This window comes from Ursus americanus, chromosome 15 (genome assembly GCF_024610735.1).
Source record: "Ursus americanus isolate L20-20 chromosome 15, mUrsAme1.1.p, whole genome shotgun sequence".
NCBI classification, from domain to species: Eukaryota; Metazoa; Chordata; class Mammalia; order Carnivora; family Ursidae; genus Ursus; species Ursus americanus.
In genome coordinates, this window is record NC_142141.1 from 16,168,433 (window position 1) to 16,294,908 (window position 126,476).

The 126,476-nt window shown below is 49.7% G+C and overlaps 2 protein-coding genes across 2 annotated transcripts; one reads left to right on the forward strand and one right to left on the reverse strand.

Moving 5' to 3' along the window:
- Nucleotides 1–374: 374 nt before the first annotated feature.
- Nucleotides 375–53,007, forward strand: CCNJL (cyclin J like). Its single transcript, XM_045792030.2, has 6 exons — nt 375–725; nt 1,128–1,242; nt 27,392–27,605; nt 47,429–47,731; nt 49,236–49,395; nt 50,872–53,007. The coding sequence occupies exons 2-6, from the start codon at nt 1,177–1,179 to the stop codon at nt 51,293–51,295; spliced, it is 1,167 nt and encodes a 388-aa protein (XP_045647986.2). The 5' UTR covers nt 375–725; nt 1,128–1,176; the 3' UTR covers nt 51,296–53,007.
- A 7,631-nt stretch (nt 53,008–60,638) lies between these two features.
- Nucleotides 60,639–66,372, reverse strand: FABP6 (fatty acid binding protein 6). The gene is made up of 4 exons (XM_045792147.2): nt 66,137–66,372; nt 64,809–64,984; nt 63,257–63,346; nt 60,639–60,946 (listed from the first exon to the last, which is right to left on the reverse strand). Exons 1-4 carry the CDS (start codon nt 66,201–66,203, stop codon nt 60,893–60,895), a joined length of 387 nt encoding a protein of 128 aa, XP_045648103.1. The 5' UTR covers nt 66,204–66,372; the 3' UTR covers nt 60,639–60,892.
- Nucleotides 66,373–126,476: the final 60,104 nt, after the last annotated feature.

Below are 126,476 nucleotides of genomic sequence, written 5' to 3' on the forward strand. Positions count from 1 at the left end.
TCGAGCCTTCGTGGGAACTGTCCGTTTGGAAATCTACCTTCCCCATAGCAGGACAAGAGAAAGAAAAAAGAAAAGAAAAGAAAAGAGAAAAGAAAAGAAAAAGAAAGAAAGAAAGAAAGAAAAGAAAGAAAGAGAAAGAAAAAGAAAAAGAAAGAGAAAGAAAGAAAAAACAGGTGGAACCTACGTAAGATTGGCTACAGCAGCGCACGCGGGAGACAGAACTTTCTGGGGGCATCCTGCCCGCGCGTTTCACGCGTGGTGCGCGCAGGTGGCGCTGCGGTCCTTGCGCTCCCCGCGCAAGCCCGCGAGGCGCCCAGGAGGCCACCCAGAGTCTCCGCGAAGGTGAGAGGAAGCTTTCCACCCAGGCGGGGGAGGAGGGCGGGCAGGAAGCGGAGCCAACCCTGGCAAAGAAAAGACTCCAATTCCCAGCCCCCCGCCCCGCGGGGTGCGGGCCGGCGGCGCATGCGCGACGCCCGGCCCCCAATTCCCCCAGCGGAGGAGGGAGGCCCCCGGCGGACGAGAGACTGCGAGCCGCGGCGGGACCCGAGCGCACACAGGGGCGCGGCGGCGGCGGCGGCGGGGCGAGCGGGGCTGCGGAAGCGGCCGTCGAGAGCGTGGAGCGCCCGGCTCGTTCGCCCAGACGCGTGCAGGCACCCGAGGGCACGGTCGGCTCGGCCCTGATAGGGGCCTGGCGCCCGCAGCCCCCCACGCCCGAAGAGGGATGCGTGAGTTTCGCCCCGGCTCTAGGGCAGGATGTGGGAGCAGGACAAAGGCTGGGCGGCGGGGGAGGAGTTGGGGACCGCGAGCCGGTGGCCGCTGCCGGAGTCCCAGCCTCGGGCGACAAAGCGGAGTCGACAACTTTCTCTGCAACTTTTGCAAAAAAGGAAGATAAAAATTCTGCAAGTTGTTGCACAGCTCCAGGTCGCCCCGGCTCCCGCGAGGAGAGGGCAAAGGGGCACCGCACCCTGACCGAGACCGGAGGCGACCACCAGCTCCGCCGAGCGGGGCAGGAAGGGGCGCCCGTTCGGGCCCCAGCCGGGCACGAGCGTCGGTAGGGATGGCGGCGCGGGGGGTGGTTCGGAGCCGGGGGGCGTGCTGCGGCTGCTCAAGTTGCCGTGTCCACGCAGGGTGCGCCCTGAGAGTCCGGTAGCGTCGGATCGCTGCGCTGCGTACCCGATGATGGATGAGCCGTGGTGGGAAGGGCGCGTCGCCTCGGACGTTCACTGCACCCTGCGCGAGAAGGTCAGTTCCTCTCCGTCGCGGTCGTGGGGCTGGGCATTTAATTCGGTCTCAGATTCAATGTCCTCAGGTCGTCCCGCGTAGGTACTCGAAACTCCCGGTGCCTTGCCTTCTTCCTGCCCTTACCCTTCTCCCGGAGTGTCGTGGGGAAGACACTGGAGATGGGGAGAGGTTTAACGGGTTTTACTTATTGGGAACCCAGACAGCTAAACGGAGATAATCACTGTACTCCTTAAGGCTGTGTTTCCCATAGTATTGACACCTGAGATGATTTTAAATAGTGCATTAAAAAAATGTGTATTTATTTTAATGTGAAATTTAAAAATGTATATTTAGCAAGTTCGTCATAGGATAAATGATGCTGATTCCCACTGATTGTAACGATGTAGCAGTTTAAGATAGTAAAAGTTGTGATTGGACATAAAGAAATGTTAGTTAAAGGAACGTATACGGTGTATATAGTTATGACCCCCTCAAAAAAAAAAAAATCTCTGGGATGGGACTGAATAAAACTTAGGAAACACTAGTCTAAATGAGAGGCTACAAAACTGAGAGGATGTGGGGAGAAAGCAAACACGCCCCTGCCCCCTGCCACTTTGCCTCTGGGGGGGCAGCTGAAACGTGATCCCTACACTCATTCCCCTCATCTTAAAGGGAGAAGTGCTGATGGACACTGAGAAGGTAGGATCTCCAAGCAGGTTGATGGCATGGCCTGTGTGTCTTGCCTCCTGCTTCTGGGCTCAGACTGGGAAGGGTGGTTTGGGAAACAGGTGTGAAATAGAGGAGTGTATTGGTTTCCTTTTATTTTTTTTAAGCTTTTATTTCGGAGAAAGAGAGAGCACGAGCAGGGGGAGGGGGGACGGAGAGGCAGGTTCCCCAGTTGAACAGTTGAGCCCGATGTGGGGCTGGATCCCAGGACCCTGGGATCGTGACCTGAGCGGAAGGCAGACGCTTAACCAACTGAGCCACCCAGGCGCCCCTTGTGTATTGGTTTTATAGGGCTGCTGTGACAAGGGGACTCAAAACCCCAGAAATGTGTTCTCTCACAATTCTGGGGGCTAGAAGTCCAAAACCAAGGTGTTGGCAGGGCCATCCTAATCCTTGGTGTTCCTAGGCTTGTAGATGCATCGTTCCAAACTCTGAGTTGGTTGTCGCAGGGCATTCTATCTGTGTGTCTGTCTTGTTTTCTCTCCTTGTAAGAACACTAGTCATTGGAATAGGGTCTACTTTAATCCACTATGACCTCATCTTAACTAATTACATCTGAAAAGACCCTATTTCCAAGTAGGGTCACCTTCAGAGAGTCTAGGTGGACATGAATTTGGGGCCGTGGGTGGATACTATTCAGCCCAACATAGGGAGGGAGAGGTGTTCCTCGTGGGATGCTTGGGTCCCTACACAGACAGGCCCCACATCCAGCGCATTTGTATCTAGTGTCCGTGGAATTCTGTTAAAAAGTCACCAGCTATTCAGGGTTTTTTCCCTCATCAGGGAGTAGCTGTCTTCAGCTGTATTAATTTTTTTTCCCGTACCTACTAGTCTATCTCTGTCTTGCATTGGTTACCTAGGCTGTAGCTTTTTTCTGCTTCCTTTGGTCCTCTCCTGGGGGAGCAGAATGGCCAAGGTACAGCCCATTCTGCTCATCTGGGGGAGGAATCGAGGTCTTGGTGTTCAGTTAGAAAGCAGGGATAGCGGGTGGTAGACCAGGCAGTATAGTCTTGGTTCTTTTCTGGAGGTGGTGGCTAACTGAAGTAGTGACAGCTGCCATGGAAACTGGGCTTCCTCGTTTCTCACAGGCTTGAGTGTTGTCAGTTCTGCTCAGAGCTTGGGAGCAACGACTGTGACCTAATTTGTCCCCTTCTAGCAGGAAGGTTTTCTGAGAGCAGTAGAAACTGAACCAGCTCAGTTACCTGAGAATCCCGCATCTTTTATATGAGCGTTCCAGGCACTCAGAGGGGCAGGGGCAGGCAGTCCCCCGTCAGTTGTGCCTCAGCCCCGCCCCAGTGCTGTGGTGGTTTCTTGTGGGCTGCCCACCTCAGGGGGAGGACAGGTCTGTCCAGGTTTTACAGGTTAGAAATAGAAATCTCACCCAGGGGTTGATGCCCAGGGTCCCCTGTGAACTTGAAGCTGGTCTTATAAGGGCAAATCCCAGGTTCCTTTGGCTATAGTATCCTGCTTTCCCAATATATTAACTATTTTTTTCCTTCATTTCCTCTCTCTGTTCAAAGAAGCAGATGCCTTTCGAGACAATTTGGCTTTATGGAGTTTGCAGAGAAAAGTGAGGACTGGGGGGAATCCACACCACACTCACCTTTCTTAAGGAACGAGGGTTGGCCTTTAATTTTTCCCAGAGTAATTTTTTAGTAAACATCTATTCCCATAATACATTTCTAATGCTGTAGGACAACTTTGCAAGTGTCTGGCACACAGTTGTTTGTCAAATGTTGCCGGATGAACACAGAGCATGTTGGATCGTCCGTCATTGCACCGGCAGTGGTTCTGCTCCCTGGACTGATGCAGGAAGCAGGGCTGGGTCATGGAGATAATGGGAGCCCCACTTTGTCAGATGTGCGATTCCAGAATAGCATTGTACTGTCATGTGTGAAATGGGACACTGGAAATGAACGGTGGCGTTGAATGCAAACTAGTTACGGTAGTTAAATAAACTCTGAGCTGCTTGTTTAATCTCTCTAAACTTTGAGCCTGGCCGCCGTTGTCCATTCTTCTCACTACCACCAGAACTTAGATCGTGTCAGTTCCCTGCTTAAAGTGTCATCCCATTGCACTCCCAGTTACCTCTGCCTGTAGTACCTGACCCAGTTGGGCCCTGGCCTGCTCTCCTACCTCGTCTCCCACTCCTTCCCACACTGACCTCCTTTCTCTTCCTTGAATGAGTCAAGCTTATTTTGCGTCTCAGGGCCTTGGCACTGGCTGTTCCCTCTATTTGAAGTCTGCATTCCTCTATTTCTATTCCTCTGCATCTCTCCATCAAATCATCCTGTTTTGTTTCTTTTATAGTATTTGCCAGTATCTGGATTTATTTTCTGTTGATTATCTTTTCCCCTGCGCTAGAGTGTATGCTCTGCAAGAATTGGCCAGTGTCTGTCTTGCTCAGTGCCAGGTGTCAGTGTCCAGCATAGAGCCTCCCTGATGTGAGCAGAGTAGCAAGAAGAATGAATCTCCTTTAATTTCTTCTTCGGTAACCTGGGCGGGGGGTGGCATTTTATAGGAATGTAAGGAGTGAGTGAGGACCTGAGAACTGTGGGAGATACACGTCACGTGATAGGCATTGTGCCTTTCCACTTTAATGATTGTTAAATGTGAGGCCGAATGTGAAACCGACAGTCACTTTCACGTAGCGTGTGGTCAGAGTAAGGCTTGGGGTTTGTGACTATCCTCGGAAGGCTTCATAAGTCTGACAGGTAGTCCTTATTAAGAAAGGCATCATTATCCCATTGGGCTATTGGTTGGTGAGTGGGTTGAGGCTGAGAAAGGCATCAGTTTCACAAAGTCACGTCCTTGGGACCCAGCAGCTAGACACCGTCAGCAAAATCTAAGCAGCTAGCCTAAAGCATCCTGACTGTGATGGGGAGAATGGAACCCTCCTCCCGCCCACATCGCTCTGGAGGAATGTCTCCCTCTTGGGCTGCTTTTATCCCACGCTCAGCCTTAAATTGCTGCCTTCATCATCCTTCCTGGCCCTGTTGCTTCTGCTGGAACTGCCTAGAACCCCTTTCTCCAGCTACTTCCTGCTGGGGCTAGGGGCTGCCAGCCAGTACAGGGGGGTCAGGTTTCTTACTTGTAACACCTGTGCCGTTGAACTTCTTCATTGTACGTGGGGGGGGGGGGGAGGAGGAAGCAGATCCTCACCAGGCCAGTGGTGACAGTGAGGCTGTTGGTGATGTTTCCCCATAACCAGGTGTATGTCCCCTTGAGTATTCAGATTAAAGCTGTGAGCCCATTAAAACCTGGGGCGCCTGTGTGGCTCAGTCAGTTAAGCATCTGCCTTCAGCTCAGGTCGTGATCCCAGAGTCCGGGGATCAAGTCCCAGATCGGGCTTCTTGCTCAGCAGGGAGCCTGCTGCTCTCCATGCTTTGCTCTCTCTCTCAAATAAATAAGTAAAATTAAAAAACAAAACAGAGCCACCTTTTCTTTTTTCCCCCAAAAGAGGAGCCCACCTTAAGTTTAAAATTAGCTTTAAAATAAGTTTTAAGTTTAAGACCCCACCCTCCCAAAGCCATGTCAACAAGCCCTACTTGGCATGATGGGGTAGCTTTATCTTCCGGGGCCCTGGGGAGCCTGCGTGCCAGCGGCTCCCTCCTTCATGCTGTTCACCTCCTCCAGGATCGGGGTCATGCGATACCCCGAAGGTCTTCTTGGCCTGCCCCAGATGTGCAGAGCAGTCAGCCTGCTTCCCGAAGCTTGCTTCGTTGCGCTCTTAGAGCACTTTACCTGTGTGAGACCACGTTTCTTGAACCAGTAGATTGACAGAGGACATTTTGACTGATGTGTGACTGAATTTATACAAAGATCTTCCTGCACACCATCAACAAAAATGACATTTAGTGATGATAACGTTGACGGCTACTGTTTATGGAGCACTTAACTGTTTCAGGTGGTGTGCTGAGTGTGCCCCCCGCCCATGCATTGACCCTAAGTGCTGGCCTTGACCTTGTTTTACAGGTGGGAAACTACAAGACTCAGAGGCTGTAAGTAACTGTGTTGAGAGCAAACAGCTCATTGTGTCAGAGCTTGACCATAAATTCATTTGCAAAAGCATCCATTTTAACAAAGATTGGAAATCCATGGCAGGAGACCGTCAAGGCTCTGCCATCCACGGCACTGTAGGCTTTGGGGGTCAGTCCATGTTACGATGACTCTACAAGTTGGGTTTTGTTCAAACCACGCTGAGAAGCTAGCAGTCCCGGGCTCTGGCCTTGCTCTGGGCATTGGAAGGGCATTGCCCGGCCAGGGCCTTCCTTATTTGGTCCTGGCACCTCACCTGTGGGTGAGGCTTCTGACCTTGAAGCGATTTGGCCCGTGCTGTCGCATGTCCCTGGGGCAGACATGATGGTGTTCTAACTTGTCAGGGCAGCGGAGGGACCCCTCCAAGCCTTCTCTCACCTGAACTCTGACAGCTGGGGGGGGTGGAATCTCAGCCCAGCTCCGTCCCCTGCCCCTGGGTTAAAGCCACATCATTTTCTAGTGGCTTCTAAAGCTTTTACATCCTTTTATTTATCTCTTCCATTGTCAGTGTTTGGTTTTTTTTTTTTCTCACTCTTCTCCCTAAATTCCTTAAACTTCCCCACTGCAAAGCTAAACATTTGACTCTTTATAGAAAGTGTTGATCCAAGTCCATGCTCTGCAGTGTGACTGGGTCACGCCCTAATTGCTTTTTCTATTCCCCTGCCCTCCTTTTGGGTTTCTGCACACCCAGGGGACAGTTCTTCCCAAATCACGAGACCAAACTGGATCTACCAATAAGAAAATGTTCTCGACACTGGCAGTGGGCATGTGTTCCCAGCTGAGTTCCAGAAATGTGTCATTTAAGCCTGTCAGACCCCAATGGATGGTTTTGCCAAAACTTACCTACCGACAGGGCTGCCCTGTGGTTGTGGTCTTCAAGGGAAACCCTAAGCTGTGGGCCCTCAGGGCCCCTTCCTGGAGGGGAAGGGGAAGCTTTTAGTATAAGCAGAGTTTCCTACAGTCCTGTTGGTGAGGGTGATCTGGGCTGCCCCCCGGGGTTGTATAGAGAGGATGGACGATGGTTGGAGAAATGGGGGGGGGGGGCAGATGAGACATCGTTCATGGTGGCATCCAGCTTTGAAACTTCCTGACTCCAGTACCCCCACCTGTATTCTGAAGAGAGCTGGGGACAAAACTGATTCAAAATTGGGTGTTTTCTCATGAGCCCCTATGACCTTAGATGGTAGAAGTGCTCAGGGTGCCCACAATACTCACCTGAGACTTGGTCTCAGTGCCCTTTACCTGTGGAAGAAGCAGATTATCTTGGAGCCTTCCTTTCCTCTGCACATCAGGATGGTGTGATCCTTCCCCACCTGCCTCCCAGGTGTCCCAGGAGAAAACACATGCGTATGGGTGTACTCGGTCAGCGTTTGGGGCCTCTGGATTTTGGGGTGCAGAAGGGGGTCGGCGGGTACCCTGGTTGACTGGGGAAGCCTGTGCCAAGTGAGGGGAGGACACTTAAGGCTTTGAGCTGGCCCCGTGCCTCTGGCCTTGACTTGTTCTTTGTCTTCCTAAACCACACAGCCCCTTGGGTAAAGGGAGTGCAGCCAACGATTCTCCGTTGTATCTGAGCACCTGGCAGAAAGAGGTGACACTGTGGGTCTGCTGTTTTCTCTCTTTTTGTTTTTTTAAAGTTATTAAACGTACACACACACAAAGTGGGGTGGGGCTTTTTTGATTGTTTGTTTAGGAGCCTGCAAAAATAAATACAAACAAACAGAAGAAAGTAAGATTCCTCCTACAGCCCCAGCACTTGGAAGTAATCTCTGCTGATATTTTGGGCTAGGCTCTTCTCTTCCTTTGTGTGCGTGTCATCATGATACATTTTCATTTTGTTTTCTGTGGCTCTGTTTTTTTTAGTAAAAATGGAAAATATCTGTCTCTAAACCCTCTGTTCATTTCACAGTATATCATGCACACATTTCTGTATCATTCTTCTGCACCCAATTCCTGGTTACTGGACACTAGCAACAAAAATTAGAAACAAGTGATTGTGCTTATTTACAATAAGTAATATGAGAACATGGTGACAAAAATTAAGTTATATAAAAGGGTAGATAGTGGGGCACCCGGGTGGCTCAGTTGGTTAAGCGTCTACCTTCAGCTCAGGGTCCTGGGATTGAGTCTGAGTCCTCCCGGCTCCGTGCTCAGCGGGGAGTCTGCGTCTCTCTCCCTCTTCCCCTCCCCCACTCATTCTCTCTCTCTCTCTCTCTCTCTCTTGCTCACGCTCTTGCTCTCAAATAAATAAATCTTTAAAAAAGAGGGGGTAGATAGTGAATAGGCTTCCTTCCACCCTGTTCCTTTCCCCTAGTCTCCCCTTCTGAAAGGTACCACTGATCCCAGCTTCTTGTGAATCCTTCCAGTTATTCTATGCATAAACAAACACACGTGTGTGCGTGTGTGTTCTAACACAAGTGTAGTAAAATTTACACTTGTACCATTTGATTTTTTTAATGTGTATTTTTTAATAATTTAAATATTTTCTGTGAAACAAGTGAGCAGACTCTCTATGACCAGAAGGTGGTGGGTTTTTTGTTTTTTGTCTTTCCTGCTCATTGTCACTATGAAGGTGTATAGTAGATGCTCAATAAATTTTTATTGAATAAATGGGTGGGATATTTCTTTTTGGTCATTTTTTTATCTAAATATATATATTTCGTCTTACAAAATGCCATTGTAGTATACTATAGTTCTGTAACTTCATTTTTTTCTCTCTTAACTCTTATATACTGAATAACTTCCTGTGTCATTAACTATTTTTCGGCAGTGCCATGCAGCGTGTTTTACTGTGTGGATACACCAGGATTTGGTTGGCTCATCTCCTTGTTGGGTATTTAGGTGGAGCTGCTTATTCACTTTTTAAAATTGAGCTGTAATCTATAGTACGATGGACAGATCCTAGTGTGCATACAGTTTACAGTGCACGGCGAGTTTTGATAAATGTATGCACTCACGTAACTACCACCATATTCGAGACACAGAACGTTGCCAGAGCACCCAGCTGGCTCATTGGGTAGAGCACGTGGCTCTTGATCTCCGAGTCATGAGTTTGAGCCCTACGCTGGGTACAGAGATTGTTTAAATAAATACGCTTGGGAAAAAAATCTTAAAAAAAACAACAACAGATCTAGGGCACCTGGGTGGCTTAAGCGTCTGCCTTTGGCTCCGGTCATGATCCTAGGGTCCTGGGTTGGAGCCTCGCATCGGACTCCCTGCTCGGCGGGAAGCCTGCTTCTCCCTTTCCCACTCCCGCTGCTTATGTTCCCTCTCTTGCTGTCACTCTCTCTGTCAAATAAATAAAATTAAAAAAAAAAAAAGATGTAGAACACTGCCATCCACCTAGAAAGCTTCCCTGTGCCCCTTCTCAGTCACTCACTCCGTCCTGCTCCCAGCCCCAGGCAATGATCTGCTTTTTGTGGATGGCATTTGTCTTTCTTGGAGTTTCATATAAGCGGGGTTACCCGCACGAACTCTATTCCGTCTGCCTTTTTCTACTGAGCATAATGTGTCTGGCATTCATCCGTGGTGTTGCGTCTATTAGGAGTTTATTTTTTTCTCCTGCTGAGTAATATTCTATGTTTATGTATATAACACAACTCTTTCGTCTGTCTCCCTCTTGTCCTCTGAGGCATTTCTGGTGTACCATTTGATTATAAATTGCACTGTGGTGGTGATCCTAGTCTGTCTGTGCATATGGTCATGGGAATAAATTCCTAAAATGAGATTGTTGGTCATAGGTAAAATTTTAAGAACTTTGCATATGGCCAGTTAATAAATTCCCAAAAGACTGCATCTGTTTGCACTTCCACCAATGATATGGGCGAGTGCCTGCTTCCCAGCAGCTTTGTGAGACCTAGGTATTGCTTTAAAAAAAAAAAAAAAAATCAGTGCCCTTTGGATAGGTCAAAATGGTGTGTTCTGGCTGTGTTTGAAAGGAATGGGAACCCAGGGTGGGAAAAGCACTGGAGGCTGGAAGGCAATGGGAAGGGAACTCTGAATATCTCCCAGGACCTGGGGAGCCCCACCTGCAGCAGGGAACCAGCCTGGGACACCTGTCAGGTTGGGTGAGGACTGTTGAGGTCATCTCCCACCCTGGCTAGAAAACTGCAATGCTCCCTCTTAGCCCCTCTAACCTCCCTGGTGTATGCTGCCCCCGACCCCTAAAAAGCACTTACTTAGAAACCGAATCCTTCTTGAGGCCAAATTTGAATTGTCCTGAAGCATTGGCTCCCTTGGAGGCCACAGGAGCAGGCAGTGCCAGAGCCCAGGCGTTCTTTGCGATGGAGAGACAGCCACGCTGCTACCACGAGCTACTCAGTCCACAAATGACTGTCCAGTGACTTGCGTGGGTGGGCCGGGGGAACAAGACTGGGAGGGGAGGGTCGTTAGAAGCATCAGGAACCAGATTCAAAGACTATAAGGAAAAGTTGGAAAGAACCTAAATGCCCATCAGAAGGGAATTGGTTTTGCTGTGGTTCGTCTAATACACTAAAACATGGTGGACTCGTTAGATGTGACGTTGTGGAAGACAGCGTGGCACATAATAACTGTTGATTTTCCTGATCATTGTGAAAAACCCAAACAACTCAGAGCACGTCTGACTCTGGAGTGTACCTCTGTTTGTTTTAACTTTTTATGATAGAGATTTTTAAAGATACACAAAAGTAGAGAGAATTGTAAAATGAATCCCCATGCAGGCTCCCCCGAGCTTAGTACTAACCATGTCGTCTGTTCCCCAGACAGCATGTCATTTCACCTATAAATACCTGCTAACAGACTTTTTAAAAATGTAACGATATGCCATTATCGCACCTAAAAAAATTAATAATTCAAAACATTATCCAGGTAAGGTCCACATATTACATTTCATAAAAAATGACTCTTGGGGCGCCCTTGGGTGGCTCAGTTGGTTGAGCGTCTGACTCTTGATTTCGGCTCAGGTCATGAACTCGGGGTTGTGGGATCGAGCCCCGCATTGGGCGCCACACTCATTGGTGAGGTTAGTTGGGATTCTCTCTCCCTCTCCCTCTCCCTCTGCCCTCCCCCCAAATAAAGAAAGAAATCTTTTTTTAAAAAATTACTCTTAAGTTTTTTATTCCCTGATGGTCTCCCTGCCCCCCTCCCCATTCCCTTAAAAACCTTTTTTTCCCATAACATTGAATTTTGGAGAAACCAGGTCATTAGTTCTGATAAATGTCCCCTACCCTTGATTCGGCCTGTTACTTCCTCATGGTATCATTTAACTTGAATTCACTGTTCACAATTTATTTTCTGTACTTCCCTACTCTTGCGGAATTTTAATATGCTGTAATGTACTTGCTGTCGAGCTGTCAGCTCAAACATCACTTCCTCAGAGAAGCCTTCCCTTACTCCCAGGGGGCCCCTTGTTACGTTCTCAGACCACCCCATGTCATTCCTTCAGCACTCAGCACGATTCGTAATTATACAAGTTCTTAAAGGGAACATTGGCTCTGAACCAGCTTCCCCCCTGGAAAGGGCAGGCCCATGAGGGCAGGCTGGGGCTGTGTCTCTCAGTTCCGAGCAGAGGGACTGCTGCCCATCACGGACACCTTATCTGGAGTCTGTGCCCTGCAGCCCACACGTTGCCTTCCTGGACTTCGCCGTGGCAACAGGCTCGTGGGGTAGGTAGCGTGGCTCCCAGTACCTCCGTCCTGCTGATAGAGAGATGGCCTCTGAGAGCTGAAATGCGCAGCCAGGCTTTCCCTGTGAAGTGGAAGAGCTGGGGCTTTCAGACCACGCAGTCTGCCGCCCAGAGTCTGACCTAGGACGGGCAAAAGAATGGCAGCCAGCCTTGAAGTCAGTGATGGTGTAACACGAACTTCCCCTCGAGCGACAGGAGAATGCGGGGGTTAGTGGTATAACGCTCTCGGCTCTGAGTTGATATCTCTTGGTAGCCTCTCCTTTCGTGCTCACTTTCTGTTTTGAAATAATATCAGACTTACAGAAGAGTTGCCAGCACGTACCACAATTGTGAACATTTTAACATATTCGCCTTATCATTCTCTTCTTCCGTCTTTATTCATTTTTTTTTCTGGAAACGAGTTGCAGGCATCATTATCCCTTAACGCTTCAGGGTTTATTTTGCATGGTTACTTTTGAGATCGGCCATGCAGTGGTTTCGGGGGGCACTTTTGTCAGGCCACTAGGGACATCGTCCCAGGTGTCAGGAACCGCCCTGGAAGCCTATTTGGGGAGGAAGAGATTTTAGCATTCTGGTGAGAAAGAAGGAAGCGTCGGGCCACAGGCAACCTTTCTAAACCATGAATCTGGGGAAGGCAGAATTCTGGCTTATTTGCTTGGACCATCTCCATGGCCTCATTGGCAGACAGCTTCTGTATCTAGCATTTACTGAGCCCCAGATATAACCTGTAGACCTATGGGGGGCTCTGCCAGGGGAGTGTGGACTCAGCCATGCCCCGGGGACCCTCGACAGCAGTAACGGTAGTCCACACTACTGTACATTAATGGGTGCTTGCCTGACAAACATTCCCTTCCATGATCCAAGTCCTCAGGCAGCCCCCTCTATGTATTATAGTACATATAATTATCCCCATTTTATAGGTGAGACATCCTTAAGTGTAGATAGTTAAATGACTTACCCAAGGGCGTACAGCTAAGAAGATGGCAGAGCCAGGATTGGAAGGCAGGCAACCTGCCCCAAAGCTCACATTGTTAACCACTGTACAGATGGTGACACCTCGTTGCCTAGAGACGTGTGAAAAGCTTCAAAGAGGAGGTGAGGTTGGGCTGGGTTCAAAGGATAAGCAGAAGCTTGCTAGGAGAGAGAGGTGTGGAGGAAGTTCATCTCCCAGGGCCCAGGGCAGTGTGTGATGGCCACGCAGTGATGGCCACTCCGTGACCTGCAAAGGGCAAGCTGGTGAGTAGGGGAGGGGAGGGAGGGGGACCAGGAGCATTGGCTCTGGGGACGTGGGGCTCCCAGATGTGTACGCATCCTGTTAGCACGAGGAGTACTAGGAGGAGGGAGTGCTGGATCACTGGGAAATAGGCCTTGGCCTTGGAGACCTGTGTCTTCAGCGTTGGTGGTGATCCAGAGAAGTAGCACCTGGACTAGGGCAGGAAGTGGGGAGACTTGAGAGTTTTAGGAAATAGAGTCAGAGGACCAGTTAACAAAAGGAGGGATTCGTTTCAAGCTTCTTACTGGTTGGAACAAAATAATTTTCCATTGCTGAGCACGATTGGCTTTTTCACAGTGCACGTGGTTCTTAGAAAGCTCCCCCTAGCATGTGCTAGTTTCTGTTGCCTCTTTAAAGACTTGCACTCAGTTAAGGTTGTTGTTGTGTATTGGGTGCCTACAATAGGCCAGATGCTGTTAAATGCTTGATTCACATTATCTCATTATTATCTCATTGATTATTAATGTTGCTTTAAAAAAAGACAAGTTGGAAGCCTGGATGGTTCAGTCTGTGAAGCGTCTGCCTTCAGCTCAGGTCATGATCGCAGGGTCCTGGGATCGAGTCCTGCATCGGACTCCTTGCTTGGTCGGGAGCCTGCTTCTCCCTCTGCCTACCGCCCCCCCTGCTTGTGCTCTCTCTGTCTGGCAAATATATAAATAAAATCTTAAAAAAAAAAAAAAAAGACAAGTTAATTGTCCTGACCAAGACACTGGTAGTTCTTAAATATTGGGGCACGTTCATTCTTGCATTCAACGTATATTTTTTAAAAGCTGGCCACATGCCAAGCACTACCAGCTGCTGGGAGTAGAAGTGGTGAACACAACAAACGTCTCTACCTTCATGGAATATAGAGTCAAGCATCAGGCTCAAACGAAGTGCACATAAAGCCCAGATGGGCGCCCAGCTGCATCCCAGCAAGTCTGAGACAGTAAGTCTGGAAATGGGGAGCGCAGTAGACCGCGAGGGCTGCCTCAGACTGGAAACAGGAGAATTCTATTCTCTCACAGTTCTGGAGGCTAGATGTTCAAAATCAAGGTGTCTGCAGGGCTGTGTTCCTTCCAGAGGTTCTCGGGAGGATCCTTCCTTGCCTCTTCCTTGGCACTCCTTGGCTTGTAGCTGCATTGGTCCGTTTTCTCTCTCCATCTTCATCTGGTCTTCCACCCGTATCCGTCTCTGCTTAGTCTTTCCTCCGTATGTCTGTGGGTCTCTGTTTTCTGTTCTCATGAGGACAGCAGTCATTGTTATAGAGCCCACCACAACCTCGTTGTGACCTGATCACATCTGTAAAGACCCTATTTCCCAAAAAAGGTCACGTTCTGAGGTTGTGGGTAGATAGAGATTTTGGGAAGACATTTTCCAACTCAGTACAGGGGAAGCCTCTATTTTTCTGTGAATTCTCAGAAGATTCCAATGCCTGTGATCAGCTGACCACAGTGACAGAAACCCTGGAGGGTAGATCAGCAGGGGAATGGAGTCGCAGCTGGTGAGACTTGGGGGTAGTGGTAGTGGTTACCCTGCTGACCTGTTTCAGGCTGCATGGTATGGTCGGGTTGCCCAGGAGGAATCTGGAAATTAGGGACAGGACCTGGAAGTGTTGCGTGAAGAGCTGTTGAGGCCACAGCATAGGAATGGTGACCCAGGAGGGAAGGTAGAGAGATCCAAGCATTGGACCCTTGCACAGAACCACCCCTGTGCCTAGATAATGGAGGGTGTGGGAGAATGAGGGGCACCCCCAGTTGAGAAAGGTGTGAGGGATGTGGTCATATCAGGAAGCTGCCAAAATGAAGAACTTGGGGGACATTTTAGAAAAAGACCACGAGTGTTGTCTGTGGGGGCATTGGGAAGTCTCGGGGGCCGGGGTGGGAGAGGGACCACGGAGAGGTAGGCACACATGTCTTTGGCCACAGTGGGATGCCCAGCCGCGGTAGCCGGGCCTGTCACAGGGTATATTCTGGAGGGCAGAGGCTCTGGCTCCTGGGAATGAGGATGTGTGTCCGGAGCTGGCTCTTTTCTGAGTTCAGGGGGCCAGTGAGAGATGTAGTGGCTTGGGGTGACCCTTCTGTCTGCTGGAAGTAAGCTCCAGGCCGGAGGTCAGCAGGAGGGGATGTCACCGGCCTTGTCAGCTCCGTGTACCACAAGTCACCCTCTTGAGAGTGTTGAAATAGTTTTCTCGCAGAGATGTTGGTTCCTTACCGAAAACACCTCCTAGGGCTTTATGAAGCAATTGGGGCAGAGAGGGGAAGGAGGGTGATCCTCGGGCCTTGCAGGGCCTCCTAGGTCAGTGTTGTGTACTCCTGAAGCCTCTGAAGAACCAACCTTTCCCCCTCCCCTTTCTTTTTCCCTTTCAATTTGCAAGTCTCCACTTCCTGTTGGTCACCTTGGTTACACATGGTGTTTCTTCATGTCTTGCTACTCTTTGTTCTCAGGCAGACGCGATCCCTCAAGCTGTTTCCCAACCAGCTGGCCCAGTGCCTGGAGGCCCAGCCTCCCTAGGGAGGCAGCAGTTGGCAGGGCTGAGGACAAGCATGGCGGGAAGCACAGAGGAGCCTAGTGTGGTTTTCCCTCGTGGCCGCTGTGGGAGAGCAGCTCAGCCCCGCTCTGCACCTTGGGCCATTTATGAAGTGGTTGTCACACAGCATCATACCCTAGGCCCAGCCAGTTCCTCTGATGCCCGAGCCCAAGATTTGCCACTAACCTGGAACGTGGCCTTGGTTTTCTGGGTACCGACCAGTCCTGGTGGTGGTACCACTGACTGCCCACCTCAACAGGGTGAGTGCAGGGATGGAGAGCCCAGCTGGAGTAACAGTTGAGAGAGAGAAGTCGGGGCATGTGTGCTGGGTACACGCGCACACTTACTGCATGTGTACAAGACTGTGTGTATACTCACACTTACCTCTCAGTGGTGGCATTGCTGGTGAATTTAATTTTCTTTGTATTCATATATGTGTTTTCTAAAATTTCTATAGTAGTCAGATATTTTATAATCAGTCAAAGATACATTACTTTGGAAGGGAAACACAAACCTGAACTAGCCCATGGAAGCCACAAAACCGTGTTATGAGCATGGAGTCAGAAAGGCCAGATTCAGAGCCATCACTTATAGCTGGATGACCTTAAGCAAGTGCCGTAGCCTCTCTGAGCTGGCCTTGTCTGGAATACTGGCATGCTGATAATCCCCACCTTGTGGGCTTGTTGGAGGATGAGAGGACAGAATGCATGGGACACAGTATCTGGCAAATGCGATACATATGTATTTAAAATTACGGATGTAACACATGTATATAAAATGGAAGGTTGTATAGAACTTCATCATGATGGATGATTCCAGATACTCCTGAAGACCAGAGAGGAGGTTTAAAAGCCTGGGAATGCTGAATTCTAGGGGAAAGAGAAAGCTCTGTCCTTGCCTTGGGGTGACACGTGCCTCAGTCTACCCAGTAGCCGTAGATGGTTTCCAAGGAGGAATTAGGTCTGTGTTTGCAGAGGATCAGGAGTTGCCAAAATTGTAAAAATATGTGTGTGTGTGTGTGCGTGTGTGTGTGTGTATATGTATATATGTAAAAGATATGTGTATATATTTTATGATGTGTGGCAATTGGCGGGTTGTGGGGGGATTTAATTTGAGCCAGTTCCCTAGACCCCGCAGGGCAGGGCACTCAGCTCTTGGCTGCCTGGGTGAGCTGGCGTCTGTAACCTCTTGTGCTGCTCCTAGGCTCCTAATAGCATGGCTGTGTGGAAATTCTTACCAGGGCAATTCTGCAGGTGAAAGCAGTGGTTTTTGATCTCCGCGAGCTTTTCAGTAAATCTCTCGGCTTAGCATCATCAACTTAGTAGGAGTTGAGCCAGGAATTTTCTCTGGAGTCTCACCTTGTAGATGCATTGGGGTTTTTAATTTCCCCAGCACTCCCGTGTCCAGCCGCCAGCACCCTGAAGCTCTGTCTCCAGAACAAGCTCTCTGGGATGTTGTTACTTACCCCCCTACAAAAGGGATGGTGGTGATGGTGATCTGTGGATAACAGATTTAACCTAGTCTTTCCTAAAACTGTGTTAAGTTTTTTCCTGAACAAATGTTTCAGGGCTTCTAGTGAGCTAATACGTGATTCCTTTTAGGAAGGAACAAAGTAGTATGCAGCATATAGTATGGCCCACAGGTCCCTCTTCGGGGAGTGAAACTTGGGTCTGGGATGTCATGGGACACACACTGGGAAACACTGCCTTGGAAATGATGGAGTGCAGAGTGCATAATTGATCGTTCTTGAAGTTCCCAGTTCCCTGTAAAGCACTACCTGCTTCCTCTCTGTTCACTGTCTGCTGCTACCGGGTAGACTGAGGCACGTGCCACCCCAAGGCAAGGACAGAACTTTCTCTCTCCCCTAGAATTCAGCATCCCCAGGTTCTTACCACCTCCCTGGTCTTCATGAGTATTTGGAATTGCATGATCATTTCGTTCAACCTAAGATCAGGAGCAAATCATTTTTAGTTACCTTTTCATTTCAAGTATTTGCCTTTGTCCAAATTTGCACATTTTGGTAATTATCAAGTGTCTCTTTTGTGTTAAGTGTTGGGGTCACAGAGCTGAACAAGATGAACCCATCCCTGGGGCGCCTGGGTGGCACAGTGGTTAGGCGTCTGCCTTCTGCTCAGGGCGTGATCCCGGTGTTATGGGATCGAGCCCCACATCAGGCTCCTCCGCTGGGAGCCTGTTTCTTCCTCTCCCACTTCCCCTGCTTGTGGTCCCTCTCTCACTGGCTGTCTCTGTCTCTGTCAAATAAATTAATAAAATCTTTAAAAAAAAAAAAGATGAACCCATCCCTTTCCTCATGATGTTTACAGTCAAGGAGTGAAGAAAGACACTAAAACTGAATGGATGGGTGGATGGAGAAAAGTTCTAGAATCTTGGGGAATATCTGACAGGGGCATGACCAGGAAGCACTTTTCGGAAGTGACTTTTAAGCTAAGATCTGAAGGAAGAGTAGGTTAATAATGAGAAGTAAAACCATTTGTCTAAAAGACATTTAGAAAACAACTCCGTGCAGGACACCAAGGGTTAAAATGAAGACTTCCCTTCCTCCCTTAATAGGAGAAACCAGGGGTGACTGGCTGAACTTTTACAGTGCATGTGACCTTCAGACTCCTCTGAGGTTAGCCTCAAAATGCCGGCAGAGCCCGTGTGTGAAGAACACAGGCTGAATTTTCTCCCCGATCTGTCCTGCAGCAGTGACAGGCCAGGGTCCCTGCCCAGCTGTCCCGGCTCGGGGCCCGTTTAACTGCACTTCAGCCTGGCCTCACCCGTTCTCCCAGGCGCACCTGAGCCCAGCACAGGTATAAAGTGTTCCCACTTCTGCCAAGGTCAGCGCCTGCAAGGGAGGGGAGAGCAGTGGTGGCGAGACGCATGCCTGGAATCTTCAGCAGCCTGTCCAGGCAGCCCTGCTCCCTCCATGTGCATCCCACTTTGGGCTTTGTAGGCATTGTGACTCACTTGTACGTGGCCTTTCTGGAAGCGCTATCCTTCTCAGATAATCCTCTTTCTGCTTTGGAACCCCCACACAGAGCTCTTGGTCAGCAAGCCAAGTGGTTATTAAAGGACTCAGCCTTTCCTGGATGTGAACCACCTTCCTTTCCCCCAGAATGGTGCCTCTAGTCACAGAAGTGTCACAGCGGAGGTCCCCACTCAGGGGGCAGTCCCTGCACCCCCATTGTTACCCCAAGGAAGGATCCAGGGCTGGATAAGGGAGACCAGGGCGAGGAAGGGATGGCCACAGGCAGAGAAAGCATTCCCCCAGCTGGTGTTGGCTGAGGTCACACCTGTGTTCATCACGAAAAACACTTCATTCATTCATTCATTCATTCAGACATTCATTTACTCATTCAGCAGGTACTCATGAGCCCTTGCTGGGTACCAAGTACCAGGGGTACAGCCAAGACCTGGAGGAAAAAGTGACTCCCTCTCTCTCTCAGAGGTCACATTCCGCAGGGTGGAAGGAGGAAGACGGTTAATCCGCTGCACAGTGCTGTGGCGGGAGGGCAGCCAGGGAAGGCCTGTCTGGTGAGTGACCAGCACAGACACCGCAAGGTAGAGAAATGGCGCAAACATCCAGAATGGGGGTCTGGTGCAGTCACGACACAACCGCACAGTGATGAAACGCTCGGCAGCCATTGAAAACACGGTTTCCAGCGCCGTCCTGAAGGGGAAGTAGATTATTATCCCCTTTTGTGGACATTTGCACAGAGGAAAACATCTGAAGAATCCGTGTAAAACTTAGCAGGACTTCAGAAGTGGTATTTTTTTTCTACTTTTGAAAATTTGTCAGTGAATATATAATTTGCAACTAGTAAAAAGGAAAGAAGAAGAAAAAGATGACTGCTTCTGGGTTGGACTCGGGTGGGACCTTGCATCTGGTGACGACGAAGCGGGATATTTAGCACAGTGCTGACATGGGGCGTGTTCTTAAGAAAGGGCCGATTTTCTCACAGTCATGGTGTGGGGTTGCCAGGGAATCCTTGGGGATACATTTTGAGTTGGGCCTTAATACGGTGGGTATCTAGTCCCTGCCTCTTTTTCTTTTCAAACTGGAAACACAGTAATTAAAATTTAAACAGGTTACGCATTGAATTTTTTTTTAATTTCAGTCTTTTTTTGGAATGTCATTTTTTAATTTGTTTTCATTAAAGCTTAGTGGACATACAATGTTATGTTAGTTTCAGGTGTACAACGTGGTCATTCGACAATTCTATACATTAAGCTATGCTCGCCGTGGTAAGTATAGTTACCGTCTGTCACCAGACAACATTATTACAGTATTTTGACTATATTCCCCATGCTGTACTTCTCATCTCAAAACAATCTTTTTTTAATTGATGTAACATTATATTAACTTCAGCTGTACAACATAAGGATCGAATATTTGTATATATTGGGAAATGATCACCACGATAAGTACAGTTAGCATTTGTCACTTCACATAGTGACATTTTTTTCTTCGGATGAGAACTTTTGAGATTGACTCAGCAACTTTCAAATGTACAAGACAGTATTACAGACTCTGGTCACCATGCTGTACGTTACATCCCCAGGATTTATGTATACTTGTAAGTTTGTACCTTGGACGGTCTTCACCCATTCCGCCCATCTCCTACCCCTGGCCTGTGGCAACCACCAATCTATTCTCTGAGTCTGTGGTTTTTTGTTGTTTTTTTTTTTTTACTTCAAGTGTTTTTTTAAAAATCCACAGTGTTGAAAGCATGAAAGTAAAAATCACCCAAAATCGGAGCCCTCCAAGATACCGCTGTGAACATTTTGTTGTATATCTAATAGTTTTTTTCTTGTCCTTTGTTATTAATAATTTTTTCATTATTACTATTTTTAAAAACCAAAATAAACTACTTTGATAACAGAAGCAGTTTTTCATAAGGTGGATTCCTCCCCCACACCTGAACTCCTCAGAGCCACCTGTCCGTACGTCCCCAGCCTGTTTATCTCCAGGTATGGCTGAGGAACACGTGCTCTTCTGTCGAGCTCAGGTGGTAAAGGGCCAGCGGCTCGGGAGGGAGAGTTTCTGGAAGCCTCTGCCTGTCCTGCTGCCCCTCTTCATCTGTGCCCTGCCCCCACCCTATCTGCTGGCCGCAGAGATGTTGCCCCTGCCCTACTGGAGGAAGGTCACTCTGCCCGGCCCAGTTCCTGCCCCTTTCCGCCCACACTGGCTGCTGAGTGCCTGCCAAGTGCCTGCCTCATCTGGGAGGGCTTTACAGGCTGCTCTTTTGTTTCTGGAATCCAGGCCCCTCGATAGGAGAGGCTGGCTTCATGCACCCTGGCTGCTGGCTGCCGGGGCCTTTCAGCTGACTTAGGTCAAAAGTGCTTGGGGAGGAATGCGGATCTTTAGAGCAAAGCCCTTGTGATGAAGGCCTTTCCCCCTCAGTTGGGTTAGGGAAGGAATCAGCTGGGCTCTCAAACTAAACAGGGTAGGCATGCTGGCGTCCCACATTGTTGTTCATTTGCCAAGGAATCGCCCTTCTCAGCACCAGAAGCTGAGGCTGAGAGCCCCTGATTCCATTTGGCTTGGGGGTTCTCTGGAGGACCTGGGATGGGCGGGTTGGTTTCCTTCCCTGCAGAGGCCCTGAGGCCCAGCTGTAAAGCCTCACGTAGAAAGCTTCCTTCCACCCGACAAAGCAGGTTCCTTTGAGGGTCCAAAGAGCTTTTCACAGAGGCAGATAAGCTCAGTTTATCTGAAGTTTGATTGCCTGGCTTGAGGAAAAGGCCACTAAAGCTCGCTGATTGCTGTCAAGTGCCACATACTTCACAGTTGTGGCACTGTGACCCTCATTTTTTCAGATGAGGGCCCTGGGGTTCAAAACTCACATGCCCAAGGTTAATAAGTAGTGGAGTTGAGATTCCACGCCAGTGCTGCCTAACTTCACAGTCTGCCAGGCTGCTCCCCAGTATGTGGGGAGAGGAGAGGATTTGGTGCAGGGACGTATACTCCTGTATTCATTCTTGGGTTTTTTTGTTGTTTTGTTTTTTTTTGTTTTTTGTTTTTTAAAGATTTTATTTATTTATTTGACAGAGATAGAGACAGCCAGCGAGAGAGGGAACACAAGCAGGGGGAGTGGGAGAGGAAGAAGCAGGCTCATAGCGGAAGAGCCTGATGTGGGGCTCAATCCCATAACGCCAGGATCACGCCCTGAGCCGAAGGCAGACGCTTAACCGCTGTGCCACCCAGGCGCCCCTCATTCTTGTTTTTTAAGACTATTTTTTAGAGCAGTGTGAGGTTCACAGCACTATTGAGTAGAAGGCACAGAGGTAGTCCATATACCACCTGCCCCCACACAGGCACGGCCTCCCTCACGTCCACGGCCCCACCAGAGTGGTGCATTTGTTACAGTCCATGAACCTCAGGGACACATCATTGTCACTTAAAGTTTATGGTCTTACATTAGGGTTCCGTCTTGGCATTCTACATCCTGTGGGTTTGGACAAATGCATAATGGCATGTATCCGCCGTTATAATATTACACAGAGTGGTTTCGTTGCCCTGAACATCCTCTGTGCTTGGCCTGTTCTGTCCCTCAGCGTCCCCAGCCTCTGGCAACCACTGCTCTTTTTACCCTCTCCATAGTTTTGCCTCATCCAGATTGCAATATGGTTGAAATCCTGTAATATGTAGCCTTTTCATAGTAATGTGCATTTAAGTTTCCTCCTGCCTTTTCCTATTTGTTCTTTTTCACTCGTGCCCATAGTTTTGGAACACCTGCTGCTATGCCATGCACACGCTGGACGCTGGGCAAATGGTATAGGCCGGGGGGACCTGGCCCCCACCCTCGGGAGCAAGAGCTTAGGAGGAAGACACGTAAATAAGTAAATATTTGGCCATGAAGAATAGCGTGCTCTGAGAACCAGGGGGACCTGATTTGGAATGGTGAGGAGTCAGGGAAAACCTCTCTTAGGAAAGAATATTTATTTATTTATTTATTTATTTATTCATTCATTTATTTATTTATTTTTAAAGATTTTATTTATTTATCGGTCAGAGAGAGAGAGCACAAGCAGGGGGAGCGGCAGACAGAGGGAGAAGCAGACTCCCCGCTGAGCAGGGAGCCCGATGGGGCTCGATCCCAGGACCCTGGGATCATGACCTGAGCCGAAGACAGACGCTTAACCCACTGAGCCACCCAGGCGCCCCAGGAAAGGACATTTAAACCGGGATGTGAGGAACGAGCAGAAATGGGGACGAGGAGCCTCACAGGCGGACGTTCTGGCTTTCAGAATCCTGCCCACTTTTGTCGCCATCCTCTTCTGGGAAGCCTGTCTGCTAACTCCTCCTTGACGTGTATTGTTGCCCGTTCCAGAGGTCCATAACTTTTTCTTTCTTTCTTTCTTTTTCTTTTATGCACGGATGGCTTCCTTTGAGAATCGGCTCAAGCCACTAGACCCTTTTCCCAGGAAAGTATACAGAGGGAAGATCTACAGTGTATTGCTCTGAGCTCTCTTCTCCCAGTTCACCTAAGAGAAAAGTCCAGAAGCCATTAAGTTTGGTAGAGCTGAGAAGGGAGGAAGTCAGGACTTTGCATCTCTTCCTTGTTCTGTTTTGGGACTTCGAACTGCCTTGATGAGGGCCGTGCAGCCTGGGCCAAAGGTCAGTTGTCTGATTTCCGGCAGCTGCTGCCTATGGAACACCAAGGATCTAGGATTGTGGTTGCTTCTTGTCGAGAGTCTCTGAGCCCTTGGTGGGGAGGAAATACCCAAGTAGCCTGCAAGCTTGTGGGGGCTGCTAGAGGGAGGCTGCTGTTGGAGCTGTAGTTCCCCATTGGCTGCTGCTCCCAGCTGTCCGGCCATAGTCCTGGAGGAACTCGGCTGAGAGGTCTTTACGCGTATTCACTCTGCCCGTGTGGATGCCCTGCTCTGAGCCCTTCCGTGGCTCCCTGGTACCCTCAGGGCAGGCTGGATATCTTAACAGGGCACACAAGATGGGACTGTGCCCACCCTCCCTGCCTGCTCTGTCCAGGCACACCCTACCGGTCTGTCTGTTCCAAGCGCTCCGGATTCCCTGGGTGGAACACCTGTGTAGCTTTGCAAGTGCTGTTTTTCCTGCTGAGCTTCCTTGCTTCCTGCATCTTCAACAGGTCAATTCTAGACGTCCTTCCAGATCTTGGCTGGATACATCTCTCGTCCTTGAAGTCCCCACTGACTGCTCCTTTATACCGATGGGCACTCAGGGCATTCGCTACTCACCACTACAGTTCAGTCCCTCTTTCCTCCCCAGTTCTCCCCCTCCCTGCCTTCATTCCTTCCACAGTTGGTTATTAGCCACCTGACGATGTTCCCTAGTCACCCTGGGGTGCTGACAAAATGGTGAGGAGCCAAAGCAGACCCAAACCCTGCCCTCAAGGAGTTTGAAATTCCGTGTTGGCCACATAAATTCATCCAACAGTGAAGAGGAATAATACACAAAGAAGTCAAGTCTTCTCTTTAAAGAAGTTAAACTGATGATGAAAGATCTTCTCCATGACCTGGTTGGCTTGGTTGGTAGAGCTTGCGACTCTTGATGTCCGGGTTGTGAGTTCGAGCCCCGCATTGGGCATAGAGATTACTTAAGATGAAGGGTTGAGAAAAAAGATACATTGAAAGTCATGTGGTCTCTGATCTGTTGCAGGTTAAGTAAAGCCTGGGGTCTCAGGACTTTTTCAAACTCAGTTTCTTTATGTGTAAACATAAGGAGAGGCAATAATTTATTCACCTGGGAGCACCTTCCGCGAGCAAAGCTCTCGGGTTACCAAGAGAGCTGCCCTGGCCTTGGGGCCCTGTGGTGGAACGAGCCAGACAAGAAGAGATCCCAGCGGTCCCAGCGTGCAATCTCAGGTCAGGCTTCGCTTTCACAGGAAAGGCCTCCCTCCCTGGAAGATGTGGGGCATTCACTGCTCCTAGCTTTCCTTTGTATTGTCAATCACAGTTTGGACTTGTGTGATTGCCTTATCGTTTGATTTCTAGCTCTCTCTTACTGGGCCATAAACTCCGTGAGAATGGGTGATGTGTCCACCTTACTCTTTTTGCAACAGTTTTATTGAGATATAATTCACATGCCATAAAATTCACGCTTTCCAAGTATACAATTCAGTTGCCTTTAGTGCATGCAGAGCTGGGCAACCATCAACACTATCTAATTTCAGAATATTTTCATGATCCTGAAGGGAAACCCCAACCCCATTAGCAGTCACCCCCCCATTAACCTGCACCCACCCCTCACTCCCGGCAACCACTGCTGTACTTTATGTTTGTACGGATTTGCCTGTACTGGACATTTCATATAAATAGGACCACGATATGTGGCCTTTTATGACTGGCTTTTCTTCACATAGAACGTTTTTAAGGGTCATGTTCATGTTCTTTTTTATGGCCAAATAATATTGCATGGTGTGGATATACTATATTTTGTTTATCCATTCATCAGCTGATGCACATTTGGGTTGTTCCCATTTGGAGGCTGTTATTGATGCAGGCTAGCTGGGTCCGAGGACCCAGAGGGGGTCCCACAGGGCCAGCCAAGAGGGTCCTCGGCTTCTCGCAGGATACAAATCAAACGTGAGCCAAGAGGAAGTGAGAGCAGTTTGTAGAAGACATAGAGCAGATACAGAGCATCTGGGAGACTCAGAAAGGGAAGAAGAGTGAGTCTCCTCTTTGCGTGGGGTCTGGGGTTTTTATTGAGGATGGTGGTCTGGTGCAGTGTCTTCCCAGGCATCCAGGAACAAAGAGGAGTGTTGAGGTGTCCTCCGTAAGTCACTGAACCCTGGAGCCAGGGGTCTGGGTGAGTCATTGGTCTTGGAAAATGTTCATGATGACCCTGCCCCATCACTCCTTAGATGTTAATCCGTTGTGCTGAAAGACACCAAAGAAATCATTAACTCCTTGACCTTTACAAGGAGGACAGACGTTATCTGTACCATGGGGGGGGGAGGGGTGCAGGTCCTAGCAAGAAGAGAGGCAACAAAAAAGTAGTCTTTCTTGGGGTCCCTTCAGTTTCCCTATCTCGTGATGGATAATGCTGCTAGAAACATTCCTGTACAAGTTTTTGTGTGGCCATATGTTTTCAGTTTGTTCACATCCTCACCAGCACTTGTTTACTTTCTGATTTTGTTTTTATAATGGCCATTGTAATGGGTCTGAGGTTGGTATCTCAAGGTGGTTTTGATTTGCATTTCCCTAGTGATTAAGTATTGCACATCTTTTCATGTGCTTATGGGCCATTTCTGTGTGTCTTTGCAGAAATATCTATGCAGTCCTTTGCCCATTTTTAAATTGGGTTGTCTTCTTATTGTTGAGTTGTAAAAGTTCTTTATATATTCTGGATACAGCCTCTTACTGATACATGATTTCCAAACATTTTTTCCCATTCCGTGGGTTGTCTTTTCACTTTCTTGATGTCTTTTGAAGCATGAAAGTTTTAAATTTTGCAGTCCAATTTAGATATTTTTTTCTTTTGTTTCTTCTGCGTTGGGTGTCAAATCAAAGAAACCATTGCCTAAGTCATAAAGATTTGCTTCTGTTTTCTGCTAAGAGTCTTATAGTTTTAATCTTACGTTTAGGTCTGTATCTTATTCTAGATTATAACCCAGTGCCTGGAATAATGTCTGATATATACAAGGTACTCAATACTGAGTCAAGTGAATGAATTGATATATCTTGAATGAGGGCGTCCGGGTGTCTCAGTGGGTTAAGTGTCTGTCTTTGGCTCAGGTCGTGATCCCGGAGTGTTGGGCTTTCTGCTCAGCAGGGAATCTGCTTCTCTGGCCCTCCCCTGGCTCGTGCATGTTCTCTTTTCTCTCTCTCTGTCAAATAAAAAAAAAAAAAAAAAAATTAAAAAAAATATCCCTTGAGTGAATGAATGAATGAATGAACGAACGAACAGATATCTCTTGTCCCAGAACTCTTGCTGCCTACGTAGGGCCGCAGGGCTGAGAAAGTGGCATTATACAGATGAGGGGCTCCAGTTTGTTTTAATCTCGCCCCCAGCGAAACTGCCGCGAGTGAGCTCCCACCGTTCCTGTCCTGCCAGCTCCTTCTTGCCCTTTTTCCCTCAATTTTGCTTCTCCTTAGTTTCTCGACTTGACAAAATGTAGCTACAGCATTTCCTAAATAAATCGTGTCTGGCCTGCTTTGGTTAAATTGCAAATAGGGTAGGTACATAAGAAAAATTTTCCTGTCATGAAAATCTTGGTTGGTTTGATATTTCTCTTGTTGGCTTTTCTTGTGTTAGAGAAATAAATTCAGATAACATGGCAGCGTCCCAATTAAAGTAGAAGTTGCCTCCTGTATGTTTAGAATTTACTTTTAGAAAAAAAGTGTGTGTGCAAGCAGAGAGCAAGAAGGTAACATGAAAACTAAGGAATCTGGGTGACGGGTATTTTAGGAGTTCTTTGTACTGTTATTTTAAAAGCTTTTTGTACATTAAGTACTTTTTAAAAGTCATCTTTCACAGTCCTGCCCATAGAGGGAATTAAGCCAGGGACCCTGAGAGGTTCCTGTGTGCTGGGTATTTACGCTCACTGTTCATCTCACCCTCAGCTGTTGAGGAGGTGACAAAGGTGAAGGCAGGTGACCAGGCCGGCACAACTTGGTAGAGCAGTACAACCAGAATTTGGATGCTGGTCCCCGACCTCCAGGCCTGTACTACTCATCCTTCCCCGAGGGAATGACTGGCATCTTTGGGGCCTGTTATTTCCTACCTCTGTCATCATATCCTTGGCACACCATGAGCCTGTGCTCACCGAGGGCAGATGGGAGATGGTCTAGGAGTTTCTGGAACGGTGGGGGGGGGGGGGGGCTGCCATCCTGGGACTTGCAGGAAGACGAACAGGGTACGGAGGGAATCGCTGCCCCCTCACCAGCCCGCAGGCGGGCCCCCGTGTCTCGCTCTCCTGGGGCATCCGAGGCTCTCGGGAGGCAGCCCTGACCCCCCCCTTCTGTCCTGCCTGTCCTCCAGGAGCTGAAGCTGCCCGCCTTCCGAGCCCACTCCCCACTCTTGAAGAGCCGCCGATTCTTTGTCGACATCTTGACGCTGCTGAGCAGCCACTGCCAGCTCTGCCCCGCGGCCCGGCACCTGGCCGTCTACCTGCTGGACCACTTCCTCGATCGCTATACCGTCCCCACCTCCAAGCAGCTGTACGCCGTGGCCGTCTCCTGCCTCCTGCTCGCAAGTATGTGGACTCCGCGCTGCTTCCCTCCGCCCCGCTCCTGGGAGCCTGGGTGCTCCCGAGTTGCTTGAGGTTTCTGGGGTCTTTGCACGTCTTCTGTGTCCGTCCTTTACCGAGTGCGAACTAGAGTAATAATAATCAACATTGTCTTTAGCATCTGTAATGTACCGGGCTCAGCGATAAGGATTTTTGCAGCTGGATCTTAATGAAGCCACACAGTGACCTAGGATACTCCTAGTCCCCCCATTTTACCGAGGCACAGAGAGATTAAGAAGACTGCCTTGGGTGGTCTAGCTAAGTGGATAGCAGCCAAGGTTTGAGCCCAGAATGGCATGGTGCCAGACCTGTGCTCTGAAGTCCATGACCCCTGCTTCCTGTCATCGGGCCTCTGAATGTGCTAGAAGGGAAACCCAAACAACTCCTGTTCTTAGAGGTGTCTAGAAATGTGAATGCTTGATCAGGGCCGAGCAGGACCGACTGTATGGTCACCAGGCCTGGACACTGGCCTCCTAGGGTTTGCATCTTCCAGTGAGGCCTCATGAAACACGCAGCGTGGCTTTGACCGTCTGGCTGTCTGTCTTGGTAGAGATGACCATATGGCTATGCTGCTCAGGTCATGCGCTTAAAACACGACTCTGTCCTGCTATCCTGCCACTTAAAATCGCCCCCTGGTTTACCGGCAGTCTTCTGAGGATAGGGATCAACTGTCAAGGTCCTATCTCTCTGACCTCATGCATCTCTGGCCAAGCCCCCTGCTGTCACAGAACTTCACACACACTGTCTCCTCTGCCTGGAGAGCTTCCCCACCCTGCCCCGCTGTGCCGTCCTAGTTAAATGTCACTGGGGCCCTGCGTCCCTGAGAAGTCTTCCTCCACTGCCCTGGGCAGGTGAGGTATCCCTGATACACGTTTCCATGGCATCGTGTACTTTTAATTAACACCTACCTGCCCTACTGTGAGTTTCAAGGAGGGTAGGGAGCCTACTAGTACATCATAAGACCTCAAAAAAATATATTGGTGGAGTAAAGGAATGAATGGAGCTAGGGGTTCCTTCTGTGCTGGGCCCCGCACTTCTCGAAGGTGCCTTCCCAGAGGGGTGATATGCCCCAAAGTGGCCGGCTGTAGTCATGACCTTTCCTTGATATCTAGTGTTTCCTCCTTAGAATTCAGTCAGATTTGACATTCCTCTCTACAATATGTAATTGTCCTGTTTTATGATATCGGCCCTTCCCCAATCCTTGAGTCCCACGGGTGCTGCGGGAAGATGGTACCCATTTTCTCCTGTGGCGTTGTCTGCTCTTGGTGTGCTGCCATGAACCCCTGCAGGCACAGTCACCCAATTCTAGAAGCATGGCTTTCAAGTTTTAAACACTCTGTATTGTTTTCCACCATGGCACCATCCACCTGCTATTACTTATAATCCCTTTCGCTGCTTACAGCCTCGCAGTCCGTGATTTGCTCTACCTCGGGCCAGCTGCATTTGCTGTGTTCTACAGAGAACGCAGTCTTGCCGGGTGGGAATCCAGCCTGCCTGTTACTTCAAAGTCCCAAATCCACATGCCGCTGTCTTCCATCTTGGGCTCGCTAGACATCCCCATCAGCCTCAGCCGAGGGCAGAATGGGCATCGCGTTTCAGGCGGCCCAGGAGGAGTCCGAGCCGTGGCCTTTGGCCTGCTGCTGTCTGTGATCTGTGGGCTGCATCGCGGCCCCATGGGGCCAGGGGGCTTAGATTTCCATGGGGCCATGCAGGCTGTCCCCCAGCGTCTGTCTGGGGAGCTGGGACAGGAGGCGCACACTGGAGACTCCTTTGTGCTGCCGCGCCATGGTGGAGGGAAGGGGGCCTTTCAGACGGAGAGGCAGACGCCCCCACCCATGTGTCTGAGGGCAGCAGCCAGCCTGGGGCGGCAGGAGCGGATTTTTCAGGACACCTGCCATATGCTCAGAGGCCTCAGGAAAGAAAAGTTTCCATGACAGCCTGCAATCCTATTCATGGCTCCCTCCCCTCTCCCCAGGCTGACTGTCATCCACAAGGGGGGTCACCTTGCCTCCGGAAGCTTTGAGTTCTGCTCATTCAGTACCAACTAATTCCTCAATAAGAAGAGCTACAGTTCTTGCCCCCACCGGTCAGCCCTTCAGGTTTTAGAGCTGCTTCAGGATAAGGGCTTTGCACGGATGGAACCTTCTCACCTACGCGCAGCCCCTCTGCCCCCGTGAATCCGGTCGGTCGAGGGGTCCTTGCCTGCAGGCCAGTGGACGGAGGTGGAAAAAGCAAGAGCTTATGGGTTGTTCCATGGCAGACGAGTAGCAAAGCGGCCCCTGGGTCTTCCTATGACTGAGTTAATGGCATTTCTTATAGCGGAGAGCATTCTCCTCTAAGTACAGTCTAGATACAAATACGCTGTAAGTACAGCCAGTCTCTCCACTCTCTTCATCGTACGCAGCTTCCCTCCCTTCTGTCTTTATGCTGTTGTTGCTGTAGTTGCTTCATTAAAAGGTAATTTGACAGCATGGAGACCCCACAAGTTCAGGTGAGCTGGCTTTGACCGCGCGCCATAACTGTCGTCCCCGCGGCGGCGGCTTTGTTGCTTCCTGGTCCCTCTCTGTGTGCCCAGCCCTGTGCCAGGCACTTGACCTTCATGGCCCACGGAATCCTCCCAACCAGCTGACACATTGTGCTGTCATCTGCCCCTGCTAGAGGCCCAGAGACGCTGAGGAACTTGTCACAACAGCTCAGAGTTCTGTTTATTTTTCATTGTGGTGAAATTCATGTCACAGCATGAAATTTACCATTTTAACCCATGTAAAGCGTACAGTCTCATGGTGTTTAATCCAGTCACACTGTTGTGCACCCGTCCCCTCTCTCTAGTGCCAGAACATTTTCATCACCCCGAAAGGCACCCTTGGATCCGTTAAGCAGCCACTTCCCACCCCTTCCCACTGCCAGCCCCTGGCAGCCATGAATCTGTTTTCAGTCCCTATGGATTTGCCTGTTCTGGATATTTCACAGGAAAGAGGCACACAGCTTTTGTGTCTGGTTTCTTTCACGTAACGTCTTCGAGGTCCATCCACACTGTAGCGCACACTCCGTCCTTCATTCCCTGGTACGGCCAAGTAACATTCCGTTGTGTGGCTCCACCACAGTTTGTTTACCCTTTTATCTGTTGATGGACACTTGGGTTGTTTCCGCCTTTGGGCTGTTACGGTTAGTGCTGCTGTGAACATTCACTGCCAGCTTTGCTTGAACACCTGTTTTCAGTTCTTCTAGGTGTCAACCTCAGAGGGGAATCGCTGATTAGAATTAGCTCTTCAGTGTTGAACTTTTGAAGGAAACTCAAGAGTTTTTGCTTTTGCCTGGCTGTTGCTGCTCAGAGATGACTGGGTGTTGTTGAGTCCTTGGCCCCAGGGCAGGGAGCAGCCTGAGGCAGGAGAGAGGGTAGGACAGGCACCCGGGTGGCTCAGGGGGTCAAGCAGCCGACTCTTGATTTTGGCTCAGGTCATGATCTCAGGGTCGTGGGGTGGAGCCCTTCCAGGGCTACGCACTGAGCATGGAGCCTGCTTAAGATTCCCTCTCTCCTTCTGCTCCCCTCCCCCTCGCATGTGCGCTCTCTCTCTCTCTAAAAAAATTTTTAAAAGGAGAGAGGGTGGGAAAGAAAACCGGAAAAGCCAGAGGCATGACCGGGGTGGCCTTTCTGCTAGGGCAGCATGGCCCTAAATATAAGACATTATTATGATGATAAAAAAAAGTATGAGTTACATTTTTATTGTTTAAAAGTCCAAATGAGTAGCACTTATATAAAAAAATTTGTTTGCCCCAAACCTGTAGTCCTGTTGCCACAGTTTGGTGTGTATACTTCCAGACCCAGACTTATTTATGTGTTTTCATAATTGGGAAAATAAATCTGTTTTTATTTACAAGGGGGAAAAATGAATCCTTGATTACACGTCCATATGGACTGCCCAGTAAACAAAATTGCAAATTTCCCCCCTTTTTCCCCTTTTTCTTTTTTTTTTTTCTCTCTCTCTCTATAACCCTAATTCCATCATACTTTCTCTTCTGGACCATGAGCCCCATCCTGACCCTCGCTGACTGCTTCTGGTACGTGAAAGGCAGGAAAAGCTAAGGTGACACATCTATTTCTTGGGGTAAAGTTCTGACTTTCAGGTTTTTGCAGGTGAGGCCGAGTCCTCTGCTACCCTTCATCTCAGCTCTCTTCCTCCTCCCCAGGAGACGGAAGCATCAAGCAGGAGGGTGGTCATGTGGCCTTTCTGCAAGGCCCTGGTCCCCCTGCAGGGCAGGATCCTTTAGCCCGGAGTGAATCTGCCATGCTGTGCTGCGCGTACCTGGAGAAAAGCTGGTTTTCCTACTGTACATTTTTATTTTTATTTATTTTTTAAAGATTTTATTATTTATTTGAGAGACAGAGAGCACATGCCACGAGCAGGGGAGGAGCAGAGGGTGAGGGAGAGACAGTCTCCAGCAGACTCCCCACTGAGTGCAGAGCTCAACATGGGGCTTGATCCCACGACCCCGAAATCATGACCTGAGCTGAAACCAAGAGTTGGACGCTTAACTTTCTGAGCCACCTGATGCCCCTCTCCTGTAGATTTTTGAAAGTAGAAATGGTATACTCACTGGGACAGTGAGGTTCAAAGAATAAAGTAAAAACCTGCTGCCCATCGCACTTGCCAAAGATAGCTTCTGGCAGTGGTTCCTTCTGTCCTTTTCCAAAATTGAGCTGGTGTATTTTCTAGAAATGTTCTGTGCATATACAGACATATGGTTACTCCTCATGATTCAGAGATTCTGTACTTGCAAATTTTCCTATTCCCTCGAATGTATTTGTAACCTCAAAATCGGTATTCACGGAACTTTGGCGGTCATTCAGGGACACGTGCAGTCACCTCGTGTGTGCGTTCCCAGCTGAGGCCGAACAAGGCAATGCGCTGCCTTCTTGTTTTCAGCTCCCGTGCTTAAAAACAAGGGTCCTTTTCTCCGTCTGTTTAGTGCCACATTTTCTCATTTTTCTGCTTGTTGGTTATTTTACTGTTTAAAACGGCCCTCAGGGGGCGCCTGGGTGGCTCAGTCGATTGAGCGTCTGACTGTTGATTTCAGCTCAGGTCATGATCTCGGGGTCCTGAGATCAAGCCCCGCCTTGGCTCGGTGCTCAGCGAGGAGTCTGCTTCTCTCCTCTCTCTTCCTCTGCCCTCCCCCCCACCCCCTGCACACTTGCTCACGTGCTGTCCCTCTCATTCCCTCCCTGCCCCCCCCAAAATAAATAAGTAGATCTTTTCATAAATAAATAAATAAATAAAAGGGCCCTCGAGCATCATGCTGTCTAGCATTCCTGAGCACAAGGCTGGGATGTGCCATACAAAGAAAATACACGTGCTAGATGAGGTTTGCGCAGGTGTGAGTTGTAACGCCGCTGGCTGTGAGTTCGGTGATAATGAATCAGCAGTGTATCGACCAGAAATACACAGGTTCTATATTGAAAATGTGACCAGAGGCTCACAGGGACCTAACCCTGCTCTTGCCCAGGAGCGTGGTTCTGTGTTTGCTAGCGCAGTGTCCCCCGTGACTTACAGAACACAGCTTCTGTGAATTACCAGAATCAACTGTGTATTTACACGAGTGCGTTAATACCGAAAGTGCTTTCTTCGGAGTTATGTCAGGGGACGTCTTTCCTGTCAGTCTGCAGGGTTCACCTTGCTCGTTATTGATGCAGAGTTCTCCGGGTCCTGAACCCTGCCGCTGCCGTCTGTGCGAGGACTCCTGTCGGCGGACATCAGTCGCCCTCCGTGTTTTTCACTACTATAAGTAAACAATAGGACAACAGCTCCCCTTTTCCCTGTAACTTTGCCCACGTGAGTGTGTGTCTGTGAGAAAAATGCGCAGGGGTGCAGTTGCTTTGGTCAAAGGCGTGCGCATGGTGTGAATTAAGGTTTTGATAGGTTGCACTAAATTGCTCTGCAGAGGCTTTAACCAACAGATGATGAGATCCCATTTTTTCTTAAATTGAACTTAATTTGTGGGAGCCTTTGGAACCGTGCTTCTCTACCTTAATAACATCCGATGAGGAGCTGCGTCCCTCGCCCATGCCGGCCCCTCACAGGGGTCTGCTTGGCGGCTCTTCTTCTGTGCTCCCAGCAAGGAGTGCGTTTGCATCCCAGCTTTCTGCCTTGTCCTGTCCGGGACGCCCAAATGAGAAATGAGTTCCCCAGACCCAACTGATTTTTAAGATTCCCTCAGCCAGAAATCAATAGCCTCATCTCTTAGCGAAGGGACCGATAGAAGCTGTTGCCTGCCTAGGGCTTATGCTCCGGACCTCAGGAAATTCTAGGAGAGGCCCATCTCTCTCCCAGTAAAACACCTTCACTCCCCCTCAGTCACCCCTGCTTTCCTTCCCTCCCCCTGCTTTGATTCCTTAGCAACTGCTGCTTCTGAGAAGCAGCTTCTTTGACAGCAGGGCAGGGGTGGGACGGGGGTCTCTCTGTTGGAGATCTGGAAACTTGAAAGAAGTCTTAGTCCCTCCTGGTAGACAGGAGTGAAGGAAGGCCTGGGGAAGTTAAGCCCATCAGCTCTCCCCCAAACTGGGAATGTTTGAGCTGCCTCTAGGGTACTAATTGTAGCCAGCAGATGAAAAGGGGGCCATTTTTCCAGGTGGCCTTTTCTTAGGGGTGTCCTTTGGACAAAGCATGAGATTTATAGACAGGATTAAACCCAAATCTGCAAGGAAAGCAGTATGGCTGCCCCCACGCAGGAGGTAATTCGTATGAGGTGGTTAGGAACGGGGCTCCTGCCTTCGGCTCAGGTCATGTTGTTGAGGTCCTGGGATGGAGCCCCACGTCAGGCTCCCTGCTCAGCAAAGAGCCTGCTTCTCCCTTGCTCTCTGCCGCTCCCCCTGCTTGTGATCTCTCTCCCTCAAATAAATAAAATCTTTTTAAAAATAAAAATTAAAAACTTAAAAAAAAAAAAAAACACGGGTGGCTAGAGGGAGGACTGCCGTTTCCTCCCTGCCATGGCCTTACATTTCAGAACGCGGGGTGGGTCTTACTCGATGTGTGCACTTCATAGGACCGTCATGAATTATTTCCTCCAGAAAGCTGCTGCAACGTCGATGGTGCGTCTTCTAATCAGCGGCATTTTGGTGGTGGCCACACAGCACGGGGCGGACTGGAAAAAGTGGTCTGTCTCATGAGGGCCACACCAAATCTGTCCGGGCTCCGGGCTCTGATGTTGCGGTGCAATGAGTGAGGACATGGTGATTTTCCATTTCCTGTTCCCATCTCTGCAGACTGGCAGGCGTAGAGCTATTTTCAGGGAGAGGATTTTGGGTGACGTGTCGGTCAGGAAGCTGGCTGGGCCGGAAACTCAGAAATGTCATTTGCCTTATAGCAAGTCTAGCGCTCCGGCCTGTTGGTCCAGGGCCAGGGGTTCTGGGGTCCAAGTGGGGTTTTTCTGGGTTGTGTGTGTGTGTGTGTGGCTGGGGAGAGTAGGGGAGGAATCTTAAGATGCATGGGTCAGTTGAAGATGCAGCGTTTGGGAGCCCTTGACCCCCACACGGGTAGGTCACTCAAAAAACATTTATTTGACCTCTGCTGTATACCAGAAGCTGTATACCTGGGGAGGCGGTGGCAAACAGAAGTTTGCAGTCCTTGTCACTGCAGATAATTCATTCCACATGCACATACCTACTATGCGCTGAGCCTGGGAGACAGTGCGGCACAAAACAGATCGAGTCCTCGTCCTTGTCCTCGTGTGGCTTATGATCTGGAGGCGTCGTCCCCTAAAGAAGCAGCCTGCAAGCCAGGGGTTGCCAGCAGGGCTTTGGGCACCTGCCCAGCACAGGCTGGTGGCCCTTCTAAGAAAATCTAAGTGTCTTTACTTTCAGGAGAATGGCCTGGCCCGCATCTTAGTGGGAAAATGACCAAGACATTGACGTCAGGCACCCTGTCTGAACTTCACACGTATCTGCGGCTTGGCGGCTTGGCGGCTGGGAGCTAGGCATTCATCTTCCTTTTTTCCTTTTATTTACTTTAGCCCTGAATCCTCTCCGGAGTGAAGACTCATGTCTTACCGTGAGTTTCCTGTTACCTCCAGGATTATGTTATACACATTCGCCTGTTAATGCTGAAGTGAAGGGGGCAGAGCTAGCGAGTTCTTATTCATGGGGCCCCTCGTCTCCTGGAAGAGCCACTGCTGAGTTGTCCAGATTATACCTCTTCCTTGTCTTGCCTCAGAGACTCAGACTGTAAGTGGTGGAGAGAGTTTGCTCCCCTGGTCCCAGCAGCCTGCCCATCCCTGGGCACCCCCCACCTCGTCAGCGCGACTCGGGGTACTACCAGCAGGGCCACTTCCACTGGTTTTAAACTACTTTCAGACCCAGACTCTTATACCCTTGGGCGGGGAGATTAGAGATGATTTTTTTTTTAAGGATTTTATTTATTTGTCAGAGAGAGAGGGAGACAGAGAGAGAGAGCACAAGCAGGGGGAGCGGCAGGTAGAGGGAGAAGCAGACTCCCCACTGAGCAGGGAGCCCAATGTGGGACTCGATCTCAGAACCCTGGGATCATGACCTGAGCCAAAGGCAGACGCTTCACTGGCTGACCCACCCAGGCGTCCCAAGATGATTTTTATGTTAAGTGTGTTTCCTGGATTTTCAAGATTGTCTCAAAGGAGTATCTGTTGCCTCTTCCTGCCTCCCAAGTCTTCATTTTAATTACAAGCATTTCATTGTCTAGACAGGAAAAGTGTCTTCTTTGTCACTGACATGTTGGGGTTCCTGGAACTCTTCTAGGAAAGTCTGATTTGTGGGCACTTGTGAAGCAGATTCACACTGAGATAGTCTTGGCAGACCCACGTTCTGGAACCTTCTTTGGCATCTACTCTGCCGGTTCTGGCTTCTAGGGTCCCATCAGTGGCATCTTCTGAGAATTTTTAACTTTTTCTTCAGTGGGAGAGTGATATTTCTTCCTTGTAGAAAATTAGAAAATAGAGAAAAATATAAAGAATAAAATAAGGGGTACCTAGCTGGCTAAGTCGATAGAATATATGCAGCTGTTGATCTCAGAGTCATGAGTCTGAGCCGCATGTTGCATGTGGAGCCTACTTAATTAAAAAAAAAAATAAAATAAAAATTGCTTGCAAATTCACTACGTTATTTTTTTTTTTCTGTAATCAAAATTTGGGGTGGAGGGCAGATCCTGGCCCCAGTGATCAGGGAATGGCGAATATGGTATTTATATGCCATGCAGTGTTTTGACTTCTTTGCATGGATTTACTCGTTCGATCCTCAGAACAATCCTGTAAACTAGGCCGTATTATTTTCCCCACTTGATCGAGGAGGAAGCCGAGGCTCACCAAGTTAGGTGACTTGCCCAAGGGTACGTGGCTGGGGCCCAGGTAGCCATCTCCCTGAGTCCTTGCTCTCCGCCACCACACACACCAGCAGCCTTTGTCCTGCAGCTGGATTCCTCCCGTCCATGCCGCGCCGGGAAGGCAGGCTAGCAGGTGGCGAGGTTGCTAGGAGACTCCTGGCTCTCCTTCCTGAGCCTGCAGAGCCACACGTTCGCTGACGGGGATGAACACCTCCATCCTCAGAACCAGGTCTCATGTGTGGAAGCCGCTCCTCTTCTAACCTTGAGACAAGTGGCCAAAATAGCCTCTCCTCCTCCTTTCCCCTGCTCCAGCGGAGGTGCTGGGACCCCCGATGTCCACACCTATAGCCCTGCAGTCCAGAAGGACTCGCTCTCTGCTCTCCCTGCAGCCTGGTCCAGAGCAGCCCCTGGCGAGCTGGGAGTATGCATTCTGCGGAGCAGTGACCTCCACTACCGAGAGAACGCCGTTCCTCCGCAGGAAGCCCTTGCTCAGCCCTGGCCCCAGATGCCAGCTGTGCACCTGCCAGGGGCCCCCACCCCACCGCCCCTGCTTTTAGATAGTGAAATAATTTGTAAAGCGGAGCACAAAGGAGCCTGGGATTTGCCGGGGCCACCGTGTGACGTCAGTGTACCAGGGGCTCCATTCTGAGACAGGGAAGTCCTCGCAGCCAGACGGGAAGCCGGTGTGTGACCCAGCTGGCCACATGCCCCCTCTGACCTGGGAGGCCTTTTTACAATTTCCTCCTGAAGAAAATAACCACCCGCAACCTCCCCTCTTGTCTCTGTTTCCAAAGTTGGACTCGGGAACTGATTCAGCCGGTCAGAAATGTGCTTTCATTCATTCCTTCATTCGTTCATTCATTCATTCTTCCAATATTCATTGAGCCATACTGTGTGCCAGGCTGGAGATGCAGCCATGGGCGCTCTAAGAGAGGAAGGAGACAGGTACTGGGAGGAGGGACGCACTGTAAGGCAACGTGCGGTCGGGGACTTGATCTGTTTTGTGCTCCGTTGTCTCCGAGGCGCAGCCCCTAGGAGGTGTGTCTGTGTGGAATGAGCCCTCTTCAGTGACAGGGACTGTAGGCACTGCTGCCGCTCACGCCGTCTCGCTGGGGCTGTCAGCCACTGAAAGGACCTTTCTGTGTGTCCTGAGGAGGGGTAAGCTCACCCAGGGAAGGTCCCAGGTCCACCTTTACACCAGCTCTCCCCAGCTGACCCCTCAGATCAGAGGCTCTTTCTCCAGGACATTTCCTAACCTCCAGATCCCTGCAGCAGGTCAAGGGCAGAGGGGGAGGGGGCGCTCCCTGCTGCCCCCCTGCTTTGGCCTCACCGCTTCCTCCCTTCCCGCAAGAGTGCCAGCGCACCACCTTTAGCTGGAGGGTTTTCATGCTCCGTCCCTGGCGTTCTGTCTCCCCCATATCAGACCCTGCCCAGAAACTAACCTGGCATTGTCCCTGTGACTGCAATTGCACAGTTGGCCCCAAATCCACAGAAGTGCACGAGGAAGAGCAAGGTCCAGGATTTGTGGAGCACTGGGCACCATTCCAGAACACTGAGCTCTCACGCTACTTTTGCCTCCGTGCCACTTCTGTTATCCCCGTCGCAGGGGCTGAGCTCACAGCCAGCGAGAGACTGGGCCTCTGTAGAACCCGGGGCGGTCGTCATCGGAGTCACCATCATGCCTTCCATGCTGCGTCGCCAAGCAAAGTGGCCCTTGAGAGGGTGCCGTCCGCAGAGCAGTTTCCTGGCTTCTCCATCACATTGCTTAAAATCTCTCTCCCGTGGCTCCTCAGAAAGATACTGCCTGCCGGATGTATGAACAGTGTCCCCTAGGGAGACACGTAGGAAGCCTCCTCTGGCCCCCAATAACTACAAAAAGCCAAAGAATTTTTTTAATGAAAAAGCTGGTTTGGATTGGGGTGGGGGTGTAGTCCTTTATTACAGGAAGGATCCCCTTAGAGATACACTCATCCACTTCTGTCCTATCTCTGGAAGAAAAAAGTAGGTCCTGTTGACCATATGGATCTTTTATGGAAAGGCTCTGGGATTAGAGTGCTAACTAGTATAAGCAGAGGGGAGGATGAAAATGAGAGTCTCTGTGGTGACCAGGGTCATTAGGTGGGGAGGGGGCACAGCTGGCCTCATACCCCATCCGTGGGAATCCAGGCACCCAGACAGCTGTGGAGACTTTCTGGGATTGCAGGGACCCTCGTGACTCTGAGGTGCTCTGGACTTTGGAGCCATTTATTCATCATTTAAAAAAAAATCTTTATTAAGTTTATGCCAGATGCCATGCTGGGCGAACGGCTCTGTGATGTTCTGCAAGACACACGTGAGCCCTACCCTCCTGGAGCAGATAACCAGATTCCAATTTTCCTTTGTCCCTGACCAGCTGGGTGGTGGGAGCAACTCAGTCCTCCTGAGCTTCTGGTTCCAAGTGGGAGACACTCCCAGCCTCTAGGCTTGTTACCAGAAGCACTGAGAGTGCGGTGACAGGGGGACTTCCCCTCCCGGGGGCTGCCTGTGTTTCTTGATGCCAGCTGTGCTGTGGTAGGACCTGGCATACAGCAAAGAACCAAACGTGGGAGTCCCTGTGCTCCCAGAGCTCGCGTCCTGGTGTGTGCACATTCTGCCTCTTGCTTGACCAGCTCAGTGACCAGGAAAGTTCTACCCCTGTGGGGAGGTCCCATCTGGGAAAGGCTGTGGACCCCATCCTCTGTGTGAACCTTGGAACCTCCAGCCCCAGAGTGGAGTTCAAGGTCACAGTCCAAGGGAGTCTGGAGTCACATTGGCCAGTGGTATCAGTGGGGGGTTGAGGGAGGTGGGGATACCTTTTATTGAGCCTATTTCTACCCCTTTTTCAGAGCCTGTAAGAAAATGTCTTATAGCGCTGACTACCAGCTTTGGTTCATTTGTACCTAATAGGACTTCAGAAGAAGATCCCAGGTTTGGGGTGCAAAGGATAAATACTGTATTCCATAACTCACAGAGCAGCAGCAGCTGCTGTTTATGGGGTGCTCTCTGTGCCCGAGGCCCGGTGCCAGTCACGATGCCTCTGCTGTCTCCTGAGCCTCCCTACCACCTTGGAGGTCTGGGTTTCCGGGTGATGGCCCGAAATCACACAAGTTATATATACGTTACAGGGGCAAGGATGGAAAACTGGCACCTGAGCCTGAATTTGATTGAGGCTTTTAGGGAGGGCATTCCCAACCTGTTTCCAGTTAGGACCTCTCCCAGAATCTGGGCTGCTCTGGGTCACAGAATGCTCAGCCCTCATTAAATACTCTCAGCTCACATGAAATATTTGCCCCTCTTGGTGGCCACTTCTCTGGCCTTGTAGGAAGGGAGAATTTGTGGAAGAATTAGCATTGGAAAGGTCTGCATTGGGCCTGGCCCTGCCTGGGAGCTGGTGGGCCCATGCTTCTGGCCCTGGGTATGGGGGGGAGGGGTGGAAGCTCCAGAGCTTCCTCTTTCCCCTTGGGCTCCCACTACCTCTACTGCCTCACCCCTACCCACAGTCATCTCCAAAGCTGACGGGCCCACCCAGAGGGCCAGGCAAGACTGGGAAGCCTCTCGAGCGGACCTTTATCCCCCCAACCTGCCTCCCTCTCCTCCCTGAACATCAGCACCTTACAGAGTAGGACAGAGGGGCCTCTGAGGGGTGTGGGACAGCCATGGGGGTATCAGTTCCTAATCCGATTCTGTTCTCGTTCTCAGATGACAAGGGGGGGGGGAGCTTTAAAATAGGAGAATGGCCCTTCTTGGGGAACAGTCATTTTGACTGTTCTTAAAAGCATTGCATTTCAGGGCGCCTGGGTGCTTCAGTCTGTTAAGCGTCTGAATCTTCATCTCAGCTCAGGTCTTGATCTCAGGGTCATGAGTTCAAGCCCTGTTTTGGACTCCACAGTGGGTGAGGAGCCTACTTAAAAATTATTTTAAAAGTATTGCATTTCTTGGGGTGCCTGGGTGGCTGAGTCGGTTAAATGTCTGCCTTTCACTCAGGTCATGGTCCTGGGGTCCTGAGATCAAGCCCCATGTCAAGCTCTCTGCTCAGTGGGGAGCCTGCTTCTCCCTCTCCCACTGCCCCTTTCCCTACTTGTTCTCTTTGTCAAATAAATAAATAAAATCTTAAAAAGAAAAAAAAAAAGCATTGCATTTCTTTAGGTAGGAAGAGGATCCAGCTGTTGCTTTTGAACCTGCTTCTCCTTAGCCAGGAAACTGTGGCCTCAGATTGGAGCCTAGGTCTAGCTCCCGAATGGGCAGCAGGGAACCCCGAATGAGTCTGCAGACAGGCATCTTACTGGGCCTGAAGGGCGGACTATGGGGGCGTGTTCACGGGGAGCAGTGGGTAAAGCAGCCTGCTTCATAGCATGCGTGCAGCTCTGGGCCTGGACATCACAGACGGGGCCCCAGCTGACTTTACAGAATTCTACTCTGCACGTGCGCCTTTTCGCTTCAGAATTTTTCTAAAGGCAGTCTTAAGTGTTGATGATTGTTGGAGATGTAGCGTATTCTTGGGGGTTCATTATAACATTTCTCTTTTTTGGGGTATATTTTACATTTTTCAAAATAAAACATTCTTTCAGCAATTAAAAATATTGTTTCCCTTGGCCCTCGTTCAGAAAAGTCAGGAATCCTATTTGGCCTGCTTAAGGCTTGTTTGCTAGGACCTTCGGTGGAAGAAGAAAAGCCAGGCTTTAGAGTAGTCGGTTCGTAGAGACAGAAAATAGAATGGTGGTTACCAGGGGAGGGGGGAACAGGGACAGTGAGTTACTGTTTCATGGGTATGCAGTTTCAGTTTTGCAAGATGAAAGGAGTTCTGGTGATTGGTTGCACAACAGTGTGAATGTACTGAATGCCGCTGAACTGTATGGTTAAAATGGTAAATTTTATGTTATGTGCATTTTACCACAACAAACAGAAATGCTATTAAAAAAAGAAAAGGAGGGGCGCCTGGGTAGCGCAGTCGTTAAGCGTCTGCCTTGGGCTCAGGGCGTGATCCCGGCGTTCCGGGATCGAGCCCCACATCGGGCTTCTCTGCTGGGAGCCTGCTTCTTCCTCTCCCACTCCCCTGCTGTGTTCCCTCTCTCGCTGGCTGTCTCTCTGTCACATAGATAAATAAAATCTTAAAAAAAAAAAAAAGAAAAGAAAAGGAAAAAAAAAAGCTGGTCTGTGAGTGTCCCTCCTGAGGCTTGCTGGACTGACAGCATCTTGCCTCTGTGGTTGAGTTAGGCCACTCGACTAGACTCCTACTCATCAGTCCAATGATTGTGTGACCTGCCGGGAATGGCTGGGGCCGTCCAGGTTGGGCACCAGCCCCCGGGAAGAGCGGGAGGAACCTTCAGCCGGGTGTGCAGAGCTTCCTCAAGGGCATTATTTGCAGGTTCCAGCACTGCACCCTGCACTCAGGGCTCCCATGTCTCTGCCTGAGCTCCGGACCCAGGGTGAGTGCTTCAGTAATTTAAGGATTTTTTTAAATCTTACAAGTATGTCGATATGACTCCCCCCTGCTCAAATTTGGGACAACATGAACTCCAAAAAGAAACATGTTGATAGAATGATAGACTTGTTAAAAATCCTTTTTCAACCCCAACATAATTATTTATTCAGGACTCGTTCATGGATGCCAGATCATTGAGTTCCAGGATAATCACAGTCTGAACGTGTCACATCACGGATTACTTATTAATTTCACAGGAAAATGGTACCTTTAAAATGGAGAGATCTGGTGTCACCACCACCTTAACCAAGCGATCAAACGTAGCATCGCTATTGCTGGGACACCCTGACATTCTAGAACTCCTGATGTGAGCCGGTAAGAAGGGGGAAACATTGCCTCTGCAGTTTTCTTGCCCAAACTGTTCGATCCTGAGGAGACAATCCAGAATACAGGGCATTTTTTTTTTTTTAAGTAAGCTCTAGGCCCAACGTGGAGCTTGAACTCGTGACCCCGAGATCGACAATTGCACGTTCCACCAACCGAGCCAGCCAGGCGCCCCCAGAATAGGGGGCATTTTAGAAGAAAACTGGCGTGGATTCATCCAGAGTCAGGGTCACGAAAAACCAAGAATGGGACGGAAGAGATGTAACAGACACCGTGTGTGAGCCTTGTCGAATCTGGATCCGAACAAACAAAAGTTAGAAAAGACATTCTGGGGACTCTCGGGGGAAAGTCAAATGCGGACTGAGTATTAGGAAATGTGAGTGCAGGGGCGCCGGGCTTGCTCAGTTGGTGGCGCGTGTGGCTCTTGATCTCAGGGTCGAGAGTTTAAGCTCCACTTTGGGTGTGGAGCCCACTTTAAAAAAAAAAAAAGGAAAGGAAATGTGATTGCCTTAATGCCGCTGTTCTTAGGGTTGGTAATAGCATTATGATTCGTAGGAAAATGACTGCAGGGGTGGATGCCGTCCAGGGGTGGCATGGCACGTCTGCAACTTAATTAGAAATGGCGCAGCAAAGCCAGTATGTGTATCTACACGCACACACACACACAACACATGGGGCTCAAAGTCAGCAGTGGGTGAATCTGGCCGAAGGGTCATCTGTGTTCATTGTTAACATCATTTCATCTCTTCTGTGGATTTGAACATTTTCCAAATAAAACGTACATTGAAGGAGTCCGAGAGAGTCTGTGGCTCTGGTCTGACTTGGAAAGACGCGGACTTCTGTCCCCCCCACGTCCCGGGGGACCTGCCTGAAGACTTCCAGGCATCTGGTGTCAATGCAGCTTGTTGATAAGGAGCAGGCAGCTGAGTGGCCGCGGCACCGGGGACAAAGGGCTGGCCCGCTCACGGTCATGGGAGGAGGGGAGGAAGTGTCTGCCAGGCACGTGCAGCACCAGGAAACTCATAAAATCTTGTCTGGCCGCAAACTGTATTGTGCTGGGGAATAGCTGCTGAGCGGGACTTTGCGGCCGGCGGCGGAGAGCAGGGGCTGTGAGGTCGCTCCTAGAGGCGGAGCAAAGTTCTCGGAGCCTCGGCGGATCTGAACAGAACTACCGCCTGGGAGGACCCGGTGTCCGGCCTAGCATGAGGACTCTGTCCCTCTCTGTGTGCTGGGCACTCCTGAAGCATTTTCCATCCTGCGTGGCCGGTTCATCTCCACGGGGGCAGCTTCCTAAGTAGGAAACGGCCTGGGGCATTTAGAGCCCTTAGGTCCAGAGCAGACTCATTGAGGATTCAGACCCCACTCTGCCCGGCCCCGGCCTGCCGAAGCTTCTCCAGCCTGGGGAGCAGGTGAATTCAGATTCCTTAGTAATCCGTGGCCCCTTCCCTGGGAGGGTAATCCTCTTGGGCCGGGTGACTGGGGAAAACGCAGAGCTCTGGAAGGTTTGAAAAGCTCTGAGGGCAGGGAGGAAACTAATCTCATTGAGCGCATCTGCTGCTCAGAGCCGATTGCTGGGCAAGGCTCTTAGGGCCCCCCCCAGGGTGATGCACGTTTTCGCTGGGGCTGTGACCTTCACCATGCCACCCTCTGCTCTGGGCAAGAAAAGAGCGCTTGCACCCGCTGAGTATCTGTGAACGGTGTTGGCTTAGTTAAGCACAAGGTTCAGGGAGAACTTCACAATTTTGCAAAAATATTTTTTCTTTCTTTATAAATTGCACGAAGATACGACCCCCGGAGAAAAAAATAGGGAATGCAGATAATCTGAGATAATCAGAGAACAATTCAAATGGCCTGAAATTCAACTATCAAGAGGGTACCATTCATCCTTTCAACATATATGCATTGGGCGGTTACTACGTACCCGGGTACGTAGTACCCGGTCACACCATCTTTGCCCGCTTAGTGGGCTGCTTACGGCTCGCGGAGAAGATGGAGAGGCTGGCTTCCCAGAGGCCATGACACATTTCTCTGTGACATTTTTTGAGGCCTGCCTGGGGAATGCGTTGTATCCGCTGTAAGGCAGCCTGAAGTGGTTGCTTCCTTCTCTCTCCTCAGAAGGGTGGAAGTCTGATGGGAACTGGGTCACGAGGAGCTTGCCGTTGTCCCAGGTGTGTGGATGCTTTGTGGTTCTTTTAGTCGGCACAGACAGACTCGTGCTTTCTGAGCTCAGCTGGCCATCCTGTCTCTTCCGACGCTCACTCAGCAGTGCTCTGCCCCCAGTGAGCTTGGGCTCAGAGGCCACAGGCGACCATGCCGAGGCCAGGCCTCAGGACTCGCCGTGTGATGTGGGGGTCAGGCGGGACCATGATTCTGGTGGGGGAAGACTTCCAAGGGGTAAGGACTTGGGAGGGTGAAGGACAGGGAGAGGTCGGCAGAGCCAAGAAGGGAGGGGAAAGGGTGCTCCAGGCAGAGGGCTGTGTAGATGACGACTCGTGGGCAAGCGGAGTAAGGGGCCTTCAGAGAAGCGCAGGGACAGAGGCCACAGCCAGGTGTACGTGGTTTCCGCAGGGCCAGGTGGGTTAAGGCTGGGAGGCCCATGGCCACCGCACCTGCAGAGCCTTCCGCCGTGGAGGTCGCCTCTGAGCTCTCCGCCGCTGCTGACTGCCAGGATTGCTGGGTAGATACCTCGGTTCCCTTGACCCTTGAGTGGATTAACCGAGGTTCGTGTTTAACTTGTGTTTGTATCTAGCGCCCTGCGGCCCTGTTTCATGCCGTTTATTTCCAGGACCTTCCAGTATTTATTCATTGTTCCTTCAGTACCTTCTGAGCCTTGTGACGTGCCTGTTTGTGGGGTCTCACATCTTTTTGTCATCGCCATTGATAGGAATGTATCGCAGTTACCTATTCCGGCCAAACAAAGCATGCCCACACTTGGCGATCTAAACAACAGTGATGTGGGTTGCATAGCGTTTCCTCTGCTGGTTTCACCTGCGTCTATTCATCCAGCCACTGGAGGGACGGGGCTGGAAGGTCCGGGAGGGTCTCATTCACACGGCTGAGAGTTGGCGCTGGCTGTCTCCTGGGTACCTCTGTTCTTCTTGTGGCCTCTCAACCCCCAACAGGCCAGGCCTGCTTCCTTACATGGCGGTCCCAGCATGGCACTCCCAGGGAGGAAGACGGAAGTCCATAATGTCACACACACACACACCCAATTTCACCGAGATGTAATTGACATATAACATTGTATTAGTCCAGTATATGTGCTGTCAAAGCACGCACATCGTTGTATTAACTGCAACTGTATAATCATTTGATAAATGCACAGATTGGGAAATGCTCACCGCACTAAGTGTAGTTAACACCCATCACCTCACATAGTTACAATTTTTTTTCTAATGATGAGAATTTTTTTTTAAGAAAGATTTTACTTATTTGAGAGAGAGAACACATGTGAGAGAGCACAAGCCGGGGGAGAGGCAGAGGGAGAGGGAGAAGCAGACTCTCCGCAGAGCAGGGCGCCCGATCCCAGGACCCTGAGATCTTGACCTGAGCCGAAGGCGGACGCTTCACCGACTGAGCCACCCAGGCGCCCCTGCAAGTTTGTACCTTTTGACCACCTTCACAAGTTTGCCCCACCCCTGCCTCCGGTAATGCCAGTCTGTTCTTCGTGTCTATGAGTTTGGCTTTTTTAGAATCCACATCTGAGTGAGATCGTACAGTATTTGTCTTTCTCTTCCTGGTTTATTTCACGTAGCGTGATACCCTCAAGGGTCATCCCTGTTGTCGCAAATTCCAGGATTTCCTCCTTCGTACAGCTGGATATTATTCTATGTATATAAATACCACATTTTCTTTATCCATTCATCTGTCAGTGGGCACTTGGGTCCTTTCCCTGTCATGGCTATTGTAATTAATGCTGCAGTGAACGTGGGGATACGGATACCTTCAAGATAATGTTCCCTTTTTCCTTTTCCTGCCTTTCCTGTCTTCTTCCAACATCTCCCACTTACCAGTCTTTCCTAGGCTCACCTCCCAAGCAAACCGTTTCTGAGGAAATGCAAGCTAAAAACCTTTTGACGGGTCTAAAAGCCCAGTGCTGAGGGCAGTGGGGAGCCATTGTTGGGCTTTCTACGTGGAGGGGGCCGGGATCAAATTTGCAAGGTCATTCTGACTCTGGCTGTCTGACCCCTGACGAGTCCTGAGATTGAATTAGTGAGGGCCAGACGGGAGTGGAGAGAGGGCTCCCTGCTTGCCCAGACCCTCACTGCTATCGCTCACTGCCGTTGAGTGTCTCCCGTGTTCCACGTGCTGGCTGAACATTTGGTATGCATGTTCTCATTGTCTCCGACAAGCTTTATGGGGTTTAGGTTCCATTTTACAGAGGAGGGAACTGAGGCACAGAAAGGGTGAGACACCTGGGCACGCTCACACAGCCGGAAGTGATGGCTTGGGGATCCAAGCCCAGGTGTGTCAGATCCAGAGTGTGTGCTGCTAGCCCCTTGGCAGTGGGCCTTTTTGGCTTTCTGTGCTCCCCGCCTGCCCTGGGCAGGCACTTTTTAACGTGGGTCTTTGCCTCCTGGGCGCAGGCAAGTGCCGTCGTCCAGTAACTTCTGCTTCTCCTGCAGGTAAGTTCGAGGACAGGGAAGACCACGTCCCCAAGCTGGAGCAGATAAACAGTACGAGGATCCTGAGCGGCCAGAACTTCACCCTCACCAAGAAGGAACTGCTCAACACGGAGCTGCTGCTCCTGGAGGCCTTCAGCTGGAACCTCTGCCTGCCCACGCCCGCCCATTTCCTCGACTACTACCTCTTGGCCTCCGTCAGCCAGAAGGACCACCACTGCCACAGCTGGCCCACCGCCTGCCCCCGCAAGACCAAAGAGTGCCTCAAGGAGTACGCCCACTACTTCCTAGAGGTCACCCTGCAAGGTGGGGTACCCCTTTTCCTCCCACACAGAGGCATGTCCACCCGCGGAGTCCTTACTGACCGGGGCCCATCCACCCAGAGCACTCCCACTTCGCAGGGGATACAAAACGGGTAACCATTCTCCCAGCCTATTACCAGTACTACGTAACCGACAAATAGCAGCTTCGGTACCGGCAGCTGGCATCCTACAAACTTACTCATCCCCTGCTAATTTTTCTTATGGTCGTTAGGTCTTCGGTCATTCCGGAAGAGCTGTCATTATATAGAAGGGTGGGGGAGGGGTATGTTTTAGTAATAAAGTTCAGCCATAAAGTTACCTGCTTGGGGACTTTATTCGAATCCCACTCTTCCCATTGTCTTAAAATCCAGGTATTACGTAAAATACCAGGTCCGAAGTACTGTTGATACAACCACCCGATAACCCACCACAACCCAAAATGGTCCTGAGTAACAAATCAACAATTATGATACCGAGCATTGATTGAGCGTTTACTGTGTACCAGGCGCCTTATTTTAGTGCTTCGGGCTGTAGGATGTCGTTGGAATTTCACAATGACGCCACGTGAAAATCCCTTCTGTTATTCTTGTTTTACAAATCCGTTTCCTCAGCGGATGCTCGAGGCAAAGTAACGGACCCAAGGTCATTGCTAAGATTTGAATCAGGAGTCAGGCTCTGTGACCACGCCCATAACCTTAATGCCACCCTGCTCGACTCCACTTTACCAGGCAGACGTTGGAGTCGTCAGAAACGGTAAACCACGTCGGACAGAACGATGATGCCCTCATCACCAGTGTCGTTCCTGAAAATCCTGGGCGTCTGAACAGTTTGCCTTTGTACATAAGTCGTGCTGGCTTCCCCACGGTGCCAGACATCTTAGTCGGACGTTAAGATTCATTTCACACCGTATGCATGTACCAGAACATTCTGTGTACACCTTAAATGCGTGTAGTTTTGATTGGCCAGTCGCAGGTCAGTAAAGCTGAGGGTGGGGGAAGGTTCCTCAGTAAACCTAAGTCAAGTGCTAGTTCTAGTCGTGAGCGTCAAGTGCTTATGACCATTCATTCACTCATTCCACAGATTTACACTGTGGGCCTCCAGGAGGCCAGGCTTTGTTACTATCAGCAAGTAGCCTGGAGTCTGACCCAAAACAGAAGCCTTTGCAGGGGTGTGTCATTCACCCCTCACAGCGACGAAAGGACACGTGTTTTGTGGTGCTCTTCGTAGCCCATCAGCGGGCCCCTTGCACCCCCTGGAAGCTCTGGGTGAAATTTTGAAAATCATTACTCTAGGCTGACACCACAGATCCCAGACTGAGAGCCAAGGTGTTTAAGATTCAGGAGCGGAACTTCACGCTGTTTCTAATTTTTCATCTTGTGTGTGTGTGGCAGCCATGAACAGGCTTGACCCAAGCCATTTGTCCGCCAGTCCTCAGGAGGCACAAGGCAGGGGGCACTGGGACCCCAGAGCGAGGCTTTATGATGCTGACTTCTGTGATTCTCTTTCAGATCATATTTTCTACAAATTCCAGCCTTCTGTGGTTGCTGCAGCCTGTGTTGGGGCCTCCAGGATTTGCCTTCAGCTTTCTCCCTACTGGACCAGAGACCTACAGAGGATCTCAAATTACACCCTGGAACATCTCAGCACATGCATCGAAATCCTGCTGGTGTAAGTTCCGCCCCAATCTTTCCGTGTTTCTAGAATATCGAGGCACTTGCTCTTGAGACCCACCTCAGGCAGTTTCTCAAAGTCAGAGGGTTATGTGGTAGTTCCCACAGGTAGTATCTCCCATGAAGTGGGCTATAGTGACTCTTGATAGAATTGAGGTTTGCAAGGGTGGCCCTTCCTATTTTAGGTAGCTTTGGATTTGCAATTTTAAGGTCAAGGGGTAGGGGAGAAGAGAAGCCGTGTGCATACCCTTCTGAGTGAGCTATTTTCTCTGAGTCCCGGTGTATCAGTCTTATGGATGATTACACTGAGTGATTACGCTCAGGTTAAGCTGCTTTTCTCAGGCATGGCCTCAAAGCTGACCTCTTAGCCAGCTAAGCCCAGAGCGGCTGAACATAAGAGGCCGCCGTGGGAATACGGGGGAGGACGTGTTGAATGTATCAGAGGAGGTGCATAAGGGCCACGTAGACCCAGCACCATGAAACTGACACTGAAGGAGGAAGTGTTGTGGTGACCTCAGCGAGGAGGCAAAGAGGACCTCGAACTCCAGCCTGGCGGCACCCCGTCCCTCTTTCACCCAACAGGTGGCAGCATCTGCTAGATGTTGGCCCTTCTCACCGCGGGGCCAGGCCCCTGGAAAGCTGCCTCTCAGCCTCCTGACGGGGGAAGCTCTGCTGGTAGCTAGCCGCCTTGGTCTCCTGGCTCCAAACTGACCGCCCTGCTCCCTGACTTGTTTTAAAATCTGTGTTTGTTGAAGGTGCCCAAAGCCAGAGCATATGGTCTGGTCTGAATGCAGATGGGTGCCCCCAGATTCTTGGCCACCAGCCCTGCCTCTTCCCTGGGATGGGGGCTCTGAGATGGCCACCTTCTCAGACCCGCAGCCTCCCTGTGCGCCTGTCTTCACCTAAGTCTCTACTGGGTTAATGGATTTATTATTTCAAAAAGCTTTATGGGAAGCTTTTTTTTTTTAAAGTGGAAATAAACTTGTTGATCCCCTTTTCAGAAGGTGAACTCAGGCCCCAGGGGCGGCTTGCTGGGATCTGTGTGGCGCGCCTGGAAGGCAGAGGTTGTGCTCATCAAGTGCCAGGCCCCATGCCAGGCGCTGGCGACGCAGTGAGAAGCAGAAGTAGAGGGCCCCTCGCCCCTGGAGCTTGCGCTCCGCACGAGGGGCCAGGTGGTAACCCAGGAGTTCTCATCTGGGGGCTTGACTGCTGAGATGTGGCAGCGTAATGGCTTGGGGGACAGCGAGGCTAGTCTAGAAGTGCCAGAATGGGTTTCCGTAGGAAGCAGATCCAGGCTCAGGTCTGCGGTCTGAGTTCCGTCAAAGAACGGGGGCAGCGCAGCAGACAGCGAGCCTGGGCCAGGCGCGGCCCTGGGGTCACAGCACACAGATCTCAAGTCCCACTTAGGGGCACACTCAGGGGTCTGCTGCGGTGGCCTTTGACCTCAAGTCTCACCCAGGTCCTTTCCTTTCAGAGCTTATGACAACGTCTTTAAGGACGCTGTCGCGGTCAAGAGCCAGGCCTTGGCAGTGGTGCCCAGCACGACCCCCACCCCCACCCAAGTGCTGTTCCAGCCGCCCGCCTACCCCGCCCTCAGCCAGCCAGCGAGGCCGGGCCTGGCCCAGTTCCAGACCCCCGTGCAGGACCTCTGCTTGGCCTATCGGGACTCACTGCAGGCCCACCGCTCCGGGAGCCTGCTCTCCGGGGGCTCGGGCTCCTCGCTCCACACCCTGTACCCCACCCTCCCGCCCCTGGATGTGTGCCCCCTGTCCCTCCCCGCGCCCCTCAGCATGCAGATGGCCATCACAGCCGAGCCCAGGCACTGCCTCGCCGCCACCTACGGAAGCAGCTACTGCAGCGGAAGCCACGCGTTCCCCGCAGGCTGTTTCGACAGATAGGGCGCCGTCGGCCCCACGGGAGGCCTTGGAAACACGTGGGCAGGGGAAGAGGACGCAGAGGAGGGGAGCTCCGCCGCGTGAGGCAGCGGGCGGCCGTCCCCACAGAGCCTCGCTGACTTCGAACACAGAGGTTCGTGTTCTTTTTAAGTAAAGCCCCCCAGAGCAAAATAGTCCATGACATGCCTCCCCTGAGCGAGTTCCTCCGGAAAACGTCTTCCCCGGTCGGCTCGGCCACCATCCTCCGGAGGAGGGGCCCGCAGGATTGAGAGACCTGGTGAGAGGCCGGGAGACGGGACGCTGGAGGCAGACCGCCCGTCCGAGAGCATGTCCGGGGTCTAGCGCCGGAGACTTCTTCCTCCCCGCCAGCGGCAGCTGCGCTGGACAAGAAGGGCCTGCCTGACGTGTTCTCAGGACCCGCAGCAGATGCCGTACTGGGTGCTCTTCCCTGGCTGCGTACGGAGGACCCGCGTGTGTCTACGCCTGAGCGCCCACCTTCCGGGGCCCGGTGGGTGGCTGTCTTGCCTTTGTGGTCAAACACAAAACTTTACTTGGCCTTTTAGATATCTCACATGCTGCTGCTTCCCGAAGTGACCTAGCTTTCTGTTCAGTAAGAGATCTTGTTTACATACTGTATCAGGGATTTTGTGATACTTGAAAATTCCTTAGGAGAAAACAAAGGTTGATCGCCACACTGCCTGTCCCACGCAAGGGCTGTGGGTTCGAGCCCAGCTTGTAACAGCAGAGCTCCGTTTTCAAAAGCGTATGGTTGGGGAGAGCCACTTTCCAGGCTCTTGGTTCTGGAAGATTCCATGTCTTGGATGCTGTGTTCACCTGTGGAACTTCAACAACCACCCAGAGGAAAAGGTGTTTGAAGGGTAGATAAAGGTTTACAACTAACAACCCCCACCTCCCTCCCCCACGGGCTTACGGTGCACGAGGTTAAACCCAGCCTTGGCTTTGAGTTTGGCTAACAGGGAAGGCTAACAGTGTGGAATATTTGCTTCATGCCAGCTGGATTTGGGGAGCGGGGCACGTACATGGGTATATGGCACAACCACTGACAGGCAAGCGATTGGTTGGATCGAAAGCCAGTATTTGGGTCCCCGCAGCGAATGGGCTCTCAGGAAGACTCTTGTGACCATGTGCAATATGTTTTTATTCTGACTCGTGGCTTGTGCTCATTGGGTTTTTTTTTTTTTTTGGTTTTTTTTTTGGTTTTTTTTTGGTTGGCTCGGGGTCAGGGGGACACATTGTTCACCCATCACAACTGGGAGGTGCAAAGAACCACAGAAGCATTTTTTGTTTTTTCGTTTTAAGAAGAATCCATCTTGGTTTTCTTGGCCTATGTGCCAGTCGGGGAGACCGGCTCGGGGACGGCCGGGGAGGCGGCTGCGCACTGCTCGGTTGGATCCGAAGGTGCTTTTCGGAGCGAATAAAAGCTTCGCGTAGAAGCAGAAGAAGAAGGGGTGACGTGGATAAGGCGCTGCCGCCACTGCGTCACACACGTGTAGAAAAACTACACGTTCATTTGTTCCTTTTCTCTTTTTCCTTTGCCACCTTCCTTCTATTTATGTGAGACCGGTTTGGGTTCCAAGTTAACGTGTCCGTCTGTTCTGGGACTGGGGCTTGTGGGGGGCCTCCCAGTAGAGCCTCACGGCCAGCCCAGCACCCAGAAAAAGGCGTCCTGCAATAAACGTATCACTTGCTCTTGGTCTCTGTTCTCTTCCTGTCCTTGTCCTCTCAGCCAGCCCCAGGGGTGTCTCCGCTCCTGCCGGGAGCTTGTGGGGGGTGGGCAACAGAAGAGTGGCCCCCGTGGAGCTCGGTGCTGCCCCCCGAGTTGGAGCTGGGCCTCCCTGGGGACACCCACAGCAGGAGTAAGGCTCGACATCCCAGCTCTACCACTATCGGTCAAGGTTCTCTCTCTGCAGAAGCAGAACCCATTTTCCATGTAGCCAGAGAGATTGACTGTAAGGAATTGGCTCACACAGTTGGGGCTGACAGGCCAGGAATTTGCAGGGCAGGCCAGCAGGCTGGGAATGCAGGGAGGAGTTGATGTTTCAGTTGAGTCCGAAATCTGTAAGGCAAGCCAGAAATGCAGGACTTCGGTGACAGTCTTTGGGGAGAAGGAATTCTCTCGGGACCCTGTTTTTGCTCTTACAGCCTTCACCTGACTTCACCCCCAAACACACCCATGGAGAGTAGCCTCCTTTATTTAAGGCTTACTGATCGGAAATGTTAATCGCATCTACAAAATGCCTTCACGGCAGCGTCTGGACTAGCGTTTGAGCCACGGTGCGCCGCAGCTCGCCAGGCGACCACGTACGATTCCCCACAACCATTGCTAGCTGGCAGGAGGTACTTGACGCAGCTGCTCTGAGCCTCAGTCTTCTCACCCGTTGAAATGGGGGCGATAACGCTTGCCTTGTAGGGTTCTCATGAGGATTAAGCAACATAGCGCACGCCGGCACCACACATGAGGTCCACTTCAGGACGCACCATTTTTTTATATACCAGTAAGAAGAATGAAAGAAAAACCTGCCAGCTAAACCAGGGCACGGGGTTAAGATACTGCTGATTAAATATTGCGTTCTTATCTCAGGAATGTTAAAAGGTAAAAATATGTGTACCGTAGAATCGGTGGAATATGGCGTCAGCGATTACGGAAAGCGTCAGGCTCTCTGAAGGGAAAAAGAACCCCACCCTTTGCTCTCCCAGGTTCGTGCAGGAGAACCATCCTGGGGACTGGGGTCAGTGTGGAGCTGAGCGGTTGTCCCGAAGCATGGATGCCTTTAGTTAGGGTGGGGAGGTGTGGGGAGATGTGCTCAGGGCATGACGCTGAGGTCCGGCCCCCCGAGCTGTTTGGGAACCTGTGTGTTGGTGGGCAGGGCGGGGCTGGGGGCCGTACTCCCCATCTGCCCCGTGCAGGCCAGGCGAGGCAGGAGCCTCTAGATTTGGGGGATTTGATAAGAAGGCAAGTCATGGATTTACCAAGAACACCCACTTCACTATTCCTCTGTCTTTAGGCCGTGGTTTCTCCACCTGTTACCGTAAAGATGGGGAGTTGTATGGCTTTGAGCTCAAGAGGGAGACTGAGCCACAGAGGCCCTGGGCTCCTGCCTTCCTTCGACCCGAGGGATAGCTTGTACTTCTCCCACACAAGGGCGTTCCGTGTTTGTTCGTGCCCATGCTAGACAGTAGTTGGGAAAGCTCGAAGCCTAGAGATGGCTTTAAAGGCCCCTTTGGAGGGGCGCCTGGGTGGCACAGCGGTTAAGCGTCTGCCTTCAGCTCAGGGCGTGATCCTGGCGATCTGGGATCGAGCCCCACATCAGGCTCCTCCACTAGGAGCCTGCTTCTTCCTCTCCCACTCCCCCTGCTTGTGTTCCCTCTCTCGCTGGCTGTCTCTATCTCTGTCGAATAAATAAATAAAATCTTAAATAAAAAAAAAAATGCCCCTTTGGGGCTGACATCTAGGTCAATGCAGAGAGATTCAAACCTCAGCAAGCTGCATAATGACCTGGAGGCTTCTCCAGCAGGAGTGGGGCCTGGGGATCTGCATTTTTAGCTGGCTTCCTGGTGAGTCAGATGCGTGTTTTCTTTGACGTTCCAGCAGGGGACTTCATACAGAACCTGGTTTCCGGCCCAAAAGATAAAGAAACCACATCCCAGTCTGAATTTCTGAGCCACCTGAGTTCTAGGCACAGACTTGGTTCCATGCTGAGTTGTTCTTTGTTCTCTGCAGTGTTTCTTTTGCCAAAGCCGTGGGAAGGCTTGGGACATGCAGATCCGTTTTCCAGGGAGAGCCTGCTTTCCTCTGGGTTTAACATCGGAAGGGCCTGGATTAGGGTTGGGGTCAAGGTTCCACATCCTCAGGCGCTTTGGGTTCAAAGTCCACCTCTCCGAAGCCACCAGTCCTGTCCCTTGCGTGCTCCTCGCCCTTCATCCTTTCGCTCAGTGATTCTCAGCAGGGCTCATTCTTGCCCCCTAGAGGACATTTGGCAATGTCTGGAGACATTTTTGGTTGTCACCACTGCGGTGGGTGGTGGCAGGCATATAGTGGGGCAAAGGCCAGGGACGTCCCACAGCCCAGGCCAGTCCCCACAAAAAAGAACTGTCGAGCCCCAAATAACAGTAGCAAGGTTAAGAAGCTTTGACACGTGTAACCTCCCAAAGAGATCTCTGGAAGAACCCTAGTCACTCATTACTCTTTAATTTCTTCATAGCTGTTAAAGCCATCTGAAATGATCTTGTTAGTTTGCTTACTTGGTTTGATGGCTGTGCCCTCAGCTACTTTCCCCCAGTAGAATATGAAGAATATTGCCAGCTGCTGCTGGTGGCATGCATCATAGTAGCTGGCATTTATTGAGCACTTACTGTGTACGAGGTGCTATGCTAAGGAATTTGCTCCTATTTTTGATAATCATCCTAGTAATCCTACAAAGTAGGAACGATTATTAGTTGTACAGATCAGAGAACGGGGCCACAGAGAGGTTGTTTGCAGTGGGGAAGGCAGGAGCCACAACTCGAACCCCTGCTGTCTGAATCTGCCCCACCACCTTGTAGTACTTCAGTCGAGGGCTTTGAATGAGTGAAAGGCTCCGTGCTGGTCCCAGCAGGCCATGTCACTCACCTGGTGGGGAAGACATGACAGGATAATGGATACGGGTTCCTGAAAGGAAAGGGTTGCCAGGCATTCCTGCTCCCGATTTACGGCATGCCCAGCGTGCTCTCAGAGCGTGCTCACCAACAGACAGAAGTACAGAAGCGGCTTCTTGCACATCTGCCCCAGGCTAACATGATTTACAGCTCCATCTGTCTGCTCCCAGTGGGCTCTGATATGGGGGGGGTTCCCTGAACCCCATCTGTGAAGGTGGAGATCCGGGACCAGGCTTGGGGCTTCCCCAGAGCATCCCCTGGGAGGGACTCTGCCTCTGGGCTAGCTCTGGCAATCCCTGGCCCCACGTGCCTAGGAAAGAATCTTAACCAGCCTTCATTCACCTCATTCTCTGTTCCTCAGGGAAGACCTTTGTGACTTGAATTTCAGCAGAAAGGCCGTAGCATTTAGCAGGAGTCTCAAGTCCAGATGCCCACCAGGACCAGGGAGGTAATGTAGTGAACCCAGCTGGGTGACTGAGATAGCGTGACGTGGTGGCTCCTGCGTTGACACCAGTGTCTCCCTAGAGGATATGGCTTCTACTCAACCCTGGTCAGTTACTACCTTTCAGGGGCATAAGCTCTGCATTGCTAACCTTCAGATTTCCAGAGCCAATGGAAATCTGGACTTTCTAGGACTACTAATTTTTCATTTAATTTAAAGTTAAATTTTAAAAATTCTTTTGTTTTTTAAAGTTTTATTTATTTATTTGACAGAGAGAGAGACAGCCAGAGAGAGAGGGAACACAAGCAGGGGGAGTGGGAGAGGAAGAAGCAGGCTGCCAGCAGAGTAGGGAGCCCGATGTGGGGCTCGATCCCTCTGGGATCATGCCCTGAGCCGAAGGCAGATGCTTAATGACTGACCCACCCAGGCGCCCTAAAATTTAAAAATTCTTAACACAATAGAAGACCAGTAAAACATATTGTAAGTTACAATAGTTCTTGGGCTGGAAGTGTGAAACTTCTAGTATATAGGCAAGAACATTGGGCTTCAATGGTGGAAGGTCTGAGTTTGCTCTTAGCTAGATGACCTTGGAAAAAGCCACCTCTCCGCTCTGAGCCTCTGTCTCCTCATTTATAAGGTGGGAAGGCTATCGGCTTGGGTTTATGATAACTAAGCATGGGATGTATAGTATCATTATTCAACAGTGAGTTCTATGAGAAAGAGTGTAAAAAAGTGGGCCTCTCCCTTCTTTGGGGACGCAGGTGGGTCTCTGAGCTTCACTTCTGACCTAGCTCTAGCTTCTAAGGAAGAACTCAGGTGGTCTGGCTTCTGTTGGGCCAGCTCTGACCAGTGTTTCAGGCCGCTGCCTTCGCCAGAGACACAATGGGCAGGATATACAGGAAGTCATGCTTTCTGCAAAAATGGGAAGATTGGGACCCGGAATAGTCTCCAAAGTCATGTGTGGCTGGGGAACTTCAGAGTGACAGTTCTCTGGTCTTCATCCCTAAGAGTACAGTTCATGAGGACTGCGGTAGGGCCCCAGCTATCCTTTTAAGAAGACCCTCGGCAGACGCTCACGCACAGCCAGGTTTGGACACTTCTCTGACCCTGTGTGTGCCATTCTTCCCAGTAAAACCGCCAGGAAAGGCCCTTATAGCTGTTGAATGAGCACTTGCGATGTTCCAGGGCCTATAGTTGACACTTTCTTCATGCTCTCTCACTTAAGAGCTAGTATTATATTACCACCATTTCCCAGACGAAGACACAGCAGTTCAGGAAGGCTAAAGGTCTCAATAGAGGCAAGTGGTAGGAATTGGTTTCAAATTTAGAAATGCCTGATGGAGGAGCCCATGTAGCCCTCCAATGCCATGTCACCCCTAGATGACACATACACTCTGCCACCAAAGCCCGATCGCTCAGGATCTCACTGCCCACCCTTCGCCCCGCCCCCCCCCCAACAGACTCTCCCACTTTGGTGTTCTCAGGGCAGCAGGTGGACGGAGGAGCGCTACCTAGTGGTGGTCTTTAAAGATGCTTTGGAAAGCCCCTGCCTTGCCAGATGAGATTGGTGGGGGGGGAGCAGTTGCCCCCACAGAGTGAAAGGGATGACTCCCAAGGGTCAGGATGAAAGTCATGAAGAGCCTGGGGTACAGGGCCCCCAAACTGACGCATGTGGAGTGGGGAGTCACTACAGCATCTCAAAGAGTGGAGCAAAACGATGAAGCTCCTCCAACTTTTTGGAAGCCATGAGCATGGGTTTTTACCCTTTATCCTTGCAACTCCCCTGTGACCCAGGACGGAAAGGTCTTATTGGCCCATTCTACACACGGACAAGGTAAGACTCACAGAAAACCAGCAGCTTGTGCACGTGCCTTGAGTTAGTGAAGGAGGCAGCTAACCCTCTCCTCACATTGGTTGAGAATGATGGTGGTGGTGATGGAGGTGATGGTGTTTGGTCATAGCAGTGGCTAACATTTATTTAGTAAGCTTGTGTGACAGCTCCGTAGGTAAGTACAATTATTATCCCCATTTTCAGGTGAGGAAACCGGCTCAGAGGAATGGGTGAACTTACCCCAAGGTGACCGAGCTTCTAGGCAGTAGAAGAGGGATTCAGACCCTGGCAACAACGTGTCTCCAGAGTCAGAGCTCTTAGCCACTGTCCCTTCTACTGGCTGAGGAAGACTCCCTGCCAAGATGCCAGTGAAATGGTTGCTTCAGCCCAGCTCACCTTACTCCATTTCCCCCCATAAGCTGGACTGAGAAGCTATAGCCTCCACCAGCTGGCAGTACCCAAACCCACATTATCCTCAGAGACACCCTCTGCTGTGTGACCATGGGCAAATGTCTTCCCTTCTCTGAGCCGCTGTTTCCGTCTCTGTGAAATAGAGAGTTTAAACTACTTGAGCTCTGAGGTCCTGCTCTTCTATGCGTCTGTGACTCTATAACAATACTGGCTTAAGAATTTCTCCCCTGCTAACAATTTGAATTTGTCCTTGAATCAGTCGCCAAAGTAAAAACAAGTCTCTCTCCTCTCCTCTCCCTCCTCTTCTTTCTCCCTCTCCACGCCTCCCTCTCTCTCCTCCCCCTCTCCTCTTCCTTTCTCTTCTGTAGTCTCTCCTCTCCCTTCCTCCTCCTCCCTCTTTCTCTCAATCTCTCAATTTTCAGCCTAATTATGGTTAACTCTCTGTTATTTAGAGACTTATTATCCAAGCTCATTATGAGTAATTATTCGGTCTGGAGGGGAAACAGCAACACTGCTAGTTTAATTTAATGCTTACCTAGTTCACTTAATTAGCAATAAGTCTTGGCAAAACGATGGAATGCATGGGGTCCTGGCTTGGTGGGGGGTATAGGGGGAGCCTGAGTGCTGTTCTTGGGAAGATAAACAAGTTTCAGGGCAGAATGTGGGAGGAGGCGGGACTGAGCTGCCAGTAAGCTGGGCCATGCCACCTGTTCAGGCCGAGGATGGCCTGTGACAGTGAAAGGCTGTTCATTACATGGCCTGGAAGGGCCTTGGGTCAGAAGCACCTGCCAGCTGCCAGACCTTGTGCGAGGCACTGAGCAAACCTTATTTCTAATGTGCCATATCTGGGACATGGGCATTCAAGGTAATTCAGACCATCAGCTCTCATAGTGAGGACATTCTCTTTTCAGTAGCCTTGCAGTAATTTTGATTTCGCCAAGGACAACATGGCCCACTTGAGGCTGCTGTGTCTGTATCAAGGCCACAGGCTCAGGGCTTTGGGCAGGCAAGAGGATCTAGCTGTTGTTCACCTTTGGCTTTTTTGATAGTTTTCATCTGTTTATGAAATACAGGAGTGATGTAAAGTTTACATTGCAATAAAAATAAGTGAATTGTCATACAGAAAAATATGGGGTAAGAGGTCAAGGTGGAGTCCTTGCCAAGGAGGAAGGAGAATGGAAAAAGGACTGTCAGTGCTCAGGGTTAGGGATTATCTACCAGGGGGCTAGCCACCTCCCCCTCCACTGCCATGCCCTGGACAGACACATAATCAAGCAGCGATGACCCAAGGGCTGCTCCAGGCACCCAGCAGGAGGTCAGAATGACCCCCCGGACCACCTTCCCCAGCCAGCCGAAGCCCCTCACAGTTTCTCCCAGGCACCGCTGTCCAAACCAGGACATCGCAGCCCTTCTTGTCCCTCTTGTCACTCTCATGGCCCCTTTGCCAACTAATACACTCTCACTTCTCCTCAGTCCCTCATTGATCCTCCTGGTCCCCTGTTGTACCACTAGGCAAACTGAGACCCAGAAGGATGCCTCCACAGTCAACAGCGGAGCCATGGCCATGCCAAAATACCTTTCTGGCCACGTCCTTGTGTGTTCCCCCTTCGTCTGACAGCCTTGGAGCCCAGCAGCAGGGCCCCCTCCTGGAAGTGCCACTCTTCCTTCTACCCACCATCCGATACACCTGTCCTGTGGCCCATGAGAGAATCAGTGTGTTAAAGGAGCCCTGTGCCTCTACCCACAGAGGTGGGTGGCAAGGTGGGGCAAGGGTGCATGGAAGCATGCCCACCATGCTTCCCGAACACCAGGGAGCCAGGATTATTGCAGTCCACATTCAAGCCTCCCTCTGCCATGTTGCAGAGCCCACGGCGTCTCAGGGCCAAGGTTTGGCCTGTGTAGCCATCCTTGGGCCTTTCCCACCCCTACCCAGCTAGAAACTGCCTCAAGACACCAGAAAACAAAGACAAAGAGGTTTGGAGCAAACAATGTTCTTTTTTTTTTTTTAAGATTTTATTTATTTATTTATTTGGCAGAGAGAGAGAGGGAACACAAGCTGGGGGAGTGGGAGCAGGAGAAGCAGATTTCCAGCTGAGCAGGGAGCCCAATGCGGGGATTGATCCCAGGACCCTGGGATCATGATCTGAGCCGAAGGCAGATGCTTAACAACTGAGCCACCCAGACACCCCAGGAGCAAATAATGTTCTTATTCCAGCTTCCCTGGTGGCTTTGTGGCCCCCAGCGAGCCCTGCCTGCTTGCTCAGGCCAGCCTCTTGCTCACACGCTCATAGGTCACACCTCCGATGGTGGAGATCTGAAAGAAGCAGCCGGAACAGAGGAAGTCAGGGCAGGGTCCCCTAAGTGAGACGGAGCACAGCTGGGGGAAGACGGGCCTCCAGTCCCAGCCCTGAGCAGACGTGAGCAGTTGCACCACTGCTCTGAGCCTCAGTTTCCCAATTTGTCACACGAGCCCCTGTGTAGACTCAGTGTGGCAAAAGTGCTAAACAGATGTTAGGGCTGATGTGGCTCTTTGTATTGTAACCTTCCATCTGTCCACTGAAATTCACCTACTCCAGGCACTTCCCTGTGTTCTCCCGTTTAATTCTCCCAACAACACTGTAGGGGTGTACCCATTGCACAGATGAGAAAACTGAAGTCTAAAGGAGTCAAGTAACCCCTTTAAGATGGAGCGGCCACCCTCAACCTCTGCACCACACAGCATTTAGGGGACACCTGTGCGTGGGGATGGGAAGATAGAGTCCCTGTCCCGGGAGAAGGCAGGCAAGGGGATGCTGTTCAGCAAAGGCCCACTGTGTGCTGTGTCCTGGGCTCGAGGTCCTTGAGACCCACTGTCATGGGGCATGCAAGTGTCGTCAGTGCGTCCTGATACCCAACATAGGAGGCAGTCTTCTCACAGGAAGTGGGTGGCAAATGGAGTTTTGTGTAAGCAGTTCTGTCAAGGGCGGCAGTGTGAAGGGATGTGTGATTTGCACCTGGGGCAAGATGGAGTGGAGGGGGAGCTATAAGCAGGGAGGAGGCTGGGACTTGGTCTAGAACAATGATAAGAGCATGGCGACGGGTGCTGGTGGTGGCCTGGAGTGGGAGGAGAGATGTCCACCCAATGCACTCCCTGTTGGTGGAGAAGGACAGAGGCGTCCAGGAGGATTCTGGGCCTCTGAGCATGGGCGATACGCAACCAAACCAGCTTCTCTCTGGCGCCTAATCCGTGACAACCCTCAACTCTGGGCGCTGCTCACACCACGCAGGCTCCATGGTCAGGAGCCTCTAGGAATCAGTAAACAGGTTTGTTCAGTTTGGGAAGACCGATCCTCCTGTTGGGTGCAAACCCGCTGCTTGTTCTCCCACCCTGGGGGCTCCCCACATTCCTCACAGGCTGTGAGCTTCGCTTCTGGGAGTCAGAAGCCACTGGCTGACATTTAACGTAAAAATGTGTCCAAATCTTTTATCAGATTTTCTAAGAGGGCAATTTCCATCCAGGAAAAAGTAGATAGTCACTTTTGTCATTATATATATTTTTAAAAAAATACTGTGCATCTCTTTATTTTTATTTTTAGGTTTTGTTTGTTTGTTTGTTTGTTTGTTTAATTAAAGACCCAGTGGCCTGGGGAGAGCTGGCAGAGAACCCAGTCTAGAAGTCAGCCAGTGGGCTCTGCCTCCACCACGAACTAGCTGTGTGGCTTTGGACAGGTTACTTGTTATCTCTGAGCCTCTATGCCCTCTCTGTAAAATGGGAATAATGGGAAGTCACTGCATCTCTTGAGCCTCTAGACTGGGTTTGAGATGAGGAAAACAAGAGGGAGCAAGAGAAAGAGAGAGAGGAGAAGGAGGGAGCAAGGAGGTGGCAAACCCTACCGTCCTCATCACTTCCCTTCTGGAAAGCCTTGGGGAGCGTAGCCTGGACCCCAGGGAGCTCTGGCCCAGGACATAGGCTCACAAGGGGAGAAGGAAGTGTGGAAGAGCCTACCTTTTGCTTCAAACTTTACATCCATTTCTTTCACGTGGGGAAAATTCTGGAGCCCCAGGAGAAGAAACAGAAGGGAGGTGAAGGGAGAGCAGCACCTCCAGCCTGTGTTTACAGAGCACCAAGTGTGGGAGGGGTCCGTCCACAGACGTCTGCGTTAGCCCCACCAGCGTTTTTAAAAAGGTTTAGTTCATTGCCAGTGGTTAGTAGTCTGGAGGGTTCACAGAGAAGTGCGAACTTCCAGCTTCTCTGGAAAAATGAAAGACCTAGCAGGAGGGGCCTGAAGTCCCTTGGGGAAGTGCAGCACATGGTGGCTGCCCTGGCAGGGCCCACCCGGACTCCCCCCTTCATTTAAACTCTGGGGAGGGTCCCATGGGTAGAGTCACTGCCGAGGGTCCGCCTCCAGCCCTGTCAGTGAGGCTAGGTGCCCTCCAGCTAACCACTCAGCTCCCAGTGCCTCAGTCCCCTCGCCTGGAAGATGGAGATAAAAATCCCTACCTAACAGGTTATCGTGAAGGTCGATGAGATGATGTACCCCGGGCACTCAGCACAGGGCCTGGCACGTGGGACGTGCCCCTAGAGCCAGGGCTGGAAGCAGAAAAGTGTTCTCATCATTGTCCCAGGAACCAGCAGGTCACTCACCTCCACCAGCTTGTCACCCATGATCTCCGAGGTCTGGCGATAGTTGGGGAACTCCACCGCTATCTTCCCACCCTCCATGTGCACAGTGGCCTGGGAGAAAAGCATAACATGGAACCTGAGCTGGCAGAGGCCCCCAAACGCAGGCCAGCCCCTGAGGGCGGAAGGGTGACCTGCAGCCCACCAGCAGTCCCCTCAGCAGTCCCCTGTGGGATTTAATTTTCCTCGGAGATATAGGATGACATATATATACCCATGGATGCAGACAACGTGCACAAGGCCCTCAGCCTCGCTGTGCCTCAGCTTTCTCACCTCTAAAATGGGGGTAGCAACTGTACTTCCTTCAGAGTTCTTACGGGGATGGAAGGATTTCATAGGACATATGGAGAGTGCTGAGAGCAGTGCCCGCACGTGAGGAGCGCTCCTTGTTAACCGTGGAGCTGGTATGATCCTCATTGTTAGGATGACGGATGATGTCATCCAGGATGTGGATGGCAGCATCGTTTGTAATAGCAGACAACCTAAATAGCCAACCCGGCCTCTGCACCGGTGCTTCACCTCAATATCTGTCAGCGAGGGAGTGTTAAACGGCTGACGGCATTCCATACTATAAGGACCCGTGCAGGCATTAAAAAGAATAAGGCAGGGGCTCCTGGGTGGCACAGCGGTTGCGCGTCTGCCTTCGGCTCAGGGCGTGGTCCCGGGGTTATGGGATCGAGCCCAACATCGGGCTCCTCCGCTATGAGCCTGCTTCTTCCTCTCCCACTCCCCCTGCTTGTGTTCCCTCTCTCGCTGGCTGTCTCTATCTCTGTCAAATAAATAAATAAAATCTTTAAAAAAAAAAAGAATAAGGCAAATTGATACATGCTGACTCAGAACATCATGAGAAATTGTTAAATTGTCAAAATCCACAAGTGACAGAAGAGGAACATCGGGAGCTCCGTTCTCTACCCTGGCAACCTAAGGAGCAGAGTACCCACCGTCATGGTTGGGGGTGATAGAGGGGACCCAGAATGGGCGGAAGACCTGTGGGACCAGGCTGGGCAGGTGAGGACAGTCACCTTTTACTTCTTTCTTACGTAAGATTGCAGTTTCGAACCCACGTTGAGTCCGGTTCTAGGGCTGTGCATGTCCAGGCTACACATGGTTACGTTCTCTGAAGCCAGACTGGTTGGTGTGAGGGTCTGCCTGCGCTGTGTGACCGGCCAAGCTGCTGAACCCCATGGCTCAGCCTAAGTCCCTCATCTGTCAGATGGGAGAGTAATGGTAGCGACTTCCTAGGATTCACTGCATTAACGCATGTGACAGGTGTCTGGGATATATGAAGCGCTTGGCAAGCATTAACAATCTTTAACAGTTTTGTTACAGTGTTATTGACGGTAGCATTAAGAAGCCAGAGTGGTTAAATTGCCCAATAACTGAAGCGCTTAAGGCTGGAGGCTAGACTCGAGAGCCGAGCCTCAGCTTGGGGTGCAGCCCCAGGGGACACCGCTTGAGGCCAAGAAGTTAGCCAGAAGCTTGAGGAGGGAGGGAGGGGCGGCCAGTGGCCTCTCACCTTGAACTTCTTGCCCCCCATGGTCTCCATGTCACACTCCTTGCCGATGGTGAACTTGTTGGTCATGGAGTGGCCCCCCGGGTAGTGCTGGGACCAGGTGAAGTTCTGCCCATCCTGCTGCACCTCTGTGACGATCTTGATGTTTCGGCCCTTTTCGATAGCATCGCTGGAGAGCCCTGGCCCAGGGAGGAGTAGAGCGGGCATGTAAGAGCTGCTTAAGGGCTCTGGGAAAAGGCTTTCCGCCCTGGTGGCTGGCTAGCGCAATGGTTAAGGGCGCAAATCCCAGTTCTACCATGAACCATGAGCTTGAATGAGCCACTACCTCTCTGAGCCTCAGTGTTCCCATCAACAAAGTGGGGATAATAAGGCCCATTTCACAAGGCTGTTGTGAGGATGAAAATTAAGTGATTGTCTGTTGTAAAACTCCCGGCATATAATTGACAATAAACACTAGCTGCTCTTCGCATGGCACTATAACACAAACGTTAAAGACAGGGCCGAGCTCACAAGGTCCTAGAAAGAGTGGGACCATCGAGACTGTCTTCTGACACTCTCGCTTCACAGATGAGGCAGTGAAGGCCCAGAGCAGGAAAGGGGCTTCCCAGCATCTCCATGGAGGCTAAGAGCAGAAGCAGGTCTACCACTGAGACCGGTGCCCTTCCAGTTCCACATGAGACTGTTGCAGGTGAAGCCACATCACTGTTCCTTCAGGGCCACTCCCAATAATTGACTCGGAAGGGCTCTTGTCCCCCCAAGGCCCCAAGGCACACGTGCCCTGCTCTCAGGGCCTCTCAGATCCCCTGGGGCTGTCCTCTGACTCTTGACAATGGCACTGCCTCTGACTTAGAGAGCACCCCAAGATTTCCCACGGATTCCTCACAAGCAGCGCTGCAAATGGAGCAGTGAAGAGGAGTGGCATCTCCAATCTCGGCGCACAGCGCCTAGCGCAGTAAGAGGCCCACGTTTGTTGAATGGCCAAATGAATGAATGGCTTGTCAAACCTGGTCTCTACACTAACACCACTCACCATCTCATCATTGGGTCCTGGGTTCTAATAGATCTCTGCCACTCTAATTTTCAGTGTGACCTTGGGCACGTCATCTGAGGCACCCCATCAGGAACGTCGGGTTGGCCCTTGCCTGCAGCCAGTGTTCAGGATAGGTCTGAATCAATGAATCACCCAGTCAAGTCTGCACCTCACCAACTACTGGCTGTGTGACCTTGGACTAGTAACTGAGCTTCCCTGGGTCTCAAGGAGTTTGGGTTGGTGGCCCCAAGCTAGCAGGGACAAACTAGCCCAGGGAAGGGGTCCTCATGTACTCACTCACCGAGACGCTTCACGAACTCGTCATAATTCTTGTCACTCTCGAACTCGTACTTGCCGTTGAAGGCCATGCTGCTGGGAGAGCTGGAGGCCGGAGAGCAGGGGGATGAGGATTCTAGAAGGGTCGTGGTGCTGAGGGGCCCGGTGCCCCAGCTTATAAACTCTGCCACATGCTGGGGCCCAGCCCCTAAGTCACCCCACCTCTCCCTCCAGCCCTGAAGAGGAAGTGCTTGCTGTTTTATGATGTGGGCAGGACCTAGTGGAGAAGAGCCCTGAGGTTATTCACCCCGGGGGAGTGCTGGCTGCGAGCCCTTTGCCGCTCCCAGCAAGGGCGATGGCAATGCCAGAGCGTCCGAGGTCTCAGCCCCCTCTGCCCTCCCTCCCTCCCTCCCTGCGTCCTTGCCCTGCCCTCTAGCCGTGCTCTCATGCTCTCCTCATCCCTTATTTACTTGTTCACCCCCTCATTCATCGACCAAAGCGCATTGAGCACCTACTGCATGCGGGGCTGGCGCCGAGGCAACACGATGAATGAGACATACACCGTCCCCCCAAAGAGCTTCCAGTCTAGTCTGGAGACAAATCACAGGCCTGCAGAGAACTCCCTAGACAAATGCAGATGCGTGGCCTGGGGCACAGGGAAGGAGCGGGCCTGTGCATCTTTACACAGGAGACGGCATTTGATGCCGGAATGGAAGCAACCATAGGACGTGGATGTTTAGAGAACCAGAGGGTTGGAGAAGGCGGGGAATACAAGGAGACACTATTCTAGGATGAGTGGACAGTGTGATGAAAGGGGGAAGGACCATGATGAAAAGAAAAATGAGTTTGGCTGCAGCAAAGAGCTCTTAAAGGAGAAGAGACAAAGCGGGGTGAGGTTATGCCAGCCAGGTGAAGCAGCTGCCCAGGGCCCCGGGGAGTGGCTCGGAGCGGGAGCTGTCACGGTGCCTGGAACACCCACCACGAGCCAGGAGCAGGCCGGGAGCTCGATGAATTGTGTGTTGTTCGAAGCCCACAACTGGGAGGGCGGGGGTTCAGACCCCAGACTTCCAGGGCCTGTCCCGCCTGTCTCGTGGGACTGCTCCCGGAATCAGACTGACCATGCCTCCCCTGAGGACTCTCCTTCTTATTATTAATTATGGAAATTTCTGCAAGTTGGTCTTCTTTTCCAGAATTAGCTCTTCATGAATCCGCATCATTTCTTCTTTCTTTTTTTTCTTTTTGAATCCTCATCACTACTTTCTAAAGCAGAACTCACCACAGACCTGGGACTGAGTGATTTCTGAGCAGGTGAAACCCCCTTTGCCCCATTTTGCCAGTGTTCAGTCTCCAGTCTTGGAATTCCTTACTCCTGCCAGGGGTCTTATTTTTTAAAAAACCATAAACACACACACATACACACACCCACATCCTCATCATCATTGTCATTATCACAGATTTTCTGATAAGTTATATATATTAACATTTCATAAGTCAGAGCAAGTAACCGTCCTGTCACTGGCAGATATGGCCCTTGACAGTACTTTGTATCTATCCTTCTAAACTTAAAACATACACATATACTTCTTATATAAATGAGACTATATTGCTTGTAATTTCATTTTTTTAAATTTTATTTATTTTGAGAGAGGGCGCATGAGCAGGGGGGAGGGGCATAGGGAGAGGGAGAAACAGACTCCCTGCTGAACAAGGAGCCCCATGGGGCTCAATCCCAGGACCCAGGATCATGGCCTGAGCTGAAGGCAGACGCTTAACGGACTGAGCCACCCAGGCGCCCCTGTAACCTCATTTTTATATAATGATATGGGTACATGTCTGTGTCATGACATAAAGGTAAATCATATTGCCTTTAATAGCTCCAGAATGTTCATATTCTACTGTCTGTATGTCATAATTTACATAACTCTTACTGGATCTTCAGTTATTTCTAAACCTTTCCTATGACAAATAACTCTGAGATAAACATTTTTTTTTTCAGTTTTATACCTTTATTTGACAATCGGCAATTAGTTCTTATCTACATTAACTGTCTATAGATTTTCAAAAGTGGTGACCAGTACATAGGTAACCACCATACAGAGCTTGTTTGGGGAATCTTTGTCCTCGTGGTGTTTGGAACATTCCTTACTCCCTTGGCCCGGACAGCTTTGTCGAGCCTGGTGTGAATGTGCACATCTGCAGTTCCCATCACCTTCGTGGCAGATTTCCAGAGCTCTTTGGGAGCCCTAGGGGCACGCTTCTCAAAGCCCGCTCCACAGAGGTGCTTGTGAATGTTGGCGGTGTGTTCTCTGGCCACTGCCTCGTTGATGGCGGAACGGCCCTTCTCGCCACCCTTCTTTGCGAGAGCCGTCCTGCCAGGCCCTGGTTGGAAAGTGGAGATAAACGTTCTCTTGCACACCTCAGTGTACATGTCAGATTATTTACCAAGGATGATTTTCTAGACATGAAAACCCTGGAACAAAGAGGTTTTGTATTCATGTTTATACCTGTTTCTCTCCTGCCTGTCCGAAAGGCTATAGCGGTGTCTGCGGCCGCGGAGAGCAGGTGAGGATTTCCCCTCTTTGACCCTAATGACGGCAGAACGCAGCGATAATAGCTAACATTTATCAGGTGTCTGTTTGCATTGGGCATGCTGCTGAGTGCGTTACACAGGTTATCTCATTTATTCTTCAAAACGACTCTGTGAAGTCGGAGTCATTTTCCCCATTTTGCCAAGAAGGAAACAGGACTTCGGAGAAGTAACTTGCCCAAAGCTGCAGAGCGCCCGCGTGGGGTTCCTACTTACTACCACAACAACGGTCAGCAGCATTTAAAGACACTTCCAAAAATCCTCCATACCGCATCACCCTAACTCAGTAAGTGGTTTTTTTCTACTTACTTCCTCCCTCTCTCGCTCTTCTGTCTCCTCTCTCATCCTTGTTTTCTTTCTCACTGACCCTAATTATGACAGATAAATAATAGCTATAATCACCGTGTAAATGCAATACTCCACTCTATTTTTCTTTGCTCCGCATTAGTTTGAAAATACAGTCCCATGTTTCCATAAAGCCACATGTTTATTATTAGAAATGGATGCATAATATTTATTAATAATGTTGGACTTTGGGGGGGCCCAGCTTACCCCATTAAATGTGAGGCCACAGTGAGCTTCTTTATATGATTTTTTTAAGAAAGCGTTTCCTTGAACTAAAACCCCAGGATGGGATCACAAAGTTATGGGATCGGAAACATTTTGTTTTTAAAGATTGACCGACTGATTGATTGATTGATTGATTTCAGAGAGAGGGAGGGAGGGAGAAGGGCAAAGAAGAGGGAGAAGGAGAGAAGCAGACTCCCCGCTGAGCATGGGGCAGGGGCCGATCCCAGGACCTCGAGACCATGACCTGAGCCGAATCAAGAGTCCGATGCTTAAACCACTGAGCCTCCCAGGCTCCCTGAGGTCATGTTCTTTACAGTGTGCTCTTCATCATACACTCCTGAGGGCGCAGGAAAGGAAGGCTTGTGAAAAATAGAAATTCCTGGCTCTGACCCCCAGAAGTTCCGGCTTGGTAGATCTGCGGGGCCCTGGAGTCTTCATTTGCTACGCTCCCAGTAGTTGTGCTGCAGTTGCCCTGAGAAGCTCCAGGCCAGGGGACATGGAAAAGAACCAGCAGGATGGACCAGACAGCTTCTCCGGGGCCGCACTTAACGTCCTTTCCCATTGACTTCCTTCTGCGCGGTCAGAACTGTTTTCTCCTCAATAGCTACTCGTCCAAGGTCAGCATCAAAGGCAGGACAGGCGTGGTGGGGGCGTGGGACAGGACAACATTGGCACCGGGATGCCTGACTCAGCGGCGCTCCTCTCCCCTTCTACTGGAGTTTATGAGCGGATCTGACCCTCCATCCCTCCTCCTACCCATGCCCTGCCCCTCTCCCTCTCCAGCTGGGGTCCACCTATTTGTTCAGACGCTCATTGAGAACCTTCCAAGAGGGGTAAATGAACTCGAACTGCCTCCGTATCCTCATGAGTTTTTATGGAGCAATTGAGTTAACAGAGCGACTCTACCCTAACGGAGATCAAGAAGAGTCCCAAGGCTAATGGCCCTGGGCCACCCCAACTTGCCACCTGGACTCTGGCTCCTGCCTCTCATCAGCCACCATTATTCTGAGAGTAACTAGCCTAAGGAGTGAGAAATGCAGGTGCTTTAGTCTGTGGTTGGAGGAGAAGTTCTCCTAACCTCCCCACCCCAGGACCTTCTAGCACCTTCCAGCACCTTGCATGGAGTAAGTGACTGATCAGGGTTACACATTCCTTAACCACACCTCCTTCCTCTTCTTTCCTCAGCTGAAAATCTGATATGCTACTCAGGGTTGATCCTAGAGTGTCAAGGCTAAATGGGATCTCTGAGGGCAGTTTATTCCATGATGATTTTCCTAGCTCTGCTCTCAGGAGTCAGAGGCTAAGAAGTTCAGCATTCCCTTGGAACACCCAGTCAGGACTTTGTTAACCCACAATTTGAAGCAGAACTGACAGACTCTGAGGCCAGGAGGCCAGGGTTTGAATCCCAGATCTGCCACTCACTGGCTGGGTGACCTTGGGCAAGTCATTTATCTTCCTGCGTTTCTGTTTTCTTATGAGTTAATTAAATAAGTTAATTTCTGGGTGCCTGGGTGGCTCAGTCAGTTAAGCATCTGCCTTCGGCTCAGGTCATGATCCCAGGGTCCAGGGATCTCATCCTGCATCGGGCTCCCTGCTCAGTGGGGAGTCTGCCTCTCTCTCTCCTTCTGCCCCTCCCCACTGCTTGTTCTCTCTCTCTCTCTCAAATAAATAAAATCTTTAAAAAAAAAAAAAGAGCTATTATTATCCCTATTTACAGAAAAGAAAGTCTAGGCTCAGAAAGGTTAGATGACTTGTCCAGGGTCACACAGCTTGTTGTTGATGACGCTTGGATTTGAACTCAGTTCTCTCTGACCTGAAGGGTGCTTAACACCACTGTGGTTCCTGCCAGATCTCTGATGAAAGCAGAATGTCAGTCTCTGGTTCTAATGTCAGAGTCATGACCCATGCGTTCATTAATTCATTCATTCAATATACATTTCCTGAGCACCTGGCTATGTGTTAGGGCGCAGCAATACACAACAAGAGAAAACAGTCCCCACCCCCAATAAATGAAGCTCCAGCCTCACAGATTGTCCCCTTTGCCCCACTCCACCCCCTACTTTTAGCCTCACTTCCTTCCTTATCCAGCCTATCGATGCAACACTTCCTCTGCCAGGACCCTCAACGTTCATTGGTTACTTTGGCTTCCTAGGCCCCATCCTTGAACCCCCCCCAAAATTGTCTTTCCATCTCCCATCTCCAGGACTGCTGACTACAACCAGAAGAAAAGGAGAAAGGGCAAAGGAGAGCGACACCACCACAAATTCATGGTCGTCCCTCAGCCAGGTTTTGAACACTTAGCAGTCCTTCCCCTTATCACTGGGTGGTTATCAACTCTTATCAAGTCTTCATCATTCCCACCACCCGAGTCCACCCCAGCCCCAGCCATCACTTTAATGACCATATAATAATCCACAGTATGGATGTATCACGACTTATTCAAACAGTCCTTATTGTTGGACAATTAGGTTAGGTAGGAAAAAGTACATACATGAATGGGAAACACCATCATGTGGAGAAAACAAAAACAAAAGCATTATTCAAGACCATGAGTTAACGTGAGTGAGTAGTATTATTTGAGGCAGGTGGGATGGGGCTGGGGTTCTGGTAGATGTTCACGGGTCATGAGATTCATGGCAGAGTGAACTTCACAGAGGTCCATGAACCCAGCCAGGAGGCAACATTTTGTACACATCTGTGAATGTTCTGGAGTGGGTCCATGGCTTTCATCAGCTGTTCCGAGGGGGCCTCCCCAAAAGTGAAAGGCCACTAATCTGGTCTACACTTTGTAACATAAGCACTGATCAGAAGGGCCCAGAGAATTTATTTAAAAGATCAGTGAAGTAAAAATGTGAGTTTAAGTCCCACAGAGACCCAGGGTCAAATCCCTGCTCTTCCGTTTCATTTGTATACCTTTGAATAAGTTACTAAAATTTTTGAGCCTTTAAAATAGGAATTTAGTGGCACCTGGGTCGCTCAGTGGGTAGAGCATGCAACTCTTGATCTTGGGATTGTAAATTCGAGCCCCACCACGGATATTGAGATTATGTAAAAAATAAATAAAATCTTAAAAACAAACAAACAAAACCAAGATGTTCATGCGTCATAGACCAGTGCGGGGGCGGGGGGCGCCTGGTTGGCTCAGTCCCTTAAGCGGCTGGCTCTTGATTTCTGCTCAGGTCATGATCTCAAGGCCCTGGGAGCCACTACAACGGGCTCCACACTGAGCAGGGAGTCTGGGCGGAGTGTCTCTCTCCCTCTCCCTCTGCCCCTCCCTCTGCTCACTCTCACTCTCTCAAATAAATAAACCAGTACAGGGCAGTGACCTCGGAGACACTACTGGAGTTGAGATGGAAAGTCCTATGGCCTTCAGTCCACAGGGCAGCCTCCTCACTGGAGACGGTATTCTGCAGACAGAAAGACCCTTGTTTTCCGTTTCTGCTCTGTGTGTCTGACAGTTGTGCTCTGTGTGCCAGACGGTTCCGCTCTGTTTTTGAACTGATGGAATGTCTGACTGTTGTAGACACAGCCCTTCAGGTTGCAAAGAAAGAAACCCACTTGAGCTAGGCCAGGCCAAAAGGGGGAACGTATTCGGGGAAACCATACATAATTGCTAATATTTGATCTTCTTGACCTTTAAAAACAACAATTTCATATGGTCCAATCTAATGTATGGATGCAGGGCCAACTCGGGGCACCCAAGGAGTGGAGATGGAGTCGGGCGTCGTGAGGAGCTAGGACCAGGAACTGGAAAGTGTCGGGAGCCAGTCCCTCTGACGTCATGTGCAGCCTCTCTCTCTCTCTCTCTCTCTGTCCACTTGATTCTCGCTTCCTGCTGTCCTCTCTCTCCTGCCCACATGCCCCCAGACCCTCGGGCCGTGGAAGCAACCACCCCAAGCTAAGTCGGGAGACATAATCCGATTGGTCTATGCTGAGCCAGGTGTCTGCCCTGGTCCAATCATCTGTGGGCAGGGAGGCGGGGGTGGGGGAGTCTTTAGTGCAAGCAATGGAAACAGATGGGAGCGGAAAAGAAATTTATTGAGAGGTTATAGATTAGATCACAGAATTTTTAGGCTTGGAAAACAAGCCGGGACAGGAGAGGATAAGCAACTAGAACCACAGCCTCAATGACATCACAGCACTGGTTTTGTTGGGATCTGCTGGACTGGGCAGTTTGCACCCCTATCAACGGCGACGCAGCTCACTGGCATTGCAGCCACCATTCCCCTAGGCAGTGGGAGTGCCCCCCTAGATTCCCCCCCCCCCCCACAGCAGAATGGATTCTCTCTCTCTAAAGATTTTAGTCATTTATTTGACAGCACAAGTAGGCAGGCGGAGGGAGAGGGAGAAGCAGGCTCCCCACTGAGCAGAGAGCCAGATGCGGGGCTCGATCCCATAAGCCTGGGATCAGGGCCTGAGCGGAAGGCAGATGCCTAACCAACTGAACCACCCAGGTGCCACTGGAATGGATTCTCTTGTCCCTGCTTCTTTGCCTCACCAGCTGCAGAGGAAATATCCCAGTAGGTGTGTCTGACTGGTTGAGTTGAAATCATGAGCAGGCACCTCATTGCCACTGGCTGATGAGAACTTGAGTATCTGGCCTTTGCAGCTTCCTACTGGGAAGTGGACCCCATCTTCCACCAGAACCCATGCACTGGGGAGTTCTCTGAACAGAAATGAGGGTGCAGACTCTCTGCCCCACCTATGGGCCCACTGCTCAGGTGGAGACGGACAGTTTTCGAAGAAGGGACTGTGGGACGGCCAGCTGCCCAGAAGGTGTCACAACAGTGACCTCTCCCCCAAGATCCTGCCCAGCTCATGTGCTGTGTCCTCCAAGAAGCTTTCTTCTCCTCCCAGCGAGGTCCACCCTGGTCAGGCTTGCTTCTGCTTAGAACCTGCATTGGAGGGCACAGGACTAAATTGTTACCGTTGCTTTTCTATCTGAGATTGAAGCAGCTGGAGGGCAGGAAGTTTGCCTTATGCTTCTCTGTGACCTCTACAACAGCTGACCCAGGGCACAGCTGTAGCAGGGACTTAACCAGTACCTATTGGTTGACTCAGGCATTAGTCAGGGCTCCTGCAGATACAAGTAACAGACACTGATTCTTAGGAACAAAAAAAGAATTGCTGGGGAGGGTATGGGTAGCTCACAGAAAGGATGGAAAAGCTAAACCACCAGATCTCAAGACGGCACATAGCACCAGGGAGCAAGAAGGTAAGATGAGTGAATCACCTTCAAGCGTCCTCCATCCTTACAGCACTCCACTTAAGACTCAAATGCCCAGCTTGGCCAACTGTCGGCTCTATCACTTGGGCAGATGACTAAATTTCTGTGCTTGGACTTCCACATTGGCAGAATGGGGCTAACGATCAAATCCACCTCCTGGGAGGACTGGGTAACTCCATACATGAAGACCCTCAGAAAGGGGCCGGCACCTGCTCTTACAGAGAAAGGGGAATGCGTGTTCTTACAAGAAGGACAAGACCTCTCTCTGATTCCTTAGCTCCCTAGGACGGGTAAGGAAGATTGCTCACCCCCACATCTACCGGTCTAATCCTGACGGGGGCCATAGCCAAGAAGGAGGAGGAGGAAGTGTAGGAGGTAGAGCCAGCAACATCCAAGCAAACTCACCTCCACACTTACAACCAGAGCAGCCCATGACCCTCAAAAAATATTGCTTCAGGCCAAAGTCAGGCGCCAAAAGGTCTTCATCAAATTCCCTGCGCCATTATTCATCTCCCCCTCTCCTGCCTCTGGCTAACTGTGATTAATTCCTGTGGCAGTCGCAGGAATCACTCCTAATGAATTTCTAATGAACTCATTTGGTGTTAATGCGGTGTGTAATTCCGCAGGACACTCATTATCATTTAGCCTTATTAGGTCTCTGGTTATTGGGACTACTATTGCTCTAAGCTCATAAGCAGGAGAAAAGTAATTATCCAGAGCAGGCAGTTAAATTATGGAAAAGATTGGACATTCGGAGAAGGTCGGCCAGTGGCTACTCCTATTTTTTTTCCTCCTTGGGGTGTACTGCTCTGCACTCTGGAACCGGCTGGGCACGTCTCTGAGCTGAGGCAAGAGTGCCCTCCCTGACTTTAATTCTGTAACGTCAGAGCGGGACAGGCGGCAGCCTGCATGGTGAGATTTTTAAGGCCCATCCAAAGGTGGCCCTGCCCCCACCCCAAATGGTCAACCGCTTGGGTCTGAATTTGCATCACAGGGGTGGATTCTTTTGCCTTGGAGGCACCAGTGCACTTTGGGAGATGACCTAGGCCACACCTCAGAGTTCACAAAGGGTGACAGATAGGCTATCTTATCTGAACATCATGGCATCCCAGTTCTTGTCATTAAACTCCTTTGACAGATAAGAAGATTGAGTTCACCGAGGTGAAGCCACTTGCCCAAGGTCACTGGGTGCCAGAGTGGCAACAGAACCCTCATCTCCAGACCCCCGCCCCCCAGCCGTGAGCTCTCTCTCCAGCTCACCTCTCATTTACCATCCGGCGCGCACTTCTCATGCATGCACGACTCACATTTCTCCCCTAGAGCAGATGTCCCTTGCGGTTGGAGCTGTGTCTATGACCCTTTTACCTGTTTGACTGACCTTAGTCCAGAGCATGGGCTGCCAGCCCCCTTGGTAAGGGCAGGGCGGGACCCCCTGAAGACTCCTGGAGTATTTTCTCATGCACAAGCTCATTCAGTTCTCTTCCCGCCTCTCCCTGAAATGTTCTCCCAGTTTCTCACAGCCAGCTTCATGCTTTTAGCTAAAATGTAGATAAAACATTTTTTTAAGTAAGATTTTATTTTATTTTTTTATTATTATGTAAAGTTTGAAATCATTTCCTCCTAGAGATAAAAGTAACCCATGCTATTTACATAAAATTCAGAAAAATGCAGAAAAGTCTATAAAGAACGTAAGGATCATCTATAACCCTATCACTCAGATATAACTATTGTGTAACAGTTGGTATAAATATCCTTTCAGCCCTTGTGATAGGCACACATAAACACACATACGAACATTCTATTCATAATGGGATTAATTTGTATATACTATTAATTTGTATATTATTTGGGAAATTGCTTTTTTTTTTTTTTTAAGATTTTATTTTTAGGGCACCTGGGTGGCTCAGTCAGTTAAGCCTCTGCCTTCGGCTCAGGTCATGATCCCAAGTCCTGGGATCGAGTCCCACATCCCTGCTGAGCAGGGAGCCTGTTTCTCCCTCTGCCTGCCCCTCCCCCTGCTTGTGCTTGTTCTCTCTCTCTCTGCCAAATAAATAAATAAAATCTTAAAAAAAAAAAAAAAACACCTTGAAAATGTGAAAGTGACTTTAAAAAAAAAAAAAGATTTTATTTTTAAATCATCTCTACCTCCAACGTGGGACCTGAACTCACCAACCCCAAGCTCAAGAGTCACACGCTCCACTGACTGAGCCAGCCAGCCAGACGCCCCTGGAAATTGCTTTTTATTAAACTTAGGAACATGAAATTTCTGAAAGATGAATTGACATTGTCAAAGAATAAAAGCTAACTTCAGAATATTCTCAGTAACTGCTCTGGGTTATGAGAAGATACAAAAGAAGGGGCATTCAGAGAATAAAGGCCAAATCACCTCATTCACAAGCCAGAAAGGACCTGTACTTACTGCTACCTTGTCTCCCACAACATCTCTTTCATCACTGTGCATATCAATGACACGCGGAGAGCAAAGGGTGGAAGGTCTGAGTGCAAAGTCACACCGCACCAGGGGTCAGGATGAGTGATGGGCCAGGGGAGTTTAAAGGTAAACCCAGGGGCTGATGTGGCCCTCGCCCAACCCCCCAGCCTCATTTTCTGTGGTGCCCTCACTCTCGGCTGCAAACTCATGATTGCTGGAGCCGCCCACACTCTCTCTGCTGTGTTGCACCACCTTGCCTTTGTACATACTTTTCTCTCTCTCTACAATGCCCAGTGGCATAAATGGTGAGAACTCACTTTTGTGCAATAATTCGATTGTTTGCCTAGGAAGTAAACAAAGAGAGCTCCTTGGAGAGCCAAGTAGGTTTTGTGTCAATATGGAAGGAAGTGCTGGGTGGTGGGGGAAAGGTTTTCTTTCCCTTTGAGGGGGAAACAGACTCATCCTGGCCTTCCTTGGTACTGTGTTTAGTTCAGCCTCCGTGACCAGGGAGCGACTGTACGTACCCAAGCCACCCTGGAATTGACCTCCTGCTTCCTGGGCTGTGTTCTGGTCTGCAAGTCCCTCTTTCTTAAATCTTTCTAGAACTTTCTGTCAGTTCTGGGTGAGGTGCTGTTGGCCTCTGCCCGTAGTTTCTCACCTCACTCAGCCAAGCAGGCCCTTGGAGCTGTGGGTATGTTCATCATGGCTGTTCAGACGTGGGAAGGAATGAGTAAATTCATGTTGATATCAACGTGACCAGTCTCTGTGCCTCTCCGTACAAAAATGCTTATTGCCCAGGGGCATGTATGTCTACAACACTGTAAGAAGAATTGCATGCATGTTTGAGGAAGTGTATATATATATACGCATCTGTATCCCTATATCTCTGTGTAGGAGAAGTGTTTTCCCTGTGTACAAGGTGAGTATACGTGTGGAGTGTCATGCACTTGTGTATACATATGAAACGGAGGACACATGTGCTCAGCTGTGGTTTTCTGTGAATGGCTCTGGATCTGTTTGTATACAGGCATGTAGGAGTGTTTGTTTACTGAAGGGAAGGGAGATATTAATTGGATGCCTAGCCTACAAATAAAAACAAATAAACAAAGCAAATAAAAATCCTCAAACTATAAACAAAGTTATTATCTCACGTAACTGGAGTTCCAGAGACAAGGAGGAAAGGACTCTCAAGTTGACTGATTGCATTGGTCAAAACATCTTTAAGAACCTATTCTTTGCACCGCTCCACGATGTTTGATGCTGTATCCTTCTGGTCACAAAATGACTGCAGCATTTCCAAATCTCACACTCAGACACAAAGAAACCAGTAACAGATAAATGCATCTTTGCTTTTGGGGTGACTTTCCTAAGAAGGAGGAAGCTTTCCCAGAAACCCCAATCCTACTTCCCCCCATGTCTCATTGGCTAGAACTTGGTCACATGGTCTAAACTAAACCTCTCTGTTAAGAGGACCAAGACCACCAAGTTCTATTTAAACCAGTCAGGACCCTGCCTCCTGGAGCTGAGGATGGAATTAGCTTTTTAACGCACAAGGCTGGGGCACCTGGGTGACTCAGTCAGCTAAGCGTCTGCCTTTGTCTCAGGTCATGATCTCAGGGTCCTGGGATCCAGCCCCACTTAGAGCTCCCTGCTCAGCGGAAGTCTGCTTCTCCCTCTCCCTCTCCCCTTCCCCCCTCCCCGGTTGTGCTTTCTATCTCTCTCAAATAAATAAATAAAATCTTAAAAAAAAAAAAAAAGCACAAGGTTGCTTAGAGGAATGTCAGTCATTTGACGGAGTTCTGTCGGGACAACTAATGGGTGGGGTGCCTGGAGCTCAGTTGGTAGGGCTTGGGACTCTATCTCTGGGTAGTGAGTTTGAGTCCCACACTGGGTGTAGAAATTACTTCAAAAAATAAAAAACAGGTGTGCCTGGGTGGCTCAGTCAGTTACGCATTCTGCCTTTGGCTCAGGTCATGATCTCGGGGTCCTGGGATCCAGCCTAGCACCAGGCTTCCCCCTCAGCAGGGAGTCTGCTTCTCTCTCTGCCCCTCCCCCCGCTCGTGCTCTCTCTCAAATAAATCTTTTAAAAAGTAAAATAAAAAACAACGTAAAAAAGACAAATGGCGGGGCGCCTGGGTGGCACAGCGGTTAAGCATCTGCCTTCCGCTCAGGGCGTGATCCCGGCGTTATGGGATCGAGCCCCACATCAGGCTCCTCTGCTATGAGCCTGCTGCTTCCTCTCCCACTCCCCCTGCTTGTGTTCCCTCACTCGCTGGCTGTCTCTATCTCTGTCAAATAAATAAATAAAATCTTTAAAAAAAAAAAAAGACAAATGGGAATGGAAGTTGGGTAGACAGTAGTGTCTAGTACAAAGGTGCGTGTGTGTGCAAGCATGTCTGTAAGTGTACGTGAGTTCGTGTGCACGAACATAGGTGACCATATAATATGTATGGGTGTTTCAATTACCTATTGTTGCATAACCATTCCAAAACATAGGGGCTTAAAACAACAAAACTGTGGGGATTCAGAGTGCCTGGGTAGGTGGAACCTGACTTGTAGCTGCTTCCCGGAATGAGACTAATTGAAAAGCGGAAGAGGAGCGCCCTGAACGCTGGGCCTCCTTTGAAGTTTCTTTTTTTTTTTTTTTTTTAAGATTTTATTTATTCATTCGACAGAGATAGAGACAGCCAGCGAGAGAGGGAACACAAGCAGGGGGAGTGGGAGAGGAAGAAGCAGGCTCATAGCGGAGGAGCCTGATGTGGGGCTCGATCCCATAACGCCAGGATCACGCCCTGAGCCGAAGGCAGACGCTTAACTGTTGTGCCACCCAGGCGCCTCTCCTTTTAAGTTTCTTGGCTGAAAGCGCCAGAGTCTTACCGTGGCTCCAGGTTCTCATCTGGGGAGTAAATACAAGCACCTGGAGGGGCCCGTACCTTGCACGTGGTGTACTGATTACACTCACAATAAAAGCGGAGACAGCGTGGCTCGAGGCCTTTCGCCATTAGAATGTCTGGTCCTCAGTCCCTCTCCTTTCTCCTACTTTGGCGTCTGGAGTAATCTTTTCATTCACCACCTCAGGGTTTGCTGGCCAAACCCGACGCAAAACTCGATCAGCTCCCAGGAGTCTGCGGGTCAGGAATTAGGGGCAGGGTATGCCTGGCTGGTCGTCTCCACGTGGCATCATCTCTGGTGACTCACAAAGCTGTATTCCGCTAGTCGCTAGGCTGAGCCGGAAGGCGGAGGCTTCCCTCCCACATTTGGCATAGTGCTTCTCTGCCTGGCTCCTCTCTCCTCACATGGCGGCGTGTTTCGGCTTCCTCACCGCATGGCGGCCTCAGGAAGGCTGAACTGTTTACAGGGCAGCTGACTTCCGACGAGGAGGAAGCAAAGGCTGCCCAGTCCTCTCAAAGTCTGGATTTAGAAATCTCATAATGTTACTTCTGCCACAAATATCCGATAGCAGGGAAATAGAATTTACCGTTTGATAGGTGGAAAAGCACGCCCGGGCAGAGAACAAAGGAGCGCACGGCGGCCATCTTTGGAAACAATCTACAGCGGGAGCATGTATCGAACACGAAGGTGGGTGTATCTGAGTGTGCGCGTTTTTGTTTGCGGGCATTAAGGAGTGTGGGTGTGTGTCAGTGTGCGTGCGTCAGTTAACACCTGCGTCCCTGTTTATGTGCATATATGTGCACGCAGGCGGGGATGTGCGGAGGAATGTGATGCATACATAAGGCGAGGTGTACGCGCGTGTCCACTGAGCTAGCGGCTTGGGTATGTGTGCGCGCACGGCAGGGGAAGCTGACGGAGTCCACCTGCCCTGGCTGTGGCCGTCCTGGGTGGATACGCTGAGCCTGCAAATCCTGGCCAAGGTAACAATCTAATCATTACTAGGATTTTATGCTTGACTAGAAGGGTGTGGGTCCCAAACCAGGCAAAAGACTCAGCCTTCACCATAACCCCACTAAAGCCACACTGCTAGCAGTGGACGAGGAGACCCTCTACTTTTTTTTTTTTTGATTCCCTGAAATCCGGAGGTTTTCTACCTGCAGAATCACTGGCTCCAGGATCCCCTATCCCAGCCCTGCCTTTGGGATTGTAAACCTCAGGACGGGATTTCAGAGACAGTGGGAAGCCCAAACTCAAGGCTGCTTGTTGAACCCTTGGCTTCTCTTTCACAGCACATTTCCCAGTGAAGAAAATATGACCGTGGGGCAGCGAGCAGGGAGGAAGAGACGGATTGAGCGCTACCTTGTGCCATCCCACAGTAAGCTGTGAAGCAAGGACTCTGTGGGTCTTTTAACAGGTAAGGGAAAGGATGCTCTGAGACGTCCCAAAGTCACACCTTATAGAGAGCAAAGGCGAGTGAAGAGGGGGATGGAGGGGAGAGAATGTATGGCATTTTTCTTTGGCCACCAATTCCCTTTCATTAAGGAGACTTAAAAATCGCGGCACCTAGCTGTTTCAGTCAGTAAAGCATATGACTCTTGATCTCAGGGTCGTGAGTTCAAGACCCATGTTGGGCGTGGAGTCTACTTAAAATAAATGATTAAAATAAAAATAATAATTTTAGAGGTAGGTAATATATTTCTATGTTTCAATATACAAGAGTAAGAAAGGGGGCTACAAAGAAAATCCCCCCTTCACACCCCTGGCCCCTCTGCTGTTCTGATCCCCATGCCCTGCCCAGGCAACAGAACGATTAGTTTCTTATGTATCCTTCAGAGCAATATGATGAATATATACACAAATACGTATACATGCATATGTGTTTATATATTACCCCCCCCACCTGTCACACTTTGATTTTTAAATTTAGTCTGGCTTGAAGAATGTTCTGTGTTGGTGCCAAAGAGGTCCTCATGCTTTATTCCAGCGGCCTGGTATTTCATTCTGGGGCTCCATCATATTGTATTTGATCAGTCACCTATTGAAGGAATGTTTAGGTTACCTCCAACCTCTTGGTATAACAAAGCAGCAGTGGAAAATCTGCATTATTCTGTTTCACATCTGTAAGATTGTATCTGTAGGATCAAGTCCCCTGAAGTAGAACAGCTGGGTCAGAGGATGTGCTAGAAGCTGGCGGGTGTTTGAGAGCACCTCCCCTCCTCCCCCAACTCCCAGCTCCATTAATTTGCTGGGCTGGAGGGAGGTCAGGTGTAGTCAGGCCAGGAGGGAGGGTGGAGCCATCCCCAGGGAAGCCCGTGGTGGGGAGGAGACAGGCAGGCACTTGCTGAAGGTCCTAGGACATCAGCTGGTGGCACAGACCTCTCCCCAAGATAAGGCAGCACCCTCTGTGCCCAGTGGCCTCTGTCCACCTGTGCAGGAAGAGTTGGGGCCTGAGAGTTAGGAGAAGGGGATTCTGGGTCCCGGGCTCCCACCTCAGCTTGACAAGGGGTTGTGGGCAAGCTCCTTTCACAATGGTAACAGCCACCTCCAGGCAGAGCACTGAGCGGGCACTCTGAGCTCTGCAGCCTGAGTTCAGAGAGGTTGGGGAACCTGCGCAAGGTGGTCCAGTCCTTACATCACAGAGTCAGGATTTGATCCCAGACTTAACACTGTTTCAGGGCCTGGGCTTCCATCTCAGAAGTCACGTGGCCTTTGTGCAGTGAGGGGCTTAAGAGGAACTGGTTGGGGTAGAGCAGGTGGGCACGTGGCCCCACTCCACGGAGAAGACTGTGTCAAGTTCCACTTCTTGCAGGAAGGCCTGACTCCTCAGCAGTCCTCCCTATTTTTCTCACTGAGTTTGCGGTTCAGTCTAGGCTGTGAGCATGCTAGTGTTTGGCACGAGGGCTTACCACAGAACAGGGGACGCAGTGGGTTTGCTGACGGAGATGAGGGAGAGGAGCTTAGGTGAAGGATGGGGAGAAGCTGGATAGGAACAGAGCGAGAAGCTGCAGCAGGTAGGACACAGGCTAAGGCCGCAAACCGCCTTGGCCGGACTCCCCTCTCCTGCCCCAAGCGTCTGGCTGCCACATGCCATGACCTGGAGCGCCCTCTGGCGGCACACTCTGCAGCCCGGCCTGCGAAGACACCCGTGGGTCTGGGGGTATCTGGGCCCAGGGAAGAGGGGCTGCCCCTTTCGGACCACTATCATCTCTGGGGGGCTGGCTGGCCTGCCACTACACCTAGGAGTGTCCTTCCTCAGAGGAAGGTCAGCCTAATCATAGTAACAATGAGGCTCTCACAAAAAGAATCACAAAGGGACCATTGGAAGGAGGAAAAGGACTCTTGAAGCCCTGATTGGTCCATCACAGTCACAGGAAAGGTATAACAAATCTTGCAGGTGTCGTCTCCCCGGAACATCCTAGCATTTGCCCCGATGCCGTCTCTGCACCGTCACAGAGCTGCCTGGGTGAGCATCTGTGGCCCCATCACCAGGGGCTGGACCAGCCTCAGCCTGTGAGCCCCGCTGAGCCAGAGGACAAAGCCTGCAAGGAGACACAGAGCCACAGTGTAGAAAGGGGCTCCTGAGACCATCTTCTCACTTATTCACTTGTCTGTTCAATAGATCCTCTTGATCCCCTATGATGTGCAGACACGCGGGCCCTGGGGATGTGGAAGCTAATAGCAGGCAAGGTCGCTGACTTCTGGGAATTGAGAGTCCCGGCTGGGAGAGGCAAACAACAAAGGGACAAGGTCAAAAGTGCGGTGGACACTATACAACAGGGTGACGTGCCAGCATCTAAGGAGGTCATTTTCCCACTGGTGGGCAGGGAAGGCCTGGTAAGGACACTTGGTGGAGACGCTTTAATGCTTAGGATGCAGGACTGCAGATAGCGCGCAGAGGAACTTCAGGCAAAAGCTCAGCTGTACAAGAGCTGGGGTGGGGGTGGGGACCAGCTCAGCATATGGCAGGAATAGGAGGACAGGGTGGGGTGAAAGAAAGAGCCAGAAGAGCTGGGGTCAGAGAGAGGGCAGGAACCACACATGCTCCAAGGCTGTGCCAGAGGTCTGACTTGATTCCGAGGGCTGGGGTGGTCCTTGGAGGGCTTTGAGCCTGAGGACGCCATGATCCGATTTGCATTTTTAATAGGCCATGACTTTTGCTTTGTGGAGGATAAAGAAGGAATGAGGGTGAAAGCAAGGAGGTGAGTCCAGGTCTCGAGGTACAGAGGTAGGTGCTGCAACGGGGTGGGGAGGAGTCATGCTCTGATGAATCTTAGAGGCACAGCGGCCGGTGAACAGGACCCGCTGCAGGATTGTCCAGGAGGGTCCGGGAGAGCTGAGAACAGGCTGGGTGCCTTCCCTCCCACTCCATGCCCCTTCCAGCCTGCGTCTGGGGCCTACTGAGTCTGCTCCCTCAGCTCACTTCCAGGAGGGGCAAAGGAACTTAGACTCCAGTGCCAGAGGCCCCCCGGGCTGTATGGTGGGGGGCTGCATTCCGAGACTAAGGACCTGGGGACCAGAGGTGCTCTCAGCCTTCTAGAGCTCTCTCTCTCTCTCCCTCTGCAGTCTCTCTCATTCTCCTCTGTGGGTCCTTCTCTCTGCACCCTCCTTCCTCTCTCTCTCTCTCCCCCCTCTCCAGCTCTCCCCCGCGCACACACACGCACACACTCACACGAGTTTACTGCAGCCTTATCAGAAGGAAGCCTCCAGCAGAAACAAGGGGTCTCCAGGGACAGAGCGAGAGGCGCTGACTGTGGAGTTTTCCAAGGAGGGGGAGGCAGCCTTTGCTGGCTTCCACATTCCATCCTCCTGCTGCCTCCACAATACCCTCCTGGTTCTTGCAGCCAGAGGAGCTGCGGTTCCCAGCTAGAGGCAGTTTTGGCTCCAGCCTTTTGGCAATGTCGGAAAGCGTTTTTGGTTATTCTAACTGGGGAGGGGGTGAGACTGGCACCTGGGGGTGGAGGCCAGGGTTGCTGCTAAACATCCCACAAGGCACACGCCAGCCCCCACTTCAGAGAACGATCTGGCCCCAGATGTCAACAGAGGTGAAAGAACCTTCCGTGGGCTCGCCACCATCAAAAATGGAAGAGACTGTCCTCTTCCCCGAGGCCCTACTGTCATTTTGCCACCATGAATCAGGGGGTGGCCATGTGGCCGCACAGTGGCTGCGTTCTCTCCCTTAGCTCCTCAGCCACACTGTGAGGTAGGTAGTAGTACTTGCCCAAGGTCACACAGTCGGCGAGAGGCCCAGTGGGTCGTCAGACTCCAAAGGCTGCCCCCTCTCTAGTGAATGGAAGGGATTTCACAGGGTGTGTCACTGTTACCAGCAATGCGACCCTTGTTTCAAGTGAAGTCTTGCTGGGAAGTCCAGTGTGTGAGAGATAAAGTAGGACTGCCTAGGCTGAAGGAGCCTGGGAGATTCTCCCAGAAGCACCCCCCTGTGGCCCGTGTCCCCCCCCCCCCCCCCCCGTTTCCATCCTCCGCCTTGAGCCTCCAAGGCCATCTCAGGACTCTGGGCCAGCGTGGAGCTGCAAAGAGGACACACCATTCCCCGGGGGCTACTGGTGGGGCTGCCTCTAGCGCAGGGGTGGCAAACAGGGGGGCTTGAGTGTAGGCGCGCACTGCTTGTCAGACGAGGTGCCGTGACGAACTAATGAGGAGCAGAAGGGGGTGCGGGGTAAGCTGCAAATGCTGAGGATCTGCCTTCCGCGTTCTAAGAGATGGGAAATAGGAAATTGAATTTTACTTGGAGGTATCTTGTCCCTCTCCACTCCTTGCAACTCAGCAGTGACTCCAAAACGGAGCCGTCCCCCAGCGTTGAAAACACCTGCCCAAGACTGGAGGCTCATCTACACGGCGTCCCCGAGAGCCTCCAGCAGGCCTTGGTTAGGAAGCTCTGCCTCTTTTCCAGAGCCCAGGAAGGTTTGCTTTTTCGGGTGCTTCTACATTTGTCTTAAGGTAATATTGACCTAGAGTCCTATGTTTGGGCAGAGAGGGGCTGTCGCTGAGTGTTTTTGGGGGGGGGGGCGTTTACCGTCTTTACTAACCCTTTGGTGGGGAAGGTTTGGAGCTAGAACTGGCAGGAGGAGCCAGACTGGGGATGCTCCTTCTCCGCCTCCCACACCGGGGTGAGATCCTCCCCCCCCCCCCCCCCCCGCCCCTGAGGCCCTCGGCTTCTTCCCACCCTTTGTCAAGCTGTGTGGCATCTCTGGAGGTCTGGCCAGTAGGACCAGAGGAGACCTTGTAATGCAGGGCAGCAGGCACTGTCTGTTCTCTCTGCAGGGGGTTCCCCAGCTGCCCTGGAGCCTGGGAATCTTCCAGCCAGGATGAATCATCCTGGCTCTCTGTCTTCACCCCCTCCATCGCTCTGCCTGGACCCAGCTACAGAGCGAGACCACTAATGCCAACAGTGCTGTTCCCCCTCGTCTGTGGCTGGAGAGGCCAGGAGATGCAGGCTGCAGGCCTGTCTGGGGCACGTACCACAAAGGGGAGAACAGCCCAGGGAAGGGCTAGCAGCAGCTGACCTCCAGGGAGGAGAGGCAGGGAGACACCTCATGCATACCCTTTTGTACCTCTTGAGTTGTATACTATAGTGGACCTATTTTCAAGAAAAAATTAACAATGAAAGCATCAAGAGGTGCGTGGTTGGTTCAGCTGGTAGAGCATGTGACTTGATCTTGGGGTCATGAGTTCAAGCTCCATGTTGGGCACAGAGTTTACTTAAAAAAAAAAAAAACACAACAACTGGTAAATCAAAACAAACAAATTGTCTTTATGGGGCACCTGGCTGGCTCAGTCAGTAGAGAATGAGACCCTTGATCTCAGGGTTGTGAATTCAAGCCCCACGTTGTGGTTAAAGTTCATTAAAAGAGAGAGAGAGAGAGAAAGAAAAGGAAAAGCCTCAGTTTGGGGCTTGATGCTAGAGCCCCTAGATGAGGAGGTGGCCGGGCCAACTGCGAACACAGAGAGTGGGCCATGGCTAAGTGGAGGGGCTCTGGGTCTCATCCCCTTGTCTTGGCATCAGAAAGGTGAAATTCTGCCTACTCAAGAAATTCCCTATCTGTGCATTTGTTTATTCAGGAAACAGATACCTCTGGAACTCCTACTTTGTGCTTTTCACTACACTGGGTGCTGGTCAAGATCCCTGCTTCCCTGGAACAAACAGGCCTATGGTGTGTGTGTGAGGTGTAGACAGTGATACAGGTGGACCATGCAAAGTGCTGAGACTGGGACCTACTACTAGGCTACCATTAAGGTGAGGTCTGAGGAGCCAAGGAAAGCCTCCCGGTAGAAGTGTTGTGGAAACTGAGGTCCAAAGAATGAATCAAGGCCAGGGAGGGTCGGGGATATAGTGAAGGAGGAGGATGGGCCAGGCAGAGGGAGTCTGGAGAAAGGTGCAGCTCTGGGACAGACGGAGATAGGATTCAGGAACCAGGAGACATTATCCCCAGCTACCTTTGAGCCCAGACACCTTCAGCAGACCTGGGCACACGTACAGTGGCTGGTCTTACTGTGTGTGCATCGCTCTGCCCAGGGGGCCAGTGAGTCACTAACCCGGGACTGGGTAGGTCTTTGTGGTTGCCCCACTAGCTAACACTGGGCCAGGCACTCGGTCAGGCTCAGTTTCTCTTGAATGATTCTGTTCCAAGTTCATGATCTCCCACTGAGAGGACAGAGATCCAATGACAATGAGTTTTAGCTCATCAGCTATTTGTTGAACACCTACTCTTTGCAGTTACGGCTAAACACTGGGGGTTTAGAGAGGTCAAGCAAACAAGTCTCCTACCGGACTGGAGTTTACATTCCCCTGGGGGAGGGACCTTGTGTGCAGAATATCAGATAGCAGGACTGGGGCGGGGGGAAGGACAGCAGGAGGTTTGTGATAAAGGGGATGTGGGTCTGGGAAGCCTGGCTGGGGAGGTATCACTGGGACATCTCCCAGATGAAGACCTGTGGGCAAGGCAAGAGGTCAGGTGAGGGCAGAGGACTTGGCACCCTGGCCAATCAGAGGAACAAAAAGAAAGCCACTGAGACTGGAGCGAAGGGAATGAGGGCATGAGAGGAGGTCAGGGCAGAGACAGGGAGGATCGGGGTGGCACAGTGCCCTGTAGGCCATGTAACGTTTCGCATTTTATGCCAAGTCAACGAGGAAACCTTCCAAGTTTCCAAGCAGGGGTGTGGCTGCACTTTTATTTATTCTTGTTTAACTTTTAAAAAAAGATTTTATTTATTTTAGAGAGAGCGAGCTCTGCACAGGAGGGGAGGGGCAGAGGGAGAGAGAGAATCTCAAGCAGACTCCCTGCTGAGTGTGGAGCCCCAGGGCTGGGCGATCTCACAACCCTGAGATCACGACCCTGAGCTGAAATCCAAGAGGGAGACGCTTAACTGACTGACTGACCCAGGCGCCCCTTGATCTGAACTTTTAAAAGCTCACAGCAGCCTCAAAGATTCGGGATATATTTTCAAGAATGAATGAAAACAAGTCGCCAGTATGTTGAACGTGGGTTGAGAGAAGGGAGGAGTCCTAGAGGGCTCCTGGGTTTGGGGCTTGTGCAGTTACCCAAGCAGCTGTCATTAGAAAGAGCTCAGTTTGGGGGTCAGATAGGCCCAAACTTCAATCCTCACTTAACCTTTTCAAGCCTTGGTTTTCTCTTCTGAAAAATGACGACAAATGACAGTTGCACATAGAGGGTGTTAATTCCTGTCCCTTTGATGAAGGATAATTGGAAAGCAGGCAGGCAGGGACTGAGCCCCTCCCCCCCAAGAGGGGACCACCCTTAAAAGGATTTTACACCACCCTGGAAGGAGCCCTCCACCCTTTCTCATGTGATAGATAGGTGACAAAAACCTGATTGGATGACAGGTGCAGGGAGGGTTAATCAGTTTGAAACAGCCCGCCAACTAGCCCATAAAAACCCCTAGACTTAAGAGACTCCGATAGCAACCCCTTCAGGTTCCCTCACTCCCCGGGAGCTTTGTACTGTCACTTTGCTATAGCTCAGTAAACCTTGCTTTGTTGCCCACCACTCTGTCTGCTTCTTCATTCTTCGAAGTAGTGTGACCAAGAACTTGGGGCACCAACGGAGAAAAAAAATCCTGCAACACCTTGACCAAAGAGATTACAGATGTCCAGAAAAATAAGGTGTCCTAAGGTCACACACCCAGACTAAGTACCTCCGAAGTTTGCTCAGAGGAAACCAAAGATGAATGGAAGCTCTGGAGGCCAACGTAGCACTTACTTCAAGTCTCAGCTCTGAGCATGCGACTCTTGACCTCAGGGTCATGAGTTTGAGCCCCACGTTGGGTGTAAAGATTACTAGAACAATAAATGAATAGATAAACTTAAAAAAAAAAAATCACCTCAGCTCTGAGCCTTACCTGTAAAATGGGAATATGTTTATGTCTATCTCCTAGGCCTGAGATGATTAAATGAGATACTGCACAGTGATCACCTAGCTCTGTGCTGTCACATAGTAAGCACTCAAAAAATGGGAGTGCAGGGGCCTACCTATGTTCTGTAGGGGACACATATCAGCTACAACACAAAAAAATCACACATCATTCATGCAGTATCTTCATCTGAGGTCTGACTTCATCCCCACAGCCATGCTGCAATCTGTCAGTATTTTGCAGATGAGGAAACCTCTCCAGCAAGGCCAAAGGACCAGCACAGAGCTCCCTTTCCAAAGCCTGCGTTGTAAACCAGGGGCTGCCGGTTATCACCTGTTAGCCCAGTTGTCTGTTTCAGTGCAGTGGGCTCGCTAGGAATGGCTTCTACGTTTTCAAAAAATATATGAATAAGAATAAATCTTCTTGACATGTGAGAATGATAAGAAATTCAAATTTCAGCTGCCGTTAACAAGGTCTTTTGGGAACACAGCCTGGCTCATTTGTTTAATGGCTGCTTTTGGTACAAGGGCAGAGTTGAGTAGCTGTGACAACAGGGTAGGGCCTAGAGACCCTAGCAGATGGACTCTGGCTCTTTACAGGAAGGTGGGGGACGGGGGGGGGGGGGAGAAAGTGTGCAGACCGCTACTGGGAGGCGCAGCTGCACTTCAACAGTTCTCGCCCCGAGGAGGCAGAATAGATAACTGCCATCCGAAATAACCCAGGGTCCACTTGAAGGCCATCGGGGAAGGAGGAGTTTCCAATCCGAAAAAGGCAGGTCATTACGTAGACCGCTCCGACCTGGAGGGACCTTGGAGAAAATCGACTCCAGCCGCCTCTTTTTAGATGACAAACACTGAGGCCCAGAGATAGAAGGCAACCTGCCCGAGGCCGCCGAGCACGTGGCTGGCAGCCAGGGTCGGGGTGGGGGGAGTGGGGGCCGCCCCCCCACTCCCCCGGCGGGCAGATGCGGGTCAGCGCCCGGGTGGGCGGCCCTCGGGCCCCTGGGGCCTCTTCCTTTCAGTTGGGCCCCGGGAGCTGCGGGGCGCAGGGCAGGGAGAGCGGGCAGCCCTGGAGGCCTCTCCCGGGCGGGAAAGGGGAGGCGCCTCGGCTCTGCCGCGGCCGCTCTCGGCTCCCCGCTCGGCGCTGCCCCGGGGCTGGGCCTCCACTGCGCCCCCCGGCTCTAAGGAGAGGCCGCCCTCAGCCTGCGGCTACCTGGGCCCCGGGATTTACGCAGCCTTCTTTTGTCTTTCGTCTTTTGTCTTTCTATTTTGCAAAGCACGCGGACACGCCCGCTCCCCGGGCTCCGAAAGCAGCCGGGACCGGCTCGCGGCGGGGGAGTGCGGGCGGGGAACGCTGCTGGAGCGGCCAGCCGCGGCCGGGGGTCGGGGGCGGGGGCGGGGGCGGGGGCGGGGGGGTGCGGCCCTGGGTGCGCGGTGCCTCCCGCCGTCCACGGGATCCCAGCCCTGCCCCAGCCGGCTCCCCTGTGGGGAGCCGGGAGGGCCGCCCCAGGGAATTTCGAAGGCTCCTTTCAATTGCAGCGCGCAGAAATAAGAAACGTAATAGCAAACATTTATTAAGGGCGTGGCTCAGGATCGGTGCTCTCAGAGTTCGTTTGTGCAGCTGTTCCATCCTTCACCTCCACAAGCCTGAGCTTGTCGTGGCGTCCACCGCCCATCCCCTATACCCTGGCTGCCACAAGCCCTGCACAACTCCTGATCTGAATCTCTCCCCCCCCTTGCGCGACCATCCTTCCCTGGGGCCCTCTGGAGCCACAGTCTTCAGCAAACTTGTGGGTACGGAGCCTCTTCCTCGCACGTCGCCTTCACCCTCTTGCCCCGAAACCTGCCCACCTCACCCAGGACCCCATCCTTACAGTCCCTTCAAGGGAAGCTGTTACTTTTCTTACACACGCCCGTAGATCAGGGCGCAGGGAGTAAGGTCGCTCTCCGGCTTGCTCCTCGGGGAGCCTTGCAACCCATTTCTCTTCCCTTCACCTTGCGAAGTCATTTCTTCCGGTGGACTTCACTACCACCAGTCTAGACAACCCACAACCCCACTTGTTACTATAGGGAAGGAGACATTCGAGGTCTAACAGCTGGTTTAAGGATTATATTTACATGGGACAGATTAGCAGGAGAAAAAAAAAAAGCAAAATGCCAGTTTTATTACCTTGTGCGCGGAGGCCTATAGGGAAATTGAGACCCAAAGAAATGTCCAAGGCAGGCAGTTTTTATTCTTTTTAGACAAAGAAACAATAAATCTGTGATGAGTTGACAGGACAAAGAAAATTTAACTTTGGGAACTTCATTCGGCGAGGAATGCTAAACAGAATTTCAGCTGGGGTAGAAAATTAGTGAAATATAACAGGGTTGTTTATATAGCCGCCTGGGCTCTGAATTTCCCATCTGTGGATGTCTCTCTATCTCCTGGTACAGGGAGGGTGCCTTTCACGTGGGAGATGTATTTCCTGCTCTCAGGGGGACAGAGAGGGTCTGAGTGTCCTTCTTACCCAGGCTGTCTCTTTAGCAACTTTATTTAAATTCACTACTATGCCCAAAGTGGCCCATCTTGGGGCAGTGTGCCCTTGGCCCCTACATTACTCTCCTGCAAGCTTCTTAAAAGTGGCTCTCACTCCTCAGACATCTCCCTTACTCCTGTCACCCTCCGCCCACCTCAGCCACTTCCTCCCACGGTGGTATCCTTAATTCTTATCACCAGCATCACCATTTTAGGGGTCCTCATTCTCTTTAACTGGCACACCCCTCCCTCCTTTTCCCTTCTCTTCCCTCCAGCGTCTCTTCAACTTCATCCTGACCTCCAACCCATTGTCTCTTTTAGCCACCTTCTCCTTTCCTTCCAGTCCCATCCCCAGATACCCAGTTCCCCTTCCCAGACTCACCACTAGTTTTGGTTTTATGGATAGTACTTTCTCTTGCATGGAATGCTTTCTTGAAACGCTTTTGTTCTCCCACAGAAATGTCTTGGTTTTCCTTGCATTTCACTGGCTGACCCTTCTCAGTCTCCTGAACACGTTCCTCCTCTACTTGGCATCAGGATGTCATGCCCCCCACCCCCTCCTCCATGTGGTCCTTGAACTCTCTCTTAAATCAGGTGTGACTAGGTGATCTTATTCTATGCTGTGATAGCACCCATAGGCTATCACACCCACATTTTTTTCTTCAGTTCTGACTTCTCTGGGGTCCAGCCACTAACTTGACACCTCCACGTGGATGTCTAATAGTCATCTCAAGGCTAACATGTATTCATTGTAGTGACTGCTCTTTTTGTGTTGAAATTCTCTCCCCAGGTCCCCGATCCTGTGCTCCCCAGTCTTCCCCACTGCAGTAAATGCCATCCACACCATGGTTGCCCAAGCCCAAACAAGGTGTCGTCTTTGATTCCTCTCCTCCCTTCTGTGGCCACAACCAGCCTCTCAGGAGTCCTTGTCAACTCCAAAAGAGTCCTTATCGCCCGTAAGTCTGAACACTCGTCCCCTAGATTATCACAACATCCTCGTTGCTGACCTCTCTGCTTCTTCCTCGAGGCCCTGAAGTCTATTCACACAGCAGCCAGAGTGACCTGTCACGTCAAGTCCTGCCCCTGCTCAAAGCCTGCCATGAGTCCTATTTCCCTCCAGGTTAAATTCCCTACAGTGGCCTGCTGTCCATTGGACTAATGACCTGGGCCCTGTCTCCTCTTACCGTAGTCTGTTAGGGCTGCTATGACCAAATACTACAAGGTGGGTGGCTGATCGACGACAGAAATTTATTTCTCACGGTCCTGGAGGCTGGAGGTCCAAGATCAGGGAGGCAGCATGGTCAGCGAAGGGTCCTCTTCAGGGGCACAGACCTGTCTCTGTGTTTTCACATGGCAGCAGGGGGCCAGGAATTTCTCTGGAGCCCCCAGTATTAGGGCACTAGTGTGCTTCATGAAGGCTCTGCCGCATAACCTAAGCACTTCACAAAGGCCCCACCTCCTCATACCAGCACCTTGGGGATTAGGATTTCAACATATGAATTTTGACGGGCCACAACATTCAGACCATAGCCGCTCTCTGACTCATCTCCTGCTACTCCACTCAGCCACACAGGAAGGAAGGCCTTCCTTCCCCCTGTTCCATGCACTCGTTCCCTGCACAGGGCCACTGTCTGGTGGTCTCCTCTGCTTGGGAAGCTCAGTCCCTCACCTCCCACATTTGGTTCAATGTCACCTTCTCAGTGCCAAGGGGAGGCACTTTGGAAGTATTTTCGGAATAAGTGACACTAAATCCCCTGCAGCCTTAGGGCCTTTGCTCAGTAGTTCCCTTCCCCCAGCTCTGCAGCCCTGCAAAGTTAAGGCCCCCTCCCTGTGCAGGAGCCCAAGCTTCTCTCACATTTCCCTGATGACACTTAGCGCCTACAGTATTTGGTGTTTGTTTCCTGACCCGGTAGGTGAAGTTGGCGGTCTCCTTTCCCTGCTCTATCTGACCACTGGGAGATAGGCTCTCAGTAAATACTAACTAGGTGGGCTTAACTTTTGCATTACTATGCTTCTCCCTGACCCTCCAACCCAGCCCTGAATAGTGAAGATGGAGGAGATGATGGTCCTTAGGTTTTTAAATCAACTCTTTCTTCCCAAATAACTTCTAGCAGCCACAGCCCAAAGAGCCATCCTTTCATATATTTATTCAATTAACCTCTATTAAGCAATCCCCATGTGCCTGGGACTACGTTAGGTACTTTACACATTAGTTGTATTTTTGATATCCGTCTAATCTTCACCACTCTATGACATAATGTTATTACCCATTTTACAGATGAGGACATTGAGGAACATGGTAGAAAGTCTGGAGTCAGTTCTCTGCTAAACCTTAAGAGCAGGAAGACACAAAAGCCAGGCCAGAAATTCCAGCCGGACTCCGGACAGAGCCGACTGGGTGCCCCTCAGGCATCTCCTGCTCAACAGGTCCATAGCATGTGACTGTCCCCCGACTTCTCTTCCACGGTTCCTCACCCCCACCCCCATGCCTCCATTTGCCTGTCATCCCGGCCAGAAACAGGCCTCACAGATCTAATCCAGCACCAAAGCTCTCCTTATCTTTTCAGCTCCACCAAGCCAACCTCCAGGCATTTGCCCGCAGCCCACTGCGCCCTTGCTCCAGGTCCTGAGCTTCCTAAATGTGTAATATCCTGCAACCAGTTCCCCAGTGTCTTGACGATAAAGTCCATGTTCCCCAGTGTCTTGACGATAAAGTCCACGTTCCGGTCACTTGTTGAATCTCCACTTCTACCTTGCTCTTCCTACCATAGCACAGCTAAGGCTCTGGCCGCAGCTGGGGCTGGGATTGGAGGGTTGGAGCTGTGTTACGCCTCTGGGCCTCTGCTGGGCTGGTCCCAGTTCCTGTCTTGTCAGGACAAATGCTTAACTGGACTGTAAGATTCAGTGTGGCCTTCTCTGTCCCCTAGAACTGGATGATACCGCGACATCCAGTGCTTATCCCTGCCCTAGTGGAATTGCTTGTGTGTCTGTCCTGTCCCCCAAGTAGAATGTAAGTTGCAGAAGTGCTGGCATCCCATTGGGCTTGGAAACAAAGGCCTGGCAGACAGAGCAGACCCTCAATATTATATTTGTTGAATGAGTGAATGAATAGATGAACAAATAGAAGGATCAGTTTCGATACCAGGCATAGACGTAGGCACGTTTACACAGTTGTCCTGGGGGGGGGGATTGTTATACTCATGTGGTGGAATGGCCCAGAGCCTTCCTTGGCTTTGGAGTGAGATAAATGGGTTTGTATCCGTTTGTATGGGTGACATTAGGTGGGCTCCTTGGCTTCACGGCGCTTGGAGTTTTCCACCTGGAACATAGGATGATAGTACATCTCCAGGTGGTTAAAGTAAAAGCCCGACCTGTGGGAAGGGCTCTGCCGACAGTATTTATTAATTGGTGGTTCTGCCCTATTCCTGCTGCTCAGGAGGATGGCAGGAGGACAAAGATAAGGATCAGGCTGCCTGGGTTCAAATACTGATTCTTGCATATTAGCTGTGTGACTTTGGGCAGATGACTTAACCAATCTGAGCCTCAGTTTTGCCATATAAATGGAGGCACTATTAGTGCCTCCTTCCCAGGGTTGCTGCAAGAATAAAATAAGATCATGTGAAGCAGGCCGCACAGTGCCCCAGTAACGGGTGGCTGTATTTTTAACCGTAGCCAACAACGTAGCACGTTTGAGCCCGTAAGGCAGTGTGATGGGCAGGAACCCTGGCTTCTCTGTTAGTGACTTAGAGACCAACGCCTTCTCTCTGCTGTTCAGTTCGCACATCTGTGCAAGGGGTCAGCTCAGGGGCTCCCTCGAGCTCTGAAGTGCCGTAATCCTGAGTGCTGCCTGCTCTTTGTCATCCCTGACACTACCTGCCACTGTCCTAAGGCAACCCACTTTCCAGGGAAAGAGGAGACACCCTTTTCCGTCCCTCCAGCTGTGCTGCCTCATCAGAGCCGTCTTGCTCCATGACTCATCCCCTTTGGGGGCCGGTGCTCCCGGCTTCCACTGGGTGCTAACGGGTTAATCTGAGGCTCTAATGGAACCGACAGGAACTCAGGGTTAGCTCACTAATGGGTCACCCCATCTGCCCTCCCTGTAACCTAATGCCTTCACCCTGGTAAAAGGCACTCAGGGATTTCCTGTTGGCTCCAATCTGCTGGTGTCTGACATCTTGAAAGGCAGAGGCTGGAGAGGGAAGGAGGTGGCTTGATGGAAGTGGGGCAGGCAGAGGGAGACTCTGAACTCAGGACATCTGGGCTCTCACTGTGTGAGCTTGCACAAATCCATTCCCCTCCCCGGGCCTCAGTTTCCTCATGTGTGACCTGCACAGGTTGTGCTGTAAAGGCCTTGCTGGAGCAAACATTCTGGAATTACCCAATCCTGTCACTTTGCAGCTGAGGAGTGAATGTCCTTGCAGCGTCATTGAACATCCACAAACTATGGGGCACCTACAGTGTGCCAGTCTATGCCAGGCACTGTGGACAGGGGGCCGGGTGTGCCAAGGAGGCACCGTCCTACCCCAGGAGCTCCCAGGCCTTGTGCTTTCTGCTACAGTTTTTCTCTTCGCAAATGCGGGAGTGCAGGGAGGCCTCCGTGCTTCCTGAGGACGTCCAGCCTGCCAGGCTCAGGGCACAGAGCAAGTACAGAGAGCTGCAGATCTTCCCTTTCTTTAACTTCTCTGGTGATACCATGTTCTCTCACCTCCTAGCCTTTGCACAAGCCATTCCCTGTGCCTGGAATAGTCTTACCCCCCCTGCTCTTTGCCTGTCTAACTCGGTTTATTTTTTGGGACTTGCCTGCCTTCCTTCCTTCCTTCCTTCCTTCCTTCCTTCCTTCCTTCCTTCCTCCCCTACTTCTAGAGCACTTACCATCTGCCAGGCTGTGCCAAGAATTTGGGATCGAGGAGTGAATAAGACACACTCTGTCTCTGTCCCCTGGGAGCTTACGGATTCTTAGGGGCAGAAACAGACAATTAAATAACTTCACAAAAAAAATAATAAAATACAACAATTTAGGTTGCAATGAATGTAAGAGGGACAGAAACAGAGCTGAGACAGAAGGTGGGGTGGGGGCACGCTTGGAAGAGGCAACAGCATGTGCACAGCTTAGAGGCAGGAAAGCAAATGGCTCTGTTAGGAGAGTGGAAAGGCCAGTGTGCTGGAGCGTTGGGAGGGAGGAGGCCAAGCAGGAGGCTGGAGAGAGGGCCTGGCTGGAGCAGATCAGCCTGAAGGTCCTTCGTGGGGAAGCCAAGACTCCTCCCCCATGTCTGGGTGGGTGCTCCCCCTTTCTTTCCCTATCACAGCACACATCACACTGTGTTGTCAGTGCCTGCCCATGTCTCTGACCCTGCCCCACCAAGAGACCACAAATTCCTAAGGACAGAGACCACTTCCTGGAAGTGTTTTACCCTTTATTCTTTTTTTTTTTTTTTTTAAAGATTTTATTTATTTATTTTGAGAGAGAGAGGCAAACTGGAAGGGCAGAGGGAGAGAGAGAATCTCAAGCAGACTCCACGCTGACCTGTGGGGCCAGAGCCAGAGACTCTGGCTTGCTCTCACAACCATGAGATCAGGACCTGAGCTGAAATTAAGAGTCGGATGCTTAATGGACTGAGCCACCCAGGCACCCCTCTTTTTCTCTTCTACTTTTTTTTTTTAAGATTTTTTTTTTTTTAAGTAATCTATACCCAACATGGGGCTCAATCTTACAACCCTGAGATCAAGAGTTGCATGCTCCTCCTACTGAGCCAGCCAGGCGCCCTTGTACCCTTTATTCTTGACTCACCGCATGAAGCAAAATACTTCTCATCCATAGAGCTGCCAAACAGTGTCTCTCCACTTGGCCCCATTTCAGTTAACGGCTCCACCATTCAAACAGCAGCAGCTCAAACAAAATACCCAGGAATCATCGCGGGCACCTTGATTCCGATTTCTCTCTTCCTGGGTATCCAGGAGAAGACCTGTCCCTTCTTCTCGCACCACCCCGATATGCCCTGGCCACCGCCCCGGCCCAAGCCACCACGCGAGCTGCTCTGCTGTGCTCTCTTCTACCTCCCCGTCATACCACTCCCCTGTTTAGAATCTTGGCAAGTCATTTTTTTTTTTAACTGTGCAGATTGAAAAGCAAAACAAAAACAAAAGCACAGTCACTTCCCACTGTGCTTAAAATAAAATCTTTATCCCAGCCTCCAAGTCCTTGCTGATCTGGCCTTGTCTGGGTCCAGCTCCTGTCCTACACTCTCCCCTTTGCTTTTTAGCCACACCGCTCGCTCCTCTCTCTCCCCTATTGCTTGCATATTCCAAGGTTCATTCCTGCCACAGGATCTTTACCTGTGCTGTTCCCTCCTTGCTCGTTGGTTCAGTTATTTGTTTATTGTCAGTCTTCTCGCTCTCAAAGGTAAACAGTGTAAGAGCAGGAAACTCATCTGCCTCACTCACAGCTGAAGCCCGAGAACCTGGCTCATCAGAGGCCTCCAGTTTTTGGGTGTTGAGTGAAAGAAAGAATTTATTTAACTCTTCTGTATGCCAGGCTCTGTTCTAAGCACTTTGCATGTAGGATCTGACTGAATCTTGAAGTGGCAACCCTGAGAGAGGAACGGCAGCTTGGAGAGGTGAAGTGACCTTCCCAAGGTCGCATAGCGAGGACATCATGGAGCCTGGCTTCAAACCAGCCTGCCCCTCAAGACCACACTAGCAATGACAAGGATGTGTTGATCCCCATAGCAAACCGTCATGTTGTAAGAATGAACGAACAAACGAATGAATGAATGGGCAAATGATAAACACCTGGATGGAGTGGCATGCTTGAATGACAGACATGCTCCCCTTCCAGAAGCTTACCATCTTTAACTCCTTGGGTCCCTTGAAGCAGGGAAAGAAGGGAGCATTCTCAATGACTGAGGGATCGTGGTGTGCCATGTACTGTATCCAGTGGCCCTCGTGGTTCTCTGCTCTGCCTAGCGTGGCTGCCATGTCAGCCTGGGCGATGGGGGACCCTGGGTAGCATCCTGGTAGCTGTGGGCTCCTCCCCTACCCCCACCTTACAGGGCAGCTCTGCTATCTTGTGAGAGCCATGTCTCTGCCTGGCTGCCCACCCGCCTGCCAGCCAGAGCTTCCGAGCTCATCAATCACGCTGCCGTGCTCTGTCAGGCTGTATCTGAGGAAGACAAGTCAGCTGAACACGGAATGGGCCTCAGGCTCAGGAGGGAATAGAAGGCACTGGGGTGGGGGGAAGGGGGTAGGAGGCCCAGAGAGACAGCCAAGGTCTGGATCAATCCCTGGCTCTGCTAAGGAGGGTCGATTGGGAGAGGAGGCTGGGGCAGGGTTCCCATTAGAAAAGCAGTGAGGTGAGCAGAAGAGGTGGGGAAAAGGCTGGTGTGGTTTCCCATTGCAACTGAAATTCAGTCTCCCCTGGTGCCCAGGGAGCAGACTGACAGCTCTGGGAGGGCGGGCAGTTTATGGGGAGGATTCAAGCAGGCTCAGCTGCCCTCCCACAGTGCTTGGCGGAGCCCTGTGGCTCAGCTTCCCAGCACCCCCTGCTTCCTCAACCCCGTGGGGAGGGGAGTGGCGGGAGAGGCTGGGGCATCTGCAGCTTCACCACTCCCTCTCCTTTCTCAGATGGGAGCTGCTGGCGATTGGGATTTGCACTTTCTCCCCAGAGAGGTTCTGCTGAAAGTCAAGATGTCTGAACTGAAAATTCCTCAGAGATCTTCAAGTCCAGAGAGGCAAATCGGCAGGCTTTTGTTTTTGTTTTGCTTTTCAGTCTGCACAGCTTAAAAAAAAGAAAGAGTTAGTTGCCAACATTGAAACAGGAATAGGTTGCATATAAAAATCTGATTTTTAATTCCCCTTAAAAAATTCAAAGATCTGGCAACTCTGGGCTGGCTTTCCCAGAGCTGAAGAGAGGCAGCTTCCCAAAGAGCCCACCATGCTGCTCGGCCCTGTGTGTTACCTCGCAGGTGTGGAGTGGACTTGGGCTTTTCCACTCCTCCCCTATTCCAAACCCCTCCCTGAGGAAAGTGAGGCCCACCGTGGGCAAGGGATGGGAGCAGGGTCTCCAGAGTGAACACCCTGGGGCTGCTGGGTCCCCTGGTCTCCTGTCCCAAGCTGCCTCTTATGAGCTGTGTCATTTTGAACAAGTAACCCAAGAACCTATGGGCACTTTAGTTTTCTCGTCTGGCCATGGAGACAATGGCAGTTCCCTGTGAGGAGTAAACATTTAGCACTTCCTTTGTATGTTTACAAGGAAGAGACTCCTAATTTTGAATAGTAATATGTATGGTAATAGATACCCGCTACAGTTAATATCACCTCCCCCACACTTAGTGGCTGAAAACAACATTGTACTAGTGTCTTTTGCAGCCACGTGCGTGACTTGGTTCAGACAGGTGGTTTTCACCTGCGGTCTCAGGCACGGCGGCATCGTGGTCACACAGTGGCCAGGGGTGCAGTCATTTGAAGGCTCGACGGGAGTTGAACATCTCAGATGGCTTTCTCACATAGCTGGCATTTGATATTAGCTTTCATCTGGAGCTCAGATGGGGCTGTGGACCACAGTGCCCACATGGGGCCTCTGCCTGTGGCTTGGGCTTCTCCCAACATGGGTAACTGGGGGCTGAAAGTGTCCCAGGGGAAGCAATCAAGGAGGACCAGATGTAGCTGCCTGACCTTTGATGTCACGACGTGGCCCTTGCACCATTCTTTATTGGTCTCAGCAGATATAAACCCACTGAGATTGAACAGGAGGGGACACAGACCCCACCTCTCAAAGAATGTTGGGGCCATCTTTTAAAACCATCACAATGTGTATGAAAACTGAAAAAGTCTCCCTTCCACGCATCTCCCCAGGGCAGAATTACCCTCCCTAGTAGCAACCACTAATCCACTTCCTGTGTATCTTCCCAGGGGGAGTCCATACATACGTGGACATGAGAGTTATACCTATACAGATATCCATAGTATTCACTCTGGTTATCCAAACACTATTCTAACTCAGGAACCAAATGGATTCAGATAGCCTCTCGGGTAAGCTATTTGCCGTCAAACTCTTGCTATTTGCTATCTGAAATGAAATGCAGGAGTCAAAGATTCCAATAATACGGCATCCCCTGCTATCTGAACCCTCAGTATCTGAATTCAGAAACCAAAGAGATTTGGATAGCAATAGAAGCTTGTGTAAATATACATAAAAACACCGCTCCCGCACCTGAAATGTGAGCATACTAGGCACACGGTTCTGTGCCTTGCATTTTTCACCGAACTGTTTATCTTGAAGATCAGCCTATTTGAGCCGGGTCTCAATCCTTGTAAGAGCACAGAGCATTCCATTGTTCAAATGCACCATAATTTGTTTAATCAAATTGGCTACTTGCTTTTTCTCCCGGTCTTCTGATAACCATAATCCACACTACAGTGAGGAACCTTGTCCAGAAGTCTTTATGCACTTGTGTAAGATTATCTGTGTGATAAAGTCCTAGAGGCAGAATTCGAGGTCGAAGGGCAGGGTTCCTGTGACCACGGCTCCTACATCCCAGCAGGACAGGCTCAGACTCCACATCTTCTCTTGTGCTCTGGCCTTGCTCATGCTGTCACCTGTGGGATCCTTCCTGCTGCCCTTGAAGGTGCTCCCTAGCTACTCACTGAGGGGTTGCAGGGGCCTGCAGTGGGGAGGGGAACGAGAAGACTGCAGGGACAGCAAGGATGGCCTTTGCGAAAGGAGGACGTGGGGAGCTGGGAGGCACCTCACCCACTTGTTTGCCTCCTGATTTTCAGCAGCATTTGTGTCTGTTTGTCTCAGACCCTAAAGTAGTTGCTGAGGACATTCAGACTGTTCTCCCTTTAAAGACAATGAGAGCTTGCTCCCTGCGGCAGGTCTTGTGCCCAGCTGTGCAGAGCTGTCTGTAGAAGCTTCCAGATGTGCAAAGGCCAAGAGGAGGAGGTATCATCAGGAGCACCAGTTGCTCCTTCCCTTGCTTTTCAGTGTCAGGATGCTCACAGCTGCTGGGTTCTACTCCCGTGCTCGCCGCAGCGCTGAATCAGGAATCAGGGACCTAAATTCTTGCTCCCACAGCGGGTATCTTCCATTTCCGTTTATGGCACAGTTGTCCTTATGTGACCTGCATTTTGATGAGGAGGTGGTACAGCGTGGTTCCCTGCCCTTCCCCTGCTGGGCTCAGCATCTAGGGCTCAACTACATTTCCCAGACTGCCCTGCCCACTGGTTTCCTATTAGGTTTGGCCAATGGGAAGTCCAGGCAGATGTCAGGATGTATCCCCAGCACCAGCACTTCTGCGGTCTCTGGCAGTGACTCCACAGGACGGACCCTTCCTTCAGGGTCCTAGCTCCCCTGGGGGGGCGGGGGGGGGACATGGTTCTTGGGCTGCAGCGACACCTACTCAGCCCTGGGCAAATAGTGGTTTCCCACGGTTGTTACTCTCTAGGTGGCCCCCCGTCCTTGGTTTCCATCTCTGCTAGCCTCTCTAGCTACCAGCTTGTATTACCTCCTTCTCTTGAGCTCTCTGCCCTGGGTTTTGATTTTCTGCCTGGACCACTACTGGTGGATGGGTAAGCACGTGGATGCAGGTTGGCCGGAACGCCTGGGTTCAAATCCCAGATCTACCACGTACTAGTTGTGAGACCCTGGGCAAGTCCCTGACCTCTCCATGCCTCAGCTCCTTCATGTGTAAAGTGAGAATAGTAATAGTACCTACCGCCTCGGCTTATTGTCAAGGTTCATGTGACCATAGTTTGTAATGTGTTTAGAACAATGCCTGGGTAGAGTAAGCATAACAGTAATATTAGGGGTTTTTGGTTTGTTTGTTTGTTTTTTGTTTTTTTCCTCTTTCTCATCTAGTCCTCACAACTTCTCTGAAAGGGGCTGCTATTGTTCTAATTTTCCAGACATGGAAACAGAAGCCAGAAAGGTAGAGTGACTAAGGCCACACAGGTGTAGCGACAGGGTTCAGACTAGGCCAGTCAGACTCCAGCTGATGCCCACTCCGGCATACCACCAATTCAGGTCACATTTGGTGGCCCGGCTGGGGACCTGGGCAGGGCTGCTGCAGCTCTCAAGCTGACTCGTGGGCCCTGGGTGGTTTGGCCTGCCTGTCACCTTACCCCTCACCCCCAGCCCATTTTTGGCGAGTCTGTGTTCTGGAAGGGAAAGAGGTGGTGGCAAAGGAGGCATAGGACTATTTCACCCTCTTCATTGTAGTGACCATTCACTGAGCTCTTCTTCCAGTGGCAGATACTGTCACAGCTTTTCATGACAAATGATGTAAGATTTTTGGATCTGCCTGTAAAGGCAACACGACTCAATTGGCTTAAGGAAAATGCTAATGAGTTGGCTCGAGGAACCGAGGAAGTGGGAAGTCCAGGAGTGGATTTGGCTTCAAGCAGTGCATGGTGATGCGTCCCACGTCATCGTCACCTTCGTCATCATCATCAGCATCATCATCTTGGCTCTGTTTCCTTCTAAGAAGTAATTTCACCCACAGATAGACAGGTTTCTCCAAACTCATATTCTCCAGCTCAGGAGCTTCAGGCAGGAGAGCTCCTTCCCCAAGGCAGACAGACTCTGGTTGACCTGTGGGATCTTGAGTCCACCCTAGGGACCAATCGCTGTTGACAAGTGGGGTTATCGTAATTGGCTGGTATGGTCAATGCCCCATCTCTACGTCCAGGAGAAGGCCAAGGCTCTATGACTGAAAGTCTCAACACACCACATAGAACAATCTGGATCCCAAGGAAAGGGAAATATAAAAAAAGAGTAAATGAATGAATTCATGACTATGTCACCAGTTATGCATTACTTTATTTAATCTGTACTATTATTAGCTTCATTTTTCAGAGGAGCAGTCAGGCACAGAGAGATTGAGTAAGAAGGCTACTTTTACCCATGATAGTTCCTGTTCTCACAGGACCAGCAGGGTTCAAGGACACAGGGGGAAGGGGAGAATCTAGGAGGAAAGAGGAGTGGGAGAGAAGTTGGCAGTCTTTGCTTTGGGCTCTGCTATCAGTGGCCTATGGTTATTTCCAACAGGAAGGTCCAAGCTTTCTCTGTGGGCAAGGTGCTCACCAGTAACTGTGCTCAAGGACTCTGTTGCACCCCCTTGACCCAGGACCCTGGCTAGGGATCTGCCAGCTTGTTTTCTTCTCTGTGGGCGTGAGTCAGGTTTTGCTCTGGGCTCAGGTTTGGGCTGAGCTATGTTGCTTCCTATCTGTGTGTTTGTGCATGCAGAAAACTGTCCTCCTCAAAGCCAGCGTGTCAAAGCCTAGAAGCCCTGTTCCTGACGGAAATCCCCGGCACCTCTCCCCAATCCAACTCTGTGCCAGACAATTCCTCCGACAGGCCACAGCCTCTCCCGTCTCCTGGAGTCTCTATTTCATGCTGTTCCTCTCACCTACCTGGAACGCACTTCCTCTACCCCCTATCCAGCTGACTTCTCAACATATGGAATTCAGCTCAGGTCACTTCCTTCAGGAAGCTTCTTTGACGTGCCTGCTGCTCTCCTCCTGGTATAGAGGCCTCTCTTCTCTGTGCTTATTTTTAGCACAGCACTAATCACATTCTGATGAAATTCTTTTTACTGGTCTGTTTTCTTCACCAAATTCTAAGATCTCTAATGGTAAGAACTCCATTTCTGAACACAGTTGGTGCTCCATAAATGAGTGTTGAATTAACAAATGAATTAATAAAGGGCACCCCTGGGGCCCATGACATTCGCTTTGCAGGTCTGGGCACTGACTGGGACTGCTTGGGGTGTGCATTGAGGGTAGAGGCAGGGCAGGGATGTGGGCAGGATCTTTGCGTCTTCATGGGCAGAGCCCTCTGGTTTCAGGCCTCCAGGGCAGGTCTTTGGAGGCCCAGGTCACTGCTGGCTTCTCTCTGCCCTAAAAAACCGATACAGTAACTTTTAGTTCTTAGGTAAATTAAGGAGTAAATCATAGACTTGTGTGGAATGGTGGAGTCGCGAAGCTGATGTCAAAGGGAGATTTTTTTGATCATATAAAACTTTTCCTGGGGCACTAGGGTGGCTCCGTCCATTAAGCAGACGCTCAGGTCATGATCTTGGAGTCCGTGGGGCTCTCTGCTCAGCGGGGAGCCTGCTTCTCCCTCTCCCTCTCCCCCTGCTTGTGCACTTTCTCTCTCTCTGTCAAATAAATAAAGAAAATCTTGAAAAACAACAACAACAAACATTCCCTATACCCTGTTAGGCTCATTTTTGAGGCCTGCAAATTAGACTGAAAAAAGACAGATTTGATCACATCCAGACAGGAATTCACAGAGAAAAATGACTCAAGGCAGTGGTTAGAATTTGTTACCACTGCTTGAGTCATTTTTCTCTGTGAATTCCTGTCTGGATGTGATCAAATCTGTCTTTTTTCAGTCTAATTTGCAGGCCTCAAAAATGAGCCTAACAGGGTATAGGGAATGTTTGTTGTTGTTGTTTTTCAAGATTTTCTTTATTTATTTGACAGAGAGAGAGAAAGTGCTTCCAGCAGGGGGAGTTTGTGACAATTGAGTTCTTTGGGGAGGCTATGCATTTAGGCAGATAAGTCATATCAGGAATTCAAATGCCTTCTGCCCCAAATAATTTTGGTGCCATAGTAGTATATCCTTGACCCCTCCATTGGAAAGTCCAGGGATTATAGGGCGCCTGGCTGGCTCAGTCAATAGACCATGTGACTCTTGATCTCAGGTTGTAAGTTCAAGTCTCACACTGGGCATAGAGCTTGCTAGAAAGAAAGAAAGAAAGAAAGAGAAAAGGAAGAAAGAAAGAAAGAAAGAAAGAAAGAAAGAAAGAAAGAAAGAAAGAAAGAAAGAAAGAAAGAAAGAAAGAAAGAAAGAAAGAAAGAAAGAAGAAAGAAAGAAAGAAAGAAAGAAAGAAAGAAAGAAAGAAAGAAAGAAAGAAAGAAAGAAAGAAAGAAAGAAAGAAAGAAAGAAAGAAAGAAAGAAAGAAAGAAAAGAGAAGGAAAGAAAAGAGAAGGAAAGAAAAGAGAAGGAAAGAAAAGGGAAAGGAAAAGTCCAGGAATTAGATACTACATCAGTTAAAGCTGAATCCAGGGGCTCGACCCATTTTGTCAAGTCTAAGGTCTCCACCTCTCTCTTATACGCATCAGTTAATTAATTAATCTGTTCCACTCGCCTTTCCCCTTCCTCTAATTCTCTCCCTCTCATTCCATGCTGTCTTCTGTGATGGCTTCATTCTCAAGAAAGCTCCTCCCATGTCATGGCCAGATGGTCTCCAGCACCTCCAGATGTGCACCAACACAATGCTGGCAATTCCTTTTTTCCGGAGACTTCCAGCAAAATTCCTTGGGTCGGATCTCATTGGACCCAGCAAGCAGGAAAAGTAGCTGACAAGCCATGCCAGGCCTGGCACATGTTCCCACGGTGGAGCCAGGCAGGTAGAAAGGCCAGGTCAGCCTCACCCAAATTGCATGGACTAAGAGTGGAGGAGGGGTGGTTTCTGGAAGGATGACGAGGGTGCTACTAATAGAAGGAGTGGAGTGGATTCCAGGCAAGGGAAAACCACAGATGTCCTTTATAGTGAGAGAAGCCTACAGTGAGAAAAGCTGAATCATAGTCATGCAATCACAGAGTTTCAGAAGGTTGGAGCTGAAAGGCCCCTTAAAAATGGGCTCATACAGCTCTTTTTGTGACAGCTGCTTGTCTAGTGCCCCAGGGAGTCCCATGCTGTTGCTGGCTGATGCCTGTGTCCTGGGCAGCCTGGGGTATAGGGGGAAGGGTCCCCTGGTATTCTCCCTCCCTCCTCACTGCTCTTCTGCTGGAAGATTCTGGGTCACAGCTGCCCACCAGGGCCCTTGTTTATGCTCCTTCCCGGTGAGGTCTGGGCTCTGGCCATCTGCCAGCCTGGCAGTCAGCCACGCCGACCGTGGGCTATTCACTCCCTCCTTGACACAGAGGCCCAGTCGGGAAGACATCCGGGGCTCCTCTGGAGCTAGAAGCCAGCCAGGAAACAGGGAGCAGTACAGCTTGAGGCGGAGGCCTGGGGCCCTGCTTAGGCCTAAGATGCTGAGTCTCCCCTCCCCTCCCTCTACCAGCCCTGGGAGCCCTGCAAACCACAGACTGGAGCATCCTGTTCAGACCTGTTCAGACACTTCTGAGGCTCGGGGCCATTGTGTTTCTCCCGAGTGAGAGCTGAAAGCAAGAGGAAAAGACAGTTAACCTAAACAAAGCTCTGCAGAGTGGAAAGGCCGGCCTTCCTCTCCCTCTCCCCCACCCCTCCACTCAACCAGCAGAGGTTTGGAGGCTCAGCAGACGCTGAACCGGTGGCTCCTGCCATCCTTCCTTCCTTCATGTCCTCCTTCCCACTTCACTTCTCACATAGAATGTTCCAGCAAAAAGGGTGCTTTAAAAACACCAACTCCAGAGATTGCAGACTGGCGGCTCACAGTTCAGAACATGTTGTATTTGGCCCTCCCACTGTTTAAGAAAAATTTGAGCCAACATTTTGAAAATTGGGAGGTTTTACGTAAAAATTCACATGTCTAGCTTCTTTAGAGAGCTACGATCTGTGAGCACTGGGCCTGTGTGTCCACGTGGCACCAACTGGCAATGCTGAGTGTCAGCTGCTCCTGTGTACGGGGAGCGGGCTACAGTCCCCTTTTGTCCCCTCCGCCGAGACCAAGTGCCAGTTTCCATTTTCCTTCACCCTTGCCATTTTTGTTTTTATTACTTTACATAGTTTGCCTACAGGGCACCATCGGAAATAGGAAAGGAGAGACTGACCAAGTGGCAGGTTTTAAGGAAATCAGAAGAGAAATGTTTCCATCATTAGCTTGGCCCCAGTGAGCATTTGGGTTTGCAACCCCCACCTAATCAACACCTAAATTTTGCAGAAAGGCTAATCTGGGCCCAGAAATGTGCAGTCGAGTCTCCTGACCGAGGATGCATACTGAGCCTGTGGAAAGGTATCTGTACCCATACTTCTTGGATGGGGAGGGGGCTTCGGGTGGCTTTAGGTTCCCTCCATCCACACCTGCCCGCTCAGCAGGGATGAGGACATCACTTCCGGAAGCAGCACCACTCTTGTTTCTGTGCCTCTGGCTTAAAGAGCGAGGCTTTGCAGAGGAGACAAGTAAATGACAGCTCTGGGACCCCTGCTGTCAGAAGCCTTCCAGGAAGGAAGGGGAGATGCACCGAGGGCTGTCATGAAGAGGCTGTCTGGGAGCTGAGGGCCGACTTGGTCTCTGAGACTGTAGGCTCTGTGCAGTGGTCTCCGGGAAACAGACATCATCTCACCATACAAAAGTTTTTATTGAATCCTGCTGTTTGAAGAAGGAGCTGCCTGGGGAGGCCGGAGTTCCTACTCTTGGAGATGGACAAGCAAAACTGGAAGGCTGTTGTGGGGGATGTCATAGGGAGATAAGAGGGAGAGGGTTTGGGTTGGGCTGAGCTTACTTTTTGGAGGTTCTCTGATAAGTATCAGAGGTTTGGGGAACCCCCTACAATCGCAAAGAGTTATGCGTCTGGGGAAAATATTTATGTCTCTTTTTCAGATTCCCAGAGGCTCACCTGAACCTCCAAGGAGGTTGTGCAAGTGGGCAGGTACTTGTCAAGGAGACAGGACAGTGCCAAGCGAGGAGCACAAGACTGCCTGAGGCCTGGGCTGCACTCCCTGCCCCATCATTAGCCATCAGCTGCTTCAGACCAGTGGCCCCTTCACCTTCTCTCTCTCAGCCTCTGTTTCTGCATTTGTAAGAAAATAATAATGGCGCCTACTTTGTAGTCTTATTTCAAAGGTTAAAATGAACTTACAACAATAGTTGACACAGGATTAACTATTATTGTTACTAATATTCCTTTCAGCTCTGAGCTTCTACTGTAAACAGATTCATGCATTTTGAATGTGTGCCTACCTGGCAAGGCTTAGTCTAGTCTTGCATTTTTGCAAGAGGTGAAGCTATGATCCTTAGGCAAGACTCATTTTTTTTTAAGATTTTATTTACTTATTGAGAGAGAGCGAGAGAGAGCACAGAGTGAGCCTGAGAGCAGACTCCCTGCTGAGCAGAGAGCCCACCAAGGGGCTCAATCTCAGGACCCCGGGATCATGACCTGAGCTGAAGGCCAACGCTTAACCAACTGAGCCACCCAGCCGCCCTAGGCAGGACTCCTTAAGAGTGAAACTTCAATCTGCGTTTGGGGCAAGCAGGGGATGCTGCATAGCTCTGCTTAGAACCTTCTTTCTTCTTTCTTTCTTTCTTTCTTTCTTTCTTTCTTTCTTTCTTTCTTTCTTTCGGACTTATTTATTTTAGAGAGAGAGAGAGAGCACAGGGGTGGGAGCAAGGGAGAGGGGGAGAAAGTCTTTTTTTTTTTTTAAAGATTTTATTTATTTATTTGACAGAGAGAGACAGCCAGCCAGAGAGGGAACACAAGCAGGGAGAGTGGGAGAGGAGGAAGCAGACTCCCAGTGGAGGAGCCTGATGTGGGGCTCGATCCCAGAACGCCAGGATCACGCCCTGAGCCAAAGGCAGACACTTAACGAGAAAGTCTTAAGCAGACTCCCCGCTGAGCATAGAGCCCTACATGGGGCTTGATCCCATGATCCCAAGATCATGACTTGAGCCAAAACCAAGAGTCAGCTGCTTAACAGACTGCACTTGCCAGGCACCCCTATTTATTTATTATTTTTTTAAATGATCTTTACACCAAACATGGGGCTCGACTCATAACCCTGAGATCAAGAGTCACATGCCCCACCAACTGAGCAGTCAGAACACCCTCCTTAGAACCTTCTTAACATGGCCTGACTTCAAACTAAGTTAAACTTAGGTAAACTTCTTATGGCCTTAGTTTCTACAGCTATAAAATGGGAGTCCTGACAGCTCCTACTTCCTAAAGTTGTTTTAAAGATTAAATAACATAATTTCTTTAAAGCATTCAACCATAAGGAGGGCACGTATTGCACGGAGCACTCGGTGTTCTATGCAAACAATGAAGCATGGAACACTGCATCAAAAACTAATGATGTACTATGTGGTGAACTAACATAACATAATAAAAAATTTAAAAAAAATAAAGCATTCAACCAGTGTCTTGCACCTGTAAGAAAGCGCCCAACAAATGATTCGCCATCATTCAGGATAGGGCGTTCTTTGTGAAGATCCTATAATCACAAGGGACGGGTGTACTGCATCACACATACGAAGCCTCAGTTGTCACTAAGTCTCGGTAGGTTCCTGAGATTTATTGTTTACATGTACAGGCTCCCCTCTTAGACCTAAGGCTCTTGGGGACAAGAAACGGCACCCAGCAGATAGTGGAAAGAGCATGACCCAAGAGCAATGAGTTCCAGCCTAGGCTCTGGCACTAACTGGCAGTCCCTACGCTTTATCTCAACATTTCATTTGTATGGAAATGTAGCTAAGAATTATTCAGCTGCTCCCTTGTGCTGATCACTGCTTAAAATTATTAAAGGAGACAATTTAGGTGATACAAACAAATTTATTTAACACTTCATGAAGCAGGCAGTCTCTGTTCTTGAAGGTCAAGAGAACAGCAAAATGGGGCAGAAGGCAGGAAGCTTTTATAGAGTAAAGAATCAGGAACAAGGAAGAGAAAAATAGAAAATGAATAAGGAACAGGAAATGAGAATAGAGCCCAGAGTTAGCTTGGCCTTTGAGGATTGGCTGCCTGGATATACCACATTTCTGGTCTGGCAGAACATTTACGCCAACACAAAAGTAACCTCAATTTCGTTTTGCTGACTTGGCTCCCCCAGGCAGGAGTGGCTCCATGTTGGGTCTAGAAATTGATTTCAACAGCACACTATGCTGACCTTTATGGGACTGATCTCATTTAACCACAGGATAACTTTGTAAAGTACCTTGTATTATTCTCCTTCTATTCTACAGATGGGGAAACTGAGGCTGGGAGGTTGACTCCAGATTACACAGGAGGTAAGGGGCGGAGCTAGTTTTGGACCCAGAGCCTATCTATTTCACTATTTAACACAATGATTTCTAAGACCGCAATATGCCAACCCCATATGCAGCCAAGAGTCAAAATCCCAGAAAAGCCAATCTAACTCTGGACCATTTTATTCTCCCCACTCTATCTTATCCACCTCGCACCTCTCTTCTTCCTACTTCTACCCTCGGTATTCCTGGGTTGCCTGGATACTGGATTCCAGCAAAAGAGGTGCTGGTACCAAAAGCCCTCATTTGATTTTCTCTTCTTTTCTAGGCCCTGGAGATATGAACTACTCTTGGTCCACAGAGCTAAATATATCTCCCTTAGGCTGATGGCTTCTCACAAGTTACTGAAATAATTTACCTAAAGTGCCCATTTATCGTGTGGTGATTTGAATAAGTAAGGCTTGATCTAATCCCAGAGTGACTCTAGAGTGCCATTTATTTCACAGACATTTATTAAATGCCAGTAATGTGCTGGATGTGGCCCTAGCTGGGGGGCCAGAGCGAATGAGTTCCTCTCTAGCGGAGGAAGGAGGTATCTAGAACAGGTATCTACATAAACAATTTCAGATAAGGATAAACATCGCGGAGGCAAGACCACCAGGCGAGTGAATGAGAGGGTGAAGAGATGTGCTTGGCGTGGAGAGGGTTCTCTGAAGCCGTGTGGCTGCCAGTGGGTTTAAACTCCAGCGCAGCCATCATTCCTCAGAAGATCTCCAGGGGGAAAGTATTATGATCTTTATTTTACGGAGGATGGATGAGGCTTCCAGAAGTTAAAACCTTGCCTGAGTTGCAAAGCTCAGAAGTGGCTGGCTGGGATTTGAACCACATCCCTTGCTCTCCAAGTCTGTCAACTTCCCTGGCACTGCGTTCGCTTCACTATAAAGTGAGTGGGTTACAGTAAGAGGACTTCTAAAGGTCTTTCTTCTAAAGTCATATATACGGCCATATATATGGTGGGGGCTGGGGTGTGTGCCTAGGTGGCTCCTCCGTTGGTTAAGCGTCTGACTCTTGATTTCAGCTCAGGTTTTGATCTCAGGTCGTGAGTTCAAGGCCTGTGCTGGGCACAGAGCTTACTTAAAAAATAAAAATTTAAAAATAAATAAATAAAATCATATTCCATTATATATCTATATATCTATATATATCTATATAGATATAGATATCACATTTTCTTTATCCATTCATCTATGGATGGGCACTTGGGCCGCTTCCGTATCTTGGCTGGTGTGCATGATGCTGCAGTAAACACAGGGGTGCATATATCTTCTTGACTTAGTGTTTCCATTTTCTTTGGGTAAATACCCAGCAGTGGAATTACTGGATCATATGGTAGTTCTATTTTTAATTTTTGAGGAACCTCCATACCGTTTTCCACAGTGGCTGTGCCAATTTACATTCCCACCAACAGTGCACCAAGGTTCCTTTTTCTCCACATCCTTGCCAACACTTGCTATTTCTTGTGTTTTGGTTTTAGCCATCTGACAGGTGTGAAGTAATATCTCATTGCTGTTGCGATTTGCGTTTCCCTGATGATGAGTGATGTTGAGCATCTTTTCATGTGTCTGTTGGCCGTCTGGATGTCTTCTTTGGAGAAATGTCCTCTGCCCATTTTTAATTAGATTCTTTGTGTTTTTTGGTGTTCAGTTGTAGAAGTTCTTTATTTATTTTGGATATTAGCCCCTTATCAGATACATCGTTTACAAAATTGTCTTCCATTCACTAGGTTGTCTTCTATTTTAACGATTTTTTTAAGTGTGCAATCCGGCAGCATTAGGTACATTCACAGGCAGTCCCTGGTAAGTGTCCTTCTACAGCCTGCCTCTGAATTTGCCTCTTCTAGGTAGCTGGTGTAAGTAGAACACAAAATATTTGTCCTTTTGTGCCTGGCTTATTTCACTTAGCATGATGTTTTCAGGGTTCATTCATGTTGTAGCATGTATGAAAATTTCATTCCTTTATAAGGTTGAATAAGACTCTATCATATGCATATACATTTTGTTTATCCATTCATCCATTAACAGACATTTGGAATGCTTCCACCTCTTGTTCTTGTGAATCATGCTGCTATGACATGAGTGTACAAACATCTGTTCAGTTCCGTGCTTTCAGTTCATTTCGGTATATACCCAGAAATAGAATTACTGGAAGGTACCGGTATCATCTGCAGTTTACAGATGGGCAAACCAAGGCTCAAAAGAATTAATTTGCCCAAGGCGAGGAAGTAGATGAAAAGCTACGTCATCCTCGCTTTCTCAGAGCTTACAATCTGGTGGGGAGAAGAAAGACATGAAGCAGCTCATTACACAAAAAGTTACTCAGTCACAATTGTGACAAGTGCTGGGTCTTCTCTTGTTCTACCACAGCTGGTCACCAAGCCCCTCACCTCTCCACAGCAATCAAGTCCCCCTTCTTTGCTGCCCTCTGTGGCGGCCACCATCAACAACCTCCCCAGCAGTCCCCCAGCTTCCATGCACCTCCAGCCCATTTTCCTACCCCACAGCTAGGGGTGCATTGCCAACGTGCCCATCTAAGCCTGCCATTGAATCCATTAAGATTCTTCAGTATCTTCCTGAGGTTCTCCAAAATGGCTTATCTCTCCTGCGTGTTCCTGCTTACCTTCCCCTCTCCATGACAGTGGGACTAAAGATCAGGATGTACAGATCTCCAGTACTGCCCCAACCCAGGACCTCTCCACTTGGAAACTACTGACACTTGGCATTTGGGGTAGGGCCTGTCCTGTACATTGTGGGGGTTGAGCAGCATCCCTGGGCTCTCCCCGCTAGATGCCAGTAGCACCTTCTTCCCCCCACCGTGACACCCACAAACTTCTCCAGACATTGCCAAAGGTCCCCTGGGACACATAGTCACCCTACACCTATCCACCATGGTTGTAGAAGCTTTTACTCACCTAGCAAACTCATACACGCTCTTCAGGTGTCTCTCCTGGACGCTCCCATCAATCTGTATCTTGTGTTTTTCCCTGCCCCGCTGCCAGACTTGAACATCCTGAGAGCAAGGACCATGTCTAATTCATCTTGGTATCCCCAGCACCCAGCTCAGTACCTGGCTCTATCCAAACTAAACCCAATAAAATTTTTTGGATGAAAGGATGAGTAAACAAAGCATGAACTGTCCATCTCTCCTGACAAACAATGACTTCCTTTTGAGGAGAGCAATCCATTTCTGGTCCCTAGTAGCCCCAGGAGGGCTTGCACTTGGGTAGATATTTCTGTTAACATCCACATTTACATATCCCTTATCATAACTAGCCATCACGAACTATTGACAGATAGGTTGCTAAGGGAAACAAAGGCGTTTGGGGGAAGCCCTCACTTTTGAAGTTAAGAACAAAGGGACAGCGTGGGTAGTGGATCCAGGGCAGTGGCACCCAATAGAACTTTCCGTGGTAACGGAACTGTTCTAATACCCTATGGTCTTCAAGTACAGTAGCCACCAGCCACATGTGGCTATCGAGCACTTGAAATGAGACAAGTGCAAATGAAGAACTAAATTCTGTACTTTATTTAACTTTGATTAATTTAAATTTAAATCTGGATAGGTCTAGAGCATTAGTTTCAGAGTCAAGGTGATTGAATTCTAGTCCTTCCTCTGACTTTAACTCATCTGTGTGGCCTTGGACAAGGAAGGGCTTTTCCTTCTCTGAGCCTCAGTTTCCCACTCTGTAAGATGAAGGATGAAGAGTAGGATAGGGATGACAACTGTTTCCTCTGGCATGCCAGACTTCATGGACTGCAGGTGGCCAGCTGGAGCACAGTCTGGAGGAGAATTCTGAAGGCCTGCATTGCCCGAAAGGAAGAGTGCAATGTCTGATGAGCCCGTGCGGTGGATCCGGAGGGGGTGCCGCAGGCTCATGGCTCCAGGACTGAACCATTCATTTGCCCAGCTGCTGGGAGTGCTGCAGTATTGTCAGGGCCAACTCAGCTGAGCCCCTCGCTAGGACTGGCCCAGAGCAGAAAGAGCACCACCTCACTGGTCCATGCGGGGGTCCACAATAGGAGGAAACTCTGCATGGGTCCTTCCAGCTCCTGAGCTCCAACCTAATTCAACTTCTCCCCTGCCCCCCATCCTGCTTTGCTCCCTACCCACAGCTGCTGTTCCTGAAAGCATCTCCAGTAAATTTCCTGCAGGCAAATCTCTGTCTCAGAGTCTGCTTCCCAGAGAGCCCAGCTCCAAGACAGCATGGTGATGGTGGGGGTGGGGGCTAGGGATTGGTGGTACTTGGGTCATAAATTTGCCATGTAGGGCCTAAAGAAGTTATAAACCAAGTTTTCTCACAATGGCCTCTGGTATCTATACCAAATGACGAAAATCAGCCCAGCTACAGTCCCACTTGTGGTGGCATTCAACTTGGTGGTGAGCTTTCAGGGGTCAGGGGTCTCAGGGTTACCTAGTTCCATATGCACCACTGGACTAGGCGTAGAGTCCTGATAGGGAAAGCCATGAACTCACAAAGAGCTGTTCCAGAGGGCCCCTGGGACTGAGCAGACGTCATGGCCTAACCAACTACAAGTTTTACCCCCTACGGCTCTCCATTTCCCATTTGTCAGCCAGCTTGTTGGAGGGTGAGGGGAATTCCCAGGGATTCCAATAAAACCAATGTGTTTAGTTCATGGCACTGGACTAAATGAGAAAATGTTTGCTTTTTATTCTGGATTTCTGTGCAACTGCTGAATCATTTTTACTTGTCCCAAGGGAAAGCAATTTCGCTCCCTCTTTTCCTCCCACCAGACAGGAAAGGGAAAGATGCCATAAAGACATTTCACAACTCAGATGGGCACTGACTTGAGCAAGAAAACAGATCATTCAATCAGAAAAAACATTGGTTGAAGCTGAGTTGGCAATGGAACAAATCCCTATCATAGAGCTTGGGGGAGCTCAGAGGAGTCCGCTGAAGGAATGAATGAATGAATCAATGAATCAATCAATCAATTAGGAGCCACGCCCTCAAAGAAGCCTTGCTTAGCAATCCTATTTGGAAGGGGAAGCTCACTTTCCCCTTTGACCCAGTCACTTTTTATCTTCAAACTGCCTTTTGTTTCTTTATAGCATGTATCAGAATCTCTAAAATTGACTTGTTTATATTCTGCCTTTCTTCATTAGAATGTAAACTTCATGAGGTCAGGGCCCTTGTCTACCTTACAAACCACTATATCCTCAGTGACCAGAATAGTGCCTGGCACATAGTAGATACCCAATAATATTTGTTGAGCAGCACCCTGAATAAGGAACTAAGTCCCTGAGAAGCCACGTGGTAACACAAGCCTTATTATTTTTTTTATAACAGCTCTATTGAGATATAATTCAAATACTAATCCATTTAAAGCATACAGGTTACTGCTTCTTAGTATATTCATAGAGCTGTGTGACTATTACCAAAAACAATTTTAGAATATTTCTATCATCTTAGAAAGAAATCTCTACCCACTAGCAGTCACTGCCCATTCTGCACAACACCCCTCAGCCCTAGGCAACCATTAACTTACCTTTGTCTCTTCGGATTTGCCTATTCTGGACATTTCCTGTAAATGGAATCATACAATATGTGGTCCTTGGTGACTGACTTCTTGCAGTTAGCATTATGTTTTTTTTTTTTTTAAGATTTTATTTATTTGAGAGAGTGAGACAGAGATAGCAAGAGAAAGCATGAGCGGGGAGGAGAGGGAGAAGCAGACTCCTGCAGAGCAGGGAGCCCGATGTGGGACTCGATCCCAGGACCCCAAGATCATGACCTGAGCTGAAGGCAGACACTTAACTGAGCCACCCAGGCATCCCAGCCTTATGTTTTCAAGCTCCATCCAGGTTATGGCATGCATCAGTACTTTGTTTTTTGTTTGTTTATGTTAAATTCCAGTATAGTTGGCGTGTAGTCTTATATTAGTTTCACGTGTACAATATAGTGATTCCACACTTCTATACAACCCCCGGTGCTCATCACAAGTGCCCTCCTTCATCCCCGTCCCCTGTTTCACCCAGCCCCCACCCACCTCCGAGCTGGTAACGATCAGTTTGTTCTCTATAGTTACGAGTCTGTTTCTTGGTTTGTTTCTCTTTTGTTCTTTGCTCGTTTTTGTTTGTTTGTTTCTTAAATTCAACTTATAAGTGAAATCGGATGGTATTTGTCTTTCTCTGACGGCTATTTCGCTTAGCGTAGTATTCTCTAGCTCCATCTGTGTCATTGCAAAAGGAGTACTGCATTTATTTTTATTGCCAAATAGTATTCCATCGTGTGGATATACCACATTTTATTTATTCATTCTTCAATGGATGGACATTTGAGCTGTTTCTGCTCTTTGGAGATTATGAATAATGTCGCTATGAACTTTCCCATCCAAGTATTTATGTAGATATATGTTTCCATTTCTCTTGGGTATTTACCCAGGATTGAAATTGCTGTGTAATGTGGGAACTCCATTTTATACTTCTGAGAAATGGGTAGATTGTTTTCCGAAGCAGCTGTACTTTTCTTATATTTCCATCAAGAATGTATGAGGGTTCTGGTCTCTCCACATCTTGACCGAAACCTGTTATTCTTTTTTTTTTTTTCTTCCTTCAGTTTATTTATTTGATGGAGAGAGAGAGAGCACAAGCAGGGGGAGCAGCAGAGGGAGAGGGAGAAGCAGGCTCTCTGCTGAGCAGGAAGCCCAACTTGGGGCTCAATCCCAGGATCCTGGGATCACTACCTGAGCCAAAGGCAGACTTAACTGACTGAGCCACCCGGGCACCCCTGTCTTTAATATAATAGCCATTCTAATGGGTGTCAATAGTATCTTGTAGTTTTGCTTTGAATTTATCTGATGGCTGATGACATTGAGCATCTTTTCTTCTGCTTATTGACCATTTGCATATTTCCTTTGGAGAAATATTTAGTCAATGTCTTTGCCCATTTTAAAATCGGGTTGTCTTTTTATTATTGAGTTATAAGAGTCCTTTATATATTCTAGATACAACTTCCTTATCAGATATATGATTTGCAAAAATTTTCTCCCATTCTGTGGGTTGTTTTTGTTTCAACATGGGCTTTAAAATCAGAAAGAGTGGGTTCAAATTTCAGTTCCCCTATTAGGCAAGTTATTTAACTTCTCTCATCCTCAATTTCTTTATTTGTAAAATTGGCATAAAAATACTTACTTTGCAGGCATATTGTGAAAGAAAAAGAGATAACTAGTGCAAAGTTATTGGCATATGCCTGGACACCATACATGGTAACTTCTAGCATGATTAATTATAAAGTGGAATCAATGAATAAATCAGAAAAGCAACAATACATCAAACTCCCAAAGGCTTCTGGTGCAATGATTCCCAAGCTTGTTTTGGGGACACTTAGAGAGCCTCTAGACCTCTCGGAGAATTATGTAAGTATCTCTAAACAGAGTTAATAGAAATGTATTTTAGATAAAACAAAACCTAATCCTGCGTGTCCTGAAGGAGTCGGGGGAGGGGAACAGCCCTGTGCGCTGGGAACGAGGAGTGAGGAAGAGAGAGGGGATGATTATAAATGAGGCAAGTCTACTTTCTGCCTGTGGTCACTGCCCAGTGAGCATCCTTAAAGGCTCTCCTTCCACCGCCTTCCTGTTTAGTCGGAGGCTCCAGGAAAGCAAACCGCTGCAGCTGCAGGAGCTCTTCGTGGGAGGCGGGGTTTGGAAACAGCCCAGCAGAGTGTGAGGGGCCATTTTGAGCCGTGAGGACCGCTCAGGGACTCTGTGGTAAGGAGAGGCCTATGCAGCCCGCGCTCCAGGGGCCTTGGGTTTGTCACCCGTGTCGCCACTGTGAGGAGGTGAATGTGACTGTGAATGTGAGGCCACACGAGGTGGATGGAAGTGTTGGGGGAACCAAAGAGGCTGTCCCAAGAGAAGATTCTCAGAGACCAGGTGCCCACTTAACTGGGAAAACAATTTTCATTGGCAGCCTTCAAAAAGACCCTGAGGAACATCACCCAAGAGGTTATTTTGAACAAAATCAGAAAATTGAAGTGATTGAAATCATCACTGACCGAGGTAGTGGCAAGAAGAGGGGCTTTGCTTTCGAATTTTGAGGACCATGACTCAGTAGACAAGATTGTCATTCAGAAACACCCTATTGTGAAAGGGAGCAAACTTTACAGTTGTAAGATGAATAAGTTCTGGGGATCTAACGGGCAGCATAGGGACTATAGTTCACAAAACTGTGTTCTTGCCACACACACGAAACATAATTGAGGTGATGGGTATGTTAACCAACCTTAATTTGGTAAGTGTATATTTCACAGTATATACGCACATCACATCATCACATGGTACACCTTAAACTTACACGATGTCAATTAGCTCTCAATAAATCTGGGGGGGGGGGGAGAAATACCATACGATGAGTGGCCACAACTATTGAGCAAGGAAATCCTATATATCTAAGAGAAGGCTAGCGCTTTATCCAGCCAAACAGCTTGAAGTAAGTTGGAAACTTTGGTGGTGGTTGTGACAGGGTTTTGGTAAGCATGAGAGCTGCGGTCGTGAAGGCAATGTCAGTGGGTGAGGTGGTGGGTGGTGGGGATGGTGGTGGTGGCGATGGCTGTACTAGATTGAGTAATATAATGGAAGCAGTTTTGGAGGTGGTGGAAGCTAAAATAATTTGGGCAATTAAATTGATCTTCAAAGGTTGGTCCCATGAAAGGAGGAAGCTTTGGAAGCAGAAGCTTTGGCCCCTATCGTGGTGGAGGCCGAGAGTTTGCCAAACCACAAAACCAGGGTGACTCTGGTAGTTCCAGCAGCAGCAGTAGCTGTGACAATGGCAGAAGGTTTTCATTTCTGCCAGGAAGTAAAGCTCAGCAGGGGAGCCAGAGAAGTGGCAGGAAAGCTACAGGTTACAACAGATTTGTGAACTCAGCCAACCACAGTGGTGGCAGGGCTGCTACGAGGAACACGTGTTCTAGACAATACTCATGTATATGGGCAAAAAACTCAGGCATTCTATTTGTGACTAATTACAAAGCAGGTAATTTTAGTCTGTGCTCTGTGGAAAGTTGTAAAGCATTCCACCAGAGGGTTTTAATGTAGATTGCTTTTTTTTTTTAAACCATGCTATTGATTGCTAAATGTAAATAGTCTGATCATGACTCTGAATGCATGTGTCTTAAAAAAAATCTCATTAGCGATCCATAGATAAAAAAATGAACTTCAGCATAAACCTGACAGCTTATACAAAAGTTAAATCAAAATGGGTCATAGATGTAATAAGTGTAAAATGTAAAACTATAACACTTTTAAAGTGTATTTATTTGCGTGGGCTCCACAGCCGACGTGGGGTTCAAACTCACAACCCTGAGATCAAGAGTCACATGCTTTTCTGACTGAGCCAATCAGGCTCCCCTAAAACTATAAAACTTTTAGAACAAAAATAGGTGAAAATTCAGTATCTAGGGCTAAGCAAGGAGTTCTTGGACTTGACGTAAAAAAGTGGGATTCAGGGGCGTCTGGGGGGTTCCGTCAGTTAAGTGTCTGTCTTTGGCTGAGGTCATGATCCTGGAGTCCTCCAATTGAGTCTTGCATTGGGCTTCCTGCTCAGCGGGGAGCCTGCTTCTCCCTCTCCTTCTGCCCCCCCCCACTCATGCATTCTTGCTCACTTTCTCTCTCAAATAAATAAATAAAATCCTAAAAAAAAAACCAAACGGGATTCATAAGAAGAAAAACTGGCAAATTAGAGCTTATAAGAATATAGAACTTCTGGGGATGCCTGGGTGGCTCCATTGGTTAAGTGTTTGCCTTCGGCTCAGGTCATGATCCCGGGGGCCTGGGATTGAGTTCCGCATCATGCTTGCGGGGGAGTCTGCTTCTCCCTCTCCGTCTCCCCGCCTGCTTGTGCTCTCTCACTCTCTCTGTGTCAAATAAATAAATAAAATCTTTAAAATAAAATAAAAGACTCTCTCTGCCCATCACCCCCTACACTTGCACTCTCCATCTTTCTCTCTCTCTCTCTAAAATAAACAAATCTTTAAAAAAGCATCAATAGATAAGTAATTGCTTATGCATAATTATTTAACTGTAATTGTGAAAAGTGCCATAAAGGAAAATTATAGGCATATAACATGGCTATATGTTATATATGTTATATATGTTATATTTCCATGGCTGGCCAAGGAAATAACATTTGAGCTGGTATCTGAAGAATGAGTAGGAGTTAAAACAAGAGGGAGGGGTGCCTGGAGGGCTCAGTCAGTAGAGCATGCTACTCTTGATCTTGGGGTTGTAAGTTCGAGCCCCATGTTGGATGTAGGTATTATTTAAAAATTTAAAAAAAAAAATCTTAAAAACAAGAGGGAAAAAGATTTTTGTGAGTTTTTCAATTATTTTGGGTACATACCTATACCATAGTTTTGTAACATCTAACATTGAACTGTACAAGGGGTTTTTCTGTATTATTTCTTACAAATGCACATGAATCTACAGTTTTCTTAAATTTTGAATTAAAAAAACCAAGCAGGGGCGCCTGGGTGGTTCAGATGTTAAGCATCTGCCTTCGGCTCAGGGCGTTGTCCCAGAGTCCTGGGATCAAGTCCCACATCAGGCTCCTCTGCTGGGAGCCTGCTTCTCCCTCTCCCACTCCCCCTACCTGTGTTCCCCTTTCTTGCTGGCTGTCTCTCTCCGTCAAATAAATTAAAAAAAAAAAAAAAAAACAAGCAAATTGTTCTCATCATGTTAGCGCCTATTCTGCCACCTCATAACATCTTTGCACTTAGATGAGGAACCCAAGATAGGGAGAAATTGTCAGCTTTCCCGAGGACACACATTAGTAAACATTTAATTCCAAACTACATTCCCTCCACTTCCAGCCTTGTGAACCCTTCCGACTGACCTGGCTCCTAACCCACCTGAGGACTGTTCTGCCCACCTGGCCTGAATTTAATGCTGTTAGTCCTTGTTTCACAGGTCTATATTTTCTTTTTTCAAGTAACTTCTGGAAGGTTTTTGATTTCTCCAAAGTACTTGGTACAGGGCCTTGTTCGTGATGACTCTGGAAAGCTTTGGGCTGGTTGCCAGATCTTCCAGATTGCCGGCTGAGTCAGCCCTGCCTGCCCTTGCACCTCACCTCACAGACCTCTCTCTCTCTCTGTTCTGTCAATGCCTGCCTTCCCCCAATCCCTCCTGCCAAACACCTTTCCTCTGCAGGACTTTTGCATATGCTGTTCCCCCTGGCAGGAACACTTTTTCCCTTCTGTTTTAACTCCTGCTCATTCTTCAGACACCAGCTTATATGTTATTTCCTTGGCCAGCCATATTATATGCCTATAATTTACCTTTATGGCACTTTTCACAATTATGGTTGAATAATTATGCACATGCAATTACTTGTCTATTATTCTCTTCCTCACCAGCCTGTAGGCCCCTGAGGCCAGGGACTTTCTGCATGCTTATCATGGTATCCTCAGTGTCTAGTCCAGCGTCTGCCACATAGAAGAGGCTCTGTACATATTTGGCAATTGACACATCCGTGGGAAGGGGAATGCTTGGACTAGGAGATCTGAAGATATGTAATACATTGGGGAAAAGAAGACAATAATCCTGGGGCACCTGGCTGGCTTGGTTGGTGGAGCATGCAACTCTTGATATCTCGGGGTTGTGAGTTTGAGCCTCGAGTTGTGTGTAGAGATTACTAAAAAAAAAAAAAAAAAAAAGACAATAGTTGTACCCAAGAACCTGAGAATTGGGATAGAAAGAAGGCTTACCTTTCACTCTGCTCTTCTGAGTGGTCTGAATTATTCATTATGTGCACGTGTTCAGTAAAAAAAAATTTTTTTTCAAGATTTATTTATTTGAGAGAGAGTGGGGAAGGGGCAGAGGGAGAGAGATTTTTTTTTTTCTAAGATTTTATTTATTTGACAGAGAGAGACACAGCAAGCAAGAGAGGGAACACAAGCGAGGGGAGTGGGAGAGGGAGAAGCAGGCTTCCCGCTGAGCAGGGAGCCCAATGCAGGGCTCAATCCCAGGACCCTATGGTCATGACCTGAGTGGAAGGCAGCCACTTAATGTCTGAGCCACCCAGGCGCCCCAGAGACAGAGAATCTTAAGTAGACTCCGTGCTGTGCACAGAACCATGAAGTCACGACCTGAGTCGAAGCTAAGAGCCGGACACTCAACCAACTGCTCTACCCAGGTGCCCCATTTGAATCGAGATCTTTGCCTGGAATCTTTCCATGTGCCCATTTCCCTGTTCTCACTGGTGCTCGGGAGGGACTTCAGAAATAAGTGGCCCATTGCCCTAGCAGGAGAGGCTCTGCCAGTTGCCTTCATTGCTAAGCAAGCAAAGGACCCATGAGGAATTACTTTTGATTCTGATTTTTCCTTATGCTCAAACATGCCACAGTGGCCTGCCCCTCCCAAGGTACTCCTCTTCCTAGTTGGTCATGGGTCCCAGTCAATATCAGGTCATCTGCAGTCCCGAAATCTCCAGTCTGAAAAACACTGATTTCTATCTAGAAAGAAAGAAAGGGAGGAAGGAAGGGAGGAAGAAGAAAAGGAAGGATGGAAGGAAGGACAAAAGGAAGGAAGGGAGGAAGGGAAGAAGGGAGGAGGGGATGAAGGGAGGAAGGGAGAAAGAAGACCCTCCCTTTTCCTCCCCTTTCTGGTTCTGAGCTGCTGTCAGAGCAGAGTGCATGGTGGCCCTGCCCTTATGCTCAGGACAAAATTGTTTCTATTGATTCTGTCCTTTTCAGCTTCCCCAAGTGGCCACCTGCCCAAGGCCCTGCTCCGGCCTCCGCAGGGAATTCAGGGCAGGCCTAACAAGTCTGTATCCTAGCTACCTTGGAAAATGGGAAAGGACCTTGATGAGAGAGGAGCTAGAAATAGCAGGGGAGCGTTCTGCGCGGGAGCAGGCAGACAGGAGCAAGGACACAGCTGCCTCTGGATCTCAGCTGGAGAATGTTTGTGGCAAAAAGCTAGAGCCTTATTAGAATAGGCTTTAGACTGAGATGACAGAGAGATTGATTAAAGAAAGGAAACAAATGTGTGGTGGACGCTTTGCCGGGTGTGATGGATCATGGTAGGTTTTTCCTGTACACTCGGTTGTCTCATCTTCCTAAGATTCTTGAGGGTAGCAATTATTAACCCTCACAGCAGAAAGGAGAACTAGGGCCCAGAGAGGTAAGTGATGGAACCAGGATGTAATCTCAAGTCTGCTCCCAAAGCCTGTTCTTTCCCAGGGTACCCTGCATCTCTGAGGGCTGGTACCCTGGCCACATGGCTGGGATGCTCTGATCAGCCCTCCTGGGTCAGGCATTAGCTCTGGTCTCCAGAGGTGAACTGGGTGTGGCAGCTCCACAGGGCATTAACTAACAACCATCAATCGGTCAACCACCCTAACATGAATTAATCTTAAATTTCAGCTTTAGAGTTCGACTGCCTGGGTTTGAATCTGGGCTTTGCCATTGACTAGTTTGGTATATTTGAGGCTTTTAGACATTGAAATGACCACTTGGTCTTTCTATGCCTCCATGTGTTCATCTGTGCCATGGGCATCAGAGTCTTGTAAAGATTAAGTGAGTTCGTATATATGAAGTGCTCACTACAGACTTGGCACATGGTAGGAGACCTTAAAGATTAGCTGTTATTTATTAAGTGCCTACTACATGCTAGGGTTTGAAGATGAGCAAAACAAGGCCTGGTCCTTGCTTTCTTTGGTCTAATCTAAGGGAAAACAAGTAAATAATCACCCAAAAAAACAGAAAAAGCTGTGGGGGAGGGGGGGTTCACAGTTCGTAAGATTAGGCAGGAAGTTGTGATCTGAAAGATGAATGGGTGGATGCATAGAGGCGGGAAGAGGGCATAGGGCTCCAGGCCAAGTAAAAGGCATGTACCTGGGCTCACAAGATCGCCTGGCTTTTTGAAACCCTTTCCCTTAGGGGCGCCTGGGTGGCACAGTGGTTAAGCGTCTGCCTTCGGTTCAGGGCGTGATCTTGGTGTTCGGGGATCGAGCCCCACATCAGGCTCCTCTGCTGGGAGCCTGCTTCTTCCTCTCCCACTCCCCCTGCTTGTGTTCCCTCTCTCACTGGCTGTCTCTGTCAAATAAATAAATAAAATCTTAAAAAAAAAAAAAGAAAAAGAAACCCTTTCCCTTACAATCCTCTGAGCCCGAGTGCTTGTATCTATTACTCCAAGGACAAAGTCACATATTGAAAGCTGATGATTGGATCAAAGTCTTCATAAAGACCATCAGTGGTTCTCCCAAGCAAAGATTCTTCTGGGACAGTAAGAAAACATAATAAGTACTGGGTCCAAGACAAGTGAGAGGTTAAAAAGATGGTTTTGGGGTTAACACTGAACTAGGTCTAGTTCTCCAACTTTTGGTGCGTTTCAGGTCACCTGTGGAGACGTTTCAATACATCCCAGGGGCATACTCTAGGGAGTCCTGAGTTGGTGACTTACAGGAGGTCTGGAAATCTCCATTTTCTTATGCTTAGCCAGGAATGAAAGCCATGGCACTGACTGAATCCTGGCTCCACCACCCACCTTGGGTAAGTTATTTAAACTCTCTGAGACCCAGTTTCTTCCATGAAAATAATAGTATCTATCCATAGGGCCATTATGAAGATGAAATGATATTAATACAGGAATCCTTGGTAAGTAAACATTCCAAATATGGTAAGTATTTTTATTAGCATTTTTGGCTAACAATGCAATGTTCTTTTGGTGAGGTTGGCAATGGGAATGATTTATTATGGGTATCCTGACCCTTTGCAGGCTGGTAAGGGTTCTTCTGCGGGCTGCCAGGTGGATCAGACATATTTTCGAATTAAGTTCTTGTCCTTCCCATCTCAATTTCTCTTCTTTGAACTACTGATTTTAAGTGAACCTAACAGCACTTTGGCCTTAGGGGAATGTCGGGGTAAGAGTAAGTTCATTCCTTCTCCAAATCTTTATTGAGGCTTACTGACTGCCAGAGACTGTTGTAGGTGCAGGGGTGGGGGTAACGGGGGAGTTGTACCTGTACCGAAGGGACACCATTAAGAAAGTGTATAAGTAAATAAGATCTATCATTTCATATAGTGATCAGTGATGAAAAGGAACAAACAGGTGAAGGGGTAGAAAGGAGAGGGGGAAGTGCAGAGTCTGGATAAATTATCATGTTCCCTTCAAATTAGTCACTTTGAACTGCTTTACACTCATTCCAAATATATTGACATTATTCATTATGATTTTCCTTCTCTTGGAATAGCTTTCAGAGACCAGAGCACATACTTTGGAATACTCTTTATAGTAGCCAATATTTATCCATTAAAGGAAAAATATCCTTATGGAAAATTTTAATCATGCAAAAATATAGAAGAAAAATTATAGTGGTTTCGATTTCTAACATTCAAACATGACCATTATTAATATTTTACAGTATTTATTACCAGGATTTTTTACGTCTTTATTTTTTTTTTTTTTAAGATTTATTTATTAGAGAAAGAGAGAGAGCTTGAGTAGCGGGAGGGGCAGAGGGAGAGAGAGAGAAGCAGACTCCCCGCTGAGTGGGGAGCCCAGCACGGGGCTCGATCCCAGGATCCCGAGATCAAGACCTGAGCCGAAGGCAGACGCTTCACCAACTGAATCACCCAGGCACTATGTCTTTAATCATTGTTGTAATACTTTCTATCCTTTTAGATTAGGTCAAACATTTTTTTACATTAATGCAAACCTTTATGAACACAGCTTTTAAAGTTGTGTAATATACCATGGAATGGTCATATTATAATTTATTTACCAATCCTTGTTGGTGAAATTTACATTGTTTCTCCCCCTGCCCCTTAATAAAGTATATAGTGAAAACTTGCTTATACA

Bases quoted from the DNA above. Each gene is read 5' to 3' on its own strand.
- CCNJL (XM_045792030.2), top strand. From the start codon at position 1,177: ATGATGGATGAGCCGTGGTGGGAAGGGCGCGTCGCCTCGGACGTTCAC. The intron at 27,606-47,428 runs GTATGTGGACTC...CTTCTCCTGCAG, and splicing joins CTCCTGCCTCCTGCTCGCAA to GTAAGTTCGAGGACAGGGAA. The intron at 49,396-50,871 runs GTAAGTTCCGCC...CTTTCCTTTCAG, and splicing joins TGCATCGAAATCCTGCTGGT to AGCTTATGACAACGTCTTTA.
- FABP6 (XM_045792147.2), bottom strand. From the start codon at position 66,203: ATGGCCTTCAACGGCAAGTACGAGTTCGAGAGTGACAAGAATTATGAC. The intron at 64,985-66,136 runs GTGAGTGAGTAC...TCCCTGGGCCAG, and splicing joins CGAGTTCGTGAAGCGTCTCG to GGCTCTCCAGCGATGCTATC. The intron at 63,347-64,808 runs GTGAGAGGCCAC...CTTTTCTCCCAG, and splicing joins TGGGGGGCAAGAAGTTCAAG to GCCACTGTGCACATGGAGGG.